The 138,664-nt window shown below is 58.2% G+C and overlaps 1 protein-coding gene across 9 annotated transcripts; it reads left to right on the plus strand.

The window, feature by feature from the left end:
* Positions 1–15,629: 15,629 nt before the first annotated feature.
* Grm4 (glutamate metabotropic receptor 4) lies at positions 15,630–121,612 on the plus strand. 9 transcript variants are annotated; one of them, XM_047558491.1, is made up of 12 exons: positions 15,630–15,701; positions 16,272–16,638; positions 26,420–27,311; positions 64,707–64,923; positions 88,196–88,331; positions 91,085–91,239; positions 93,164–93,304; positions 105,241–105,441; positions 105,668–105,804; positions 108,689–109,624; positions 115,496–115,742; positions 121,322–121,612. In XM_047558491.1, exons 3-12 carry the CDS (start codon positions 26,793–26,795, stop codon positions 121,369–121,371), a joined length of 2,739 nt encoding a protein of 912 aa, XP_047414447.1. In that variant the 5' UTR covers positions 15,630–15,701; positions 16,272–16,638; positions 26,420–26,792; the 3' UTR covers positions 121,372–121,612. The 9 variants fall into 9 exon arrangements, with proteins under 9 accessions (XP_047414447.1, XP_047414448.1, XP_047414450.1 ...); XM_047558492.1 differs by lacking the exon at positions 15,630–15,701 and adding an exon at positions 116,201–116,258 and having other exon boundaries at positions 15,933–16,638; XM_047558494.1 differs by lacking the exon at positions 15,630–15,701 and having other exon boundaries at positions 15,933–16,638; positions 115,496–115,528; positions 115,607–115,742.
* Positions 121,613–138,664: the final 17,052 nt, after the last annotated feature.

A 138,664-nucleotide genomic window follows, 5' to 3' on the forward strand; every position in this document is an offset into this window, starting at 1 on the left:
TTCCCAGCAAAGCCCAGTGTTGCCATCAGCCTCAGCATGATTGGCTCAGCACCAATCATGATTTTAGATGGGAGTCCACCCCGAACTACCCGTCACCCCGAGTTGGGCTGATTCCCCAATAATTGTCTCCAGTCTTTCTTCTGCCACCCCTGCTCCTTTGCCCAGTGTGCCCCTCAGCTCTCTGGATTACCCCAACAGCATCCTATGGGCCTCCCTGACTCTAGTTTTGTCCCCAGGTCATCATCTGCTCCCAGATGATTTTCCTAAAAAGTCTTGCCACCAGCTCCCATTTCCCTGGTGGGACGGTCTCAACCCCTTCTGTGGGAGGGGCCCCCTGCGCTGCTGGTTGTGACTCAGCCCTGAGGAGCCGCTCCTCCTCTTGGCTGGCTTTGCCCCTATGCTTTGCGGATGTGTGGGTACTTGGTCAGGGAGGGACAGGAGCCCGTTCAGCTGGCCAAAGGCTGGGCCTCTGGAAGCAAGCTCATGGGTGCTTCTCTCTGCACAGGTGGATCTTCCTTCCACTCCAGGGAGTAAGCAAACCAGCTCATGAACTATGAGACACTAGGCAGCATCATTACTTCTGTATTCCATCGGTCAAGAAGTCACAGAGCCCAGATTTGGAGATAGCTCTTGATTGGAGGAGTGTCAAAGAATTTGAGCGTTATGTTTAAAATTGCTGCATACCCCATAAATTTAATGTGGATATAGTAATATTACCTAAAATAAACCCACATTTAAATGTGGCTTAATAAATTCCTTTATAACTATGTTTTAAAATCCAGTGTGCGATCCAGGATTATGCACTACATTTAATTATCATAATTCTTTAGTATCTTACCATACTTCCCCTGTATTTTGCTTTACATGATTGTATTAGTCCATTTTCTGTTGCCATAATGAAATACCTGAAGCTGGGTACTGACAAAGAAAAAAAGTTGGGTTGGGTGTGGTGGCACATGCCTGTAGTCCCAGAGGCTCCGGAGGCTGAGGCAGGAGGATCCCAGATTCAAAGCCAGCCTTAGCAATTTAGCAAGGCTATAATCAACTTAGTGAGACCTGGTCTCAAAATGAAAAATGAAGAGGGCTGGAATGTGATTCAGTGGTTAAGTGCCCAGGGTTCAATCCCTGGTACCAAAAGAAAAAAAAAAAAGTTGGGCTAGGGGTGTAGCTCAGTGGAAGAGCACCTGACTAGCATGTGCAAGGTCCTGGATTTATCTCACCAACACACACACACACACAAATTTATTTATCTCCCAGATTTGGAGGCTGAAAGTTCAAGATTGAGTACTGTTCTGTCTGGTCTCTGGTGAGGGCACCCCCGGGCTGCATTCCAACATGGCAGGTGGAGTCACAGCGGGAAGATATACAGGAGGGAGAGATCACACAGAGAGACAGGAAGCCTGGCTTGCTCTTTTGCAACAGCTTGTTCTCATGGGAATGAACTCTCTACCAGACCAGCATTAACGCCATCTCACGGTGATGCCCCCAATAACCTAACCACCTCCCACTGGGCCCCACCTCTTAATTTTTTTTTTTTTTTGTACTTGGAATTGAGACCTTACCACTGAGCTTTGTTCCCAGTCCTTTTTTATTTTTCATTTTGAGACAGGGTCTTGCTGTGTTTCCCAGGCTGGCCTTAAACTTTCAGTCCTCCTCCCTCAGCTTCCCATATAGCTGGGATTACAGATGTGCACCTGGTCATTTCCATTTTTTAAGAGTCTGGTTGTATTGTAGAATATCCTACATCGGTATTTGATGGTTTCCTCATGATCATAGGCAGGTTGTTCTGGAAAAACCTGGATCCAGTGTGTGAGACCTGGCTGTAAGTTGTCTTGAGATTAAAGAAAGGGGCAGACGGATTCAGGATTTCACAAAGGGGACTGACTGACAGAATTGTGTCTTGGGCAGCAGCAGGACAGGTGGATCCCTGTGACCCAAATCACAAGCTCATATAGTAATTGGGACAAAATGACTTCATTCAAGCCACGGCATACCTGGATCGCCTCAAACTAATATCGAGGGCATCAGAGTCTGGGCTGTGAAGCTGTATGTACCACTTCTCTTTATAGTCGGAAAACTATGCGGGGAAACAGACTAAGGTCGCTTGGGGCGATCGTGGTGTTTATGACCCAGGATGGCTGCCGTCAGGTCAAGCGGAAGTCGCACACAGGTTAGCACATTTTTGGCAAGAATGCTACACAGCTGGTGCTGTATACCTTCTGCAGTGCATATGGGGGCACCTCATGTCAGTCAATTCCCTTGGCCAAGGTCCTTCCCCTCTTCCCGGGTTTACTAAGATATGACTCAGAGTGGACAATTCCAGGACAACATTCCTAAGGACTCGAAGGGCCTTTGTAATCTGCAGATTCTTGTTTTTTTATTTCTAGAGTTTTTCTTCTTGGGGGAGGTTTACACCTTTGTTTGCTATCAGTTTTTTCCTCCTTGTTTTTCTATTCTGGGTGCTCCAGTTGCATGTGCTGGGTCATCTTTGCTCTTTCCGTGTGTGTGTGTGTGTGTGTGTGTGTGTTTGGTACCAGGGATTGAACTCAGGGACACTCAACCATGAGCCACATCCTCACCCCTTTTTATATTTTATTTAGAGACAGGATCTTGCTAAGTTGCTCAGGGCCTCACTAAGTTGCTGAGGCTGACCTTGAACTTGTGACCTCCTGCCTCAGCTTCCAGAGCTGCTGGGATTATAGGCATGCGCCTGGCTTTTCGGGTCTTCTTTAGCTGTCTTTTTCTGATACTTAAAAAAAACCTTTTTATTGATTTCATTTTTGTTCTCTTGGCTCTTTTCATTCCTTTCATAAATGCCTGTTGTTATGTTTTCAACTGAATTTCATTTTCTTTGAGTATCTTGCAATTTAATCTCTATTTCTGGGATTATTTTGGGTATTCTTTAATTTCTTTCCTGATTTTTATTAACTTTCATTTCCTGCTCTCTCCCCTCCCCCTCTTTTTTTGAGGGAGTTCTATTTTTGTTTTGTGCTTAAAATTTTTCTATGTAAAGTGGTTTTCAGAGCCAGGTGCAGGGTATACATTTGTCATCCTAGTGACTTGGGAGGCTGAGGCAGGAAGATTACAAGTTTGAGGCTGGCTTCAGCAACGTAGTGAGATCCTGTTTCAAAATAAAAAAATAAAAAAGGCAGGGAATGGGGCTGGGGAGATAGCTCAGTTGGTAGAGTGCTTGCCTTGCAAGCACAAGGCTGTGGGTTCCATCCCCAGCACCACCAAAAAAAAAAAAAGGCTGGAGATGTTGCTTAGTGGCAGAGCACCAGAGTAGCATGTGGGAGGCTCTGAATTCAATCCCCAGCCTTGAAGAAAACAGTATAGTGTTTTCACATCTGTAATACTTAGTTCAGATTTGAGTGTTGACTTATTGTTTTATTCTGCTTTACATTTTTCTTTTCTCTTTCTCTCTTTTATCTTTCTTTCTTCCTTCCTTCCTTTCTCTCTCTCTTTCTTTCTTTCGTATTGGGGATTGAACCCGGCGTGCTCTCCACTGACCTACATCCCTAGTCCCTTTAAAATTTTAATTTTGAGGCAGGGTCTCATTAAGTTTCTGAGTATGGCCTTGAACCCTCATCCTCCTGTTTCAGTCTCCAGAGTTGCTGGGATTGGAGGCATGTGCCACCCCTCTGCTTAGTATTTTTCTGGGGGAGAAATTTTCATCGATTGAAATAATTCGATTCTCTTTTTTTTGGAGGGGGGTGCCAGGGATTGAACTCAGGGCACTAGACCACTGAGCCACATCCCCAGCCCTATTTTGTATTTTATTGAGAGACAGGGTCTCACTGAGTTGCTTAGCACCTCGTTTTTGCTGAGGCTGGCTTTGAACTTGTGATCCTCCTGCCTCAGCCTCTGAGCTGCTGGGGTTACAGGTGCGTGCCACTGCGCCCAGCTCATTTTTTTCTTATAGATTTGTATGAATGCTGTCACTCTTTTTCAGTTCATGGTGAACTAGCTTTCATTTTCCTTGACCAGCAATAAGAGCGATTTAAGTCAGAAGTGAGAGGTTAGAATGAATTGCTAGGTCTCTTTAAGAACAACATCATCTTCTCTTTTGGGGGAGGGCTGAGGGTGGGAGAGGACAAGTTCTCACTGTGTTGCTCAGGATAGTTTCTAACTCCTGGGCTCAAGTGATCCTCCTGCCTCAGCCTCCTGAGTAGCTGGGAAAGGCACACGCCATGACCCAGCAAGAGCACCCTCTTCTAAAGAAGTTTTTAAAGAAGTCAGCAAGGGGCTGGGGTGCAGCTCAGTGGTAGAGCACTTGCCCAGCATGTGCGAGGCCCTGGATTCCATCCCCAGTGCCACCAAGGAGAAAAAAAGCTTTGGTGGGAGGGCTGATGTTGAATTGAGGCTCCTTTGGTGCTTCCGCCCGGGGCAGGCTCCCTGTCTCTGGCAGCACCCAGGCCCTTGCTGCTCCCCCCACCTCCCGCTTTTTCCTCCTGGTGCTGGGTTAGCAGGAGCCCAGGGCCTGCTGGGCAAGGGCAGTACCCTGAGCCACACCCAGCCCTGCCCCTCCTCCCCACCTGCCCCTCTTTCCATGGAGCTCGGCCCTGTCATTGCCCCGTGCTCATTCCCCTATTTGACTGTGGATGGAAGTTTGATGCTCCCCATCTGCTGGCCAAGCCGAGGGCAGGGCCACAGCTGGCTTTATTTGCTCTCCTTGTCATTCTGTGTGGCTCTGGGAGGAAGTGTGGAGAGGTTTGGACTCTGGCAACCGCCACTGTCCTGAGGGAACATGGAAGCCAGCTCAGGTCCTTTTAGTGGACTGGCAGTGACATTGGCCAGTTCTCCATGGGCTGCCAAGACACTTGTCTTTTATTTTTGCTTGAGATTGGTCAGAGCTACCCTGTGGCTTGCACTTGGAGAATCCCAGCTGTGAATTCATGTTTCCTGCCATCTGAATGGGGCTGGAATGCCGAGCAGGGCCCAAGTCAGCAGAGGGAGAGGTGCACCAACTTTGGGACTCTTGTTTGGAGCCCTCCTAAGTCCAGGGATCTGGGGAGCCTCAGAATTTCCCTTACTCACTGGAGCTTTCATTGAAGTAAACATTTTCCCACGGTGAGCACAGGCATGCCGTTGATACTCAGAGGAGGGACAGGACATATGCGCCCAGAGGCTCTCTCGTCCCTCTTGCTCACCATATCCCTCAAAGATGCCCAATACTCCCCTTCTCCCACTAGGCTAGTGTCACCTGGCTTTGTGGTTGGTAGATATGGAGTCACAGTGGCTCAGCATGTGTCCCTTGGACCTGACTTCTTTCGCCCAGCATCTCTGCTGCAAGCTGCACCCCTGCCTGTGGAGATTCGGGGTGTATTTTGGTGGTGGAACTGACAGAACTAGAGATTCTGCCAGTGACCCTGGACAAGCTGCTTCACCTCTCTGGCACAATCCCTTGTCTATACAATGGGGCCCAGGGTGACAGACGCAGCTGTGAGTGTTGTGTTTCCCACACGGGCCCATTTAAAGGGCTTGGACTTAGCTGGGCACGGTGGTGCACGCCTGTAATCCCAGTGGCCCAGGAGGCTGAGGCAGGAGGATTGAGTTCAAAACCAACCTCAGCACCTTAGTGAGGCCCTAAGTCACTCAGTGAAACCCTGTCTCTGAATAAAATATTAAAAAAAGGCTGGGGATGTGGCTCAGGTTAAGTGGCCCTGGGCTCAATCCCCAGTACAAACAAACAAACAATCAAACAAAAAAACTGGACTATGTCTGAGGCCCCAGGAAGCCCTCTCGCTTTGTCTAAGAGCATAGTACCTGGGGGAACTTGGTCTTTAGTTCCTTTCCACCAGCCTACACATCCCTGGCCATTTGTACTTCCAGATGTTGAACCAACAATTTTCCTGAAGTGCCTGTCTGCCCAGGCTTGCAGTGTGTCCTCTCAGTCCCCTGTGTTTGGGTCCCTGGGAGGACATGGCTGTACTACTAATAAAAATGTCACATGGATAATGGTGCATGTAAGTGATTATACCTCCTGACTATGGGGCGTTAGTAGACAGCTACAGCCCAGGGGGTTGAACTCCAGTTCTCTGTCGCCCTCTGAGTCTCTGTAAAGTCAGGGACACTCCTATCTACCTCTGGGGCTCTGCAGAGGAGGCAGCTAGCCCATGACACAGCGTCCCAACTCTGAGCCCTGTAATGTCTCCCTGGGCTCTCAAGTGGCTGTACTCCTTTACCCTAGGAAGTCTGAAGCCCAGGTCCTCCTGCACAGATCGGATGTAGTTGGTTTGGGGTGCAGTCTGGACATCGAGAGTTTTAAAAGCCCTCAGGTGACTCTCAACTCTACAGCAAGGCTGAGGACAAGCGCCTGGCGTCGTGGGAGCGCGGTCAGGCCAGGATGGAGAGGCGCGGCTGGCTTGGAGGGCTGGAGCTCGCAACGTCCTGGGGCGGAGGTGCTCCCTCACCTACCCCTGTTCCCCGTCCTCCTCCCACCGAGGAAGCCACGGACCTCTCACCGGTCGCCACCTGCCCCGGGTTCCCTCGGATTTGCGGGAGCGTGCGTGTGGGTGCGTCAGAAGAGTCCGCTCGCTGCCATCGGAGCAGGTGAGCTGGCCGCGCACGAATCCGAAGGCGGCGGCCCAGCTGGGAAGCAGCCCCGAAATAGACACCCCTGTCGCCCCCGCAGCCTCCTCTCGGAATCTGCTCAGGTGAAAAACAACCCTTTCAATCCGGGTGTCTTCCCCGGCGTCGGGGTGGGGAGGCGCCGAGCCCAGGAGACCAGGCCTGGATCCTGCTCAGATCCGCGCGGACCCGCCCCGGGCCGGGCCAGTGCGTGCAGTGAGGGCGCTCGGCCACGTGGCGGCGCTGCCGGCCCGCGCTCGGGAGCTCTGCTGGCGCGGCTGAGGCTTTTCTGAAGGAGGCTCCTCGCACCCGGTCCCTGGGCGCCTGAGAGGTCACCTCCCTGCATTTTGGGGGTGGCTGAATGGACCCTTCATTCGGAAGAGACTGGGCAGGGGCCTGCTCAGGCCAGTGCGTACACCCTCCTGCAGGTGCAGCAGAGTTGGGGCCGTGCAGACTCGCCCCAAATCTCCATCCTTATGCCTGGCTGAGGCTGCCTTTTCCCGTGTCCTTTTTGAGGTCCAAACTTGGTGAGGGGAGGAGGCAGGACAACCCTCCATCTAACCAGTCCATTTGTATTCCGTCCATGCATCTAAAATTAGTTGCCCACTGTAAGCTACCTGGACCAAAGAAATCAGGGGTGGGATGCTCCTGCATTCTGGGCCAGGGAAGTGGCTTCAGGTCTAGCGACCTTGAAGGTTGGGGAAGGTGGGGCTTCAGTGTGTAGAAGAGAGGGTGCTTGGTCCCAGAGGTGAGAAGGAGAGTGGAGGGCCCAAGGTCTGTGACTTTAGGGAGCAGGGACCTGACCACTCTGTGCAAGTAGGTGCACAAAGACTGAGACCAGGAGACCAAGGTTGGGGAGGGCAAGTGACCCCACGTTGAGAAGAGTGGGTCCGGAATGCAGGTGCAGAGAGCCTCCTGGTGGAGAGCGCTTGGGGTTTCTTTGTACAGAGGCTGGAACCCAGGGTGCTCTACACTAGCCACATCCCCGGCCCTTTTTCATCTTTCATTTTGAAACATGGTCTCCCTAACTTGCCCATGCTGGCCTCAAACCGCCATGCTCCTGCTTCAGGGTACTGAGCCACTGGGACTATAGATGTCCCCTGCTTCACATCGTGTCCAGCGCCCTCCGGGGTCTTTCTTCCAAGTCCCTTGGTCTCTCCTCTTGTGCCCACGAGGTCCCCCAGCTCTGTTCTTCCTCCCACGCTCACCCTGCTCTTGGGAGAGGGTCTGCTATCAGCCGCCAGCCTTCAGTGCGTAGGAAAAGCCTTTACCCCGGGAAGGGATTCTGGCTTTGCCAGCAGGCTGGGAACCAAGTGGAGCTAAGCCAAGTGTACCACCTGGGGGTCCCCAGTACTCCTGCCACCCCAGGAGGTCTGGGGGCAGAGACAGCTCTGGCTACACCGCTGGGCAGCCCTGGCCTCTCTGGGCCCCAGTTGTTCATCTGAATAGGGGAGCGGTGGTGCTGTCCCAGGGGTAGGAAGGGCAGGGGAGGCTAGGTGTGGGGTTGCAGGCCTGAGCTGGAATCTTGAGGGGCAGCATCCTCTCTCCAGACCTCTTATTCTCCCCTCTGCAGGGGCTCTGTGTTCACACCAGCTCTGCATCCTTGGGGTGGGTCTCTGTGCCTTCAGCTTCCCTGTTTGTACCATGGAGTCCTGACTCGGTCCCTGTTCTTGGGGCTCTGGAGGGGGCTGGCTCTACTCCCGCAGCATGGTCACTCAGAGGAGCACCTGGCAGCCGAGAGTGAGCCATGTGCTCCTTCTTTCCTGTCCCCCACCCAGCCCGGTCCCAGGCCTGCGGCAAGGCTGTTTCCCCACCCCCGTCACACCTTCACCTTGCTCCTGCCTGTCCCTCTCTGTTCCATCATGGGGGCCTCATGCCCCACTCCAGGTTGGAAGTCTATTAATATTTCAGTTTGATGAATTAAAGATTCTTTTCTACCCTCCTCCTTCTGATGTCCCAGGAGGGAATTAAAAGCGCATCCGATCCAATCAAACGCCATTAAAATGCAGCCCACGAGGGTAGGAGCTGGCGGGTGTGGGCTTCCTTCCCCAGCACGGCTTTGTCCTCTTTGGGGGGTCTGTGAGATAGCGCAGTGGCTGAGAGGCGGTGTCGGAGGAGAGTGGAGCTGAGGAGGAGGAGGGTCAGGGTTGTCTGCAGGAAGGCTGCTTCCTGTCCTCGGGGAGAGAAGCCCTGGCGCAGCTCAGGTTTCCCCAGGACACGTGTGGCGCAGACCCGGCCGGGAGGGGACTGGGACACCTCTCCTCCTCTTCTTTGATCAGATTTTCTTTCGGGGTCAGCCCAGCCACCCTGGCACTCTGTGGGTGCTGGAGATACCTCGGTGGCACTGATGGAAAGCTCTGGAGACAGCCTGAGGGATCGATGTTCCTTGAGGCTCCACCAGCCGCCCATCCTGGGGGTTGTTTCTAGTTTTCTGTCCTATCAGCTGTCTGTGTCCCTCACAGGAAGGGAGCAAATGCCGGAGCTTGCTTCCTGCTGTCCAGTAGCAGCAGCAGCAGCTTCTTCTTCTCCTTCTCCTTCTCCTTCTCCTTCTCCTCCTTCTCCTTCTCCTCTTTCTTGGTCCTAGGGATTGAACCCAGGAGCGTTTAACCACTGAGCCACATCACCAGTGGTGGCCTCCACCCCCGTTTTTTAAAAATTTGAGACAGGTTCTTGCTAGGTTGCTTACAGCCTTGCTAAGTTGCTGAGGCTGGCTTCAAACCTGTGATCCTCCTGCCTCAGCCTCCCACGTTGCTGGGAGGACAGGTGTGTGCCACTGCGCCTGGCTCCAGTAGCTTCATAAATAGGACCAAGGCTGAAGTGGGATTGGGGGGATCATTGTCAGAAGGGCCCGCCAGCGATTCCCGCCCCACTGCCCATCAGTCAGCTAGGCTGTGTGGCCTTTGCCTTGTCCCAAGGGCCTGGGACCTAGTTGGAGGACAAGAGCCACCAGACACAATCTAGGGCCCCTCTTATAGGGTCCCCTTACACTTGGAAAGTGCTTGTTGCACTTGGTCTTTCCTCTTACCCCCAGCATGGTCCCTAAGTGAACTGCAGGTTTAATCGGGGTTCACACTCAGCAGTTGGGGATGCTGGGAACACACGGGGTTAGACAGTATGTGCTGTGGATGGTGATCAGAGAGCAGCAGGAAAAGAATCTGTCAGAGGTGCTCAGGGGGTGCAGCCAGCGAAGGCGTCCCCTTTCCAGATTGGCCCCCCTCCCCTCCTCCGTTCCTGCAGGCCCCTCTCACAGCCAGTTGGATGGTGTCCCTTCCTGCTCCTGTCACCTGGCTGCTCCCCCTGGTACCCAGAGCCCTGCCATTCAAAGGAAGGGGCAGGCTGGCCAGGAGGCTGCGGGTGGGAGGGGCTTTCAAATGCTAATTGTATTTTGACATCCGGGCTTGTGTGACATCCATCCTAATGACATTTGGCTCGAGGTTGACAGCCCCCAGACATGTGGAGAGAGAGAGAGAGATGATAAGTAGTTTTAAATTGCAGCGTTGCAAAGTGGCTGGAAAATCCTGAGTCTTAAGAAAAAAAGAGAGAGAGAAGGAGGAGGAGTAAGTGGAAATCAAGGAGAAAGAGGAAGCTTTCTTCCGGGTGGGTCAGACACTTATCCAGTGCCTGCTGCATGCACGGCCACCCCACGGAAGACCCAGGTGCCCCATCTGGCTGTGCGCCCCACTTCTCCATGTCTCTCAGTTGTTCCTCCTTTAAGGCCTAATTTCTGTGATCCCTCAATTCCGGGCTACCCATATGCTGGAGGAGGTACCAGGTACTCAGTGCCATAGGATGTGCCCCAGGCCATGGTGGGCACGCCTGTAATCCCAGCAGCTCAGGAGGCTGAGGCAGGAGGAGCGGGAGTTCCAAGTCAACCTCAGCAACTTAGTGAGGCCCTAAGCAACTCAGTGAGATCCCATCTCTAAATAAAATACAAAAAAGGGCTGGGGATGTGACTCAGTGGCCAATTGCCCCTGAGTTCAGTGCCCGCCCCCAAAAAGACCTGTACCCCTGAGCACCTTGACCTCTGCTTTAGAGGCCACCTAGTGAACCAGACTCTGCTACTTCCACCCCTTCCTCCTTCCTTCCTTCCTTTATTTATCTACTTATTTTGGGGTCATGGGGATCGAGCCCAGAAGTGTTCTACCACAGCTGCACCCCCTTGTCATTTTCTTATTTTGAGAAAGGGTCTTGCTAAATCGCAGACGCTGGCCTGGACCTTGTGACCCTCCTGCCTTAGCCTCCTGAGTGACTGGGGTTGTCCTTGTTCCTCTTTCCTCTGCCCTGGGCAGGAGGAGGTTGGCTCTGGGTTCCTGTGGCTCCTGCCCCATGGCTGATGGAGGAGGCAGTAGCCCGGCCTCCCCTGTTTTCCCCTCCACTTGGCTCCCTCTTCCACCTTTTCGGGAGGGGAATTGAGGCTGAGGAGGGACAGGAAATGTCATCTGTTGAACTCTGGAGCAGATGGTCGAGCTCGCTAAGGTTGACTTTGGACCCCTCTCTCCCTTCAGCCCCCCGTCCACAGCTCCTCTGCCCATCCCCTGTCCAGCTGCCTTGACTTTCACACAGGGAGGAAGAGAGAGAGACCGAGCCAGCCTCTGCCCCCTTGTCCTGCACCCTCATGCCTGGGGGGCATGCCGGCAGCATGGGGAAGGGCCCCTAGCATGCTGTGCCAAACGTGCTCTGTCCTAGATCCTCCTGGACCTTCCGGCTGTGTCTCTGGTCCTGGTGATTGTATGAGGGATCCTGCTCTATCTGGCCCTGGCTGGTCCCTCCTTTTAGCCTGCAGGGGGAGTGCAGGCTGTGGATGTGAATGTCCTGGGTCCACATGCAATGGGCGCAGATGCGCAGACCCTTGTCAGAGATCCTTGTCACCAGATGGTTTGGAATCCACAAGGATAATATGGTGCAAACACCACAGAGTGCCCAGCGACCCCAAATAAAACAAATGAGCTTTCAGGCTGGCGTACTGGCTGGAAACTGTGACTTCTACCAAAGGAGCTGGGTGGCACAGTGAGTAGCCTTCATGGTAGGCGCTGGGTTTCCTGACAATTATGGATGGGCGTTTGGCTTCTGGGATGGTGGCAGGGGGCTGCAGCTTTAGCCAAAAACACGAGAAGTTCCACAGGTTGGGTTGGTTCCTGGGTTATAGTTCCATGATGGCCTGCAGGGACAGAAGATTCTTAGGGAGGTCCTGTCTGGAACCCTCAGGGGACCATGATCACCTTGTCCCAGACTGTCCCAGAGCAGTGACTGGGGGCATTTCCCAGTGGCTGTGCCCTCAGGACTCAGTATCCCCAGGTGCAGGGGTGCATGCCTGTAATCCCAATTACTTGGGAGGCTGAGGCAGGAGGATTTCAACCTTGAGGCCAGCCTCAGCAGCTTATCAAGGTCCTGACTCAAAAATGAATAAATAAATAAAATGGCAGGGGATGTAGCTCAGTGGCAACCCAGGAGCCCCTGGGTTCAATCCCAGTACCAAAGAGAAAGAGAGAAAGAAAAAATAATCCTTGGTATCTCCTGGAGGGTGAAGCAGGGGCTGTGGCAACCCCAAGAAACAGAGTAGGAATGATTTACCCCAGGATTCTTAACCCAGGGACCCTCAACTGCTGCTGCTGCTCCTCCTCCTTTGTACCGACGATTGAACCCAGAACCACTGAGCCATGTCCCCAAACCCCTTTTTTTATACTTCATTTGGAGACAGGGTCTCCTAAATTGCTTAGGGTCTTACTAAGTTGCTGAGGCTGGCCTTGTACTCTCAATCCTCCTGCCTCAGCCTCCTGAGTGGCTGGGATTACAGGTATGCGTCACCAGGTGCTGGCAGCCCTCAGCTTCTGACCCCAGCTCAGGACAAGCAGTGCCCATGCTTGCAGGGTGGCTTAGGACTCTGGAGAGCCCAGGGCTATTGTACTCCCTTCATGGAAATGTTCTGCCAGGGGACAGGTATCCTTCAAGCCACACCCTCCCCCATCAGCGACGCCTCCACCTAATGGCCTGGTTGAGGGGAAGACAAAATTGAAACCCATCAGGCGCACAGGCACAGGCAGTGGCTGGGTCAGCTCAACATGGGGACCATTTCCAGGTCTGCCAGTCTCTCCTAGGGGCCTTGCATCGTGAGCTCACTTTGATTTATTTCAACAAATGCTAAATTCAGAATTTTCAAAGGCAATTGCCCTTTCCTATTAGGGTTCTTTTGAAACAGAGAAGTCACAGGAGCAGGTTTGTGGGTATGAGTTGCCAACACAGTGGGTGGGTACATTGGGCAACTTGTTTTCCTTCACCAGGAGGCTGGAATAAAAGCATGAAGAAAGAATCTGCTGTAGTAGGAGGGAGTTAGGTCAGATCTCAGGAAGAACTTCCAGGTTATAGAGGTCTGAAGCACAGGCATGGAACTTTGTATTATTATTTTCTCCAGGACGACCTGCCTCTTTCTCTTCCCTCAGTGGCTGTGCTCCAGTGTGGAACTGGTGTCTCCTTTCCCCTGGGTGAGCCTGTGCACGTGAGGCCTAGTGGATTAGAATCTCCCACCCTGTTCACCCCACCAGTAGCAGGTCAGCCTCCTGTGAAGTTTCCAGAATAAGACTCAACATGGAAGTCCAGAGTCCTAAGAGAAATCTCGACTGGGTGGATCTCACTGCTGGGGAAACCAGTGCTCAGAAGGGCCCGTGGGTCTCATGCACGGCTCCTGGCCCAGGGGACAGGTCTCCTGACTTTAGTCCTGTGACCTCCCTTCTGCATGCCCTCCAGGGCTTGGGGTGGGCTTGCTGAGGAGGACAGTTTGGCTGTGTGACTCCCTGAAGTTGCTTCTGGTTACTCTTCTTCCACAGTGGGTGACTACCTGGTTCCCCAGGGCAGGGCCTGCCAGGAAGGTTCCCTGGGGGTGTGTACACGTGAGTCCATCTCCATGGCAAGTCAGTCAGTCATAACCTGAGAGAGACTGCCCGAGGGGAGAAGAGGGTGTCCCAGCTGGACAAGTCGGGCCCGCAGCTGAGGGTCAGCGACTGAGCACCGTGGGTCTGCGGAGCCTGGGGTGGCCCAGGACAGCAGCTCAGAAGAGCCAGGCCTCAGGCTGGGAACCTGCAGGCTGGACGCATCCACAAACCCAGCCATCTGCCAGCCGACAGCATTTCTTTTTTTAACCCCTGAAAAATATAGCCTGCCCAGCCTTCTGTGACACAGCTGGTGGCGGGTGGGGGCAGGATAATTATGGCCCGAGCGCAGGCAGTACTGCGGCCAGGGGTGAGAGTGTGGCCGTGTTAGTGTGGACGCTTAGTAAACCGTGGCCTGTGTTATTTTCAGTCTCACTAATCCATTCATCCAGCCATTCATTCATTTACTCAACAAAAGGATATTGAGGATTATGTTGTGTTAAAAATTGTGGTGGCTCCTGCTCACAGGCACCTGCACGGCACACGCGTCATTTCACTCCCTCCTGGTGAGGAGGGCCAGGCCCTAGCTAGCCTCTATGGGACTAACCCCAGAGAAGCAGAGAAGGAACCCCATCTTTTCAGCAGACACGGCCTCAAGAGAGGACTCATCCCTTGTCAAAACCAAGGCAGGTGTCTCTCAGCCTCCCCATGCCCCCTCAACTGGGTGACCCCTTGCAGTGAACGACCCACAGCCCCTCTACTTAACAATTCTGCTCCGGGCTGAGCGCCACAATCCTTGTTTCACGAGAAACTGGTTCGGGAACCTGTGCTGGTTCCCAAACTGGAAATCATCTTTGAGCCCAAGAAGATTGTTCCCAAGGACACAGCCTCTCCAGGGATGACCAGCCTCCTGCAAGTCCAGAGCAGGGCACACTTGACTGGGCAGAGCTGCTGGGCAGCAGGAGTTCTCATGTCCTTCTCTCACATCTCCATAAAGAGCTTCGCGCTGAGGTTCAAATGGCCATGGCGTGCGCTCCTCCAGGACAGAGTCTGTCCTGTGTTTTCCCAGGGCTGCGAATGGGCCAGGATCTCTGTCAGTGTTGATTACACAAAGACAAAAGGTGCAAATGAATGGATAAACAATCTGAGCCCTTCCATGAGAGACTTCAGACTGATTTGGTAAATGAGACATATATTTGGGTCATTACATGTGACAGCTTTGCCAACAGCTTTCACTCACTGAGCACTCCTCAAGATCACTCTGGCCCAGGTGTGGCACCAGGCACTGCATAAAGGGCGGTGAACAAGGTGTGATCCCGGCCCCCTTAGTGTGGAGGCTGGAGAGGGTGGCCTTGTGGGGAGGGGTGGGCCATTGGTTAAGGGGCAGGGAGGGAGAGAGGCGCTGTCTGTTATTCTCAGACTCCCCAGACATTCTTCTGACCTAAAAATGGGGTATCTTTGCAATTAGGGGTTGGGTGGGGAGGGTGGCTGAGCACTCCCAGGCCTGGGCACAGTCAAGCACAAGGTGGTCCTCGGCAGGTCAGCCAGGAGGCCAGAGGTACTGATGGGAAGGGAGGGCCCTGGTCAGCCTCTCCATCTCTGCCACCGGCCACCCTCTTGCCCAGCTCTCTGGCGCTGTGTTGTGCACTCTCTCTGGGACAAGGACAGTCACATCATGAGTCTAATTGAAGTCACTTCTGCAGTCTGGGATGAGATGCTCTTGCAATCCTAAAAGGACTGTGTGGCTACCTCCCTTGCTTCCTCCCCTGCCTGCCTGTGGCGGGATTTTCCAGAGGTCCCCAGGGAAGGAGGGGAACTGAACTCCAGTTCAGCAGGCTGATGGAATCTTCTCTGGGCTCACTGCAGCCTGTGACCAGGCCACCTGTTACACTCACAAACCAGTGCTGGAAGGAGGCCTTCCTGCCGTGGACCAGTCGCCTGGTGTTCCCTTAGCCTGCTAGGGTTCTGAGGTGTTAGGCGGCTCTGTAGGAAGTACACCCACCGCAGGATATGAGACCTGGGGCACGTGGAATTGCTTAACTGGGCCTCAGTTTCTCCCCTCGGGCTTGAACCCAGACCAATGGGGTGTGAAGCCGAACATGCCACATGGGGAATATGCCACGTGTGCGGATGTGTGAGAAGCTGCCCTGCAGATGGGGCTTCTGGTGACGAAAGGGGTGGCAGTAGCGCTCCCTCTGCTTCGCTATGCTCTGCTGTACTTTTCAGGGTGTGTTGGGAGGGTCTGTTCCCTGACCCTCAACCTCTGGGGTGAGGAGGGGTCTCTGCCTTATCTTTGTAGCTGGTGGCCAGGCACGTGCACGGGAGGTGTGGGGAAAGGGGGCTTCCGGGAGAGGGCGACAGTGGGATGTGGTGGAGGGGGAGCCGTCGGCGGGGCGGGCGTGGAGGGGCGGCGGGGCGCTGCGAGCGTCCCAGCCTTCCGGAGGTGGAGGTGCGGGGTAGGGGGTGGGCTCCCAGGTGCTCTCTCTTTAAAAGGCCGGCGGAAGCGCGGCGCGCTCGGCCCGCACTTGCAGCGCAAACTTGCCGGGCTGGGCTCGCGCCTCCTCGGGTGCGGCAGCGGCCGTGGGCGCCAGGGCGAGCGGCTGCGGCCCCCTCGCCGGTTCGCGCTCCCGCCCCTCCCGCAGCCTCCCCTCCGCGTCTTCCTCGCTCTTCCCGTCTCTCGCTCCCTCTCTTGCTCGCTCTCCAGCGCGCTCTCTGGCTTGCTCTCATTTTTCCCTGCTGCTGTTGCTGCCGCCGCTGCCGCCGCGGCGCCGCTAGGCGCCCGCACCTCCGCCGGCTGCGCTCGCTGATCTATCTGCTCCGGCTCCGCTTCCTTCCTAGCCCGGAGCCCTTGGCAGAACCCAGCTCCCCGGACCGTCTCGCCCGCGCTCTCGGGCTTGCACGCTGGGCTCCGCGGTAGCGGGAGTCGGGCTCGCCGCTGCTCCCAGCTCGCTCTCTCTCGCCGGAGCAGCCACCGAACGCCGCGCGCTTGGCGGCGGCTCCGGCCGAGCAGCCGCCAGCTCATCCCGCTGCGTCCGGGACTCCGGGCGGCTCCGTGCCCGGCTGGGTCCACAGCGTCAGCGCCGCCCGCCGCGGCCGGGCTCTGGGCACCGCAAGAACCGAGCGTCCGGCCGCCGCCTCCCTGCGCCCCAGGGCGGGCGGGCGCGTACGGGACCCCTCGCCACGGCTTAAACCTCGCCGGCTCGGGGTGAGTTTTGGCCCGAGGGTAACGAGCAGAGGGGACCGTGTCCTCCGGCCTCCTGGGGCGCGGGCTGCGGGGGGACACCGAGGCTTGGGGAGGTGGCCTCCAGCGAGGTCCCGCGCTTGGGGTACCCTTAGGAGAGCCGGCGAACCAAAGCCCTCGAGGCCAGAGGGTGCGGGATCCGGACTTGAGGGTCTCCCCTCGGGGCTGACCCCCCACTCCGATGTCCCTGAGGGAAGGAAGGGGGCAACGGCTTTTTGAGGGGCTGGGGGAAAGTAGTGTCTCTGTGGACAGAGGCTATGTCAGGTTCCACCGGATGGAGGGTCGTGCCAGCGCTCAGGTGGGGGCGGCGGCATTAGCGCGCCGGCTCTGCGGAGAGGCAGGGCAGGCGGGGGCGCGAGGCATTATTTGCACCTCTCCTCCGCGGTCTCCCGGAGGGAGGGCAGCGCTAGCCTAGCGCGCCTCGGCTCCTATGCCAGGCACCGCGTCCGGCTTGGGCGCCCGCCCCAGCGTCGCCTTCGCCACCGGCCGGAGCCCGATAACCGCTGACCCGCAGCCGCGGCGGCTCAGGGCGGCGCTGTAGGTCTGGGGTCTCCCCGAGGCCCCGGGACTTCAGGGTCAGGCTCTCTCTGGACACTCAGGACCGTCCCTCCCCGAGACCCTGATGAACCCGAGTCTACGCTGCAACCCAGCGAGCGGAGCGACCGTGCGGATCCGTGTGTGCATGTGTGTGCGCGCGCGTGTGTGTGCTGGGGGGCCCTGCTCCAGGGTCGGTCTTCCCCAGCGCCCGCAGGCTGGAGGCGTCACCTCTCCGTGCGGGGGCGGGGCCGGGAGGTGGAGGACCCGACTGCGAGGGGCGCCCCCGCACCCCGGAGGTCTGAATCTGTTTGTGCTGAGATGGGGCAGCGGTGGTGGCGACAGGGAGTCCTGAGCCCGAACGTACGAGCGCCCCCTGCCCCTAGGCTCTGATCAACACCCCCCACTCCCGCCCCGCGACTGTCAGTCCTTTTTGGAGGGGCGCCTCATTTCTTTACCTTCTCTCCTCACCATCCCTGCTGTCGGCAAAGGGAGAAAGCTGGCATTTTGGGACACAGACTGAGCTGGGTTTACCGAACTGGAAGACACATGATTGTCAGAGTGGTGACTGCTCCTTGTCAGTCTGGGAGGAAGCTGGAGGTGATGGGGGAGGGCATGGTGTGTGTGTGTTTCCCTATCCTAGACTCACCCCATCTGTTCTGGGGTGAGAGTGGGGTGTAGGGCAGGCAGGGAGGCCAGTGCTGTAAGGGCGGGTGCTGAGCACCTCAGTCCCACAGCACAGTACTCTGCAGTGTTCGCCTCACGTCGTCCCCAGGGCCAGCCCATGGTGGAGGCAAAGAACCTTTGCAGGCCATCTCTCCACTGCTCAGGATGTGGCCTGGGCCTGCCCCACTTTCTCCCTGGCCCAGGCTCTGCGTGTGCATGGAGGAAGAGCTTCCTTGAAGAGCTCAGGTCTCCAGGGGCCTTTCCTGAGGTTCAGGGAATGTTGATTCCCCCAGAGGAGCCTAGATACTCCTGGGTGGGGCACCCACTGGCCATCGTCTGTCCTGGGCAGGCCATGGGGCCTGCGAGAGGGTCTGACTGCAGTGGGGAGGGGGTCAGAGCCTTTGTCCCCTTTTCCTGTCCCCGTCCCCTCTACTGAGCCCTGGGATAGACATGCCTGCTCCCTTGTGAATGAGGTGCCCTGTCTTCGCCTCCTCTGGCTTTCACCCTTTTAGACATAAGCTTTCCCCACCTGCCAACACCTTCACACCTTTTAGGAACAAAACGCCCCCAAAAGTTACCCCTCCCCAGGAGGAAGCCAGCAATGCTTAACTCAAAGGCATGCTCTGTGAATGGTGCATATGAGGCGGGTGCGGCTTGTCACACAGAACTGGTCCTGAGCAGGCAGGGGGTGGTGGTGGGGGGGGCGAGTCAGGAGTTGAGCTGCTTCTCGGCCTCAGTGGCCCGGTGTGGGCAGCTCCTCCCTCTTTCCCTCAACCCACCTCCTCCAAAGACCTGTGACTGGGTGGGTTTAGCTACGCTCTGCTGGAGGCGGGACATCTCTGGGAGGGAAGGCAGCCTGTGACAGCGTGGTGTGCTAGCTGGGTCAGGGGACCAGGCCCAGCCTTGGAAAGGCTCTGCAGCCCACCCTTCCTGAGGGGCCCACAACCCAGCCCCCAGGCTGCTTGACCACGCTGTACCAGCCCTGCTGCAGGGCACAGATGGTAGGAAGAGATGGGAGAAGGACCCATGGACTCCTGAGCTTTTAATTATAGGTAGTAGACACATCCTCTCCCTAGTCAAGTGTGGAGCCAGCAGCCCCTAATTACCACCCACCCAAAGACATCTCCCCTCCCCTGCTGTCCTCCCCTGCTCAGCCTAGGACCCAACTTTCCAGTGGGCAGGCCCTGCTGGCAGCCTGGGCAGCTGGGCCTGCTGGCTGCTGGCTGGAAGGTTATCTCACTTCTGCAGAGTGGCATCGGCTGTGGCTCTTGGAGAAGGCTTGAGGGGAGCTGGCATCTGGGCTCGGGACGTGCTCGCTGGGGTTGGCAGAAGGGATGCTGGCTGGACCCACCTGAGGGAGGAAGCAGAGGAGGCTGTGGGGGCTTGTCCAGTTGGCAGCAGGCCTGGGGTAGGGGAACCCCAGCTTCCCGTCACTCCCACCCACTCCTGGGAAGAGTAGGGAAGGCTTATTTCCTTGAGTGCCCTTGTTAGCCTGAACTATCCAAAGCCATCCGAGGAGTTTCTCTCCTTTGGCCCTGGAGCCCTTGGGCTGCCTTTTCTCTTGGTCGTGTGGGCTCTGCCTGGCTCCTCTGTGCACCTCTCGGGTCTCCCTTTGGCCTCTATCCCTGCTCCTCTCCCTGCCTGGGCTGGTGGCTCCTTATTCCTTTGTCCTGCCAGTTGGGTCACAGGCTCTGGCAGCTTTGGTCCCCTACTCCCCGGCCCCTCTCTCCCTGCCTGAGCCTGCAGGGAGTGGAACTTGGTTTAGAGAAGCGGCCAGCTCGGCCCACCACCTGCCTCCTAGTCCATGGGCCGAGAGACGTTGTTCCAGCTTGCTCCTGTTTCTCTTGGCTCCTTGGAAAAATGAGCACCACAGGACAGTAAAAATCACCCCTAAATTAGAGCTGATGACTCCCGTCGAAATGTTTTATTGTCAACCTCACCATTGAGCAATCTCATGGCAGCAGTGAGGCATAAATACATGTGTACACACGTACATTAAATAAATTGGGGAACGCAGTGCATAATGACATTATCGGGCCCCCATTCAATTAAGGTAGATATTATCTGCAGTAATTGGGAAATGACAGCCCATAATGACAGCCTATGCCATTTTGGGGCCAAGCAGCATCGGTTTAGTTAAGCCACTCAGTTCCCCTGGAGAAGGCCCTGGCCACCCTGGCTGTGAGGAGGCCATCATTTGATGAAACAAGGAGCTCTCCTGGCTTGGTCCACCTGCCTGGGGACCAGGAGCTCTGGGTACCACCTGGTCCCCCACACCTGGCCTCCCATAGCCACCCCTCCACTCCCTAGGCTAGACCTGCTTTCTGGTTGGGGTGGGACTTCTAGTAAAAACACTGTTCTCGCTACAGGGTTATTTTAGGTTTAAATATAGAAACGGAGATCGGGGACTTGACCTGGATTCTGAAGCTTTTGGTGGGTGATTGATCCTCTGATGTCACTCACTGCCCCGTCTGGGTGTGTGGCCGTGGTGTGGCCTATGGGCAGGAGTCTCCCTGAACTGTGTTATATCCTCGGCCGGCCGTGCAGGACAGTAGCGTTCGGATGTGGGAGGGGCCGAGTGCCGGCACCAGGTTTCCAGGGTGCTGGGCTTGGGGAGCTCCAGTTGAAGGAGGAGGACAGGAAGAGGGAAGGAGGAGGGAGGAAGTGGACAAGCTCACAAAAGCACCAGCTGCAAACAAAGACACTTGCCCACTTGAGTTCTGTGTTGGAAAACAAGGGACACTGGTGGCAGCAAGGGCTGGGGCAGTTGGGGCAGGAAGGAAGGCTGGGGTCTATGTGGACAAGGAGGCCTGCTGGTGGGTGGAGACCTGGGCAGTGAACTTGGGACCTGGTCCCCTGGCCCTGGGAGCTGAGGACGGTCAGTGCTGTGCTGATAGGAGCAAGGGCCCCTGGCTTGGTCACCTCGCTGTGCTCCAGTCATAGGGCAGTGGGCAGGGCTCTCCAACTCCTGTGGAACGGCCATGCCTACACAGGAGGCTGCCCTTTGGGGCCTCGGGTTTCTCCTGTCCCGCTTTGTCACCACGCTCAAAGCCCTCGAGGAGCCCCTATTTCTTCATCCACACAGTGACCCATAGGGTTCTGCTTGGTCTCGGCTGGGTGGCCTTTCTGACTTTATCCTATCTGCAGTCCTTCTGACTGCCCCCCAGGTACGCCAGACTCCTTGCCGTTTCCTAACCCTGAACGCTAAGCCTACACCCACCTCATGGCCTTTGAACTTGCTGTTTTCTCTAGCTGGAATGCACTTCTTCCAGACGTCTGTGGGGCCCATGCACTTCCTGCCTTCAACTTCTGATCCATGTCACCTCCTCAGAGAAGCCTTCCCTGATTCTTCTCTTCAGAAGCAGCCCCTCTGGGTCATTCCTTCTCCTGCTTTATTTTCTTTCATATCCCGGATCCCCTGAAGGACCACACATGGGTCTCTCTTGGGCTCATGCAAGTGTGGGCTGTGTCACCCCCAGAGCAAGGCAGGGTCACACAGAGAGTGCTCAGTCCACATTTGAATGGCGGTGGCAGAAGGGATCACCTTCTCCATTCGACCACATGGCAGACTTGTAGGAACTTGCTCGAGGCCTGAGTTCGCCTTGGTGGGTTGGAAATACTGCTGCAGATCCCCTGCCATGGCCCCTGCTGCGCTGCACAGGAGCTTGACTGTCATTTATTTAGTGTTTTCTGTGTTCTGGGCCTTGAACTAGGCACGGGGAATGCAGAGATGAGGAGGGTTCGGGTCACATGGCCCTTAATGTGTTTCCAGGTCATCAGTGTCAAAAAACAACATGGGAGAGTCTGCGGGGGGCAGGAGGTGAAGGGAATTGGAAAAATCAGAGCAGGCTTCCTGGAGGAGGAGGAAGAGGGATTTCAGCTGCTTTTCGGTCCAGGTGGGGAGCCTGAGCAGCCTGTGGGGGTGCAGGGAGGGAGGCTGGGGATCCAGACTCCTCTTGGAGCAGGGCTGCTCTTCAGAATGAGCCCTCGCCAGCCTGGGTGGATCCAAGGTTCCAGATGCCTCCTCCTTGTCCATCAGTCCTGCGTTTACCTGCCCAAAACCCTGCCCCCAACTCCACTCTTAGAACCTGGCCCCTGCGGTAAAGAATTGTCCTAGAAGAGGGAGCTGAGAGTCCGTCCCCTCCCCTCATGTCCCTGGTCCACTTCTCTCAACCCTGCTGGGGGTGCCAGCATGGGGTGTGGGGCATGGCTGGGCTGCTAGGGTTGGAAGGTGCTAGCTGGTCACACAGGTGGGGATCAAACTGGGGGCTTCTTGCTGGGGCAGCTGGGGTGAGGGATGAGGCTCTAGATGACTGGATATAGGCCCTGTCCATTTGGGAGGATACTGTCCAGCAGCAAACCACACCTCTGCCCAGCCAGAGGGTGGCAAAGAGAGGCCATGGAGAAGGAAGGGGAGAGTCCTCCAGTTCCCTCCTACTGTCTCCATGAGGCATCCCGACAGCTTGGGACACTCAAACCCCCTCTGCCTGTTTCCAGAGTTCCCAGAGCTTCCTGAACACCTGGGCAGGGCTGGGCACAGGAGAGGTGATAGAGATGGAAGGTAGCCTGGGGACAGGGATAAGGTGGCGAGCTGAGGAAGGGGCCGGGCACCAGCAGGACCAAAGAGCAGGACTCAGGGAGGGGGTGAGGGGAGCGCCCTGGCCGGCCTGAGAGCACCCTTCCTGTGGGGGTGGCCCTCAGAAGGCCAAGGGCAGCAGCCATGACTGACTCTGGCCCCAACCCTTAGGAGCAAGGTACAAAGCTCTTCCCTCTCTTTATCTGCCTTCATTCTGGTGTTCGGATTTTGTTCTATTTCGTTGGTTTTGGAAGAATAAAAAGCAGCTCAGTGAAAAATAATTGGAGGTTTAGTGAGTCTCGGTGGTTCCCTTCAGATCTAGTTGTTGTTCTGTGGTTTGTGGTTCTGCCTGGTCGGCTGGCGGGGCGGGGCAGGACCGAGTTAGAACAGCACGCAGCGCCTGTCCTGGAGACGGAGGGGGTCACTGCACAGGCCCTCAGATGCAGGGGCCCTCCGCTGGCATGGTGGGGGACTCCCTTGCTCTGACTGTGGTTGAGGGGTAAGGGGCACCTGCAGCTGGTTGCCAGCTCTCCCCATGTCCCCGTTGACTGATGAGAATGTTCTGGAAAACACTGTTGACCTGTGAACTGTTTGTGTGGAGAGGGAAGGCTGGCCTCCCCTCCCCTCTGCCCCTGGTTCCTGCTCCTTCTAGGTCCTCATCCTTCAGAGGAGGAACCAGGGAAGAGAGGGAGAGAAAAGAAAAGAGGGAAGAGGCCCCCCTCGGGTGGACTTGGCTTGGTTTCACCTGGGGAGCGGCCCCCCACAACTGCCCCAGGTTCGAGCTTTCCTGGTTATTTTGGATTTGGCCAGGGGGGTGGAGGAGAGTCTAAGAATTGGGGAAAGGACTTCAAAGAAGGACCCCCTCCAAGCCCGGCCTGCTCCCCTTCCTCTGCCGGTGGAGGCAGCGCAGTGGTGGGAAGGAGCGGGGCACCGCCTCCCCGCCCCACCCCCACCTGCTCTCTGTGGCTCCTTTCACTTGGGGTATTTTTACTTTTCCCTTGTTCCTGTTACATGATCAAAGGCAGGAGGGGAGGCTAAAAGAGGCAGCGGTTTGCCCAGCTCTCTGGAGGAGCTCAGAAAAGGCAGGCCCAGGAGGACGGGGGCTGGAGTGGGACCCGCTGTGGGCAGGGGCTGGGACCCAGTCCCCAGGAGGGAGGACTTCAGGGATCTGAGGAGCTTGGGGCAGGGCCTGGGCCTCAGGGCTCTTGATTCTAACTCTGTGGGTGTCTGCCCTTCTCTCCAAGGCCTCCTGCCCGTGGGTCCCTGTGTGTACACACTGCTCAGCTCCGATGTGCTCAGGCCTCACGGAGAAGCCAGCACCGAGCACCCCCCCACCCCCGAAGGATCTGGAAGCCCGAGCAGGGCCCGACCGCAGGAAGCCGTGCGCGTTGGCCTCCCAGCCCGAGTCTGCCCTGCTGTGGCACATACTCTGTCACGATGCCAAAAATTCCTGCATTTGAAATTCATGGAAACCAATCACGAACTCACAGGGTGTCAGGGCTGGCGTACACTGAAGGATCGGCTGGCGGGTCCAGTGCAGGGGGGCAGCAGGCGTGCAGCAGCCTGCACACCCGCCACGTCCCTGGGCTCCCTGTCACTTGAGTGCTCGGTGCAGCGCCTTCCTGGTCTGTGAGATGGGGATAAAAACACACAATTCACAGGGCGGGAAGCATAAGAAGGGCACTGAGAGCTGGGCCCTGGACGCAGCTGTGCGTTGCCATTTGCTCTCTAGGCCCTGTCACTGGACACACAGTGTCTTGAGAAGACTCTCCCACCTGCGCAGGAAGCCTAGCATTCTTGAACCTTGCCTGGGTTCTTGATGACTCTACCATCATTTTGTGACAACTGAAAATATGCCCGAGGGGAAGTATAACCCCTAGGCCTAATTTTGCTCCAACTTACCCATTTTACAGATTTGAAACTAAGGACCAGAGGGGCTGTGCTTTGCCTCCAGCACAGCAGTGGCAGACTATGAGTGGCCTGGGGCTTCTCCAGGTTCTCTTTTCTGAATTGCCTGTTGCTGGCATCAGCAGCCCTGTGCCTGCCTCCTTTCACTCTGTCTGGGAAAGAGATCTCAAACTCATCCACAAGGTGTGAGTGATGATGACAGTGCACCCACAGGTGGCCTCCCCGTCCCTTGTATTTTAGTAGCTCTTAAGCTTTCCTCAAAGCATTGGCCTTCAGCCCTAGGTCACTGGATCCTGGAAAGCGCTGCATTATGAAACCACCTTTGGGTTCCCTCAGAGTTCCCTCGGTGGCTGAGCTGGCTCCTGTACCTGGAGTCATTTGTTTTTATTTTTTTGCACTGGGGATTGAATCCAGGGGAGCTGTACAACTGAGCCACACCCCCAACCCTTTTTATTTTTTATTTCAAGACAGGGCCTCGCTGAGTTGCTGAGACAGGCTTGCTATTCTCCTGCCTCAGCCTCAGTAGCTGGGATTACGGGCCTCTGCCACTGTAGACCTGCACATGTCTTGATTTGCTGTGTGACATTGGAAGAGTCATGTTTTGCATTTGGGCTACTGGCCTGCCCACAGCATGTGGCTAAGGGGATTTAGGAGCCATATTCTTGACCCCTGAGGAGCTAAAGTGGAGGGACCATTTCAATGAGCGAGGTGAGGATCCCCAGAGCCAGAAGTCCAGGAGCTGAGGCTGGATTCTGGGATGCCACACTCTGTCCTTCCCTCCTCTTGGCCCAGAACTGGAGTGGTCAGGGCTTCTGTTGCAGGGGGATGGTAGGTGGGGGAGGACTGAATCCAAGACTCCCTCGTGGCCTTGATGGAGGCACCATGTCTCTAGGGAAACCTCCCAATCCAAATACAAGCTGCTTTTTCAGCTTCCTGGGGAGACTGAGGCACAGAATGGCGAAAAGGCTTCCTGGTCTGCATTTGTCCAACCCCTGCAGAAGGGGGCTTCAGGATGACCTTGACTCTGCTCCTTGAGGCCTCCTGGGTGGAGGGAAGGAGGCTGTTGGCTCTGAACAGGGAGACTGGGCGAGGGAAGGAAGCCCCCGGGGAAATTAGCCCAAATAGCAGTGAGAACGAGGAGGAGCTGGTGTTCTCTCCTCTACCCTTGCAGATAAATATTTAATCACAACAACAATAATAATGACGATGATCATAATAATGCGCAGTAGCTCAGGCCGTAACCTGAGCCCCGTTCCGGGGTTGGAGAGGAGTGATCCAGAAATGGAGAGAGAAAGTCAGAAAGAGCCCCAGGGACGGGGAAGAGCAAGCCAAAAGGAGACGCTGGATTTCACCCTCCGCCCAGGACAGTTGAACCGCTGGGGTGGAAACGTGGGTGTGGCGGGTCCCCCCTGTACTCCCAGATTCAGGAGGAAAATCCAGAGCCCCACATCCCTCTTCTCCCTGGTCTTCCCTCGGCCTTCAGCCTGAGCAGCTCCAGGCAGGGCTCATCTGGCGACCTGCAGCCACCCCGGCTGATTTCTGCTCAGGGGGCCTTGTTGCTTTCTTGGTTTCTAAGTCCCCAAAGGGTCAACGAGTTTCCAATTCCAGAGCCTGGTGCTTGGAAGCCCAGCACTTGTCAGTATTCCATTGTCGATTCCGGTGACTCGGGCAGTGCTCTCTCTGGGCCTCAGTTTCCCCATCTCTACAATGGGGTTGGACCCCATGAGACTGGTTTCTTTCTTTGGCTCCTGTGGGCGTGTTGGGGAAGGCCCTCTTCCCCAGCCCTTCCTGCAGTTCCTGGGGAGTGTGCTCTCTGATGCTTGGGCCTCTGATGGCTGTGGGCACAGGCCCTGGGAAGTCCTCAAATGTGACCTAATTTCTGTCTCAAACTCTCCCATTTCAACCAGAGTTCAGCCGCAGCTTGGAGGAAACCAAGTAGAGGAGATTTATGGAGTCTTTGGCGATAACCTCCAGCATCTCCCTCTCCCAGATCAGAATAGCTAATGTCTTCTTTGGGCTTGTGTTTGATGTTTTCTCTCTCTCTCTCTCTCCCTTTCTCAGGTTGGTAGGAGGAGAGGATTGGGGCTGTTTTCTCCTTGATGCCAGGATACGCCAAGCTAGGCGCGCTCTACCCTGTCCACAGTCGCCCCCGAAGATCAGGCCTGCAGGACGCCGGGACCAGGATCAGAGCGTTCCTGCAGCCCCGGCCACTGCCTGCCGTCTGTGGGCCTGGACTGTGTGGGCCACGGAGCACTGCCCAGGTGGCAGGGAGAGGAGGGCAGAGAGAGCTCCAGAATGGTTGGTCCAGCTGGACACTGCTGGCCGCCCCACTGCTGAAGCAGCACTGCCCATGCGTACCCAGGCCATAGGACCAGGGGCCTGTCAGGGCTAGGAGTGGGGCCCCGCCGTTCATGGGTCTCTAGGTGTTTCCGAGATGCCTGGAAAGAGAGGCTGGGGCTGGTGGTGGGCCCGGCTGCCCCTTTGCCTGCTCCTCAGCCTTTACGGCCCCTGGGTGCCTTCCTCCCTGGGGAAGCCCAAAGGCCACCCCCACATGAACTCCATCCGCATAGATGGGGACATCACACTGGGAGGCCTGTTCCCGGTGCATGGCAGGGGCTCGGAGGGCAAGGCCTGCGGAGAGCTCAAGAAGGAGAAAGGCATCCACCGGCTGGAGGCCATGCTCTTCGCTCTGGATCGCATCAACAACGACCCGGACCTGCTGCCCAACATCACGCTGGGCGCCCGCATTCTGGACACCTGCTCGAGGGACACCCATGCCCTCGAGCAGTCACTGACCTTTGTGCAGGCGCTCATCGAGAAGGACGGCACGGAGGTCCGCTGCGGCAGCGGTGGCCCGCCCATCATCACCAAGCCCGAGCGCGTGGTGGGCGTCATCGGTGCTTCCGGGAGCTCGGTCTCCATCATGGTGGCCAACATCCTGCGCCTCTTTAAGGTGAGTGTCTGGGGTGGCCTGCAGAGGTGTGTGGGCTTCCGCCAACAGCCCTGTCCTCCAAACCCAGGCTGCTGGCCAGCCGTTCGCTCTCCTCTTCCCTTCCTACCTCCTCGGGAGTTTCCCCCTGGAGCAGCATCTGAGGATTGGCCTCAATGTGCTGTCCTGTCCTGTGAACAGAGCGTGGGCACTGCCGCGAGGGACCGGCTTGGTGGTGCTGACCATGGTGCTGAAGCAGCACCGGCCCCTGGCAGCCCGTGATGGACGCCATCCCTCCCTGGGGAACTTGGAACCAGGAGGGGAACAGGGAGCGCGGGAGAACATCAGAAGGGAGGAGGAGATGGGCAGACAGACAGATGAGAAGATAGACGTGTGGATAGAAGGAAGGGCAGGCAGATAAAAAGGGAATGGAAGTATGAACGCTGGAGATTGCCAGGGAGAAGCAGCAAGACTTTTGTTTTGACATTGTTTTCAAATACTTGCAATTCCCAAGAAAGGTATGTGTTTCTTCTGGGTAGTTGAGGAAGCCCCTAGTGGCCCTCCCTCCCGGCCCATGATTACGGTTAGAAAATGTGTCCTCATTTTTTGGAAGGGGTGTGGGGCTGCTGAGCCTGCAGAGAATGCAGATGAGGCCAGCGGGCCTGGCGGGAGCAGCAGGCTCTGTTTCTGGGCCCCGGGCCCTGCATCGAGCTTCCCTCGCTCAGTTCCTTCCTTCTGTCCTTCCTCCGCACACACCTTTCTCCCTTTCCTTCTGGAACCCCACCCTGCCCCCTCCGTGCCGCCTCCCTTCCTCTCTTCCTGGGGCAAGAGCTGCTGATTTGCAATTCAATTGGAGCCAAGTGCTTCGCTAAGCTGCTAAAACAACTGAAAGCTACCGGGGAGAGAGAAAAACATTACAAGCATTTTACCAATAATTATGTGCCCGCGTCTCCCTCTCAGCCTGTTGGTGTGAGTGTGTAGGGGAGAGGCTGGCGGAGTGAGGGGGAGGGACGAGGGGAAGCTACCGGGTCCCTCCCTCACGCTGCTGTCAGATCCCGGCCTCTGTGGAGGGCCCTTCTCTCCTCAGGCTCCAGAGTTGGCTGAGAACCGGGAGAAGCTGCTTGGCGCCATGCAGGGTGGGAAGAGCTGAGGCTGGGTCCCTCTCCCCCGGACCCTTCCTGGGACCCTTTAACCCAACTCCCATGATGCATCAGTACCTGGGGGCATCTTAGGGTGTCAGGAAAAGAGGGGTGTTGAACGGAAAGGAAGGTCTCTGTATTGGAGGAGAGGGAAGGGGCTGTGGGGAGATGGGGGTGGGTGGGGGTAGGGGGTAGGAAGCAGGCTGAGTTGTCCTGCCGCCGGTTCTGGCTGGGGTAAGAGTTAGGCTTAGGCTGCTCTGGGACTCCCCACCACAGCACACAGCCATCAGGAGTGTCCCTGCAGAGCCATGTGGTCCTCAAGTACTGTCCTTTTTCCTGGACTGTTGGTTTTATTTGATGATCTGGATGAAAACACGATTTTAATTTTAAAACAAATGGATGCATTATGAAGAACGTCAAATTTGCATGTGGTTCAAAGAGGAAGCCAGAGACTGGAAAGAAATCCTGCCCCTGCAGTGGACAGTTTGAACAGTCCCTGGGGATTGTGTTGCCCCTGGTCATCTCTCAGGGTTCCTCAGGGGGCAGTTTGAGAATCGGTGGCTGGACCATCCCTTGGGTGGACGGCAGGTGGAGGAGGGTCAGGACCTGGGGATGCTGGACCGTGTGGGTCAGCACTTCAGCTGCTGGACCCAGGCCTGGGGAGCGGAGGTGGCCTGGGGCATCCAGCAGAGGGGTCAAGGCCTGGACCCGCCACGCTGCTCCTGGTCTGATCTTCCTATTAAAGGCCTTTTCGTGACTCTGAGTCTTTAGGAAGCTGGGAAAACGCTGGGCCTCTTCCAGAGGGGCGAGTGGCCCACTGTACGAGGGGTGGCCAGGCTCAAGGGAGCTGAGGGGCCAGGTCACTTGACCCTGCACGAGCTCCCACGGGATCCCTCGGTGGTAGGTGGTAAAGCGTGTTCTCGGAACGTAGATGTTAGGGATGAGGCGCTCAGGGTCCCAGACAGGCAGGGACTGTGACTTCCCTGCCATCTGCCTCCAGGATGGAGAGGGTTGGGTGGGGGAGGGGCCGGAAGCCCGGGTGTTTTACCAGCCCAGGGCTCATGGGGCTCCTTACCCTTTGTCCATCTGGTCAGCTGTGAGGGTGACCTGGCCTCCATTGGCCTGTGCTTCCTCAGGTCACAGGGAAGGAGTGTGGGCAGGGCTCCAGGCCCAGGGAGGTCGAGGCCTGGGGTGGGGAAGGAACGGGCAGAGGGTCTGCCGGGAGGAGAGGCGAGGAGGAGGGGGCGAGGGAGCGCCGGCTGTGGTCTGCATTCCCTGGGTCCCTGGGTCCCTTTTAACAGTCTTAATGTTCCAGGCTGGCGACAAGAGGCCTCCTCAATAATTAAACTGGTAGAAACGAGAGACTGGGTGAGAAACGTAAAAGCCATTTACAGAGGCAAAAGATTGAGCTCCGGGGAGGGAGGTGGGGGAGGAGCCCCAGGCGGGTGAGGGGAGGGCCTGCTCCTCAGGGGTCGTCTCCCAGGTGTTACTGCCCCAGTCCCTGCCCCAGTCCCGTGGGCAGAGGCGGAGGTTAGCGCCTGCTGAGAGCTTGGCCAGAGGCTGTGACTGCGGCTTTGGATTTCCAGTGCCCGCTCTATGGGGCGACCTGGGGGGCCCAGGAGAGGATTTCCTGCCAGGAGAATGTTCCCGGGGCGCAGTCAGGGCCCCGATGTGAGCAAACCTTGCAAGCATCAGAGCTGGAAGGGGCCAACCCCCTGCTGTACAGATGTGGAGATGAGCCCTACTAAGTGACTGGGCAGGGCTGCATCCAGGTCCTCTGCTCCCCGCGGGGCTCCTTCCTGCTGAAATAAGATGAGTAAGAAGTGAGACCTGAACCCAGGCTTTCTTTGGGAACCGAAGTCTTGACTCTGGGGACCATAGGTCTGACAGTGTATATCCCTGACCTCCCTGCTCCTGCCCCTTCCTTCATCCTTGTTTGCCTTGCTTTTTCAGGACAGGGAGTGTTAATGGATATGAATACCGTGCTGCTCGGGTGGTGGCACATGCCTATAATCTCACCTGCTCCAGAGGCTGAGGCAGGAAGATTGCAAATTTGAGGCCAGCCTTAGCAACTTAGAGAGGGCCTGTCTCAGAATAAAAAATAAAAATGGCAGGGTATATAGCTAAGTGGTTAAGCCCAGATGGGTTCAATCCCCAGTACAAAGAAAAAAAAAAATCCTAAACCAGAGGATGTGGCCTGTGTGATGCCATGTTTGGGGACAGCCCAGGTTCTGGAGCCACTCAGACCTGAATTTGCATCCCTACTCCACCTGAGCTAACTCACCTCTACTTACCATATCAGTCATTTACACCATAGTATGAATGAGCCAATAGGATCTTTCCCTGATAACAGCCATTATTCCAAGGTGAAGGAACAGAGTACAGACCCCTAGAAGAAGCAGTTTCCAAAATCTGGACCTGTAAGAACTCAGAATCCAGAAATCATTTCTTTAGCCTCTCATATATCTTACAGTGGAGAAAACAGGCTCAGTCCGGAGCATTTGGACTAGGGAGCTAGCTAGCCTGGGGCCTGACTGCCTTGGCGATTGGATTCACTTTCTCTGCCTCAGCTTCCTCATTTGGAAAATGAGGATCACAATGGTCCCAACCTCACAGGCAGGCGTGGGCGGGAAGGGTTCAGGTCTGAGCAGAGCCTAGCACCGTCCCTGGCACACAGTCAGCCCGCAGGAAATGTCACTGCACAGCTTGTAGCTGGGCCTTCAGTCAGCATGAGAGACTCCACTGATGCAGAAGAGGATGCGGCAGGCGGGCAGTGACAGACGGTGACCTTTGAGGCTGATCCTGGAGAGTCCCCGCCATCTGCTGGGCCTCTTGTGTCTTCCTGCTACGGGCTTCGCACTCGCGCCCTGGGACTCAGCCGCCAGCTTTACTTTTGGATAATGAGAGTTTTCTTGCTGTCGCACCGTGGGGCGCGGGAGGGGAGGGGAGGGGAGGCGGCCTGGCCCCCGTTCCCTGGTGGCACGTGGTGGCTCTCTATGTTGGTGGCTCTTCCAGAGCAGGGTCTGAGGATGGCCCTCAGTGCCCAGCCCCAGGCTCCTGGGGACATGTTTGCGGCTCAGACAGCAGATTTTCAGTTGGTGTGGCTCCCGTGCCTCCGCGTATTTCACGGCACCGCCAGGGAACTTGGAGCGTCCGCCCGCCCCCTGCGCCCGCTCCTCCCTGAGGACAGCGGGCCTTTGACCCCCGTCTTTCCCCTGGCCAGCCAACGCCACAGGCTCCACTTCCGGAGCCCAGGGCTCAGAGCTCGTCCCGATGGGACCACAGCGCCCACCGCCCGCTGGGCTGTTACCAGGACCAGGACCACTGCCGAAACCCCCTCTGCTCTCCCCCAGCGTGGCTTCCCGAAGGCCAAAGGGCTGAGCGGGGGAGGGCTTCCTGTCAGATGGCTGGGCCACCTGCCTGGCCCACCCGTGCTGGCCCACACCTGGCGCGCTGTTTTCCTCCCGTTTCTTGAGGCTGTGCTGTTTTTCAGCCCCGGGCTCTTTGCACTTGCTGTCCTCTCTGTCGGGAATCTCCTTCCCCCGCTCTTTGCGGTGGGTCTCTCCCGAGCTTAGAGGCCTCTTCAGAGGGACCCTGCCCAGCGCTGGTCGTTCCATCTCCCTTCAGGGCCGTCATCACGACTGCACTCATGTACACATTTGTTCCTTTTTCTGTTTGTCCTTGGCTTCCCTTCCAGACCCAGGTTAGCAAAGGACTGCCCGGGGCCCAAATCCGGAGAGCTCTTCACGTTTTACTCGATTTGTTTATTTATTTAGTGGTGCTGGGGATGGAACCCAGGGCCTCGCTCAGGCCAGGCAAGCACTCGATCACTGAGCCACACCCCCCGCCCTATTTTATTATTTTGTTTTATTTTGAGACCAGTTCTTGCTAAGTTGCTGAGGCCAGCCTTGAACTTGCAATCCTCCTGCCTCAGCCTCCCGAGTAAATGTGATTGTAGGTGTGCACAACCACAACTGGTTCTTTCTATTTCAAATGGTTGAAAAAAAATCAAAATAAAGTGTCATGACATGAGAAAGTGACACGCAATTAAAATGTCCCGGTGAAGTTTCGTGGGAACACACTGCGGCCTGGAGCTGCTGTGAGAGCTGCGGCCACAGCCTTGAGCAGCCACAGCCTTGAGCAACCGCCACGCTGGGCTCAGCTGCACCTGGGGATGCCGGCCTCGCGGGTCCTTAGAACTGTTCCTCTGCAGGAACTCGTGGAGGGACAGGGAACGCAGGGAGGCTTGGGCCCCTGCGTCTCAGCAGCAGCAGGCAGCGGGGTCTTGAGAGCCATTGCGGTGCCTCCTGGGTCGGGTGTGTGTAGTTAGGGCCACCTGACCACAGGGTCAAGCCAGTGCCCACTCTGGTGGCCCAAGTCACCAGGACGTGTTTTCTCCCTGGAAACCCCTTCCCAGCAACCCCCAGAGGTTAAATTATCCCCATTTAACAGAACTGACAACTGAGGCGCAGAGAAGCTAAGCATTGTGCCCAAGGTCACACAGCTAATAAGAGCCTGGATGTGGATCCCGCCTGTCTGGCCCTCACCTGCCCTCCTCACCCCCGTTCTGTCTTGATCAGCACACAGGTGTGGGTCTGGGGCCTGGTCTCATGCTTACTTTCTGTGTGGCCTCTCTGAGCCTCAGTTTGCTCCCCTGTGGAACGGGCATGATGATACTCACCCAGCAGGCATGGCAGTGCGTGCAGAGCCCTTCGCGTGCTCAGGGGATGTTGGTGGAGCGTGGGCACCTGAGGGATGGGGAGTGAAAGGAAGAGGTGTTGGAAGTGGGTCTCCCTTTGGGTGGCGGCCTCTGTTCTCCAGAGGGTTGACCACTCAGTCCTCTGATGTTACAGCGGCTCGTTTCAGGCCCCAGGGGTCCCCCGTGGTGAGAGTCTGGGAAGGGGAACCCCAGGACCAAGGCCAGGCCTGCACCTGGGTAGGAGGAGGCAGGAGGGGAAGGAGGCACGGGAGCACCCCTCCCCCACGCCAGCGTTCTGACAGGCAGCTCAGACCCCAGGAGCTCCAGGGACACTGGTCTCTATGTCCCCTGTGCCTGTATTCACACACCCCTCGGAGGCTCTGTTGGCCTCCTCGGTGCTCTGGGCCCTCCTGGCTTCTCTGGGAAGTGCCCGCCACCCGCAGTCCCTCCATCCCGCTTCCTGCCTCCTCCTGGGAGCACCAGGGGCTGCAGGGGAGGTTGGGGTGGAGCCTGGCAGGGGTCCGGCTTGTGCGCAGCAGAGAGGCTCATTTCTGTGGAGGCAGGAGGAGTGGAGGCCTCGGGGCCTGGGGGAGGTGAACCTGGCGGGAGAGCTGGGGTGGGCCCCCGGCTCTCTCCCATCGGGTTCCAGTTACCCCGTAAACATCCATTCACATCTGCTCCATGTGATCTGATCACATCGGAGTCCAGCGCTCCTCTAGCTCGGTGAGTTCCGGGGAGTTTAAAAATCCTGGCCTCTGGCCCCACCCTAGGGCTTCAGATTTAATTGGTCCGAGATGGTGCCGGATGTGCTCCCCAGGGTAGAACCACCCCCTTAAGCCTCCCTGGTGGGCTTTCGTGTCCTGGGTCAGGGGCTGGCCACGAAAACACATGGATGTCTAATATCAGGGGGAGCAGGGCCCTGCAGAACAGGGCAGGAACGCCAGGAGGGGAGGCTAGAGAGCCCTGAGGGGAAGGGATGTCGACATGGACATTTGTGTGAAAATCTGAAGAGAGTTGGAAGGGTTGTCCTAAGGATATCTAGGGAAGAGTCCTCAAGGGAGAGGCCACCAGAAGTGCAAAGGCCCTGGGGCAGGACTAGCTTGGCTGTTGATTTGCCCCAGCTTGAGAGGGAGACCAAGTCAGCCCTGGGGCAGGGAGAGGCGGAATGAGGGGCCTCCAAAATCTACCTTTGGCTCCTTCTTGCTGCAGGGGGTGTTCTGGGAGGAAGGGTTCTGAAGACCCTGGGCAAATTACTGGGCCTCTCAGGACCTCAGTGTCCTTGTCTATAAAATGGGGACATCTGTGGCTCCTACCTCATGGGGCATTGTGAGGACTGAATGAGGGGTGCATAGGATGTACCCAGAGCAGTGCTGACCTGGTGACCCAGGGGAGCCCAGGCTTTGGAGGCAGCTCAAGCAGGGGACCCAGATCCTGGCCCAGATCACTAAGCCTCTGGACCCTGGCCCACCAGCTGTGACAGTGGCCGAGGCCTGTGACTCTTTCAGGGTATGAGGGACAAGGTAGTGGGGAGCTGGTGGTGTGCTGGGCACACAGTAGGGCTTAGTGATGTTGGTCCTCGTCTCCTGCTGACAACACCCAAGGGATGACCAAGGGCAAGTTTGGTGATGGGGGGAGGGGCAGCTGCTGGCATTCAGTGAGGGATGGTTCTGGTGCGTGTCCCTGAGTCCCCTTGCATCGTGACCTGCCCACCTGAGCCCTCTGTCCGCACCGTGGGGTAGCCCTGCTGTGGGGAGTGGCGGGGTCTCTGGCTCCCCCTGGGGGAGGCTTCGGATTCTGCTGCCAGTGAAGCCTCCTGGAGCCTGGGGACCTGCATTCAGGGCCTGGCTCGGCTGCAGCCTCGCTGTGTGACTGAGTAAGGCGCTGCCATCTCTGGACTAGGTGGGCACGGACCCGCTCCTCACCCTGTCATGCTCTGTGCTTTCCAGACCTGCCCTGGGCCTCCACCTGGGCCGTGCCCCTCCGGGAGCGGAGGGCGCTTCCTGCTGTCACAGGCCAGCTGGCCAGAGCTGACCTCCGCTTCAAGGTCCCGCTCAGAATCCAGCAGGACTCTACTGACCCTCCAAGGGCTAGCGGGGTCACTCATGGCCGCTGCAGCCCATGAACATGCTCAGGGGCGGGGGTGGGCTGAACCTCCTCCCCAGCCCCCAGTGCTGGCCCACAGACAGACAGACAGACAGGTGGGCACATCAGGGGAGCCAGCGGCCCTGGGGCTGCAGCCTGGGGGCCAGGCCTCCTGCCTCCCCGCCCGTCCTGTGACCTGTGTGCTTTTCATGTCCCCAACTTATTGAACTTGCATTTTTATGACCCAGACATGTTGGAAAAGGACAGAAGGCGAGTTCCGCTTCACGTTCCAGTTGACCTTCGGCTCCCTCGGGCTGGGCTGCTGAGGTGAGGGGCAGGCGCGGCCTTGTTGCCCCTCCTCCTGGGTGTCCGTCTGTCCCCGGCCCCTCTCATTCTGCCTGCGTCCGTGGCTCCCCCTGCTTCTCACGCCTCCCCCGCCCCTTCCTCCACCTGGGCCCCTCTTTCCGTCTCTGTCTCCAGGGACCGTGGACAGCCTCCTCGCTGGGGACTGAGGTTGGACAGTGCCTTGCCAGGCCTGGTGCCCACCTGGGCCACCCTCCTGCATGTCCCCCTGCCTCCTGCCTGGATGAGGGTCTTGGCATCTCAGCGCCACTTGCTGGGCACCCTGACCCTCCTTCCCTGAGCTGGGTGCCCCCTCCCACACAGCCCCGGCACTTCTGGGTGAGTCCCCAGCTGCAGATCCATGCTGGTGCGGTGCCAGCGCCTGACCATGCAGGACCATGAGGGTCACCTCTGATGTCTCCAGGGACGTGGGCGGTCAGGCTGTTGGCACGGGTGGGGACTTGCTGCAGAAAGGGAAGTGGAGATGTGGGGTTTAGGCCAGACTCGGGGGCCCTCCGGGACCCTGGGCAGCTCGCCTGCCTCCCTGAACGCAGCACCCAGATCTGTGGGGCGGGCGGTGGGCACCTGTGAGCAGGCAGTGCAGCCGCCGGCGTGGGTGCACAGGGAGCCTGGCCCTGAGGGGAGGCTGCGCTCTCCCTGTCCCCTCCTTTTGTTCCTGTGTTCCTGGACCTCAGTCCTCTGCAGGCCTCTGGGCCCCCTCCAGGCTGCAGGGTGACCCAGGAGAGCTGCTGTCCCTGGAGGCCCGTCCCCAGGGCCCACGGGGATCTAAGACAGCCTGGCTGAAGTCTCCTGGAGGGAGGCAGCGCTGGCCTGGGCTGTGGGTGGACAGGGGCCTAATGGGTCCCTGGGTCTGGACTGGGCTGCAGCTGTGGAGAGAGCACTGGCCTCCTTCTGTGTCCCTGGGAGCTGGCAGGGCCTCCAGAGGGGGTCTCTGCTCCACGCCCCCTTCCCCTGCCAGGAATCCAGGGTGGTCCCCCGCCAGACCAGGGCTTCACCCCGGGAGGGCCCCAGGTGGGAGACCCAGACAGGGTGGCACTGGAGGTTTGGGATGGGGTGTGGGTGGGATGGTGGCCTCGGGCCTGTTCCCGTCTAGAGAGGGGCTTTGGCAGGGGGTGCAGTGCGCTCAGCAGTCGCCAGCCGCCCTTTTGTCATGTTGGAACTGAGTGGCTTCCCAGGGCGGGCTTCTGGGCTTCTCGGGCTTCTCGAAGGCGAGCCTCGCGCGTTTTTATTATTTTACTTTTTTGGGTGGTGGGTTGAACCCAGAGCCTCGGGAATGCACGCAGTTCACCACCGAGCCTCAGCGGTGCCTGTGCCTCTATCTGAATGAAGGATCGCAAGCTTGTAGGGTTAGGAGAGCCCAACACTGGGCAGTGGGTGGCATCAAGACTTCCTCCCTCCCTTCCTCCCTCCCCCACTTCCTCCTCCCTCCCCACTTCCTCCCTCCCTCTTCCTTCCTTCCTTCCTTCCTTCCTTCCTTCCTTCCTTCCTTCCTTCCTTCCTTCCTTTCTTTCTTCCTTCCTTTCTTTCCTCTCTCTCTTTCTCTTTCTTTCTTCTTTTTCTTCAGTACTGGGGATTGAACCCAGGGCAGCTCTACCTCTGAGCTACATCCCCAGCCCTTTTTATTTTTTTTATTTTGAGATAGGATCTTTCTAAGTCATTGAGGCTGGTCTCGAACTTGCAATCCTCCTGCCTCAGCCTCCAAGTTGCTGGGGATACAGATGTGCACCACTGCAACTGGCAAAGCTTGTCTTCCTTTTAAGAAAGAAAACTTTGCAAAAATATTGGAAGGCCCCTGGGTGTGCCTCCTTGTCCCTCTCCCTTCTTTTCTTCCTTGAAGCAACTGCTGCCCTGTCTTGGATGTGTACAATTAAGGAAAAAAAAACACTGATAATACTTAGTTCAGTTTTGTGTGTTTTGAGCTTGATAGAAGGGGGAACATCATGTGCTTTCTGCTTGCTATTTTTTTGCTTATGCCTGTTGCTCTCTGGTTTGCCTTGTCCCTTTTCTTGGCTGCATAGTACTTCACCATGGGACTATGTCCCTGTGGATTTACTCCTTCATTCTCCTATTGTGGTCACCTGGTAGTTTCCAAGGATCTCTCTGGTGTTGCAGACATCTTTGCCAGTGTTCCCCTGTGCAGGGTAAAATCTCCTTGCAGGTCATGCCCAGGAGTGGAATTGCAGGCTCCTGGGGATAAAACCTCCTCCCCAGGGCCTGCCCCCGGCTCTCTGCTTTCTGCACAGACTGTCTGCTTTAGAGACCTGCCTTCCTGTTGGAATCCCTCCTGGCACCTGTTAAAACGCGGGTTTTCCCAAGGTGCTGCTGAGTGGGACTCTCTGGGTGTGGAGTCTTCAACAAACGCCCTGGGGTTTCTTAGACTTGAATTGGAGGTGCCAGCATCCTGTCCTTGCCTGTGGCTCTATAGAGTCCCTCCCAGCTCGTCCTTCACTGGCTGTGGGACTTTGGGGAGGTGCTGGTCTGGGCGAGGTGGGGGCGGGTGCAGGGAAGGCCTCCTATGGTGCGACACTCAAGGGTCACAGATTAGCGGGTGGAGAGGGAGCTGCCAGCTGTGGAGGGCATTTCAGGGGAGGGGACAGTGAGTACGAGGCCTGGTGGCAGAGTGTGAGCTGCCTGTGTGTTGGGTCTGGGAGGCTGCTGGGGCCAAGGAGGGCGACGGGCATGTTGGGGACCTGAAGGCACCACCTCCCTGCAGGGGTGGCTCCTGACAGCGAGGCCGGGGTCCGCGCCTCGGAGGGGCTTCTGGGCAGTCTGAAGTGTGAGGAACGGTAAGTGCCTTTAAGCACTTTGATTACCTTAATTGCTTAAGTGGTTTCCTAAGATGGTCCTAAGTATCCTGGGGACACAGACACAAAATTAATCAGAAAAGTTCAGCGAACCCGACCAGAGGAGAGAGGCCGTCTCACCTGCTCCACCCTGGCCCCGCCCTGGCCCCGGCCTGGCCCCGCCCCTCCCCAGCTCCGCGGGCCCCTGCAGCCTGCGGTCCTGCTTCTCCCTCAAGCACTGAGGCCTTGCTGGAGGGAGAGGGTGTGGGGGGACTGAAAGGGTCATCCGCTTTAAAGATGCCACTCTCCCAACTGGATCTTTAAGCAGAGCCCTGGGGGTCTGAGCGTCCCCTAGTGGCCTGGCAGGGCTGGGGGATTGTGTCAGTGTGCGAGGCCTTTCCCTGTGAGTGGCTGCGTGGCCCTGCCCCTTTCCCGTCTCTCGATGGACCAGGTGGTTCCAGTCTTGTGCTGTGACCACCGAGCCACCGAGGCTGCCTTAGCCTCTGCGCGCAGCTCTGGGGCGGGCCGTGACCTGGCACGAGGTCAGAGTGCAGGCGTGTTTGTCGCTTCCGCAGATGTGGTCACCTTGCCATCCCATCAGTGAGGGTGCGGTTGGGCTTGCTGGTGTCCTGCAGCGAGGCCACCACCTCCGCTGCCAGCCTGGCAGGCAGGGCCTGGCCTGGGACAGCCCTGGGGCGGGCCCTGACCTAGTCTCTGTGTGGTGGTGGCCTTGTGTATCACGACAGGGACCGAATCACCTGTTTCTTTTGTGAATTCCCACAGAACCTAGAGGGAAGAGGTTAAAAAAAAAAAAAAAAAATGGAAGAGAGAGGCTTCAGTGTGTGAAGTCAGTCTCTACTCCCGAAAGAACGCGGCCCAGAGCGGTGGACATGAGCCGTGAGCCCCTCCCTGCTCGCCGGGGAGCAGAGGGTTGGGTTTGCTTTTGTTTGCACTGTCGTGTCCTTTGGTGAATGTTTGTTGAGAATCCAGCCCAGGCCTCCAGAGGCCCCCTACTTTGCTACTAGACAATGAGGCAGGATTTTCCCTAGTTTTTGGTTTCCTTTTTATTTTTTTCTGGTGCTGGGGATGGAACCCAGGGGCACTTTACCACTGAGCTGCACCCCGAGCCCTTTTAATTTTTATTTTGAGACACGGTCTCCCTAAGTTCCCCGATATGGCCTTGAACTTGTCATCCTCCTGCCTCAGCCTCCCGAGTTGGTAGGATTACAGGATGCATCCCTGTGCCCAGCTCCAGGTAATTTATAAAGGTCTTTTATGTACACCTTGGGGTTTAGCACCTGAGTGTGGCCCATGGTTTTTAGGACTTTCAGACGTCTCCTGCAGGTGGCTCCTGGGCATTTCTTAGAAACTGTGGTGGGGACACAGGACCTGGCAGAGAATGGCAAGAGGAAACTCAGGTTCAATTCTGATAGTTCACAATTCACAATCTTTTGGTCACTTTTTGATCATTCCACAGGATCTACAAGGCAGTCAGTATAGCTGCCTTATTTTATAGAGGAGGAAACAGGCCCAGAGAAGTCAAGGTGTGGGAGACCAGCCGGGGCCGTGGCTGTGCTTGGAATCAGAGTCCCAGCCTCCTATCCAGAGCTCTGCCCCTACGCGTACCTGGCAGTCACCAACAGGTCCTTCTGGTTGACCCTCCCTCTGTCCCTCCGAGCACAGAACAGTCGGCCTTGGGTCCCCACGTGTGAGCATGGCCTGCTGCCCCTGAGTCCTTTCTGTTGTGGTTATAAAAGCCAGTATGTTCGTCGCCGACTTGGAAGTAAACAGAAAACCATAAAGAAGCAAGTAAGGACGCTGCCTGGCCCTGCTCTCCAGGGCGATGACCTCGATATGTCGTGCTTCCTTCAGCCTCTGTATAAGTCACCAGGTGAGAACGCATGGTCCTTCCAGGGCTGTCGCCAGTGTTTGTCCGCCGGGCTGTCTTGTGAGCGTTTCCCAGTATCCTTAAGCCGCCTCTGGGACGCGGTGTTTAATGGCTACGTAATCCCCCACGGGGGCTCGGCGTCTCTGATGTACCAAGGCCCACCCGTGGCTGGGTGGAGGTGAGGTCTGGGGGCTGCTTCCCCACCAGTGGCCTCTTTTTCCACCAGGGGACGTGATGGTGCAGCCTCCAGGGCCAGGTGGCAGGGAGCCAGAGGAGGGGGGCCCTGCTAATTGGAGCAGGTCCTGAGGGAGAGACAGGTGCTCAGGTGAGCTCCCTGTGGGGGTGGGTGGGGCGGTGGACATGGCAGGTGGTGCGTAGGAGGCAGAACGAGGTGTCCCTGGCGATGCCACAGGCGTGGGACGTGGGGGCCTGGGGAGACGTGCTCGGCTGAATTGCTGGCATGGAGGCTGGCGACTGGGGCGTCACTTCTGCCTGCTCAGGAGGAAAACCCCCCAAACCCTGGAAATTAAGCCCAGGGATTTAACGTGAGTATGCTGGCTGAGGGAGGTGACGGGCAGGGGCCAGGCTGGCGGCGGGGGAGATAGCTCCCAGGCTCCTCGGGTGGACAGGTGGCATGTGTGGCAGGCGGGCCTGGGAGGAGGGATTGGGGGCCTCTGGGGCTCCCAGGTTGGCGCTGCTTGGAAGCCCTTTAGGCCTGGCCCCCGTGTCTCGTCACCTCGTCGGCACTCTCCCCTGGTCCTGTCACGTGCTGCTCCAGTTCCCTGGACTCCCGGCTCCCCATCTGCTGACCCCGCATCTGATATCCCCTCAGAAGATTGCCCGAAGGTTGCTCTGTCTCCCTGATTTGTTCCTTTACAGTGTAAGAAGCTTGAGGTACAAGTTATACCCAGTAAAATATTCACATTTCGGATGTACTGCCTGATGGGACCAGGGGCCTTAACGGCTGGGCCACAAGCCCAGCTCTTTTTTTTTTTTTTAATATTTTTTAATATTCTCTCTGTTTACTTAGAGCCTCGCTAAGTTGCTGAGGCTGGCTATGAACTCGAGATCCTCTTGCCTCAGCCTCCGAGCCGCTGGGATGACTGGCGTGTGCCACCACGCGCAGCCTTGATAAGCTTTTATAAAGGCCTGTGCCTACATAACTTGTCAGCATGGAGAACATTTTCAGTGCTCCAGAAAGTTCCCTGGAGCTCCTCCTGGTCAGTACCTCTCCCACCCGGGGGTAATCATAGCCAACTTCCAACAGCATAGCTTCGCGATGCCTGTGTCTGAGCGTCACTTAAAGGGAGCAGAGAGTGAGTCTTTCCTGCCTGGTTTCTTTGCTCACATTGCCTGTGAGATCCGTCCGTGGGGCGGGTGTGCTGGTGGCGTGCTCTTTTATATTGTTCTGTACTCTTCCATTGTGTCATTATGTGGGAAGTTCATACTTTATTTATCCATTCGGCTGCTGCTGGACATTGGGCTGAATCCAGTGTTTGCCCATTGTGAATTAAGCTGCTCCTCTGAACATTTGTGATTTTTTTTTTGTGGTACCAGGGACTGAACCCAGCAGTGCTTACCCACTGAGTCACATCCCCAGACCTTTTAAAACATATTTTGACACAGGGTCTCACTAAGTTACTTAGAACCTTGCTAACTTGCTGAGGTTGGCTTGGAACTTGAAATCCTCCGCCTCAGCCTCCTTAGGAGGTATTGCCAATCATTTTTCCACAGAGATTTTACCTTCTCCCCACTTTTCTTTGCTTTGAAAATCCTACCTGTGCCTTGGGGCCCATCTCAAATGCTACCTCTTCTCTCATCCTTATGGACAACGCTGGCCTGGGGGCTTTAGGTTTCCACAGGCAAGACTGTGTCTTTCTTCTTCCCTGCTCTTGACCACAGCACCTGGAACATAGTAGGTGCTTAATAAAAGACTGTGTCTTTCTTCTTCCCTTCTCTTGACCCCAGCACCTGGAACATAGTAGGTGCTTAATAAAAGAAAGCATTGGATTTATACGCTGGCAGGTGCTAAAAGTTTCACAGAGTTATCTAATGTACGTGGCCAGCTAGGAAGTCAGTGTCATGGGCCCCATTGTACAGGCTGGGAGACTGAGGCTTCTCCATAAGGCAGTGGAGGCTGCAGCGCTGCCGTCCCCGAAGCCTATGCTCATTCCGCAGTCCCAGGCGCCACGCATCTGGAGTTTCTTGCTCTTTCCCAGCTCGCCCACTTTAATTTCACTAGCCCCATGTTCTAGCCTGGGAGCTGTTGAAGTAAATCTCAGGGGTGACCCAGTTAGCTTGTGGCTCAGCCAACTCCCCAAAGTTCTGCCGGCTCCATTGCCATCCTCGGTCTGTGTCCCGAAATGGGGGATGTCCAGGTTGGGCTAGAGGCAGCGAGGCTCCAGAACCCACTTTTATGCAATTAAAATTCTCTCTTGCTGTGACTGACCTTCGCACCCATTTTGACCTCTTCTAAGTCTTTCCATTGATGGTGGCCGTCTCTGGAGGTCTCAGCCTGGCTGCTGTCTTTTGCATTTTCTGAGTGAAAGACATGTGGCCCCCGTTGGAGGGTGTGTGTACCGAGGTTCCTCCTGGGCCCTCAAATGGCCTGGTGGGGATCTGGAGCTCCGGCTCCCAGCCACGTGCTGTGGTGTCCTGGGGAGTCAGGAGCAGGCAGAGGAGTGGGGTTAGCCCCCAAGCCCAGCAGGTCTTGTCCCAGGGCCCTGCGGGAAACTGGAGAGGCCATCTCAGGTCACCAATCTCTAAATGGTCTTTGAGAGGCCTGAAAGGTTTGCAGGGTGTCTTGGGGCCTCAGCCTCTGGATTGAAGTTCACCAGGCTCCTGAGGCAGCTGTCCATGGTCCTGAAACAGGATTCGCCCGGGAGGCAGCGGAGTGGCTGGGTGCACCGGTGGCTGCCTGCAGGTCCTCTCCCGCTAGCTCTTCGTGGTGGGAGCTGGGCATGTGGCTGGGCAGACGGTGCGGGTGCCTTGATATTTTAATTGAAGCCTGGAGACACGGTTGCTCTCTCTACTGCGCTAACAATGTATGAAATAAATAATTCAGCGGTGGCTGTGTTGTGGCTGCTGTCCTTGCCCGTGGGGGCGGCCACACGCGGGCTTACCCACGCAGGCTGCTGGGTGGGCCAGGAACTGCTGCTGTGGGCTGGTGGCTGAGTGTGGCTATTTTGACAGGGCCCTGGCCGCCTCTCAACCCTGGCGAGTGGGTTTCCTTCCAGGCAGTCCCAAAGGAGAGGTGAGCAGAGTGCAGGGCCAGCTTCTCCTGTGTGCTGCGATTAAGTAACTCTAAAAGGTCCACTGGTCCTCAGAGCAGCCCCAAATGCCAGTGACCCAGAGGAAAGGACCCTCTTAATGGGCACGCTGTGCTTGAACTGGTTCCCTTTGAGTCAGCAAATATTTATGGAGCACCAAGTTGGTGCCAGAAACCAGAGCGGGTGGTAGGAAGGGGAGAGATTGCCAGAGTGAAGCCATCTGGGTCCCTCCTGGATGGGAAGGTGTGACATGCAGGTGATCCGTCACAGCTCAAGTGGGGACGTGGGGAGCTGTGGTGGAGGTGCAGGTGAGGGTCTGGGAGCTCGGGGGAGGAGCTGGCCATTCAGACCAGGTGTGCACAGGGTGGCTCCTGGAGAAGGTGGCAGCAGAGAGGGTGGTGATGACTGGTGTCTGGCCATCGGTACAACAGGGCCTGTGGCATGCGGAGTCAGGTGACGGTCAGTGATCAGGGACTGGGGCAGATGGGGGCAGTTGGGGGAGTAAACCTGACCCTGACAGGTGGGGCCCTGCTTGGATTGCAGGGCCAGGGCATTTCTTTTGAGGGTAGAGTGGAGGGTCAGTTGCAGGGTGAGGCCCGAGGCTGGGAGGGTGATCAGGAGGCCTGTTTGGACCAGAGGTGATGGTGCCCAAATGGTGGTCTTCAGCCTAGTGACACTCATTCATTCCATCACCAAATAGTTGGTAAATATCTTTTATGAGCCAGATGTTGGGTAGGTTGTGAATTCAGCAGTGAAAGAAGAACATGGAACTGACCTTCAATGGGGGGAAAGACATGATAATTCAACTGGTGACAGGTGACATGGAAGAAAATTCCACAGGGTCAGAGTTTCTAGGGTGTTACAGCAGGGGAAGTTAAAAAGAAGAAGAAAAAAAAAAAGGCAGTCAGGGAAGCCCCAGGAAAGGGACATTTAACAGGGACTCAGGTGAGTGAGGAGGGGAGCGGGTGGCTGAATGGTATTTTGGATAAAGGGTATATAACCAGTGTAAAGGCCCTGAGGCAGGGATGTGCTTGACCCTCACAAAATTACTGCACTGGCCTCAAACTTGTGGTTGTCCTCCTGCTTCAGCCTCCTGAGTTGCTAGGATTACAGGTACGTGTCACTGCACCTGGCCGGACTTATCCTTTGAAAGGCACTCTCTGGCTGCCACATGAGAACCAGATCTATAGCACTGAAGGAGCCTCCAGGTGCATGGAGTTTATTTTTTACCATCTCCCTTCCCCTTCTTTTTCCTTCCTTCTCCTTCTCACAGGGGATCATCAGCCCCGTACCCTGCTCCAGAGAAAGTTCCAGAAGATGAGGCTCCCAGAGGGTCTGGCAGTTCTGCATGCCTGTCCCCTCAAAGCTGGGACCTCTAGCCGCTGCTAGATAGACTCTGCCAGGGTCCCCGCTGAGCCTGTTTTCCTCACCCATAACTGGGGTAGTGACACGTGTTCCCCTTTGGGGTCAATGTGAGGTCTGCGTTGGGAATGTGTGTGGAGGTCGTGAGTGGAAGACATATGATTACGGGTGTCAGAGCCAGAGGAAATAACCCAAGGGAATGGCTGGGGACAGTTGCTGGTGGTAGTTGCCTAGTGACCTGGGACTCTAGAAGGCAGCCCTGTCTGAAAACATACATGGATTCAACAGCAGCAGGGAAGAGAAGTTTGGGGAGGTCCAGGGAGCTTCTGACAAAGCCGGGGGTGTGGGTGCAGCCCTGGCCGAGAGGATGCCAGGCGCCCTGGGCCAGGGACACGGGCGGGGGGTCTGTCTCGGCCTCCCCACCTCGCCAGCACCTTCTTCCCACCAAGAGGTTGAGGGCAGGACAGGGCTTGTGTCTGGAGTGTCCTCACCGGTCAGCATCTGGCCTGGGGTCTGCTGGCCGCCAGCCCTGTGCAGCTTATAGAGCTGTAGCAGGGAGACACTGCCTCCCCGGGGCGGGGAGAGGCGGGAAAGAAGGGCCTCTTTAATTTAATTCTGTGTTTTATCGCTTGTTGGATAAATAACCTTCATTAAGATGGAAGGTGGGGGGATGGACAGGGAGAAGTTTGATTAATTTCGAGCTGGTTTCTCATTTGTTAATTTTCCCCCAGTTCAGCAGGATTATTAAAACAAATTACAAACACTGCTGTCTCCTCCCTGGGCAGGAGCCGGGCACTCAGGAAGTAACTCTGGGCCCCCCTCTCCACCACCGTGCTTAGACGCAGCTCAGGGCCAGGGAGGACACTCCCCCAACTCCAGGTTTCCGGGAACGGGACTTGTTTCCTGCTGAGGGCCCTTATGTCCCCAGGGACTGATGGAAGATCTAGACATCCAGGAAGTGGAACAGTGGGGACCCTCCCCAGCACTGCCGGGTACCTGGGTGGGCAGGTGCCTGGGGAGAGGGCAGGCTGGAGCCCAGTCCTGCTGCAGCCATGCCTCAGGTCGCTGTTCAGCTGGTCACTGTCCACCGTGCACTCGGCCCTCACCATCAGTTCTCCCCCTGGCTGAACCCAGCCCTGCAGAAAAGCTGTCCCCTGACGGAGAGGGCGTCCGCCTGCCCCTGCTCACAGACGCCCCCTGAGTTCCAGCTCCTCGCTGGGCAGAGGCTGGGCAGATGTAGGGGGTTCTGCACTTGTGTTTTGGGGGGTCCCAGGGATTGAACTCGGGGGCACTTGACCACTGAGCCACACCCCCAGCCCTCCTTGTATTTTATTTAGAGACGGGGTCTCACTGAGTTGCTTAGCGCCTCACCATTGCCGAGGCTGGCTTTGAATTCCAGATCCTCCTGCCTCGGCCTCTGGAGCGCTGGGATTATAGGCGTGGGCCACCACGCCTGGCAGCTCCACATTCTTGTGCTCCCCAAAGCGGCTGTCCTGAGGGTGCGCGTGTTGGTGCCGTCAGGAGCCTCTCTCAGGGCGAAGCTGTGCGCGTGTCCCGGAGAGCCCACGTGGGGCTCGGGAGTGCCCCCAGACGTGTGCACACACCTGCACAAACCAGTGTTCCTGTGCGCATGTGGGTGGGTGTCACAGGTGTCCTGAGTGCCCGAGTGAACGTACCTGCCCTGCGTGTGCCTCTGAGTGTCTCTACGTGTGACTCACTGTTTTCCTGTGTGTGTACCTGGGTGTGAGGATGGGTGTGGGCGAGCACTTGAGTGTGTCAGTGTGTGAGCCTTCAGGACTGCTCCTGGGGACGTGGGCGTGTGTGAGGGCCCTTCAGTGTGGGAGACCGACTGGGACTCCGCTGGCTCCTGGCAGTGCCGGGTCCCGACGTGCTGTCCACAGGTGTCTCCTTCCTGGGCCCCTGCGGTCAGCTCTTGCCCGGAAGCCTGAGACGGGGCTGTCTGGAGTGTCTGCCGGCCTGGGCGGCCCCAGGGATGCCCTTGGGGAGAGCCGTCTCCATCTTGCTTGCTGCCTTGGGGCCCAGGGCTCCCCACAGCCTCCTGATTCCTCATCCACAGCCTGCCCGGGTGGGCTTCTGGCTGCCTCCCCAGCTCCAGGCCTGTGCTGGACAAGGGCTGGTGGGGAGCTCAGGAAGGACAGGTGGCCCAGCAGGGCACTGGGCCCGGGAGGGCACCGTCTTGACCTCAGCCCCCATAATTCACAGCCTGCACCCAGGCATAGAGACGGGGCGTGTCACAGAAAGTCGGGTGAGAAGGGCTGTGGGCAGAGGCGGGGGGGCTCTGCTTTAGGCGGGATGTTCAGTGTCACCTCTCTGAGGAGGGACGTGTGAGCTGAGAGGTGAACCGAGGGGAGGGGGCAGGAGCCTGCGGAGCAGAGCCCATACACCCCATAGCTGTGGCGAGGCCAGTGTGGCCAGCGGAGTGAGTGGAGTTGGTGAGAGCCCAGGTCGGCCGGGCGGCAGGGCCACGGGGCCCAGGGCTTGCTTCCAGGTGGGGAGGGTCGCCGTCTTGTGGGGGTGGTCCTGCCTGGGTGGGTGGGTGTATGGCCACCGTGTCCCCTGCATGCACCTGTGTGGATGTGACCACCAGGGGAGGAGGTGGACCAGGTGGCTGCGCAGGGCGGGAGGCCAGGGTCCTCTTGGTGGGCAGCACAGGCTGGATCTCCACAGCTCCAGAGAACAGACCTCGAACCCCTGGAAGGGACAGGGAGGCAGATTTCAGTTCCAAGCCCCCCAAACTCAGAAGCCCCTGGAGCTGGACTGGGCTGCTGCACCAAGAGGCAGGCCACCTGTTGCGTGAGGCCCCTGTCAGGGACACACGGGAGATCCCGACCTGCGTGAGGCTCTGAGGCTACAGGATGCCTTCCAGACGTGGGTGGGTTGACCTCAGCAGCTGGGTTTCGGCCCCGGCAGCCGGTGTCGGGAGGGCCATGGGGGACTCCTCTGTGAGTGTGCCCTGCCTGCTGGATTGGGGGCCCCTTCCAGGCCGCCCCGTAGGAACCCACTGGGCCTGGGTTCACTGGGGCAAGGCTTGGTCAATTCTTTGACTTTTGTGGGGATTTGGCGACAGGGGCCTGGCGTTGTGGTGGGACAGGGTGGAGGGGCTTCCCGAAAGGTGTCAGCCTAGATCGTCAGTAGCTGTCAGCTGGGCGCAGGGAGCCTGGGCCCCTCCTGCCTCCCGCTCATTGGACAGCGCCCAGACGTGCCATAGCCCTCCCAGCAGGCCGGGAGCATGGGCAGCGGGGCGCGTTTCTGCCTTTGGCGTGAATGGGCTTGGATTCTAATCAGCGGCTGAGCGATGGAAGGGAGCGCCCTTTACAGGGTTAATGGGGTGAGACGGTGCTGGGCGGCACGTGGCAGGGCAGGGTCCGGGGCGCACCTGAGATGAGGACCGTGGCACCTCACCTGGGCGGTGACCCCAGGAGGAGAAGTAAGGACGGGGAGGGAGCTGGAGCCTGTGGAGCAGGCGTCTCTGTTGCCAGGGCCAGAGCCACTGGAGACCTTCTCGGTACCAGCAGGGACTGTCCTGTCCCTCGCCATGTCCCAGCATCTGGCACACAGATGGAATGTGACCACGGAACCAAATGGAACATCCAGAGGTTTCTGCAGAAGGTGGGAGAAGCAGGAGGTCCTGGGCAGACCTCGCCCCAGGTCCTAGCTGGCGTCCTTCAGGAGAAGCTGGGCCCTCCTGGCCAGGGGCAGGGCTTCTGGGCTGAGGTCCCTAGGAGCAGCCGCAGGGTTCCAGGCCGATTCAGACCGTCTTGTTTCCTCTGTGGAGGCCCGGTAGCGTGCTGGCTGCCAGAGCCCAGCTCTGAGGCCGCAGCCCCAGGCCAGACACTGCACCTGAGTATCTTGGGAAGGTGCCTCACCTGTAGGCTGGGCCAGGTGTCCTACCTGTGTGTGGCTGGTTTCTGTTGAAGGCTAGATAAATTCACACACAAGCTGCCGAGAGCAGAGCTAGGCACGTAGTAGGTGCTCACTAAATGTGTGTGACTGTTAGAGTTGTTGTGATCATCAGGTGAAAGGCCTGGGCTGCAGAAGGATCTCGTCAGAGAAATCGTCAGAGGTCAGGTGATGAGCGAGTGGCAGACCAGCCTTCAGGTTCTTTCCAAGGTGGCAAGCCCCCGAGCTGTAGAAGGCATGGCAATGGTGTGAGAGGATGGAGCGCCCTCTGCTCTGGTTTGGTCCCCTGGCCCCCTCCTCATCCTGGGGAGCTGAGGAGCCCTCTGGAGTCTGGTTATCTTGAAGGGATGGGCAGGGAGTGGGGACAGGCAGCTAGCCCTGGAGGACTTCATAGTTTAGCAAGGGTTCACCAAGTATTTCCCACAGGGCAGAGGCACTTAGGAGTCAGAGGGCTTGTGGGGAGGGGCCTACTTCTCCCCATCTCTGTGGATCTCCCTAGTCCAGGCCACCGGCACCTCTCAACTGGACTGTTGCCTCCCGGGGCCCCATCTTGCCCTCAGATCTGTTTTCTGTTCAGCCTCGTCTCACGCTGCGTCTCCCTCCTTTCTGTTTTTGCATTACAGTGGGCTTGAATCTGTGGCTGTTGGCCTCAGGGCCTTTGCACTAGCTGCCCATTCTGCCCAGGATGCTTTTTATCTCCTCTTCACTGGGGTACTGTCAACATCCTTCGGATGGTAGCTCCATGTTTCCTTCTTGGCCACCCCGGTCAGTTTTGCGCCCTTATTCAGGCCCTCGCAGCTCCAGCACCTCCTGGATGTAGTGCGTGTCTGTCCCACTGGACATGAAGACAGGGGTTTGTCAGCTTTTGCTTGCTATGACACCCTAGTGCCTACTATGGCCCCAGAGGCATGGGGCCACTCCATAAGTATGTTTCCAGGGCATGCGCGATGGGGTGGGGGCCTGCATCACCGCCCTTGCCGGGTCCGGAAGCCCTCATTCTGCAGAGATGGGGCTTCTATAGCGTCCCCAAGGAGGGTGGGACCTGCTGTGAGTGTGCCCACACTGAGCCCCTTCCTGAGGGCACCCACAGAGCAAGGGACTTCTAGCACCTCAGGACGGTGGAAGGGGCCTCTGGACGAGAGAGCCCCTGGGCTTCCTCCTGGCCTCAGGGGCCAGCTCTGCCCTGGGGCCACTAAGGCAGTGCCTCGAGGATGGGAGGGACAGAGACCAGCTCCAGGCTGGGCAGCGGCCGTCTCACCGCGGTCTGCTGACTCGCTGCGCCTGGCAGAGCTGTTCTCCGTTGCTCGCTCTGGACGCGGTCAGTGGTTTCAAACATTAGAAGCACCAGCTTTTCTCCAACAGAATTGTGTTGAGAAACCCACTGTGGGAATCAGGTAGCAGACTGCTGCTTGGGTTCACCAGGTCACAGTTATCATTCATCTTTACGGGCAGGGCCTTCACAATGAGGGTGGTGGCACTGGACACGGTCCTGAGTCCTGGGGCCGTAGGAGTGGGACTGATTTTCCATGCTGTCCTTGGACTGACATTCTGGTGGGGAGGCAGACAACCAATAGGGTATGTGAATGAAAACTGCTGTTGCAAAGGCCCTGGGGCCAGCTCCTGCCTGGTCAGTTGGGAGGAACAGCATGAAGTCAGGGAAGGTAGCAGGAGGTAAGGTCATGGCCTCAGGGGGCCATGCGGCGGGTCATGAGCACTGACAGACCTTGACTTTCAGCCTAACTCAGGTTTTAGCCAGTCCTTACTCCCTCGTGGGGATGACTGTGTGTGGGGTTGTGTGGGAGGCAGGAGGCTAGCGAGGAGCCACGGAGCTGCGTACCAGCCCAGCCAGAGGCGCTGGAGCCGGGTCTGGGCGGTGCTGGCCGAGTCCGAGAGTCGTGCCTGGATTCCGATCCATTTTCCAAGTACAGCCTATGACATTTGCTGACAAATCAGATTTGGGCATGTGGGAAAGAGGACTCGAGGACGCGGCCAGCACTCTGGCTGGAGCAGCTGGAAGGATGCGGCAGCAGCTGCCTGGCGGGAAAGGCTTCCAAGGACCTGGGGCTCAGTGACCTGCCACGTCCCAGACACTCTTTAGGTGGCCAAAGTGGACAGGAGTCTGGAGGGTGGTCAGGAGGGCACCCCGGTGGGAATCTGGGCTGTAGGTGGCCAGCGAGGCTGGTAGAGGGCACGCCGTTCCCCAGGGAGCCAGTGGAGAGATGAAGAGAGGGCAGCGGGCACTGAGCCCTGGGGTCACTGGGTTCAGTCTGGAAGGGAGGCAGGGCCAGGAGAGGCGGCCCAGGAGGAGCTGCCCAGAGCAGGAGGACTGGGACCCAGGCAAGGAAGTGCTGCATGGGTCACAAGCTCTGCAGGGCCTGTGGGGGGTGGGGTCCCCAGAACACAGCTGGCACCTGGGGGGATCACCTGGCCTTGCCTGGCTGGCTGCACCCCCTTTGAGCTGGTTTTGGGCTCCCCTCCCCCACCCAGAGCTCAGGTCCCCTTTCCCCCGCGGAAGCCCCCAGAGCCCCAGCGGGACATCCTCCCAGCCCTCCTGGGCGCCAGCTGGGCTCTGGCGTGGCCGTGCCATACATCATGGCAAGTGAGGGTGATGTGACTTTTATCGGCTCATGTGTTCAATAATGTTAATACATCCCACCGTATCATATTACCTTAACACAGCGCCGTATATCACCCGCGCAGCACTATAGCTGGCTTGGCCAGACTGGGCAGACGCTGTGGTAATTTTCTCTGGGTAGGCCACACCCCCGTGGCTGCGCTCCTTGTGTGAATGGTCATAGGGTAGAGTGACAGCTACCCTGCTGCCAGGCCTCTGACCTCCGAGCCCTTCCCCTCTGTCTTGCAGCCTGTGGGTGGAGCTTTGGATTTTGTGGAACAGGCGCTGTTTTTTTTTTTTTTTTTTTTGGCACTGGGGAGTGAACCCAGGGGTGCTTAACCACTGAGCCACATCCCCAGCCCTTCTTATATTTTATTTAGAGACAGGGTCTCGCTGAGTTGCTTAGCGCCTTGCTAAATTGCTGAGGCTGGCTTTGAACTTGGGATCTTCCTGCCTCAGCCTCCCAAGCTACTGGGATCACAGGTGTGTGCCACCCTGCTGGACTGGAAGAGGCTTTTGTAGGTGTGTCCCACCTTGTGGGGGCCTCTCCCTCTGTCCTTACCTTGGCGCCAGCAGGAGCTCATCAGCTCCCACTGATCAGATGCAGAAGTTGAAGCAGAGACTTGAAGAGTCTTGTGTCCAAGAATGAGCTGGGGAAAGGCCAGCAGGGGGACTCCTGCCGGCCCACCCTGGCTGCTTCCTGGGGGTGGGTGAACGCGGGCGGAGCTGGGCAGGGAGTGGAGGTGTACCGCTCAGGTGCTGGTGCAGACAGCCCCGAGTTCGAGTCCCACCTTGCCCTGGCTGTGCACCCTTGCTTGTTTTCTTGGTCCTCCGTGTTCTTGTCTGGAGAATGCAGGTAAGGAATAGTGCTTACACCCGGGCTCTCGTGTGAGGCGTGAGAGAACCCGCGGGAAGCACTGGGCACGGAGTGGGTGCACATTACACGGCAGCTACCAGTCCTGCTGGAATCACCCCGAACCCCGAGCTGCCTCTCGCATGGCCCTGCATGGCCTCCTCAGCCTGGGCCCCGTGCTGAAGCCTCCTGGGCTGGTGCCCAGCCTCCCAGCTCTTGGTCCTCTGGGTGCACAAGGGCAGGCACAGCTTTGCCCTCAGAGGGTCTGGGTGACCCCAGAAGTTCCTCCGCTCTCTGTGAGGCAGCTCCTCATCTGTAAGTTGGGGCGAAGGCTTCCTACCTGGGACCATGGTGAGGATCAGAAAAAGCGAGCTCTCTTGGCTGACCCTGGCCCCCGCCTGCGCACGGAACGTGGTGACAGCTCGGCCCTCTTGCACACTTCCTAACATCCACTCTCCCGCGTGACCCTCACAGCAAACTCCACAAAGCCCAGAGTCTCATCATGGTGCCCGCTTGACAGATGAGGAGCCTGTGACCCAGAAGGTCACTGACTTGCCCCAGTCCCACAGTGGCTGCTCCTCAGTTCTGGAGCCTGGGCTTTGAGCCCTCCTTGGACAAGGGCGCAGGAACCGCGGCCCGTGGGGCTGCCCCGTGGCCCTGGAGCCTTCCGCCCGCCGGGGTGTGGGCTCCTCCGGCTGGCTCCCCCGCGTGTGTGGCTCTTGATAAGGTGCCGGAGTCAGCATGTAAAACCTGCAAAAGTGAGTGTAATTTATTGATCTACATTTCGCTTATGAAATAGGACAAGTGCTGATTTGAGGATCTTGTTTGCTGGCTCCCTGGCGCCGCTCCCCCGCCCGCCGGCTCTTATCTGCCGTCCTGCCTCTGCGCCTGCCTGGCCGGCTCCTTTGTCAGCCCTAGCGGCTCCCCGCCCTCCAGCTCTTCCAGCTCCCACCGCGGGGCTGGGGCGCGGGCCCCTTCCTGGGCTCCTAAGAAAACAGACTGTGGCCAGGGGTGAGCTGAGGACTGGGTGGCAGTGCGGGGGTCCGTGCAGAGCCCTGTGCCTGTTCTGCTGGTTCTGTCCTGGAAAACACGATTCAGAACAGGCCTGGAGATTCATCCACGTGTCCGCTCCTCTCCTGATAAGAGGCTGGAGGGTGCGGGACGGTCCCCAGTGGTCGCTGTCAGGGGCCCTCCGAGGGATGCCTGCTGTCTGGGGGCCGAGATCTCAGAGGTCACCCGTGTGCTGGTGCTGCTGGGGGGTGTGGCCCACGTACCGCAGAGCCACGCCCCCACCCGCCAGGCAGAGCCGCACACCGCGGAGGGTTGGCCCAGTGAGCCCGGGGAACTTCCTCCCCTGATCCCAGGGCTGTGGCCCAGTGTAGCTTGTCCACTGCTGGGCACTGGGGAGATGAAGCAGCCTGCGTTCACTGAGCCTCCGCCCTGGGCCCAGTGCTGTGGCAGGCGTCCCAGGACACAATGGGGACAGACACCAAGTCCCCAGCTGAGAAACCCGGCAGGAGAGTGGAGGTGGGTGGGGCAGGACATGGGCTTGGTCTTAACGAGGTGGTGGTGGGAAGTGTCCTGAGGGGACAGGAGGGAGCCAGCTTCGTATCTCTGGGGAAGGGAAGCCTTTGGGAATGGCTGAGTGAAGGCCTGGTGTGCGGGGGTGGCCCTGGGTGGCAGGAGCCCTCAGAGGAGGCAGGGTGGCGTGGGCGGACGTGAGGTCAGAGGTGAAGCGGTCTATTAAGGTGTCAAGTGTCAGTGGTTTTGATGGACCGCCCTGAGCGGAACTGGAGAGGGCCCTCCATTAGCGCCTGTCAGAGGCTCCCCAGAGAAGGCTGGTCTGAATTTTAGGGAGGAGGTTATGGCTCCTGTCCCTTGCCTACCTCAGATGTCCTGGGGTCCTGGCTGCAGGTGGTGCGAGTGCTTCCCAAACTGTTTCCCCACAGTGGTGTCAAGAGAACAGAAAGGCCACTCACGACTGGGAGGCCATGGTGTAGGGACAGGGGACAGGGAAGGGGCCCAGCGAGGGGCGCTGGCTGTGCTGGAGTGTCCGCACATCCCCGCCAGGCCCAGATCCTCAGGGGAGGAGTCAGGGGCCACTAGCCCTCCCTGGCAGCCTAGGGTGGGGTTGGTGATCCTAATTAAAATCTTGGATCCAAAGGCTCGGTGATGGGATTTCTAATTAAATCAATTTCATCTCGTCTGGGAGACGGAGGTTTGCATACGATAAGCATGAAATTAATAATTGTGTTTATAAATTAGCTGTTGCTCAAAGCAGAGCCTTTATACAACCCTCCGGGGCCCCTGGCCCCCAGCCTTGCTCAATCCTTTGGGTTGGAGACAGATGGGCCACTTCAGCCAGGATGACAGCCGAGTGGAGCTGGGGTCTGAGCAAGGAGAGGAAGTCAGGCAGAATCCCTGCTGTGACCATAAGGATCTACCCCTTAGGGTAGGAGAGGTGGGCTGCCCCTCATCACTGGAGGCTGTTGGCCTCACCCTCAACCTCTACTTGTGTACATGCACTTCCGTGCATGTGTGTGGGCCCATCTGTGGAAGGGGGGACTGAGGTTTCTCATGAAAGTTAGTATCTTGGGCTCTGGAGTGAGTCCCCTTGGGTTCAAATCCTGGCTGAGCTGTGTGGCCTTGGACAAGTTACTTAACCTCTCTACTCCAGTTGCAGAAAAATGGGGAGAGCAAGAAGACCTACCTAATAGGGTTATTATAGTATTGGAGGTGTTAAGGTATATAAAATCACTTAGGATAGTTCTTGGCACATAGCAAGCATTTACTGAAAGTTACGATGTGGATGCTGATGGTGTGTGTGTGTGTGTGTGTGTGTGGATTTAACTCAATTTGATTCATGCCCAGCCACCCTGCAATGAATACCAACCAGGCTCTGAGGTAGAGATAAATTAGAGTCATCCCTGGCTGTCCCAGAGCTGCAGCACCATGTCGTTTCTGGCTTTCCGTCAGCACAGCTGAGGTGATGCTGCTGTAACAACCGTCTGCAAACCTCTGTGGCTCATAAGAACATAAACTTGGTACTTACTGCTGTCTGAGTGCTCCAACCCTGTTTCCTCAGGGACCCAGGTTGGTGCTTGAACCTTACTGGTGACAGTAGCAGAAAGAAGGTGTAGCCTGCAGGGTCTTGCACCTGCGGTTGAAGGTTCTAGCTCAGAAATGACGTGCATTTCCTGCTCCCAGCTCCCTGCTGAGGACTCATCGTGTGGCTCTGGCAGACCACAGGGCAGAGAGTTGTAATGTTACTTACACGAGCCAGGAAGGCAGAGAGCTGGAAATGCTTGGCCAATGCCTCGAATAACCAGCGCTTATCATCTCTCACGTGTGCATTCAATTCTTATTGATGGTCTCTGCCTTTAAAATCAGCTCCACCAAGTAGGGTTTTTGGCCCTGTGCTCATCCCTGTGCCTGAGATAGTGCAAAGCACATAGTAGGTGCTCAGTAAGCCATTACTGACTGAATCCATGAATGGGCTACAGGGCTGCTGAGCAGTGTGGGAGTTTGCCAAGAGTGAGCAAGGGGTTGGCAGCCCACGGGAGCAGCTGAGGTGAAGGGACCACATGGGTCTTGTGGGCACAGTTTATTGTCCCTTATGATGTGTTGGCAGTCTGGACATTGATGTGCCCTCTTGGTCACAGTGGTCACTCTGCAAGCCTGGGGTGAGAGAAGGGGCCTGTGTGATGGGGCACTGGTGACAGGGGCAGAAGAGAGCCAGGGTCCCCTCTGGACCAGGCTGAGTGGAGACCCAGCCTCTAGATCTGGGGAAGGGCAGGGCAGGGAGGGCTGCCTGCCCCGGGGAGGGGACAGCACCAGGCCCAGCAAGAAGGCCGAAGCAGCGCTGGCTCCAGTGGGCTGGGCCGCCTGAGTGATGGTGCTGGTCATAGCTGCCAGCCCAGGGCCAGGCAGTGGCACGTGCCAGACCCAGAGTGACCAGAGGCTTGGGCTGGGAGTCCTCTGCTGGTCGACATCCACAGAGCAGAGTAATAGGTCTGATTAATGATGGGCCAGGTCCTGAGTGTGCCACCCAGGCTGGCCTGACGTGAATGCCCGGGACTGTGGGAAAGTGGCTGGTGCCCCTCAGATGGCGCCAGCGGGTGTGGGGGCATGGCTGATGGAGGGGAGAGGCCCCCAGTGTCCGGCCCTGGAGGAGGCTCTGGGCCGACAGTCTCCCCAGGCGGGTCCTGTCCTGCTGTTTCCCGAGACCACCCCTCTGCAAGGGTGCCCCCCCCGGGCTGGGAAGTCCACTCCCTTCTTCTTCCTCGAGTGTGCGAGACCCCCTTGGGCTGGTCCCAGGCTGCGCGTGTCATCCTTGCTTTCCATGCTTGAGCTCCACGTCCGAGGTGGCTGTCCCCAGCACCCTCTCTGCCGTGTCCCTCTCTCTCTGTGGCTGCCCTTCCCAGTGCCCATGCTGGTCCCTCGCTGCCCATGCCTGGCCCTCTTCAGTGTGGGCACTCCACTCTGGGGACCCCTGCTTGGCCTCCCCTGCTCTCTGGCTCCCTCTGGCCCTCCGACTGCTCCCCAGGGCCCCCGCACCCAGTCCTCAAACGTGAGTGCCCCCAGGGCTCCACCCCTGCGGCCCCTGAGGCACTGTGGCCTCCTACCTGCCCCTGCCACTGTCCCCTGTTCCCGTCACTGTAGACCTCTGGCTCCTGTTGCCTCCAGTCAGCCTCACTCCCCGGGCACCTCAGAAACATCCCGGGACCCCCCCTTGTCTCCCATTCCTGCCTGTCCCCCCGGGACTCTGTCTCAGGCCTGTTTCCACTGTCCAGGTCCGAGGTCCAGACTAGGGCTCGCCTTAGCCCTTCCCACATGTACACGATCCCGGATGCGGTGAGTCTCCCTCCAGCGGCCTCCTGATCCGCCTGTCTAACCTCAGAGCCCTGCTGTGGTCTCCAGGGTGCCGTGGCCCCTGCCAGGTTGGTCCCTCCACACGCTGCCCACTGGAGGCCAAGGGCTGGTTCTGACCACCTGTGCCGGCTCGGCAGCCCCCCAGGTCCCCAGGCTCCCGGCCCCTTCCTCTCACTGGCCCTGCCCCTGCGACGGCCCCCCGCCTCCCTTGTCCCTGGACCACCTTTGTCCATGGCTCACCAGTCTGGCTTCCCTCTAGGCTAGTTCTCTGAAGCTATTTAAATCCGTGTGCTCAGAGCGCCGGCGGGTGCTCCGGGGCCGGCGGAGGGGACAGTCTCCTGCCCGCCCTGCTGGGCTTTAGGTGAGGTGGCCCATGTGGCGGCAGGAGGGCAGCAGGGTGCTGACAGCCCTGAGCGAGCCCCTCTGGGTCCCCCGGGGGACGCGGGGCTCGGGCGGGCGGCAGGCGGCAGGGCCGGGGACGCTGGCCTCTCCTGCTCTCCGCGGCTGCTCTGAGCCAGGCCTTGCTGCCGCCCTGGCTTTCAAGTACCTGAAAGCGTTGCTGCCTTTTATCTGTGAGGAAAATAGCTGCGCCGAGAGCCAGGCGGGCGGTCGAGGCCCGAGCAGCAGGCTCAGCAGGGCGGGAGTGGCAGCCACCACCCGGCCTGGGCCAGCCCACGAAGGGTCCCCACTCCCCGAGAGAGGGGCTGCAGCCTGGGGACGGGATTCCCAAGGCCAGCTTGGGTCCTGGGTGGGCCAGGCTGGGTCGGTGGCTAGGGGTGGTGGCAGGACCCTGGGCTCATTCCTGGCCTTTGGGCAGAACGGGAAGCACAGTCAGTGTGAGTGGGCAGGCCGGGGCCAGGTCCAGGGGGGCAGGTGGAGCAGCCCTTTGCCTTGCTGGGGTAGAACCCAGGCCTCGCCCATGCCAGGCAGTCGCTCTCCCACTGGGCACCTTGTTTCTGCTTCTCTGGGTTGGGATACTCAGCTCTCTGTCATCTCTCTGAGCCTCAGTTTCCTCATCTGTGAAATGGGCAGAAGATCTAGCATTTGCCGGGGGCCCAGGTGCCAGGCAGTGCTCTGGACCCTATTGGTGTGTCCGACACACAGTCCTCTGACGTGATTGCCTTATGGGGAGGACACTAAGGCCCAGAGGTCACCCACTTGCTCTTGGTTGTACAAGCAAATAGCAAGCCTGGGTTGCCACCCGGGCAGGCTCCAGAGCGTGCTGGAGGCTCAGGTACTGTGCCGGGCACTGGGGAGGCGGGAAGGGCAGGTGCTGTGTGCACGGGGCTCGCGGGGAGAACAGGGTGGTTTCTGAAGTGTTCATCGGGCAAGGGCCTGGGTGTCGGGTCACTTGCTCTGGGGCCTCCAAGTCGTGTGGAACTCTGGGTGAGGAGTCGCTCTCTACTGCTCCAGATGCTTTTATCGAGAGCCCAGCCTTCAGAGACCCTGGGGACCCTGTGCCCGCCCCTTCTCAGCCTCCCCTCCTGTGTGGAGTGCAGGATGTGGACTCTGCTCCCGACGGGCCTCAGATTCTGCTGCTCCGGGAACCAGTGGCCAGAGCCTGAGCTGGCCCTGCCTGTGTGCAGCCCCTGTCCCTTGCTTGGGGTGGGGGGCTACCAGCCAGGCCGGGCAGCCTGAGCACAGATCTAGTCCTAAGCACATGTGTTCACGCAGCCTATTCACGCACGGTGTGCACGTGCGGGCCTTGGCACGGCTCCTCCTGAGCCGACACTCCCTCAAGCACCCACGTGGCTCCCACCCTCCCTCCTGGAATCCAGAGGGGACTTGCTGATCTCTCACCCTACCTTAATTTTTCCCCGGCACCAAATTCTTGCCCAAGCCTTCTGAATCTCCTTGTTTGCCCCTCCCTGGCCTGGGCTAGACGGGAGCCCCTGGTGGGCAGGTGCCCATGGGGCCGTCTGCACTCAGAACTACGCCTGGCAGGCCTTCCGTGCCAGGGACCATCGCGGAAGGGAGGGAGGGAGGGAGGGAAGGAGGAATGTGCCGTGTACCATGCACCCGCCACACACTCGACACGTGCTCACGCACAGACGCGCACACGGATGCACTGGGAACCCATCTTCACTGCTGCTGAAGCTTGAAAACAGTTTTTGTCTTTCCCCATGTGCAGGGACCTCCCTGTCACTCCAGATGAGGGAGGGGAAGAGGGAGAGAGAGGGAGAGAGAGGAGAGAGAGGGAGAGAGGGAGAGAGAGAGGGAGAGAGAGGGAGAAAGAGGGAGAGGAGGGAGAGGGAGAGAGAGGGAGAGAGGGAGGGAGAGGGAGAGAGAGGGAGAAAGAGAGGGAGAGGAGAGAGAGGGGAGAGAGAGGGAGAGAGGGAGAGAGAGGGAGAAAGAGGGAGAGGAGGGAGAGGGAGAGAGAGGGAGAGAGAGGGAGAAAGAGAGGGAGAGGAGGGAGAGGGAGAGAGAGGGAGAGAGGGAGAAAGAGGGAGAGGAGGGAGAGGGAGAGAGAGGGAGAGAGAGGGAGAAAGAGAGGGAGAGGGAGGGAGAGAGGGAGAGAGGGAGAAAGAGAGGAAGAGAGAGGAGAGAGATGGAGAGAGGAAGAGAGAGAGGGGAGAGAGAGGAGAGAGATGGAGAGAGGGAGAGAGAGAGGAAGAGAGGAGAGAGGGAGAGAGGGAGAGAGAGGGAGAAAGAGAGGGAGAGAGAGGGAGAGGGAGAAAGAGAGGGAGAGAGAGGGAGAGAGAGAGGGAGAGAGGGAGAAAGAGAGGGAGAGAGGGAGAAAGAGAGGAAGAGAGAGGAGAGAGATGGAGAGAGGAAGAGAGAGGAGGGGAGAGAGAGAGGAGAGAGAGGAAGAGAGAGGAAGAGAGGGAGAGAGATGGAGAAAGAGAGGGAGAGGGAGGCCTCCTGGAGGTGGCGGCTTCCGAGCTGGGTCTGGAGCACAGGAGGATTTGTGTGTGGGAGATGAGTTTGTGGGCTTGGGGGCGGAGGGTGACAGTCAGAGAGGAGAGGAGCAGACAGACAGGAGGATGTAGGGCAGGACGCCTGTGGTGGGCAGGCGCTGCCGGCCTCTGGCCCCAGGAGGGTGTGCCGTGAGCGACGGGTGCTCGGCACCCAGAAGAGCAGGCTGTATGCAGTGGGTGCTCACTGTGGGGCTGCGGAAGGAGCAGCTGCTGTGGGCTGGGTGCCCCCGCCTCCCGCCCTCAGGTGCTGCCGTCCTGAGAAGAGGGGAGGTTCTGGGAGGAGAGCGTAGGTGGGGCGTCCCCTCCCTGTCCAGCTGGGCTACAGGACATGGTGGGGCCCCACGCAGGCCAGCTTGTCCCTGTCACCTGCTTGCTCCAGACCCTCAGGCAGGGCCGTCCCTGCCTCACTCCAGGCTGGGTGGGGGGTGGGGAGGGAGCCCTGGAGATTCTTCCACATTCCCAGGATGTCCCCATGGCTATGTGGAGACAGCTGGGTGGGGAGGGCAGGTCCTGGGAGGAAAGAGGTCGGGAGAGGTGGAGGACAGTGTGAGAGGCTGGGCGGAGGCGCACCCTGGAGCGGGTGTCCTCAAAGTGCCGCTGCCCAGGTGTCCCGGGCGATCCTCACAGCCTCAGCCACAGCTACTGAATCAACCCATTTGCAGCTGGAGAGACTGAGGCCTGGGGAGGTGAAGACACCGTTTTCCACCTGGTGAATGGCGGGGCTGGAATTGGAACCTGAGTGGTTTAGTTCCCGCACCGTGGCTTGAAACACCTCCCCAGGAAGCGGGGGAGGCCTGCAGTTGAGGGAGACTGGGGTGCTAGGCGGAGGAGCCAGCAGCGAGGACAAGGAGGAGGCTGGTCTCACCCTGTGGACTCTGCTTAGGAGCCTGTGGTTCCCGCCCACAGGGCCCCGCCCGGGGCAGGCTGTCCCATTCCAGGGCCTCAGGTATTGCTGGGCAGTAGAGCCCCATTTTCCCGCAGGCCAGCAGGCAGACCCCCATGTGGGGCTCCCATCCTGTGTGGGAATTGGGGTGCATGGGGGAGGCAGTGTGCCCAGGTCCTCTCTGGTCATGGGCCTGGATCTGAAGCTGCTGACAGAGACTGGACCCAGACATCCCGCTGTCCATCATGGATGCTGGTAGTTTGACTGGAAGAGGGAGGCGGCTTGGAAGGAGGAATGTGGTGTGAGTGAGAAGCAGCAGCCTCGTTGGAAAGGGGCGATCTGGGAGACTTGGGTCCAGTCCAGATGCCTGAGCAGGCCTCCCGCCCCTCCACGTACCTGGCGCTTGTTGGTGGAACCCCTCAGAAGTGGGACAGACTTCCATCAGAGGCCTGTGGAGACCTAGGCGTGTGCTCATCACTGCTCACGAGGACGAGGCAGAGAGTAAATGCTCAGCACGTTGGCCCAGCAGGGTCCATGTGGAAGAGGCTGGGGGCACGTCCGGCACATCTGGTCTTTTCCGTCTCCACCACTGTCTCCAGCTTCAGCTCCAAATTCAGAACATTCTGTCGTGAGGGGCAAGCCAGGGGTGGTATTTATTTTGTTTGGTTCTGTTTAAAAAGTCTTTGTCAAAAAAATGGACATTTTGGGCTGGGGAGATAGCTCAGTTGGCAGAGTGCTTGTCTTGCATGCACAAGGCCCTGGGTTCAATCCCCAGCACCGCAAAAAAAAAAAAAAAAAAAAGGACATTTCTTCAGGGTGTGGTGGCACACACTTGTAATCCCAGTGACTCTGGAACTGAGGCAGGAGGATTGCAAGTTTGAGGTCATCTCAAAATAAAAAGGACCGGGGATGTGACTCAGTGGTGGGGTGCCCTTGGCCTCAAGCAATACTCTGGACAAAAATAAAGACATTTCAGACATGTCCAGAAGTTCAGTAGAGCCACGAGCCACCGCACCCGCCACTGAGCACGGCCAGCCCTTGGCCAGTGGTCTTGTCCACCCGCCCCCAGCCCACGCCCTGGTCCCTGTGAGGCGGATCCAGGCACCAGCATGTCCCTCACCCCTCATGTTTCAGCACACAGCTCTGAAACGTGGGCCTCAACAGGGGACAGTTTTGTCCCCTCTCGGCATCATTGGGCAGTCTGGAGACGTTTTCAGTTGTCACAGCTGGGGAGGGTGCCACTGTCACCTAGTGAGTGGGCGGAGGCCCAGGATGCTGCTGAACATCCCACAGGGTACAGGACAGCCCCTGACCAGGATGACCCTCCCCTCAGGTGCCAGAAGTGTGGCGGCAGAAGGCCCTGCTCTAAAAGGCAGGGTCCCCGAGGACAGAGAAGACTGCTGCACTCTCCCCCTCCTCACCCCCACCACGGACAGTAGCTTTTGCATTGATCATGGAGCATCTGGTCAGGTCGCACCTCAGAGGGTGCTGTTTCCATACGAGTGTCCTTGGGGCCGGGCTCTCCACACAGGTGACACGTGTGTGGCATTACGTTCTAAGAGACATGGGTGGGGTGAGGTGCATGGTCCACTCAACCCTGCACCCAGCCACCTGGCATCCTCCCCTGGCATCCTGGCCTTTGTTGCAGGGCAGAGTGTGAGTACATACCCCTCCCCTCAGACCCAGTGAATACCTGGTTTCCTCTCTGCCATTGTTTTTACCCTGTTATGCCTTGAAAAACCATCCAGAGCGGCACAGGGAAAGCTGCCTCCTCCTTTTTCATGGCTATGTAGTATTCCTTGTGTGGCTGTGATTTCTTTAAACATCCCCTCTTGATGAACATGTACGTTGTTTCCAGTGTCATGTAGACCACAAGAGCTCTAGGGAGAGGCCCTCACCCTCAGTTGCTCAGGAAACCTCCCCAAACTAATCAACTGTTTTCCCCACCCCCAGTCTCCTCCCCGAAGGGCCCAGGGATCTAGGCCTTTCCCACCAGGGTGCGTGAGGGAGGCAGTGGGGCCCGCAGGGCCAACAGGGGGGCATCTCAGGGGGCTACTGGGCCATGCCCTTTGGGTGATGGGCAACCTCAGTGCAAGATGGATCCTGTTCTTCTTCCCTTTAATCATTTGTCCCTTTTAAAAATGACTGTTAGACCTACTGCGTGTTGTTGCTCCCCTTCCTGCTTTGCTCCAGTTGCCCGGCCTCTCACCCTGCTGCCCACTGGGCACTGCCACTCCCTGACAGGCACGCCTTCCTCAGCCTCGAGGGGGCCAGCTCGGCTCAGCTCTCGCCTCTCCCTTGCTTCCTGCACCCCAGCCGCCTGGTCCTCTGTGCCCTTACGGGGCCGCCTTGCTGTGGAAGCTCTGTCGGTGTTTTGGTTGTTGCTGTCCCCAGCACTCAGGACATAACGGGTGCTTGATGAGGTGAATGCAGTGGGGTGGCTGGACGTGGAGTGGGGTCCTAGGTCAGCACAGCCTCTGCCTGCACCCTGGTGGAGGGGGGCCTGGGGACAGGGACGCCCTGGACATTGGCCAGGTGGACAGCCATTGGTGCAGGGTCAACCGCTTGCCCTGGAATACTCCCTGCTCTCGGTTTCCCAGGACCCCAGGTTTCGTGGCCAGGACTGGATCCTAATGATTTCTTAGGGGGTGAGGTCTTAGATGCAGCAGCAGCACACATCAGTGTGGCCACTCCCTCCACCCTGTCACCTGGACAGCTAAGAGCAGGGCAGCGGGCACAGGACTTGGGAGTATTGACCTGGGCTGGGGAGGGAATGGAGACCCAGGCCGCTGACTGGCCCTGTCACCAGTGGGCTGGGGCCTCTGGGCCGCTGGGGCCGAGGAAGGTGGAGGGATGGGGTGGCAGAGAGGATGGTCCACACTGCCCCTCCTGTGTCCTTGGGGGATATTGGCCACAACTAAAAAGGCAAGGGCTACTGAAGGGGCCTGAGTCTGCCCCTGCCCGGGGAGTGCCCAGCTGAGGTGGTGGGGCTGGAGGGTGCTCTGTGGCTGGGGGGCTTGGGCTGGGGACAGGAGGCCCGGGCCTGCCCTGCGGTTGGTTGAGAGGCAGGCCTTTGCCGTCCTGGGCCCTGCATCCAGGCTGTGGAGAGAAGGGACTTTGTGGAAGTCCCCCTGCCCTGGCCGCCTGGGCTTCCTCCTGTGGAGGTGGGGCTCCTGGGCTCCATCTCCTCTGAGCTGGGCAGGGGAAGGAGCCTGAGCTGAGGGAGCTGTGGGGACATGTCCAATGGGTGGTGGCCAGAGAGACTGCCTGGGGACAGGAGATGGACCAAATGACCCCTCAGGGACCCTGGGACACCCACATCCCCACCCTTAGGGCTAAATCATCTCACCCACTGGGCACTTCTGGGGTTGGGATGGTCTAGTATGTAGGCGCCCAGGGTGTGTGTGCATGCGTGTGCATGCGTGGGTGCGTGTCACGTTTGGCAGGATGCGTGTGTGTGTGTGTGTGTGTGTGTCTTTGGGACCATCAGTCCCAGCATCCCTGGAGGCCGGCGGGGAGACCTGGGGAAGGAGCTTGGTGCAGCTGCGGGAGCCCCTCTCAGGGGGGTGGACAGGATCCCATGAGACACGCAGGAGGCCGCAGCCACAGCAGGGCAGCCGCGCGCGCACAGCCTCTCTGGGCTGCTTCCGCTCCATCGAGCGGGTCCCGTCCTGGGCAAGAGGAGGCAGAGCCCGTGGGGCTGGGGCGGGTTCAGGGGCTGCAGGTGGGAGCAGGGTGCCAGCGCCCCCATCAGCAGTCCCTCTCGCCCCCAGATCCCCCAGATCAGCTACGCCTCCACAGCCCCCGACCTGAGCGACAACAGCCGCTACGACTTCTTCTCCCGCGTGGTGCCCTCGGACACATACCAGGCCCAGGCCATGGTGGACATCGTCCGCGCCCTCAAGTGGAACTACGTGTCCACGCTGGCCTCGGAGGGCAGCTACGGCGAGAGCGGAGTGGAGGCCTTCATCCAGAAGTCCCGCGAGGACGGTGAGTCGCGCCTGACCGCAGGGTCATGTGCAGGGACGCGGGATGCGTGGCACGGCGTGACCGAGCCCTGCTGAGAGCCGGCTGTGGCCCTGGTGTGACCTCTGGCCGCCCTGGCCACTGCCCTGGTGGCCTCGGTCTCGGGAGTGCCCGGGTTTGGGGGCTTCCCTGTGGTGGGTGACATGGCCGTGCTGAAGAAGGACTGTGCGTTCCTGGCGTGGACAGTGGGACAGCTGCTGTCCTCACAGGCAAAGACCGGAGGGTGGGGCGTGGAAGGTCTTGTTTAATCAGGTATCAGGGACCCGGGAGCTGGCAGCCCGCAGGGGGCTCTGGGAGCAGGGGCGTTGGAGGGGTGGGGAGTTTGGAGACTCTAAAACTGAGCCGCCTTGGTGCAGTGCTGTGCTGGTTTGGGCCTCAGTGACAGTGATGTCCCCCTGGGCAAGTGCTTTGCTCCACATGACACCGCCTCCCCCATTAAGCTCAATGCATCACCTGAATGGCTGTCCTCACGGGCTGTGACAGAGCTGTCAGGAAGCCCCAGCCTTAGGTCAGCAGCTGCGATAACAAGGGCGCTGCCTTGGTGGCCCCCAGCCGGGACCCCTGACCCGACCTGAGCTGACTGGGGCACTGAGGGGGCTGCTGTGGGGCTGGGGTGGCAGGCAGGCCCCTGGGTTGGGACAAGCCAAGGACAGGACGGCTGGCTCCTCGAGGCTGCCCTGAGCGTGGTGCCTGCGGCTTCCATGGGTCCCTGTGGGGAGCAGGGAGCCCTTCCCCTCCTGGCAGCCCAGGGCCCTGAGGGAGGGCACTCTGCCGCTCCTGGCCTCTCCCAAGGCCCTGACTCTAAATAGCTCACCTGGTGCTCTTGACCTTGGACGCTGGTGTCTGTACATTTATACCCGCATGGCCCCAGGACTCTAATTGCTTTTCCCAAGGACCAGGAGTGTCTGGAGGCTGGTGCGGCAACACCCTGCGGGCATAATCCCGCTATAAATCTCTGATAAGCCCCTCTAATTGCATGGCTGAGGTTTCCTGGGTGCCTGCGACCTGGTGGGGGGAGCGGGGGACGAGGGGCAGCGTCGATGGATGGCCTGCTCCAGGCCACTCCCACCCCACGCAGGCAGAGGGACACAGGGCGCAGGCCCCCACTCCCACCTCCAGGTGGACTGGTGGTCGGCACACTTCCCGCCCCGCCCCCGCCTTTCCTCCGTTGCTGGCGTGGGGCTCCGCGCCTCTCTCTGGCCGCCGCCCCGTGCTGAAGGTTCCTCCCCTCCCAGAGCTCCAGTTCTTCCCTAGACAAGCCCACCGCCTCCTGTTTAAGGGGCAACCTCTGCAGTAGTTGGAGACAGAGGCACTGGGTACAGGGACGGAGGGCCCAGAGTCTTAGTGGTTGGCCGTGTTCGGTTCCTGCCCCAGGGACCTAGAGGCCACCCTGGGACTCAGTAGCCTGCGCCCCCACTCCCCACATGCCTGGCACCTGCTGTCCTGGATGGTCTTTCAAGGTAGGCACTGCTCACTCGATTGGTAGCACAGGAAGTCACAGGGCCACAGAGAAGTCACCTAATAACTAGCACCAAGTGACATAGCACATTAGAGGTGAAGAGGGATTTGACCCCAGGCTGCAGGGCCGGAGGGCTCAAGTGGTTTTGTATCCTCTTCTGCTCCGTCTTCCGCCTCCACTGTCCCCATGTGGACCAGCTGGGTGTGAGTGCTGGGGCACTCCAGGGACACACACCCTCCAGTGGTGGGAGCGCCACGGGCAGGGTTGGGGTCCGGGCACTGTGTTTTGGCTAAAGGTGAGACGGCTTGACTTTCTTTTTCTTTTTTGTACTGGGAATTGACAGGGTGCTTTATCATTGAGCCCCCTCCCCAGTCCTTTCTAATTTTTATTTCAAGACAGGGTCTCGCTAAGTTGCTTAGGAACTCGCGAAGTTGCTGAGGCTGGCCTTGAACTTGTGGTCCTCCTCCTTCGGCCTCTCGAGTTGCTGGAATTACAGGTGTGCCCCACCGTACCTGCCGTTGTTTGAATTTTTATAAGCATCTAATCAGGTGCCAGGGAGTTAGAAAAAATAAAGCCCACTCCAGAGTTTCACAAAGGACCTGGCATCCAAGATAAATTATAGAGAGTGAGCTACCAGGCCAGCCGGCGCTGAGGAGCCCCTGCAGGGCCTGCTGCCGCCGAGTGACACTCGCCCCTTGCCGAGGTCTGTTTTCCCACCTGGCGGGGCCTCCCATGTCCTCAGATCCTCCTCTGCTCCCTGTGCCAGGGTGAGTAATCCCTGGAGCCTGGCTGGGCCTGGCCCTGTGTATGGACATGCGGGGCCCCTGACCCCACCTGCTAAATGAAATTTGATTTGGAAGCAAGTCTTTGGGCGGGTGAAAAGAAAAGGAGAGAAAGCCGCGCTCTGGCTGGCCAAATTGAAATCAGCATCGAGCGGCTGGTGGAAAGAGGCCGCTGCACCTTGTAGCCTAATCCCTGTGAAAGATTAAAGATGTCTTTGGCCGCATATTGTATTGATTCGTCCTCTGAAGTATAAATCATCTGTGAGTTGCTCAGAGGAACATGGGGAGGGGAGGGGAGACAGGGAGGGCGTGTTCATGGGCTGGGGATGCACATCAGAGTGGTGGTGAGCAAGTCCCAGGCGCCTACCTGGGCTGGGCTCTGGGTGTCTCAGAGGAGCATATTTATGATCATCTTGTAGGTGAGGAAACAGACCAGAGATAGCAAGTGGTTTTCCCAAGGCCACACAGCCAGAGTATGGAGGATCTGGAACAGGAACCTAGCTTTGTCCTGTGGGTGACCCCTGGGATGGCCCAGTGCTGACTGGGACATTTGCACAGTGCCTGGAAGAGGTCCAGCCCCCTCAGCATCACGTGCTCTCACCCTACTCACACGCTCGGGCTCTGGGTGGTCCTATGGCCTTTGAGCTGTTCCTGAACCAGAGCCACCGTCCCCTGACCTGTCATGACCTGGTGCCAGACCCGTTCATCCCTGTGTTTATCTCCATTTGATAGTTGGACAACAGAGGCTCAGAGCAGTGAGGTGCCAGAGCAGGGCTTTGAGCCAGGTTGTCAGACCCCGGCCCTCGACCTCGCTCTGCCTCCCCAGCTTGAGTCACAGAGGCCACAGCACCTGGGAATTCGGGCTCCCTGGACAGGCCTGGGCTCCAGGGCAGCTTCTCATTGGCTGTGTGCTCCTGGGAAAATAACTTAGCCTCTCTGAGCTCAGTTTTATCCTCTGTAAGATGGGGCTAGGTTGTCAGAATGAAATGAACGCCTGGCATCTGGGATGGGAACTCGGGGATGCGTCCGGAGCTTGGTTTCCAGGGTCCAACTCCCTGGGTCCCAGCCCGTCTGCTGGAACCTGTGGGGCGAGGGGGTCACCCAAGGGGGCCGTGTGGGACTCTGGCCACGGAGGCACACGTGGCCAGAGATGGGGCTGGGGACAAAACCACAGGAGCAGGGGCAGACCTGGGCTTACCAGAGGCTGCTGTGGTGGCAGGAGGGCAGTGACGTCAGTCTCAAGGTTGGGCAGGGTGGGATGTGTGTGAGCATGTTGGGGGGCATGTTGGGGAGCATGCCCACACGTGCATTTCTGGACTTGTGACCGGGGTCTGTGGGCACGGCCGTGTGCGCCTGTGTGTGCGGCGTGAGGGTCTGTGGGTGCTGGAGCTCCTGAGGCCGGTGCAGCGCGGCTCCCCAGCCGCAGCCGGGACTCCCTCCTCCCTGCAGGCCCAGGCTGCCCGGGAGAGGCCGGGCACCTGCCCTTCCCGGCTCCTCTGCAGCACTGTGGCCGGGGCTGGGATTAGACATGCAGAGCAGGCCCCGCCTGGGATCCCGAGATAAGGCCAGTGAGTCACTGGTAGAGGGACAGACAGGCGGAGAGGGGGCGGTACAGACGTGGCCTGTCCTGGCGCCTCCTACCTGGGCCCCTCCAGGGGTGGGTCTGGAGCATACATTCGAGCCCTCGAGCCTTTCCACACCCCTGGGCCTCGTGCAGGCCCCCGTTTACCTGCACCGGTGCCCCCATTTCACAAAGGAGGAGAACCAAGGCTCAGGGATGCCAAGGTCACATGGAAGCATGCGTGTCAGAGCCCAGGGCTCCCGTGTGGGTGTGGGTGGCCCGGGAATTGGTGTGTGTGGGAGCCTCCTGTGGCCCAGGCCCTGTGGACCTGCTTCAGAGCCGTTCACTCACTAGTGCTCAAGACAGCCCCATATCCAGAGGACCAAACTGAGGCTCGGACAGACTAAGTAACTCCTCCAGGACACACAGCTGGAGGGTAGAAGGGGCAGGATTTTGATCTCGCTGATGGTCTCCCAGCCAGTGATCTGTCCCACCTCTGGTGCATGTGATGGGAAGGACGTGGTGTTTCCGCGTCCGCCATTGGTATTCTGGAGACGCTGGCGAGTCAGGCTGCCGCTGCTCTGACCTCCAGCTCCAGCTCCCGGGCCCACGGCAGGCCGGTGGCATGCTTGCATTTCCATGGCCTCTGTCAGCCAGAGCAGCAGCGGACGGGGCTGCAGCCCGCTCGGAGCCTGTGTGCTCTGGCTGCAGGAGGCCGGGGTGGGCTGCTCCTGGCTTTGGCTCTCCGGCTGTAAATGGAAGGCCGCCTGCTGAGGCTCCTGGATGAGCGGGGGAGCTTGGCCGGCTGGGAGCCTCTGGGCGCCCCTAGCATCCAGAAGTCCCTAAGGGTGGACACTTAGAGCCCGTGCTCTTCCTGCTGCCTCACCCTCTGTCTCTCTGCTGTGCACACCAGCTTCCCCGATGTTGCTGGGGTGCCGGGTGCAAGCCCACCCCAGGGTCTTTGCCTGGTCTCTCCCTGCACATCCGGGTGGCCCACACCTTAGAGCATTCAGTCCCCTCCTGGAGAGGCCTCTGAGCCTTTCCCCAGGCCGTTACTCTCCACTCCTGTACCCTGCTCTCTTTTTCTCTCTAGCACCAAACTAATAACTTTTTGTCTGTTTATAACTCGTAAGGGCAAAGATTTATGCCTGTTTTGTTCTCTGCTGCATCCCCAGCTTCTAGCACATAGAATTGCTCAATAATCATTGAATGGATGATTGATCACAAGATCTGGCGCCCACCACTCACTTCTTCAGCCCTCCTCCCACCCCGGGGCCTGAGTGCTCTCCCAGACCATGGAGGGACAGACTGAGGCTGGCGGGGCCCTGGGTCAGGTCAGGCTGTCCTGGGACCCCAGCCTCCTCCCCTGCTGGGCTCTCCCGCTGTCCCCCACCCTCCGCTGACTCATCAAGGACAGAAATCCTTCCCTAGCAGCAGAGGGCGGGGTGTGAGGACTCTGGCCTCTCAGTAGCTGTGGCAGGGGTCTCTTGTTTGAAACACGGGACTCACGACCCTTTCATTTCTCACTACTGGGCCTGCACAGGCGCTTTGTCCTGAGGTGCTGCTGTCCTCGGGGCAGGAGGAGGAGGAGGTGCAGCCCTCCATGGCTCTAGTCTCCCAGTGACCTGGCTTCGTGGGTTTACGTAGCACCTGCTGGGTGCCCAGCCCCTGTGTGAGGGGCACAGGCCATGGGCACTACTCTCAGGCCTCCTCAGGGGTGTGGGTGAGCACAGCAGTGCCCAGGACAGCCTGCATAAAGGGAGGTGACAGTCCCCCTGTTGAAGTGAGTAAGCACCGTTCCAGGCTGCAGGGCCCCACCGGGCAAGATGGCGGTCCTGGGGGCTGGAGGAGGGCTCCTTGGAAAAGCAGAGGGAGGAGAAGGTGGGCCAGGGAGGGAAACAGCCTGAGAAAGGGCCTGGAGGTAGGAAAGAGCAGGGCAGAGGGAACCTGGCGAGGGACCTGGCCGGTGCCAGTGACCCCAGGAAGGGCTCCGAGGTGGTGGGGCTGAGGGGGGCCTCTCTAGGCCAGCCCTGCATTTTGAAATTTTTTGGGCCTCGGGGTGCTGCCCGCTTGGCGGGAGTGTATCAGCCCACGACAGCTGCACCCCCGCGTCCAGCCTGCCTCTCCTGCTAGCCCGAGGAGCTCGCCGCCCAGCGCCCTCCGGGCAGACTCCCCCTGCCCTCTGATGCTCCCCTGGCGGAGCAGGCTGCTGGGAGGACTCTCCTCAGTCTCACTGTCACATCTGCCCCAGTGTCTACCTGACCTCCTTGCTGCCTCGTCCCCTGACTGTGGGCTTCCGCGGCCAAGGAGAGACAGGACCCCGCTCGTCCCTGTGCCCCCACCTTCCTGTGCACACAGCGGGCCTCTGTAGATGTTGGTGGTGTGGATGGATGGCCAGCGCCCTTCCTTTGGGCATGTGGCTCCCTCTGTGGCAGGTGTGGGTGGGTCAGTTCATCCCCAGGCCGGCTGGCCCGGGGCAGGACGCGGCCTCACAGTCGGAGGCCTGGGCTCCAGGCTGCCTTCCCATAGGCAAAGGCTCCTCTTGGCTCGTTCCCCACAATTTTGGTTCATCCAAACGACGCTCTCAGATAGTTAAGCTGAAAATGTTTATTTAGGACACTTCTCCCAGGGGGTGCTGGGAAAGGAAATGCCCGGCAAGGCCCACGGAGGGGGCGTCCCAGGGCGCCACTTCAGGGCTGTGCGTTTTGGTTCCGGAATATGGGAGGCAGCTGCTTGGGGACAGTGCTTGGAGAGCCGCAGTGTCCTGCCCCAGGACTGTGGCCGAGATTGGCTCAGGCGGGGGCGGGGGAGGCAGGAGAGTGCGGCTGGCCCGCTTGGCTTGGTGTGTCTGCCTCCCGGAGTCACGGGGGCCGAGGCCCTGATGCTCTGCCCTCTGATCCTGCCTCCAGCACATCCTGGGCCCCGCCGCACGGCCAGGCCCCACCATTCCAGGGCCTCCACTGGGCCGCCCAGCACCTGAGACCCGTCGTGTCTTCCCTGCCCTTCCTGCCGCCTGTCAATCTGCCACGGGCAGAAATTAAGTGGACCTGGCCCCGGCGCCCCCTGCCGAACCACCAGGTCCACAGGCGCACTGGGCCTCCTCGCGGGGGCTGGGAGATTGGCAGGGTGCTGTCGTTAATGTGACTGCGCGGTGATTGCCAGGTCAATCCTGTCCCTTTATGAAGACGAACCCCTGCGCTGGCCTGGCCTGCCTCCGGGACTTCGCCTGTCTGCTCTGATTTCTCTGCCGCTCTGGCCTGTGGCAGAGCGCTGACACCTCTGTGCTTTGTGAGTCCCCAGGGCTGGGTGTCACTGGACCCTGCCGCACAGCACCTTTTCCGGCACTCTGCGCCTCGTCTCTGATGCGTGTGTCCCGCTGGGGACACGCTCCCTCCGCCTTTGCCTCCGCGCTTGGTAGGAGTGGCAAGAGGGAGCTGTCAGAGGCTGAGCAGTTTTTTGCTCTGAATTTGCATCTTTCCCTCCTAGATGGGAAACTGCAGATTCTTTCGCTGACCTCCTTTGTGAGACGCGTTCCATTTCCTTTGGGGTTTAGAAACTGTCCCTTAGCGGGTTACAGCCCCATTGCAGCCGCAGCCTTTGGAATTGGTCCTTCTGGTAGAGTGAGTGGTTCAGAGCCCAGATGATGGGCCAAGGGACAGCTGGGTCGAATCCCGATTCTGCCACCATGGACAGCGCCTCACGCTGCATGCGCCTTTCCACCTAATGGGTGGCTCTGAGGTAGGCTGAGTTGACGTCGTGTGTAGTACTTAGCACAGGGCTGGCACTACTTTAAACGCCAAGTGTTCCCAAAGGTGTCAGTTGTTATCATTATTAACCAGAGTAGAGTGAGGGCCCTGAGCTGGAAGGGGAGCGAGTTCTAGTCCTTACTCTGGCTCTGAGTAACTGTGTGACTCTGTGCTGGTAACTTTCCCTCTCTGAGCCTCAACTTCTTCACTGATGTGAAGGTGCTGGATCAGAGGACCTTGAGCTTCCATGGGGGAGGTCTTTGCCTCTCTTGGATTTCTCTCTCTCTCACTGGTGGGGGTCCAGGCACCTTGGGTTGTCCCTGGCTCCCTGTCTGTCTCTTGTTCTTGGGCCCAGACTTGAGGCCACAGAGTAGAGGTCTCCTTGACCTCTTCCGCGCTTTGGGGTCTTTACTTCTGACCTTTTGGACCTATTCTGAGCCCCATGTTCTTCAAGTCCATTTTACTGCTTTCCTTCCTCTTCATCCTTACCTGAGTGTATTGGGCTGTCTCCCAGGCTCTCTTGGGACAGGGCCCCTTCTAACTGCTTCCCTGTTGAAGAGCATCTGGTGAAGGCCTCTGACCTGCTCACCCCCAGTGCGGGCTGGGCCTTGACCTCTGGGGAGCCCTCTCCACCTGTTTGCCGACTTGCCTCTCTGGGGCAAGGTCCCTGGCTCCCAAGTCCCTGTTCTGAACCCCTTGGAGATGTGGCAGAAGCAAGTCTCCTCTGCCTTATGTGCTGAGGCTCTGGAAAGAGCCTGTGGCCTCGCCATTTCTGTCCTTGCCTCGCCTTCTCCCTCCGGGCTTCCTGCTTCAGGTGTGCATGGGGCTACCCTGGGCCTGGGAGGGGCGGTCTCCACCAGCCGGTGCCTTGTACCTTAGGCGAGACCCTCAACTCCAGGAGCCTCCAGTTCCGCATCTGCAAGGCCAGGAAGGGGGCTTTGTGGCTTCCTCAGTGCCTCATGCGCCTGGACACACGGACCCCGCAGCCTCTCTGCCTTCACCCTTCCTCCTCCCCATGCCAGCCACTCTGCTCAGGGCCAGACAGGGAAGAGGAGAGGCTGCTGGGCGGCCATAGGGGTCATGGGGGGAGCTGTGGTTTCAAGTCTCAGCTGAAGACTGGCATTGTAGGGGAGTGTGTGTGTGTGTGTGTGTGTGTGTGTGTGTGCGTGTGCGTGTGTGTGTGTGTGCACGTGCATGTGTGTGAGACAGAGAGAGGTTTTGCAGAGAATATCCACACGATCTCTCTGCCTACAGCAGAGGTGGGTCAGGAAACACCAAGCCATGTATGACTCTCACATGGCTGTTCCTCCAGCCCCCACTCCTGCTCCTGGGGATCTCGGGGCTCAGAAGGTTGGAATCTGGGTCTTCCAGTCACATGGAAGGGGCAGAGGATCTCTCTCTACTGTTCTTCAGCCCTCTCACCCCTCCCCTTTGCATAGTTATTCATGTACAGAATATGTAACCATGGAGCACTCACTGTAAGCCAGGCATTGGTCAGGATCCTGGGGTGCTGCTGTGGACTCAACAATACCCTTGACCTCGTGCTTCACATCCAGGGAGAAGGCCAGAGGCCTCTTAGGATCGACAAGTCAGGACAGCGCTATTTACTATAACTTCAACTAGGAGCTGTAGAACTTCTGTGAAGGAGGATAAGCAGGGTCAGTAGACAGAAGGCCACTTTCTGCAGAATTGGCATTCAACGGAGTCCCCAATGCAATGAGAGGTGAGCCAAGTGGAGATCTGTGGGAAGAGTCTGAGGATCCAGACCAAGCACCAGCAAGTGCAAAGGCCCTGAGGTGCAGCCTTCCTGGCATTTGGGGAATAGCCAAGAGCCAGGAGCAGGATGAGTGAGGAGAGAGAAGGAACAGAGAAGGGGAAGATCACATGGGGCCTTGGAGGCCACTGTGAAGACTGGTTTTCACTCTTGAGTGATGCAGGAGCCATTGGAGGGTTGTGAGCAGAGGAAGGACATGAACAGACTAGAGTTTAATAGGCCCCTCTGGCTCTTGTTTGGGGAGTAGCCTGGGGCCTGGGCCACTCAGGAGGTTACTATGGTCATCCAGGCAAGAGGTGACCACTTGGATCAGGGGTGAAGGCATGAGAAGGCACATATTTGGGGTGCATTTGTGGCTTGAACCCATAGGGCTTCCCTGGGGGTTACACACGGGCAGGCAAAGTCCTGGACTCCTGTTCAGTACCATGGACAGCAGGCGGTTGGACCCTCAGGGTAGCGCTGGTTGGCTCCAGCCCCTTGGGTCAACCCATGGCTGCTGAGCGGAACCTCAACTATAAAGCACAGGTTCCTTCCCCTGTGTTTTGTTATCAGCTTATTTTTTATTCACACATGATTATGTCCGGGCACTGCTGTGAACCCTTTTGGGGACAAGGCAGGTCTGAATGCAGTTCTGAAGCTGGGATGAAAGACCAGAAGCAATTATCTCCGACAATCCCACGTCTCTGGCTGACCCAGAGGCACAGGGAGGGGGAGCCAGGGTGGGGGGCTTCCTTGAGGAGCGGGGAGGCCTGTCCCCTGGGGTGGGGAGTCCTGGGGAGGGGACCTGCGACTGTCTTCTGAGAGTGAGACTGGACAGCATCTTCCTGAGCAGCAGGTCCCTGAGTTGGGCCACCCGGGTGGAGTGCTGGCCCTAGGCCTGCCAGACTTGCTCAGTGTCCTCCAACAGGCCACAGGTCCTCCTGGGCTTCTGGCTTCTCTGTCTGTAAAGTGGAGATAACTGTCGTCTTCGCTGGTTATTGCAAGAATGGCTGGACCAGGGGAATTAGCTTCAGGAAGGCCCAGCGAGGGCTGAGGCAGGGTAGGGCTGCCTCCCAGGCCTCAGACCCCAGAGCGGGTGAGCCCGCGGCCTCTTCCTGGTCAGGGTCCTCCCTCCTCGCCCACGACCGTCCTCCCCTCCCTTCCAGACTCCCATCCTGCATCATCTCCGTGCCCCATTTTGTGGTCGACAGAATGATCATATGGATATTCTATGCAAATTCTCATTTTTAATGAGCCAGAGGAAAGCTAACGATGTCTTGGGGCTCAGGGGAGGCCTTGGGATGGGGGAAGGAAGCGGGACAAAGTGACAAGCAGGAGGAGCGGGGAGGAGGGAGGAGAGGAGCCCAGGGAGCACGGGAGGGGTCTCTGCCTTCTCCCTGCCCTGCCTGCGTTTACAGAGTCAGAGAGGGGGCCGCTTCCTGGGTCACCCAGGAAGGTGGGACAGAGAAGGAACAGAGAGATGTGGAAAGGTGGGGAGGTGGAAGAAGCTGGCTGGAGAAAGGGCAGCTGGGACCAGGCTCTGGCACACAGGGCTTGGTTTCCCTGGATGCAAAATGGTCAAGATACCCAGGACGTGGTTGGCTGGGAGGAGCTAGCGTTCAACCATGCAGTGCCCGGTGATCATGAGGGACAAATGCAGGAGGGGAGAGGGAGAGGAGGCAGGGGACAGGCAGGGACGTGAGCAGGGAAGACAGGAAGAGTGGGGCTGGAGCTGGCCCAGAGGCCGCTGGATGCCAGCCTTATGAAGTCACCAAGTGCTTTGCTCTTAGATTCGTTCTTTGGCTCTTTGGCATCTGCCTGCACTTCCTAGGTAGATGTGAGCCCCATGGGGGCAGGGTGCTTGTCTGTCCTCTTCCTGGCTATCCCCACATCTAGGACTGCTCCTCGCCCTGGGGTGCTGATGAATTGTTGCTGAACCAGGGGCTGCTGTGCGGGCAGTGCCCATGGCTGACCATGCCATCTCCCCAGACCCAGAGGCTCTTGTGCAGAGGCACCAAGTCCAAAAATTTCCATTCGCAGAAGGAGGTGCAGTGAGAGAGGTGTGGGGGTTGTTCTGCTGCTGCCACCTAGGGGAGGAGGTGCCTGGGGACACTGGGAAGGCTTCCTGGAGGAGGGGGGGATCAGAGCTGTATCCTTGAGAACAGATGGGAGGTGCCTGCCAGAGCAGAGGAGTCTGGGAGGGGAATTAGACATCAAAGGTGGAACCAACAGTGAGAACAAAGGCCCGAGGTGGCACACCTGGTGTGTTGGAAACCGGGTGCTGCGGGAGTGGGCGATGGGCTGAGCTGGAGAGCGGCTGGGTTCAGTCCTGCAGGGCCTCAGGACAGGTCGAGGAGTTTGGATTTGGCACAGAAGGAGCGGGGGGGGACTGGGGTTCCGGGGAGTTGGAGGGCCAGGCTGGCCAGGCTGAGGTTTGAAGGCCAGCCTGGAGCTCTGGTTGCTGGGGTGGTGTCAATGGGCGAGGGGTGCGTGGGGTCAGGCCCTGGTGAGGCGGGACCTCCCTGGGCACTGAGCTCCCGCTGCTCCTGGGCCGGCCTGGAGAGGGCCTGGTAAGTGGGCCAGAGGCCTTGGGCAGGTCGCTGTCCTCCCTGGTTCCTGGCTTAGGTCAGAAAGGAGGTGTCATCACTGGGCAGTCCTACCCTGCCCTAGGGGCACTTGAGATTATTATCACAACTTGGGTCCCTACTGATATTCAGTGCCCAGATTCCCAGGATGTCCCTAGTATTGCATATGGACAGTTCCACAGTAGGAAAAATTGCGTCACCCCAAATGCCTGTGGAGAGAACCTGGAAGAGGCCCCCAACCCCTCCCAGCTCCCCAGCTGTGTGGTCAGGAAGGGGCCCCGCCCCCACCTCGGCCCCACTCTGGGATGCCCTCCTGAGGCCCACCCCGGCTGCCCCAGGACTGAGGCCTGGCGTCCCTGCTCCCTGCCCAGTCTCCGTGTCCCTGCTCCCAGGACTGGCCAAGCTTTGGGTCTCAAGCTTGTTCCCAACAAGGCTGTGGGAGCCCTGAGCTTTGGGGGAGGGGTGGGCATTCCTCCAGCTCAATGCCCATGCCTGGGCCTGAGCCCCTGACCTTGGTCCATAAGCTCTACTAACCTGAGTCCCAGGCAGCCCAGGGTCTCCAGAGGGTCTCCCCTGGTCCCTGGGCAGCTTCTTCTGCTTTCCTGCCTGCAGACGGATGTCACCCTGGTCACCATCCGCCACCCAAGTGGGTTGGAGGACCCTGCTCCATCCTGGTGGCTCCATCCTCCATCGCCGGCGTGGGTGGGCAGCGCCATGGTCGGACCGAGGAAGCTGGTGTTAGTGGGGCGAAGGGTTCACCCCGTTACACGGGGGTCAGGGCTCCACCCAGGCCCCGGCTGCTGCTCTTCGCCACCCTTCCCTCTGGGCGGGCGGGCGTGGGAGAGGGTCAGAGGGCTTGTCACCCACTGCCGCAGGGGGACGGGTTGGGAGTGGCGGGGAGACCTGCCTGGCCTGCCTGTCCTTCTGCTGTCAGTCGCCACTTCCTGGGGATGTCAGCTCCTAGATATTTCATCCTGGCTGCAGCCACACGCTCCTATCTGGCCAGACCACAGGCCTAGCTGCTGGCCCCTAACCTCAGCTCCTCCCCACCCGCCTGAGCCTGCGCTCCTGCTGGGACGAGCTGGCCAGGGGTCATCTTCCCCGGCCCCGCCCCCACACGAGGTCTCCACCACCAGCCCAGCCTGGCCCTTCTCCAAGGTGTCTGGGTGAAGGGACAGACGGACAACGTGGCTAGAGTTCAGGATCAGCTCAGCTAACACTGACCGAGCATCTCCTGTGTGCCCGGCACTCTGCTGGAACCTGGGGAGTTGGAAATGAGAAGGACACAGTGTCCCCTTTAAAGGGCTCATGGGCTGATGGAGGGCACGTACAATAATGTGATAAGAGCAAGCACTTCCTAAGTACTCACATGGCAGGAACTGGTCTAAACGTCTTGTGTGTATTGATTCATTGTCACACTCTCTTATGAGGAGACAAGATCCAGAGTGGTTAAGCAACCTGTCCACAGTCACACAGCAAAGAAGAGGCAGAGCTGGGGTTTGAACCCTGGCCACCTGCCTCCAGCCTGAAGCAGGTGAGTTATGGAACTGACCACAGCATGGGTGGAGGATGGCAGGTGCCCTCAGAGGGGAGCCGAGGGATGTGAAGCGAGCCCAGTGGGCAGCTGAGCATCCTGACTGTGGGGAGGAGCTGGGCTGTTTTGCAGGCGGGGGAGAAATCACAATCCTAGGCAGGTGGGGTTGGACTGAGGCTTTTCTGGCAGAGGGACCTGAGGGTGGGGAAGTTCCAGCTGGGTTGGAGAAAGCAGTCCTGTCATGGCAGGGGTGAGGCTGCAGGAGACCAGGAAGGGGACCGGAAGCCCACGGGTGACCTCGCGGCCAGGTGTGTCACGGGGAAGAGAGCGGGGTTCTGTTCCGAAGTGGCTTCCTGAGCATGGCCGAGGCGGGGCGGAGCCGGGTTCAGGCTGAGACCCTGCCCACCCAGCCCCACCTCGGCTGCCTGGGCCTGGGTGGGTCTCAGGCAAGTCCCTTCCTTCTCTGAAGGGAGCCTGAGAAGTGGGTGGGCTCCCTCTGCCAGCTGAGTGTGGCCGCCGAGGCCAGGGACTGGCTGGGCTGGGCCTGGGGTGGGAGTGCGCCTGGACCCGGCATCTTCCTGTGCCTGGCCCTCCGTCCCCTCCTGCCACCAGCGCCTCCAAACACTTCCCTCCACGTCCCTTTTCTATTTTTTTCTGCCTTTCTCACTTCAAAGGTGTTTTGCCTAAATGGGTTTGTGTTAAGATATTAGGTCGATCACTCAGCAAATTTCCCTCTGCTCAGAGTCTAGCGCCATGAATAATGCAACTCCGAACAAAGCCGCCCGCGTGGCCTGGCAGCCTCCCGGCAAGGGGACGACAGGCCTCGCTGAGGCGCTGGGCCCCCGCTGCTGCCCTGGCGAGCGCCCCAGGGCCTATATCTTCCTGAAACCCCCAAGAGAGTCCCCAGGGCCAGCTTGCCTTCCCCTTCGCCCTGTGGTTTGGAAGAGTGTCATGGAGGCCGGCCACTGGGCTCAGGAAGCAGCGGAGAAGGGGCCTGGGGCCCGACTGTGTGAACTCCACCTCTGGTGTCACACCCAGCCACCTCTCTGTTACCTGTGTCCCCTCCTTGTCCCCCCCAGCACCCCCAGATCCAGCCTCGTTCTTACTACGTGGACAGGACTGGGCCTGGGGCAGAGGGAGGGTCAGAGGGAAGGTGAGGACTTCTCAGTGCAGGGTCTTGGTTGGTGTCCGCAGCGGCCAGGCCTGGCCCCTCCTGTCAGCCTGGAACCCTGCCCAGCAAAGGGCGGAGGTCCCTAGGCTCCAAGAGGGGGTGTGACCCCAGGTTCCGCCGGCCTGCTGGCTGGGGGAGCATGGGGCCTGCGTGTGAGGGGAAGTCAGGAGCAGGGGGCGTCCCCGGGGGGCTTGGGCTGAGGGGTGCTCTGTGCACACGGGGCGAGCATGGGGGACCCCAGGAGGCCGGTGGCAGGAGTGGGCTGCTGTGTGGCGTGCGTGACCCTGTGCCGTGTGTGGCTGGGTCGCCGCTGGAGTCATGGCGGGGCACGGGTGTGGCGGGTAGGCTGTCTGCGCCCCTGTTGTGTGTGCAAGGCGTGTGTCTGTGTGGGTGTGTGGGGTCTGTGGCTGTGGGCTGTGTGGTTGCCGTGTGAGCTCGGGGGCCGAGGGATTGTGAGGTGTGACTGTGTCAGCGTCGGCGTGTGGCCCTGTGTGCGGGGCCACTGGTGTGCGTGTCGGGATGGCTGTGGTGGGCGGCATGGGGATTGTGTCCCAGGGTTTGTGACAGACTGCGTGCCGCTGTGGTGCTGTGCAGCGATCCTGTGAGGTGTTGCTGTGTGTGTGTGTGTGTGTGTGTGTGTGTGCACACACGTGCACGTGGGCTGGGCCGGGTGCTGAACAGGAGGAGGTGTGCACTGCCCTGACAGCCCCTGGGCCTCTGGGCTGTGGCCCGGGTCATGCCCAGCACCCTGTTTCCAGGACAGTGCGTGGTTGAGCCCAGAGCTGCTGGTCTCCAGAGCCGTGGACCTCAGCTGCCCGGGCCCCTGACCCAGCCGAGCCACGAGGTCCCTGTCCTCCCAGCTCCTGCTGGGCCTGACCTGTTTCCCAGAGGCCGTTGCCTCGTGGGCAGACCCAGGCCCTCACAAGCTCATCTTTGACCTTCACACCTTCCCCACCAGGTGGAGTTTAAGTCCTTCCCTGCTTTTCGGATGGGAGGCCTGACATTCAGAGAGGCCAAGTAACTTATCCAAAGTCATCCAGCAGTGGGTCTGGCTTTTCTCCCCTTGCCTCAGGCTGAATGGGCCAGGGGAACTGGACAGAAGTACAATATTCACGTTTTGTGATATTTATACTAAACCCACAGGGCTGCATCAGGATCCTCCAGGTAGGAAACTGGGGTGACTGACCCCTCTCATTGTCCCTCAGCACCTGGGTCTTCCTGGTACCTGCTCAATCTCTCTCCAGAGGACCCACTGTCTGCCGTGGGCTGGAGTCACCAACAGCAGGGAGGTGACCATTCTACCTCATGCCCTTCTCTGCTGGTCGGCTGTCCCGAGGCTGGTCCTGTGGGACGGGCCAGCTTGCATGGCCTGCTCGCCCTGGTCTTCACGGTCCTCCCTCTGCAAGCCTACTTTCTGAGCACTCATCGCAAGGGCTTGATCCGGGTGGGAAAAGTGACTCCCAACAGAAGGCAGGCCTGAGGAAGACCCGCGTGTGCGTGACCACCCCCGCCTGTGGCCCAGCTCACAAGGACCCAGGAGGGCAGCACCGCACGTGGGTTATGGTTGTGACCGGGAGCCCCATGCCAAGTAGACGCCAGGCACTGATGAGTGCCCAGTACCCGTGTGTGTGAGACAGGTGGGGACTCAGAGAGGGGTCAGAGTGGAGAGTGGGGCGGGGGCAGGAGCCCACTGGGGGGATGGAAACCAAGCCTCGCACCCTCTTGACGGCCTTGAGCTCTACACAGACTCGGACCCAGCTACAGCTGGGACCACCCTTCCTGTGAACGCCCCCAGCCTCGGAGAAGGGGCTTTGGTCAGGGCCTGGGTGTCCTCCCCACCCTGTGGGGACCCACTGCCCGGCTGCCTGGGGCCCGTCGTCACAGCCATCTGTTTAGGGCAAGGCTCGCCCCAGCCGCAAACCCCAGCAGTGCCTTCTCAGCCATGGGCCTGCCGAGAGGCTGATGTGGTCCCTGTTCTGAGAGCTGGTTTGAGGAAGGGGTTGGCCAGGGCTTGGCTTTAAGGGTAGGAGGGAAGGGGGTGGCACCCAGAGTCCCTCATCTCTGCAGGAACCCTGGGGAGCCTGGGGACCCCTCTCCGCCAAGGGTCTCCCACTCCCACTTCCAGCCACCCTCAGGGTTTGCCATAATGTAGCTTTCCCCCGCTGCTTTCTTGGGGTTTGTCTTTTCATTATTTTTCTCCACTTTTACTTTTTAAATTTATTTTTATTTTTTGGTCCTGGGGATTAACCACTGAGCCACATCTGCAGCCTTTTATTATAGTTTATTTAGAGACAGGGTCTTCCCCAGCTGCTTAGGGCCCCAGTTGCTTAGGGCCTCGATAAGTTGCTGAGGCTGGCTTTGAACTCTCCATCCTCTTGTCTCAGCCTCCATTTTTAAATTCGAAAGGATTTTAAAGATCGTGAGGGGCGAGATGCCTCTCTGCAGGCCTCCAGGGCCAGCTGGCTGGGCTGCCTGGGTCCAGGCTCTACTGCACCTTGCAGTTGGAGGCAGAGAGTGCTGGGAAATAGATCGGTACCCTGCAGGATTTCTGTCCTTCCTTGTCTGGAGTCCAGTGTCCAAGATGTCACCTGGGACTGAGCAAGCAGGCTGGGGGTCAGAGTGCGATCCCTGGGACTGGAGCAAGAGAGGGTGGGACCCAGGCAGAGTGGGGGCTCAGAGGGTCCTGCCTGCTTCAGGCTGGAGGGGAGATGGACCTGTGTGCAGGACAGTCACACTGAGTGCTTGAGGGAGAAGCCCCAGGCACGGATAATCCCAAGTAGTGGAGAAGGGAAAAATGAATTCACTTTAGCAGTCTTCCCTTGAAGATGGGATTAAGAAGTCGCAAAACTGTTTCCAATTCCTTGGTCCTGACAAGGCAGGAGCTCCTACAGAAAAGTCAGGGCTGAGTTCAGGTGCAGCCCCTGCCCCTTCAATCATGTGACCCAGTCCCAGCCTCCCTGTCCTGTGGGAGAAATCCTGGTAGACAGGTGCAGCCTGCAGCCTCCTGCGCACCACGAAGCTTCTTTCCTGCTCTGCTCCTGTTCGGGGGTATTTACCCTTCAGGCGCACCCTGGGGTGTTTGCTGGTAGGAGCAGAGGGTCTATCCTCTCGGCTGTGTCCCAGTGTCCAGCACTGTGCCAGGCATGTAATAGATGCTCAGTGAACACTTGCTGGCTCAATGAGGGGAGGGTAATGGTGGCATCGCTCTCCCTTCTGGTCTTGCTTCCCCGACCATGAGCTCCTGAAGAAGGCTCTTACTCACTATCGTTTCTTAAGGACTGACTATGCCAGGAACAGAGCAGAGCACTTTTTGAAAGGAAAAAAAAAAGGAAGAATGAAAGAATAAATGGATATGCAGACCCAGCTGTGTCCTTGGGGATGTGACTGGAGGCAGACACTGACGCAGACAGGTCAGTGGGACTGGAGAACACCGGGAAGGGTCACCTGACCACAGATGGAAAGGGTGCAGAGACCACAAAAATGCGAGAGGAAACCGAAGCAGGCTTCACTAGCGGATTGTCTGTATCATGTTAGTGTCAGGGCGGCGCCAGGAGCTGGGTCCAGAGCCAGGGGCTCCCGCTCTGGGCAGGGGAGGGTGACCAGGCAAGAGCCATCCTCAGGGAAGATAGGATTTCAGGAGCCAGATGGCTGGGAGTGGGGACAGTCCAGGCAGACCTGGAGGAAGGTGCACTGTAGGTGCCCCTCTGCCAAAGTGACCGTGGGGTCCCTTCCCTGGATGAACGGGTGATGGGGCACCCCGGGAGCCCCCATCAGGCAGTACTGCTCAAGGACCCGGGTGCCCTTGCGGTCACCTGTTTCTAAGTTTCCTTGGGAGTGTGGCTCAGGGTTAGAGCACTGGCCTCACACGCCCGAGGCCTGGGATCCAGCCCCAGCGTTGTAAAATCAAGAGATGGGGGCTGGGGCGGGGGCTCGGCGGTGGGGCGCTTGCCTAGCACGGGCGAGGCCGGGGTTCCATCTCAGCGCCGCATAAAAATCCATAAACAAGATGGAGGTGTGGTGCCCATCTACAACTAAAAAAATATTAAAAAGAAACAAAGATTCTGCCCAGGCCGGTCAGGGCCCAGGTCTGAGTATTTTCAAAAGGAAGGGAAACATCGGGGGCTGAGTGGAAGCCCCCCAGGAGCCCTGCTCAGTTCTCTTCCTTTCCTTTCCTGCCTTGAGGTCACCGTGGTTCTGAAGCGGTGGCTTCCCATCGTGTCTTTGTGTAGCCATTCAACAAGCATTTATGAGCACCCACTGTATGCCGAGCAATGTCTGAGCGCTGGGGAGAGCGCCGGGGGCGCTGTGACCAGTCGCCTGCCTTCAGGCAGCTTTCCTCATTTGTAGACACGCCTGTGTCCCCAGAAATGATGACTATGAGACGCGGCCTTCAGATTTCACATAAGTGGGGCAGGTCAAGCTGCAATGGGCGTGTTCGGTCCATTTTATGTTTTGGAGGCTGGTCAGGCTGCCGCACGGAGCCGCTTTAGTCATCTCAGCCACCTGACATCCCGCTGGGGGACGTGCCTGTTTGTCCCTTCTGTCGTTGAACATTTAGGTAGTTTCCATTCCCTTCACAGGCCTGGAGAATGTGGCAGTGAGTGTCCTTGTGTGTGTCCCATGCCACCTGCCAGAGTCTCCCTGGGACTGAATGGGGATGGGGGGCTGGCGGGCTCGCAGCACACGTGAGATATCACCACAAGACCCTCCAAAGTGCTCTGACAGACACTCCTTGATCAGATGTCCAGCTGAGGGATGGGACCAAGGACCAGTCAACGGCTCAGGGAGAAGGGGGAGGTGTTGGGGCGGGCAGGCTCCGGGTCCATGGGGTGGAGCTGGAGAGCAGGCAGCTCCCACGGCCTGGACCTAAATCTCCTGGGCAGTGCTCAGCGCCTCCTCTGGAGGTAGGCTCTGCCCAGCTGCTGTGTGCCCCCGGGTAAGGTAGAATACCTCTCTGGCCTCGTCTCTTAGCTCTCCATCCAGCTTGGCAGAAGGGTCATCGAGATCCATAGCCTTCACGTGCTCAGCTGTCCTTGGCAGGTGGCTGTGGCTTCCTGCCTCTGGCCCAGCAGGCAGAGGCCATGGCTTGGCTGGGATGGCAGGGCTGGCAGCTGGCATATGGCAGGTGGGTTCTGGTCAGGGGGCCAAATGGCCAGGGTCCTGGCAACAAGCTTGGCAGGGGCGGGGGATAGGTGCTAGGGGCTCCCCAAGGGGGACCAGGAGGGCCTTAGGGTCCACAGGGATCCAGTCCAGACTCCTGCACCCCCATGGTTCGGTGCCTGTGCTAAGTTGGTAGAGGATGGTTCCCCAGGGCTCGGTGGGTTTTGACCTGCTGGTTTTGCTGCGGCTGGACTCCTGGGTTCCTGCTGCATTGTGGGAGCCTGGTGGGCGAGTGGGGGTGGGGGCCGGCTTTGGAGGGGGCATCCCAGGGAGTGTCGCGTGGTTCCAATGGCGACACTCCTGGGCGCAGGAGCACTGGGGGCTGGTGTGTGGCTTGTGGCCTGCAGCCGTGTGGGCTGTGTGTGGTCACGATCACGCGTGTTGGCAGGCGCTGGTGTGCGCAGTGGTGCCCGTGCGTGCCCAGGCGTGTGCACACACCACCTACACAGCAGAGGCTGTGGAAGAGGCCTGGCCTGGGAGTGCTGCCCTTTGGTTGTTGTGGACGCGGTGGAGGGATTTTCACAGCTGAGGGGCTGTCTGGGGCGGGGGACTTTCCAGCAGTGGGGAGGGGTTGCAGGAGCTGGGGCCCGTCTGCCTGATCAGGGAGGCTCTGGACTCGGACAGGGATCACCGTCTTGCTTACTGGCAGCATGACCTTGGTCAGGCTGTTTGGCCCCTCCAAACCTCAGTTTCCACATCTGTAAGTTGGGGACATCAGCACCTGCCCGTGGGAGTGGGTGAGGACTCCTTGAGACTGACTCAGAGTGGTGCCAGGCATGTGGTGGCTGCCAAGTCAATGCTGTCCCTCGGGGGCCACCCCAGTCCTCTCTGGTGGCAGGGGACCACAGGAGCAGTGGAGGCAGAGACTGTGCCACACCAGGAGCTTGTATCCCCCAGGATTGTCCCTGGTGAGCCATCCCTTGGTCCCCACTCGCCTGAGCAGCCATGCTGACATTGGGCAGAGGGGCAAGGGTTTATCCTGGGGGCAGTGACACCCATCTGGGTGCCCATGCTCCAGGCCCCATGGGTTCCCTTGACCCTGCACCCTGTCCCTTCCCCACAGGACAGGCTGAAAGGGGACCCTGGGGCCAGATAGCCTGAGTTCCAACCCTGGCTCTGCCCGTCTTCATGACCTTGGGGAGGTCTCTCAACCTCCGTGTGCCTGTAAACTGGGATGTGGGTGTGGCTCCGGCTTCAGATCCCTGAATCCAGGTACAGTCTGCAGACCCACGTCCACCCTGCATCAAAGGCTCCACCAGCGAGCATGGCGTCCCGAGCTCTGCGCCGACGCCCCCGCCCTCCAGGACCCCTCGCATAGCTTCGAGAACAGGGGACCCTCTTCAGACCCCACGTCTCAGCACTTGGGGACCCACGCACGCCCTCCTTGCCTGGCTGTGGTCAGCTAACCCTCTCGTGAGCAAAACGAAGCACGCGCCACGTGCCCAGAGGGGCCAAGTGGGACCAGCACAAGGCTCCTCTGAGAGACGCGTCGCCCAGAAACGACTTAACCTGACAGTTTCTCCCTGTTTGAGAGCAATTAACTCCCATCCCTGCCTCCCTCCCCTCGGCACCTCCTCCCTCCTGGAGCCAGGTGGCCGGCCTCCCTCTCCCGCCCCTCTAGTCCAGCCTCTTCCTGTTGTCCATCTGTCTCCCCAGATGGGGGGAGCGATGTCGCAGTTGGCCCACTTTCTAACTGGAAAGAAACCATATGGAGGGGTTAGCTGGGAGCCCAGAGTGGGGCTGCCGCCGTCAGCACATGGCCAGGGCCACGGGCAGCAGGCCACTCCCCTGCTTCCTGTGGCCGGGACCGAGGGGCTGCAGACCTGCCCTAGGACCTGGCTCCTTCTCCCCTGCCCAGGACCTCCTGCCGACCATGCTCCTCTCTGGTGTTCTGGACTTTTTGGGGTGTCTAGGAGAGACCCAGGGTGTGCATGTGCGCGCGCGCGCGTGTGTGTGTGTGTGTGTGTGTGTGTGTGAGAGAGAGAGAGAGAGAGAGGGATAGGGAGAGAGAGAGCGCGAGGGCATGTGTGGCCTGGGATCCAACAGGGCGTGGCACAGAACAGCGCCCCCTAGGGCTCTCCCTGGAGTGCCCCACCTGGCTGCTTCCTCCCTCCTAAGGCTCAGCTTGGTGTGGTTGCCTTCCTTGGTGCCACCTCCCTGTCACAGTGGAGTCCCTCCATGAGTGGAGCTGGGTGCCACTTTCCTTGTGGGGCTGGTGGAAGTTGGTGTCCCCTCTGTGAGCCTCACAGCCCAGCCACCTGCACAGAGATGCCTGGGGTGGGGGGCATGGAGCCTGCGCTGAGGGCTCAGGGGGAGGCTGAGTGGGGGCTGGGGTGGTAGCTGGGACCCAGCCGAGGTGGGTGGTTGGAGCATTGGCTGCGCCTGGAACCAACCTGGTTTGAGAGGGACCCAGAGGAGGGAAGAGTGCATCCTGTGTACAGTGACAGTCCTGACCACACCATCAGGTCTCAGTCTTATTCTCAGAGGTACCCACCCCTGGACCCAGTAGGGGAGGGTACCGTTCAGCCCTTCTCTGACTCCAGATCTCCTCACCTGTCAGAGGCAGCGTGACACATGGTGTCCACAAATGCTTTTGTACCAGGGGGTCAGGTGGGATTTAAATATGCGTGACACCCACCCTCGGCCACACTTGAGTCTCGTCTGAGGCTGGGAACCACCTGGTGTGGACTCTGGTGAGACAGGATGGGCTCCAGCCTGTGGACGGGCAGGGCCTCAGGACGGGAGCCCGTGAGGTGTGTGGATGTGCATGTGGGGCACTGGGGGCGCAGGTGGCTCTCATTCTCAGATGGTCCTCTAAAACCTCCTTCTGAGGTGGTTCCAGTAATAATAACCAACATCTGCCAAGCTCTCCCTCTGTATTTACATGTATTAGCTCATTTATTTTATAACGATCCAGTGAAGTAAATAATCTTATTATCTTCACTTTATAAGTGATGTGTCTTGAGTACATCACACAGCTGATGTCCCACAGCAGGAAGTACAGAGTGGGGATTTTTCTTTTCTTGGTACTGGGGATTGAACTGAGGGTCACTTTACCACTGAGCTACATCCCCAGTCCTTTTTATTATTTTTATTTGAGACAGGGTCTCACTAAGTGGCTGAGACTGGCCTCAAATTTGCGATCCTCTTGTCTCAGCCTCCCGAGTGACTGGGGTTACAGGGGTGGCCACTGTGCCTGGCCAGAGTTGAGATTTGAACCCAGGCAGTCTGGCTCTTGCACGTGCTTCTAACTGCTGGGTGGGGAAACTGAGGCAGAGTACTTAAGTGACACATCCCGGATCACCAGCTGGGGAGTGGAGCCGATATCTGCCCGGTGGGGGTCCAGAGACTGGGACCTGGGGGCTGGGAGTCAGGCTGGGGACCTTGGGCACCCTCGGCCATCTCCTGGTTTGCGTGTGTGGAGGGGACAGTGGGGAGACTCGGGCTCCCCCTCCCACCCCAGCTGATTGCAGACTGTCCTGCAGGGGGTGTGTGCATTGCCCAGTCAGTGAAGATACCGCGGGAGCCCAAGTCTGGAGAGTTTGACAAGATCATCCGGCGGCTCCTGGAGACCTCCAACGCCAGAGGCGTCATCATCTTTGCCAACGAAGATGACATCAGGTGAGTGCAGGCGGCAGTGGGGTGAGCACTGGGAGCCAGGCAGGGGCGAGCTGCGGTCTGATCCATTGAGCCTTCCTAGGCAAGCCTGACCCCACCGGGGGTCACAGAGGTGGGAGTGGGCAGAGCTTTTGGGTGGGGGCCCAAGCTACTGCTAATGGGCCACGCTTCCCTCCCTACCCGTTTTCTGCCTTCCAGGGATGGCAAGCAGAGTGCTTTAGTGGGGGGTCAGAGGCTATGGGCTTGGGGCCAGACTACCTAGGTTCTCATCCTACCTAGTAGCTGGGTGACCCCATGTGACTTTAACCTCTTAACCTCTCTGGGCCACTTTGCTGCTAAAAATGTGACCTAATGATGTCTGCCTGAGAGTGCTGGAGAGCAGGATGCAGGACTGTGCATAAATGGCATGAAGGAAGTGCCCAGTACACACTGGCCACCTCACAGTCCCTCCCTTGTTTCCTTGGAGCTCAGGACAGGGAAGAGTCTGGGCCAGGGTTCTAGGACTGGCTTGGGCACATAATCACTGTGGGCAGGATGGTCCTCTCCATGGGCCTCAGTCTCTGCATCTGCAGACTGGGAGCAGGGGGGCTGTGGGTGCCCAGGTATCCAGGACAGAGACCCTTGACTGGTCCCTCTCTGCAGGTTCTCCCCTGGGTAGGGGGTGGCCTTAGTAGATGACACTGGCTGCCCCTCCTAACCTTCTTCCCTTCCTCCTGATTTTCCTTTAATCCCTCTTCCCTGAGACTGGGGATCAGGTCACACTGGGTCAGACCCCAGAAATTCCCTGTTTGGGGTGGGGAGACACAGCTAGCCAGGAAGTGGTGAGGGAGGCAGGCCCCTGCCTTCAGAGAGGAGGGTGAGCCCCCTGGCCCTTCAGTCTCTGCAGTCACTGCCCTGGAAGGCAGCCTGGTCTGCAGCTCCCTCCCATTCCTAACCTGGGAACCGCCGCCCCCTACTTTTTGGCAGTGCTGGGGCTGGAACCCAGGGCCTGCTGCCTGCTAGCAAACACTCGACCACTGAGCCACATCCCCGGCCCTGGACCTTTTTCTTTCTCACTTGGACTCCTGAGTTGCAACAACACAGAAACCCCCTGAGGACAATTTCCAGGTCCCGGGAAGGCTGGATAGAGGAGGGAGTTCTGGAAGATCACTGAGGCCTCAAAAGCCAAAAGGACTATTCTGTTGGGGTGTCTCAGGCAGGGAAGGTGGGGAATGTCCTCAGAGCCCCATTCTGACATCCTCTGAGTTTCACAGAGGCAGCTCCTTAAGGCAAACAGGTCCCCTAACTTCTGGCTCTGGATGTTACTGATGCTCACAGCCTTTCCTGCAGTAGGGGGTCCCTTCTGTTTCTTTTTTTTTTTTTTTTTTTTTTTTTGTGGTGCGGGGGATTGAACTCAGGGCCTTGGGCATATAAGGCAAGCACTTTACCAACTGAGCTATATCCCCAGCCCCTAGGGGGGCCCTTCTGAACCATGGGTCCCTGTTCCCTGCTGCCACCATCCCCCAAAGCCAGTCACTACTCACTTCCGGTACCCCCCAGCTGTGCACCCTGCTCCAGGCTTCCTGCTTCAGCTCAGATAGACCCTCACACTGGGAGGGGAGGATGGAGGCTCAGGTTCTTTGTCCTAGAGAAGAGGCCCCTAAGGGAGGGACCCAAAGGGACTTAGATTGGCTCCAGAGCTGGCTGTGGGCGGTGTGGTGGGAGGAGGGTCATTTCTGGAAATCCACATGCATTTCCAGAAGCAAACAGAAGTAAAAATAAACCCAGGTGGCTTTGCAGGGACGATGGCTGGGAGCTCTGGTCACATGGGCTGACCAGATGCAGGTGGTATTAACAGGCTGTGGGCAGCCTGGGCTGGGGGCTGCCTGGTGAGGGACCGGAAGTGTCTGAAGTAGGGAGAGGATGGGGGAGGATGGGCCACAAGGCCAGCCCAGGTGCAGGAATTTCTGGAAGCCCCTGGGGCTTCTGCTTAGCTGGCACAGATCCAGCACCAACCCAATCCCCGGAGTTTGTGCCTGATCCTCCCCAGTGGGAAGGGCAGAGATAGTTACTTGCCTCCTCTCTGCTTCAGACCCTCTGGTGGGGGAGCTGGCTTAGGGGCATTCTGCCCCCTCCTCCCTATTTTTCTCCTCCCAGATGTCTTAGCAGGGGCCACTCAATCCCTGCACTCAGTAAGCCCTCGTGGACTACCTGTGGGCTCCTTGGTCCTGTGCTAGGCTCAGTCCCTGGTTTAAAACCATTGTCGATGACGACCAGGGGTGGGGGCGAGCACCTGGTGGCCCTCCCCACATCTATCTGGGCAGGGTGAGGGGAGCCCTCTTTGAAGGACCTGGAGTTTGGGCACGAAAGGTAGTGGATGGAGAGGGCACTGCCGGCAGGGGGCACCGTGTGCAGCGGGGTGATAAGGGTGTGGAGGCAGGGTGCCTGGGTGACGATGGGTATGATGTGAGGATACGCTAAGGGACACGGGGTGGCATCCTGCCAGGAAGGCATGAGTATGTGGGGACAGGGACTGGCAGGCATAGTTCTGGAAATGAATCAGGTGTGGGGCAGGTGTGGACCTGGGGAGTCAGGTGTGGGACAGGGTTGGGGGGTTCGTGGGCCTGTGGGTACAGGCACAAGGTTCAGGGGGTCATGGGCAGGGCATAGCCTGGGGGACAGCATGGGCTGTGGGAGGGCACGGTGTGGGCTGTGGCCATGGGTGGGGCAGTTGTGTGGCCAGACATGGGTGGGCTGGGCTGGCGTGTGCTCCGCAGGCGTGTGCTGGAGGCGGCTCGGAAGGCCAACCAGACGGGCCACTTCTTCTGGATGGGCTCTGACAGCTGGGGCTCCAAGATCGCACCTGTGCTGCACCTGGAGGAGGTGGCTGAGGGGGCCGTCACCATCCTCCCCAAGAGGATGTCCGTGCGAGGTAGGCATGCAGGCCACCACACTGAGCCCGCCAGCCGTCCCGTCACCCCAGACCGTACCTCCTGTCCCTCCTCTACGTCCTTCCCGTCTTTTGTCTTATGTCTTCCCACATCTTTTCTTTCCTCCTCCTTGGCCCACAGCCTCCTGTGTACAAGGTGCTGGGCTGGGACGCCTCTTAGGCCACACTCAGCACAGAGAATTCAATTGCAGATTTAGGACCTTTCTTCTTCTTCTCTCAGATACTTCTGGGTGTGGGAGGCGTGTGGCACGCACAGGAGGCTCCTCTCCGAAGGGTTCTCCTTCCCCCCATAGAATTCCACCCCTTCTCCCATCTGGGAGAGTCCTGTGCCAGCAGGGTGGGGAGCTGCAGCAGGCTGTGGGAGAGGGTGCCTCCAGAGCCTGCCTCAGTCTGGCAGGCCCGACAGCCTTGGGCAGGGACAAACTGCTCTGGGTGGAGCCTTGCAGGGGGCTAGGTGTGAAGCTTCCATTAATGGCCTGATTTGGCAGGGACCTTGCGCTCTCGCCATGGGGGAGGCGGGCTCCTGGCTTCCTCCTTTGCTGCCCCCTCTGTTCAGTAGAACCCAGCGATGATGGAGCACGCATCTGGCTCTCCGTCAAACTTTCCAAGAGACTGAGGCCTGCGAAGAGGACAAACTCAAGGTCATGTAGCAGTGTCCTCTCTTCACCCTGAGGCAGCGCATACACAGGCAACGGAAGTTTCCACACCACCCCTCTCAACCCAAACCTTAATAAGCACAAAATGACAACAGCCCTGACTTACTGGTGCCTATAAATGCCGGAACCCTTCCAGGCATCACATGGAGTCTTCCCAGAAGCCCCGTGATGCCCTCTTACCCACTTTACTGGGGGGATAGAGTGATGCTCAGGGAGATTAATGCCTTTGGCAGTGAGTGGCAGAGCTGGTATTTGAACACAGGACTTGCTGAAGTACCTTTTCTATCTGGGACATTAGAGAAGCTTTTAGAACAGTGGTTCTCATCTGGGGGTGATTTTGCCCTCCAGGAGACATTTGGCAATGTCTGGAGAAATTTTTGGTTGTCACGATTAGGGGGCAATGCTACTGGCATCTAGTGGGTCGAACCAGGGATGCTGTTCAACAATCCTACAGTGCACAGGACAGTCCCCCACAACCTGACCCAAAGGGTCCCAGCGCAGAGGCAGAGCAGCCCTGCTGCAGGCCAAACTTCACCATCCCTCAGGGGTATTTCTGCCGTAGCTCTGATAGTCGGGAGCTTCCGTTTGAACCTTTCCATGGACAGGGTGCTCAGCTCTTGATTGGGTGCCATTGAACTCCAGCCTGTCTCAAGCAGTTCAGCCACCTGTGCACAGGAGTCAGTGTGGCACAGGCATCCGGGAGCGGGGAGAGGGCACCACTCACCACCAGCAGCCTGCTTGGGCTGGAGCAGAGCTGTGGGTCTAGCAGAGCATGAGAAGACTGCACCTGACCCCAATGGGGACATTCTGGACCTGAAGGGGAAGATCTAGGTCCTGGCCTTGCCATGTGCCCTGGGTGAACCCTCCCTTCTCTAGCCAGGGCACCTCTTCAGTAGCTCGCAGGCTGGCCATCCCCACCCGCCTCTCTGGCCTCATCTCAGGACCCCCAGCCGGCTCCTTCTCCGAGGCCTGCTGTTAGCATTTTGGTGGTTCCGGGCTGCAGAAGCGTCCTCATCAGTGTGCTTCGCCCCCATAAAAGCAGCAGCGTAGATTACACATGCTTCCCCTGGGACTTAATCCAGCTCTTTTCATTTTGAATGAAATGAAATGTTCCCCGTTTTGCTTTGACGGCTGGGCCCTGAATCAGAGGATGTGCCCTTCCCTCCTTCCCTTGGCCTGGGCCATCTCTAAGTCTGGGGCACACGGGGGAGAGCGGGGCACCAGGCCCTGACGCCTCCATTCCCTGCTAGGCTTCGACCGCTACTTCTCCAGCCGCACGCTGGACAACAACCGGCGCAACATCTGGTTTGCGGAGTTCTGGGAGGACAACTTCCATTGCAAGCTGAGCCGCCATGCGCTCAAGAAGGGAAGCCACGTCAAGAAGTGCACCAGTGAGCACGTGCCCGGGGTGGGGCCTGCGGGGGCGGGGCTTGCTGGGCGGGGCCGGGGAGGGGCCAGAGGGCGGGGCCCTGAGCCCCCGGGAATTGCCGGGAGAAGCCTGGCGGGAAAGAGTCAAGGGGGTCCAAGAGCAGGTACCCCCAGGGTGCGGAGTGATGGGTAAGTCTCAGTCTCCTGGCGGGAGGTGGCAGGTGTGGAGAAGAGGGAGAAGCTGGGGGCGGAGTTGGGAGCCCAGGGGCAGGGCCTGAAGGCGGAGCCACAACCAGGTTAGGGTGCTGTGGAGGGCTTAGGTCTGAGGAAACCACTGTGTCCTCAGCGGACCAAGGGTCAGAGGAGCTCCTAAATCTCGACAGGGGCACCATCCGGCCTCTGCTTTGGGTTTCATCTGCACTTCTCTATAGTCGGGTGGGACTGAACTGATCCCACGGGCCTTGTGTCCAGTCCTGGCAGGCAGTGATCTGGACCCTACAGAAAACACTCTAACCCCTTGGGCTTCTCTCAGTCTTTCAATAAACACCAGTTTGACTCCCAGGATGACCTGGCCTTGTGTTAAGCATATGGATATAGTAGAGAACGGAAGAGTCAAAATTCTCCTGGAATTTTTATTCTAATGAAGAGGCAGATGATAAACAAGATAAATAAATGATAGAATATGTCAGAAGGGAAATGTGCAGGAAAAGCAAAACAGATAAGAAAAAGAATGGGAAGCTGCAGAGGGAGGGAAACTGCATCTTTAAAATGGCCTGGGAAGCCCTCTTGCAGAGGAGACATCTGAGGCCTGAAAAAAAGAAAGAACTGTACCCCAAGGGGGCAATGATGGTCATTTTTTGGATGGGAAAAGGGAGTCCCAGACGAGGTAAGTAAAGGGACCTGAATTCCCAAAGATGGGAGATGGTAGAGCAGGACTTGAACCCAGGCCTGAACTCTAGGCCTTCAGCACTTAAAGTAGCAAGCTTGCTGTTCACTGTGGGTGCATTTGGGTGTGGGTGCATGTGCCCTCTGGGTATGGGCAGCTCTGCAGTAGGCCCCCTCAGTGCTGGGGAGGGGGGGACTCTGGGTGCCTCTCAGCCTGAGCGGTACCCAAGTGAGGATGAGGATTCCATCCTTTGTCCTTCCAGACTGACCATGCAGCTTGGGCAGAGGCTTGGGTGGGCCAGGGACATTCTTGGAATCTTTGACAGATGCTTCTCGACCAAGGCCAGGGGAGGAGGGAGCCAGATGAGGTGGATGGGTAGTCAGGTGGAGAGTGTGCTGCCCCCTGGTGGCTGCAGCCCAAGGGGCTCATAGCCTCCGGACCAGGTGGGGATCCCGTGGGGACCCAGTCAGGCTCACCTTGTCTATCTACAGAGCGAATGTGGGTGCGGAGTGGCTGACTGGCAGTGTGTGTGTGTGCACACCTGTGTGTGTTCTGAGCCAGAAGGGATGTGTGAGTGTGTGTATGGGTCTAACCTGGAGGCTTCCTTGTTCCTGAGTAAACCAATGATCATAAGCATCTCTGTTTCTTATGCATCTACTATGTCTAGATGCTTTAAAGACATTGGGTCATTTGACCCTCACAGCAACTCTTAAGAACCCTTACAATACTCAGATTGAGATGCAGCATGGAGAGTCAGAGAGGCCAAGTGTCCTACCCAAGGCTGCACAGTGAATGCCTTAATCAGGCAGTAATCACAATAGAGGCTTAAGAGGTACAAGCATGCCCAGATAATGGAGACTGAGCCCTCAGGGGCAGCGTGACCACTCCTGTTCCCTCCTGTTCTCCTGCTGTCATTACTGAGAACATCCCCTTTTATTTTCAAAGTGCTTCCAATGGGGTGAAAAATTGTACAGGCCCCCCTCCTAGGTCATCAGAGCTCATTTGGAGATGGGAATGGGATGGGGAGTCTGGCAGTGGGGCCTCCTGACCCCTGCTGAAGTCACCTTCTCGTGTGTGGGGGGAACGGAAGGGAGGAGGCCCCTGTCAGCTCCAGGCAGACCTGGGTCAGGTTTGGAACCCTTTGTAGCCGCCCAGCAGGGAGGTGCTGAGGCCGACCATCAGAACAGGTAGGGGAAGGAGCACCCGAGCTGGTTTCTGAAGAGCACGGTTTTGTCATGAGCCCACAGCAAGCTCTGTGACCCTCTTGGGCCATTGCTTGCTCATCTGAGAAATGGGGTTGATGGCGAGCCAGCCCAGGGGTGTCTCTGGAAGGAAGGGAACATTAATGGAGGTACTTGCTGAACTGTAAAATGGTAGCTCTCAAGCCTGGCTGTGCTTCAAAATTGCCTGGGGAGCTTTTAAACTGCACAGGGCCCCACGCCCAGGCCAACTGAACCAGAACCTGGGGCAGGCCTGGGCTGCGGGTATTCTCTTTTTTAAGCTCCCTAGGTGATTTTAATGTGTATTCAGGGCTGGAGCAGTGGTCCCCAAGCCTTTTCTACATTGCATCAACTGGGGACCTTTTAAAACAACGGACCCCTGACTTCTACCCTGAACATTCTGATTTAATTTGTACTGGGTGCATCTCAACAGCAGGGTTTTTCTTCAGAGGAACCCCAGGTGGTTCTCCTGTGCAGAAAATTGGGGATTCTCTGACTCAGAGGAGAGCTGAGAGGTGGAGGGAGGACAGAGCCGCCCCAGGCCCCAAGGGTGCTGCAGAGGGGTGGAGACACAGGAGGACAAGGGCGGGTGGCCAGCACCTGACAGCTGACCTGAATCCTTCCTGCTGCATGTGGAACTTAGGCTGTGCAGGTCCTGGTGTGGCCACATTGCACACAGAGAGCCTGCCCATCTCTGGGGGAAGTGAGGGTCAGGGAGCTGTTGGGAATGTGTGCGGGACCTGTGCCACTGGGAGCTGGTGCCCCATGACCCTGCCCAGGGGTGAGCTGGAAGAGGAGGACAGGAGGTACCCTGGTGCTGGTTTGGGACGTGGGAGGAGGGGCAGGGGAAGGACCCTATCCTGAGTCCAGATCCAGCCCTGTCTTCTCCCTGCTGTGTGACCTTGGGCAAGTTATTGAGCTTCTCTGTGTCCCAGATGTGAGTCTGTAGAACAGGGACATCACCTCCCATCCCTGTGGGCGGTTGTGAGGATAAAGCCTGTAAAGAGGCTGGCTGGCACGCTGTGCTTGGCAGGTGCTGACGGAGGGGTTGTCCATATAGACAGGCGGTGGGGGAACTGAATCTAGACAGGCAGGTGGGTCATTCAGTAGCCCGTCTGTCTGCTCTGGGAACCTGGAGGAGGGACTGTGCCTCCCGGGCTGTTATGGGAGTGGCACGCGTTTTACAGAGGAGGAAACTGAGGCAACTCGTGAGTGTTACTTGCTGGGAAGTTGGCGGATTCTCAGGGCCCCTGCCCTCCCGCCTGGTCGCTCCGCCTCCCTTCTCTGCCTTCCTCTGCTCTACTCCAGGCCTGGAGTTCCTGACCCCTGGGGTTCCCCACCGCCCCACCAGGTGCACAGTGCGGCTCCTGCAGACCCTCTCCCGGCCCCCGTGTCCCCTTTGCGTTGGCCACTCTGCCTTCTTGGTGCCCGCAGGGTCCACAGTCTGCCTCTGCCTGCTCGGTCCCAGAGGGAGTGGGTGCCATTCCTGCGCTCCTCCTTCGCTCTGCCAAATCCTCCCTTCTCACCTCTGTCCACAGATGGGCCTGGTGACCTTCTGAGAGGGAGGGAAGGCCTGTCTCATCCTGCAGGCTGACGCTCGGGGAGACTCTGTCCATCCTGCAGGGCTGCTTCCAGCGCTGCCCCTGGGACAGGCTTCAAGGAGAAGCCATTTATTTGGGAAGGGATCCCAGGAGCGAGCAGAGGAGGCAGCAGTAACCGTGACATCGAGCAGGTTACTGCTGGGAACACCTGGGCTCACCCCCCTGGGGATCGGGGATGCAGGGGAGCGAGCCCCATCCTCCCACCGGGCGTTGGGAGCTGGGGTTTGTGAGCCGCTGCCCCTCACTGAGTGGTACAGGACACTCCCGGAGGCCACGGGGTCCCGGTACCTTAGCCTGCCCACGGCTGTAGGGGACGGGCCACGGGACTGGAGAAAGCTTAGGAGGAGCTGCAGGTGCCACGGTGTGTGAACTGGGCCAGACCTGGCTGTGAATCCTGGTGCTGCCACTTACTAGCCATGCGGCCTTGGTTGCCCCTTTGGTAACAAGAATTCTGTCACCCCTGCCCAGCACCTTCAGGACCACGTCCCCACAGGGTGCTCCCTTGCCTGTGGCTTCTCAGAGAGAGGGGTGCTGCTCTGCAGGGGTGCTCGCCCCTGAACCACCCACAGCTGCGCGAGAGCGGGGTCGCCTGAGGGGCGGCTCTGCAGCTGTGGAGCCCGTGGGAGGGCAGCGCCTGCCTCCCTCCTCTCCCAGCCCCTCCCTGGGAGCCCGCAGAGCAGGGTTTGGGAATTAAAGTCATAAACAAGGCAGATGTGGCATCCGTCTTTTTGACAGCACTGCCAGCCAGGTGATGGCTGAGCGGAGGAAGGCACAGTTTATGAGGAGACAGGAAAAATCTACTGCCGGCTGCTCCCAGGGCGGGGAGCTGGGAGAGGGCGGGCAGCGCAGGATGGCTGGGGATGTGCAGGAGATGCCAGCCACCCGCCTGTGCTAACAGCCACAATAACAACAATGATGACAATGGAAGAATAAGAACAGCTAATATTTACATAGCACTTACTAATTCTCATGCTCCATGGTAGGGTTTTGCAGTTTATCTTTACAACAACCCATTTTGCAGATGAGTAAACTAAGGCACCAAGAGGTTAAGGACTTGCCCCAGGTAGTAAGCAGCAGAGCTGGGATTTGAACCCAGAGCTATCTGGCTCCAGAGGTCTCCTGTCTCAGGCCAGCTGGTGTCCCAACTCCAGGCCACTCCAGATTCCTCTGCAGAATCTTCCCAGCTTCACATCTCCAGAGGAACCAAGGGAGCCTCCCTCCTGGGGACAGGAAGGGAGCCCAACATTTGGGAGCACTACTGTGCACCCACTGAGCACTATTTGAAGAACTTGCAGTCACTTGAACCTTTAGCCACATGGTGGGGAGAGGGATGCTGGCCCTGCCCCTTGGTGCTCCTTCTCCTGTGTTCACCCAGGAGACCAGCCAGCATTGATGAAGAGGCTGACCGTGTGCCCAGCCTACGCTAGGCTCTGTCAAGGGGACAGGCCTGCCTTGGAGCGCCACCCACTACCCTGCCCTGCAAATAACCTGGCCTTGCAGACAGGGTGTCTGAGGGTGGGTGGTCCGGCAGTCAGTGTCGTGGGCTCCAGGGCAGGCCTGTCCATGAGGACGAGAAGGCAGAGCAGGAAGCTGGGAGGGAAACGGAGTGCTGAGGCCAGGCACATTGCACCTTCAAGTCAGAAGGTCTCGCTGAAAAGGTCTTGCGAAGACAAGGAGGCAGTGGAAGGACGAGGCGTGGAAATCCAGGAGCGAGCACGCCAGGCAGAGGACAGACAGCACGTGCCAAGGCCCCGAGGTGGGCTCATGCTCAGCAAGTCTGGGGAGCAGTGAGGAAGGACATGTGACGGGAGCAGAGCAACAGTGGGCACGGTAGGTCAGAGAGGTGGGGAGAATCAGGAAGGCCGTGTGGGCAGTTTGTAAGGACTTCGTTTCTTGGGCAGGATGAGACAAGCGCTGCCGGGTTTGCGAGGATGGAGGGCCCTGGTTTATATTCCAGTTGCTCGCCCTGGCTGCTGCCTGGGGAGCAGGTGGGGCTCAAGGACAGAGGGGAAGACAGTGAGGACACTGGCGCTGTGACCCAGGTGGGAGGTGCTGGGGCCCGAGGCAGGGTTGCGTGGAGTTTGCTGAAGAATGTAAGGGGAGAGAAAGATAGGAAGTCAAGGGGTCCCAGGTCCCGGCCCAGCATGGAGATGGAGTGGTCACTGTGTGCCTGAAATGAGCCGTGGGAGGAGGAGCAGGTTGGGAACTTGGCCTCGGACCTGTGGGGAGGTGTCAGAGCACAGCGGGATCTGTCGGGAGCACCCAGGAAGGAGCACTGTTAGGAGCCTGGACATGGGAATGTGGGGGACAGGGCTGGAGAAGCAGGGGACAGCGGGAACCTGAGTGTGGCGTTCCGGAAGTGCAGGGAGCATCAGGGAGGGGTGCCACCCTCTGATGCGTGCTGTCCAGGAGCTGAGCCAGGGGAGGACTGGGGCTGGCCCATTGGACTCGGCCATTTGGGGTCCTCAGTGATCTCCGTGGGCTCAGTGTCCTTGGAGAGGTGGATGCAAACTCCAGAGCTGGTCAGGAGAAAATGGAGCAGAGAAATCGCTGCCAGTGAACTGACGCAGCGTGGGAGAGGGACAGGTCTGGGAGGGCTCGGCCGGTGGAGAGTGTTGGTGTAAGCGGAGGAATCGCTGCGCAGTTGGTGCCCGGGGACAGAGATGCTGGCTGAGTGATGGGCGGGGCTGCCGCTGCCTGGGGCGTCCTGTGCGGAGAGGCTCTGGGGCTGAGGCAGATGAGAGGTCTCAGAATCAGGGTGGGGCTGGGGACCATCTTTCCTGGGCACTGGCCTGGGTGGGTGTCAGGTGTGGCCTCTGACATAGGTATGACCTGGTGGCCCCAGGTCATAGACAAGGACACTGATGCTCAGAGATGCTGGGGGACTCGCCAAACCCAGCCAGAGGTGGACAGAGGGGGTTCCAGCTGGTTCCAGGGTGCTTATGTCCTGTTTCTCCAACTGGGGTCTGTGGGCATCTAGGGACGTATTCTTGAGGTTAGACTCTTCAGGGACTTGGGTGTTTCATGAGGATCCTTAAACTTTTCATTTTCATTTTGTTGGCATCCAGAAGTGACTTCTCTCAACTCCAAAGTCACCACTTCTTTGCTGAAGTGATCATTTGGAAGTCACTGTCCGAGTTGGGACTTCAGCTTCGGAAGCCATCCGGGGTCCTATTTGTGGGAGTCTGCCAGAGGCGTTTAAATCCTAAAGGAACCTGCAGCAGCTCGAGGTTGATGAGTGCCCGCTCCGCCCCACAGCTCTCTGGGGGTGTGACGATGAACCCGGAGAGGGCCGGGGACGGGGCTCCACCGGGTATATCAATTCAGCTCCCTGAGCTTTGGCTTCCTCATGCCTGAGACAGTGACCCTCTGTGTTCCAGCTGTCCCCCCAAACACCGGGGTGCAGCATCCTCTGGGACAGGAAGGAGTAGGTATAGAGCTGAGGCTGAGTTTGGGGGTACAGAGCCGGGGATAAAGGAGACAGGGCTGAATAGCTTGGAGATACCCCAGGCTGGAAAGCAGATGGCTGGCTGGTGTCAAAGGGAGGGACCCGCGGAAACCATGGTGTTACTGAGAGCAGGAGGGTGACTGGCAGGGGAGCCCTGGCTGGGGACTTCTAGGAATTCTGGGCAGGATCAGGTGACGGTGATCGTGGCCTCGGGCAGGACTGGAGGGCCCTCAGAATGCCCTGGTGTGTCAGGGGGGACCACTCAGCTGACCTGGAGGCCTGGTCCGTGGGCACTGGGCATCCGTGCCATCTCATGTCAACCTGTGTGGGTTCAGCACTAAAGCCAGCCTGTGCCAGCCGCGCAGGCCGGGGGTGGGGGAGCCACGATGGGAGGCAGGCGGCAGGGGAGTGTTGGGCGGACGGGGAAGCTGGAGGCCACCTGTGCCAAGGTGTGGTTCTAGGGGGCCACTTCCTCATGTCGTTCAGTGCCAGCAATCCCCCAAGGCCAGTGTTAGGCTGAGTGCAGCCTAACGTCCTTGGAGGGGACGGAGGCTTCAGGAGACCATGCTACTTGGCCATGGTCACATAGCTGGTCCCTGGGCCAGCTGCGCTTACTCTCCCCCACACATCCCGGGACCCTCTGAACCTGCTCTCTGAAAGTTTGCTCAAGGGACAGAAACTGGTGTTTGTGTTTGTTTATTTGTATGTAAGTGCAGCTTCACACGTGTGGACGTGCGTGGCATGTACATCATCTACATTTGTTCTCACTCGGGAACATATGTGTGTTTATGCAGATGCTGTCAGACCCTGGCCACTGTCCCCAGGCCCCCAGCGCTCACCACCATTAAGTGCCAGTGGACTTAATGCCCCGGGGGCATTCCCAGCCTGAGACTGACCAGATGGGGCGACCCCAGGTGCCCTCTGTACAGTCTCTTGGAGGTCCCCAGCGGGACTGACCGCCACCTTCCTGGCCCATCTTACCTCCCTCTCCTCATTAGTGCATCTGTCATCTCTTCCTGAATAAGACACCTCCCTGTCGTTCTCGTCAGGACCAGCTGAGGGGCTGCCCAGCCTAAGCTATTGGGCAGCTGGATGACCCCGTTTGTATTGGGCTGGGTCAAGCGTGCTGCTGTGTGCGCGTTGCATGTGTGTGTAGGGATGCCTGTGTGTGGCCATGTTGTGTGTATGGACTTCTGTAACTGTGTGCAGGTTTGCACATTTGCTACTGTGCATGCGTAGATGTGCAGACGTGTGTCTGTGTGGTTGTTTTGTGTACCTGGCGCAAGGCAGCTGCTTGGTCTGTGCATGTGTACACAAGCAGACGCCAGGCTGGGGGAGCTGTGGAGAGGTGAGGGGGAGACGGGAGGACTCTGATTATTTCAACCTTGAAAACTCATTTCAATTACAATTTACAACCTGCAGACAAAGGCTGCAGTCACCGTAGTAACCACAGCTCCAGGGTTTGACGGAGAAAATCCTCCCCAATGGTTCCCTGCTCGCTGTCACCCGTGGCGGAGCCAAACGCATCTCTGCCTCACTGTGCCCCGGGACACAATTAGGACATCTTCAAACTGTTGCTGCTGTCACCACCGCCATGTGTCTGGAATTTATCTCCTTCAATAGCTCTCAGACATGCGTGTCTTGCTGGATCCCAGAGCTGAGGGTCCAGGCCCCAGGACCCCATCCATCCATGGGAGAGAGTGTTCTGGGCTCCTTCCCTCCACTGCTGCCTACCATCTCTGGACCTGCCGATGGGTCGTATTTCACCCCTGCTGACTCCTGGCCAGACAGTTGGGAGCAGGCCTGGACTCCTGGGGAAGGGGCCTGTTCAGGATATGGAGACTCTTTTGGAGTCAAGAGATTTGGGTTCAAATCCCCACCCCTGGGAGTGCGCTGTAGCCTGACACTGTTGTCCTATACGGTGCAGGTGGGGGGCCCTGGGCCTGGAGTCCAGGGCTAACATTGGATTGAGAGAGAGAGAGAGAGAGAGAGAGAGCAGGGCATGCTCATGGCTTGGTGTCCCTTCGCAGGGCACTCACTCACCGGGTTGTCTCATGTGGCCAGGCTAAGCCTTGAGACAAAGTCAGGTCAAGGTGGGCAGGTGTGGAGAAGTCTCCAGAGTCCCTGGCAGGCACTAAAACAATGGGTTGGACCATCAGGAGGGCAGGCACCAGGCTGCTGAGGGCCCGAAGGACCCTGGAGCCCTTTCTGAGGAGCCACCCAGGTGGGGGAGCACTTCCTTGGCAAGGATGTCCCTATGGGATGTCCACCCTTCAGCAGCACCCTGGTGGCTCTGTGAGCCCAGAAAGAGCACTTGGAGGGACCCAGGAATGGATGCTTCAGCAGGGCCCTCTGAGGAGGGAGGAGAGCCTACGGCCAGCTTAGTGGGGGAACTGCGTCTCCCCAGAGGGGCAGTCAGCCTGTCACCTGAGGTGTCCCTGGCCTTTGGAGAGTGCTGCCTTCTGCCTGCAGTGGACACAGGCTCCGCTCTGTCCCTGCTTAATTATTGATCTCTCTTCCAGCTGAGTCGCGTGTGGTGGGAGATGCAGAGGAGCCGAGTGCCAGGCCTGGGGGTCAGACCTGGGCCACGGAGCGGCCCTGGCTCCAGGCACTGCTTTCCAGGTGGCCCTGCCCTTTGGGCACAGGATTGCCCCTCTCTTTCCCTCCGGCTCTCAGAACCTTGTGATCAGAGGCCTTGACGAAAGGCAGGATGTGAGGCTGGAGGGTTTGTTTCATGTCGTCCCTTCTGTTCGTGCTTGACCTAGAAACAGCGCTGCAAAGCGAGAAGCATCACATCAGACGAGGGGCCTAGGTCAGAGGCGGTCCCAGGGGAGGCAGGGTGGGGTCCGGAAGCTGGGAGCCCTTGCCCAGTCGCCAGAGGCCCAGCTCCCGGCCGTGTGACCTGGGCTTCCCTCTCCAGGCTGAGTTTCCTCATGCGCACAATGTCGGGGGAACAGAGGACCCTGCCTCCCTAGCGTGGTGATGCCATGATTGATTTATGTGTCTGTTTATTTTGTGCAGAATGGGAAGTGGAACCCAGGGGTGCTCGACCAGCTGAGCCGCACCCCCAGCCTTTTTATGTTTTTCTTTTGAGACAGGCCTTGCTGGGTCGCTCAGGCTGGCCTTGTACTTTCCGTCTTCCTGTCTCAGTCCCGGGGAGCTGGGAGTACTGGTGCCATTCCGCGATTTCTAACATCCACTTGGCAATCTGCGAATATCTAGCCTGAGCTTGGCTGAGCCTGGTGTGGGCTCCTGGCCGGCAGGTTAAGCGGAGTGATCAGGCTAGCCAAAGGGTGACATGCCACAGCCCAGTCAGGTGGGGTAGCTGCCAGGGCGAGGCAGCAAGATGCCCAGCATCCGGGTCTGCCTCCCAGATGTCCAAGGCAGGGGATGGACACAGTGACTTCTGCCAACGCAACCCAACCTGGTCCCCCCGTGGGAGTCTGGGAGGGGGGCTTATGAAGGTCAATTTCCTTCTCCTGTCCCTGAGAGGAGGCTGTGAGCCGTACCGTGTGCAGAGGCTGTGGCCTTGGGAGTGAAGCCAGGCTTCTCCAGGGCTCTGTCCATCCTCTCTTGTCTTCCTGCCCCCGTGTGCTCTCCTTGGGGACCCCAGCCTTCCTCTCCTCCTCTCCCCACTTGCCTGCCCACCCTTCCTGTCTGGTGTAGCAGTGCCTGAGTCCAGATCATGCTCTGCAAGGTCCTGCAGTGTTGCTCAGCTTTTCTGAGCCTCAGTTTCTCCATCTCTACAATGGATCAATGACTCAATTCATTGTTGTGAGGATTCGATGAGTTAAAGCCTGTGGAGACTCAGCACAGGCCTGGCACATGGCTGGTGCTCATTAGGAGTTGGAAGTGGGAGTTGTTTATTATCGCTGTTATGCAGGGCCCCTGCCGGAACCGCCTCCTTCTCCAGGAAGTCTTCCTGGGCTGCTCCAGCCCAGGGACCCCTGCGGCCACCTCAGCAGCCTCCCTTCTGACCGCTTGCACACAAGCAGGACATGGTCACCCACTCTGCGCCCAGCGTTTCTGTGACTTGCCCCTCTGCAGCCTCACCCTCGTTGGGGCAGTTATGATCCCCTTTCTACTGACAAGGACGCTGAGGCCTCTGGCAGCCCAGAGCTTCACACAGTCACAGAGCAGAGTTTGGGTGGGCACCAAGGCTGGGAGGCCAGAGCTCTGAGGCCCCAGGGGACCGTGGCAGGTGACAGTGAGGGAGTCACAGTGAGGAGTCAAGTTCTCCCACCCTGGCTACTAGGGGCAGGTTGTTACTGAGGTGGGGAAGGAGTGGCCTGGGGTAATGGTGACTTCCGGTGTTCGGAGTGACTGGAAGCCACTGAGGGCGCCAGGAGACCAAACTCTCGGTCTCCCTGGACCTCAGTTTCCCCACCATAGCCTAGGGGAGCTTGGCATGCTCTGGCTGGAGCCGCTGTCCATGGTGAGCTGCTTTAGGGGCACTGCTACCCTCATGACAGGCAGTCCTGCCCTGGCTGTTCCCAGGTCTGAGAGGTGCAGCTGCTCCACAGCCACGGGGTGGCCGGTGACAAGGGGCTGCCCTGGCTGTTCCAGGGTCTTGGAACCCCAGGTGTCCTTGGTGCAGTGGCGGAAGAGTGGAGCCTCTCCTCTCCTCGGCGCCTCTGCAGGGCCAGCCCGGGGGTGGGGGGTGGGGTGGGGGCTGAGCGCACCTGGTGTGCCTGGACTGGCTGGCCACCCCTCCCGGCCCCAGCGGGCAGCTCTGGTTCCTGCTGGACAACTGCGAGGATGGGGGCGGCCATGGGGGCTCACGGCGCCCGGTGTCTCCTTACAGATCGGGAGCGCATCGGGCAGGACTCGGCCTACGAGCAGGAGGGGAAGGTGCAGTTTGTGATCGACGCGGTCTACGCCATGGGCCACGCGCTGCACGCCATGCACCGGGACCTGTGCCCGGGTCGCGTGGGGCTCTGCCCCCGCATGGACCCCGTGGACGGCACCCAGCTGCTCAAGTACATCCGGAACGTCAACTTCTCAGGTGGGGCCCTGGTGCAAGCGCTGCTCGACGCTGGGTGTCCTGGGCCGTGGAGTCGGGGCAGGCATCCTGGGGCTCCGCGGGTTGGAAATGGGAGCCTCTTCAGACGCCTCCCAGAGGCGGGACCCTGGGGTGCTCCCTGGTGGGCAGGGCCTCCCAGAGATGTCTGCCCGAGTCCGTGACCCCTCCTGCCTCTGCGTAGAGGCTCAGCAAGACACCCCACCCCCAGGCATCGCGGGAAACCCCGTGACCTTCAACGAGAACGGAGACGCGCCTGGGCGCTATGACATCTACCAGTACCAACTGCGCAACGGCTCTGCCGAGTACAAGGTCATCGGCTCCTGGACTGACCACCTGCACCTCAGAGTAAGTGAGCTGCAGGGCTCAGGCCATTCCAGCCTGTGGGTGGGGACCAAGGAGAACAAGTGCAGTTGAATAACCCCGATGTGGGACCACGGCTGCCAAGCCGGGCCTCCTTCCCAGGGCCCCGCCTGGACCTGCACCCCAAAACAGAACAGGGTACCTGGAGTTCTGCTGCCCTTTCTGGGCTCAGTCCTCTCCCACAGTCTGGGTGTTCCAGCCTGCTACCCAAGGGGGATCAGGGGTCCTGGACAGGCAGATTCACATGAACCGAAATGGCCAGAGGCTTGGTGGCAGGGGAGCATGGGGGAAGGTTGCGGCTGGACAGAGATGGCCTCAAGGCAGGGGCACAGGAGGGGCGCTGGGTTTCTGGCATTGACTTGGCCAGGGAGTGAGTCCCCATCCCCTCAAGCAGTCATTTTTTCTGGGCGCTCCTAGTCACACGTTCCCAGCTCACAGAATGTCCCAGGGATGCAGTGGCTTTCCCTCTAGCCCTCTTTCCCTCTAGTCCTTACCTGTGAAATAGAAATGCATCTGGGAAGAGAAAGTGCCTGCAGTTCCTTCCTTAGGGACACCCCGTGGACTCTGTCTCTGCTCTGCAAGGGTGAAGGAGTGAGCTGTGCTCTGGTGGGCACAGTGTGACATCTTAAAGGGCCAGACTCAGGAGACTGGGTCCTAACCCGGCCTCAGCCCTTTCTTCAGGATGCTGGGAGAGCTTCATCGTGTCCCCCTGTCTCCTTCTGTGACACTCTTTTCCAGCTGGGAGCCCCTGGCCCGTCAAAGCTTCATGTAGTCCCTTCTAGGCCAGAGGAGACGTGTCAGGAAAACCAGCCTTGGAAAGGCAAAAAAGCTGGCCACACAGCAGGCCACACAGCAGGACAGGAACAGAGCCCCTTCCTGTAGGGAGGCTCCTGGGATGTGAGCAGAGGTGGAGCAGGGTGGGTGGGCACCTGGGCAAGGCGGCCCTGAGCAAGGCCGTGGAGGTGTGTCTCCGTGGGTGCAGCGGGGTTTTGTGAGCACCACTGTTGTTCTGAGCATGGTGCCTCCCTGCACAGATGGCAGCTCTGAGGTAGGCACTGTCATTGTCCCCATTGACCAGGTTGGTAGCTGAAGGCGGAGGTAGGTGTGTGGGGGTGGCTCTGGACTCCTCCCAGAGTACAAGGCCCCTCCTCTCAGCCTGACCATCTCCAGGGCCCAGCCCGGTGCAGCCCATGATGCCCTCCTGGTTCTCCGTTCCCCGCTTGCGTGCAGCCGGGATGGTGGTGAGGTGGTGGAGCTGATGGGCTGGCCTGGGCCCGGCCTGCTTTCTCCTTGAGTGGCTTTGCTTGGGCTGCGCTGTGGGCCCTCTGGGAGCCGAGGGGGAGGTGTCTGCTACCTGGCACTGTCTTCCTGCAGGGCCTGAGTGAGGGCCTCTCGTTATACTCGTTATAGTGCCTGAGCCTCACTGCCCAGTGTTGTTATCTTGCCACCCAACCAGAGCAATAAATGCCAAGTCCTGTCCCCCCAGGGCTGGTATTTTCATGAAATGTTGAAATTACCCCATGATGACCCCCATGGAGTCCTCTTAAGTAACAAGGGCAAGGTGCCACCCTACCTGCTACCACTGGGTCAGATGGGAAAACGAAGGCCCCAGAGTCCAAGGTCTTACTCTGGGGTGCAAAGCCCCCCAGCCACAGAACGTGATTGTAGGACTCGACCACCTTTGCTACCCTTTCCCCTGGAGCCAGAGTTTTCCAGAGCGTCCACCATCATCCTATGAGCTGGGAGGAAGGTCTTCCCCTGAGGGGAGCTCCAGTGAGCAGGGATTAGAGGGCTCTTCATGCCTACGGGGCTGCTGTGCTGGTCACTGCTGTCCCTCTGGCTGCTAGGATGACACATTTTATAATGCCCAGAGCCAGGGAACAAACTTCTTATTGAGATTTTCTTCCCACTTGCCATGAGGCTGGCTGTGGCTTCCCTGCCACCCAACCCTGCTGCTTTTCTCCACTCGGAAACCCTCCGGGCAGCCCTCAAACAGCTGGTGACATTTCTCTGGGAAGGAGCCCCCGGCACAATGCAGCGCCGGGCCAGCTGGGCTGCCCTGGGAAGTAGCTCCTCCCACGGCTGCTTCTCCGTGGACCAGGCTCCTGCGCAGTCAGCCTCCTTCCGCCCAGTGCGGGCCGCTCTGTGGGGCCGCTTGCCTACGTTCCAGAACGTTGTAGCACATTCAGTAGGGTGTGACAACACTCTTGGGACTTCTTTGCTCCCAGCGTTTTCTCTCCAGAGACGTGGAATGTGAGTGGTGCTCATTTAGAGCAGGATGTAAAGAAATGCTAACCCCTGGGCGCAGTTCCGTGTCCTCTGATGAGATCTTGGTTCCTCCTGCTCAGCACACTCCCTCTGCCGCGCGGCAGGGGCTCCACAGGCTGAGCTACGGGGCAGCGCACCTTCTGCCCTGATGTGCGCCCCAGTCAAGGGGCAGGGGTCCTGCTGGAACCCAGATGCCAGGTTAGGAGGCCTGGGGTGGGGCTGAAACGTGCATTTCCCACAAGCTCCTGGAAGGTGCTGCTGCTGCTGGCAAAGCCTAGGGTGCTGGGAATCAGGATCCTGAGTTCTCTGCCCTGCTGTCGAGGCTCTGCGTGACACTCGTTGGTCACTGCTGCTCTCTGGGCTCAGTTTCCCCATAGGAGTTTTGGAATCACGCGGGAGGGATATCCCCTAGGTCAGTAGTGTCTGAGTCCCGCCCGGAGCTTGTGTAAATCCAGCTGTCAGATCCAGTAAGTTCCGGTGGGATCCAGGCAGCTGCACTGCCAACTAACTGACTGATGTAGGTGTGGGGCACCCTCCGTGGGGTGGGTGGGGCGCTGGGTGGCCTGTCCTGAGGTCCGCTCTGCGGTGCTGTCATTGCCAGACAGAGCGGATGCACTGGCCGGGGAGTGGGCAGCAGCTGCCCCGCTCCATCTGCAGCCTGCCCTGCCAGCCGGGCGAGCGGAAGAAGACAGTGAAGGGCATGCCCTGCTGCTGGCACTGCGAGCCCTGCACAGGCTACCAATACCAGGTGGACCGCTACACCTGCAAGACGTGTCCCTACGACATGAGGCCCACAGAGAACCGCACGGGCTGCCGGCCCATCCCCATCATCAAGCTGGAGTGGGACTCGCCCTGGGCGGTGCTGCCCCTCTTCCTGGCCGTGGTGGGCATCGCCGCCACGCTGTTCGTGGTGGTCACCTTCGTGCGCTACAATGACACGCCCATCGTCAAGGCCTCGGGCCGCGAGCTGAGCTACGTGCTGCTGGCGGGCATCTTCCTGTGCTACGCCACCACCTTCCTGATGATCGCCGAGCCGGACCTGGGCACCTGCTCCCTGCGCCGAATCTTCCTGGGGCTCGGCATGAGCATCAGCTACGCCGCCCTGCTCACCAAGACCAACCGCATCTACCGCATCTTCGAGCAGGGCAAGCGGTCGGTCAGCGCCCCGCGGTTCATCAGCCCCGCCTCGCAGCTGGCCATCACCTTCAGCCTCATCTCCCTGCAGCTGCTGGGCATCTGCGTGTGGTTTGTGGTGGACCCCTCCCACTCGGTGGTGGACTTCCAGGACCAGCGGACGCTCGACCCCCGCTTCGCCAGGGGTGTGCTCAAGTGCGACATCTCGGACCTGTCGCTCATCTGCCTGCTGGGCTACAGCATGCTGCTCATGGTCACGTGCACCGTGTACGCCATCAAGACGCGCGGCGTGCCCGAGACCTTCAACGAGGCCAAGCCCATCGGCTTCACCATGTACACCACCTGCATCGTCTGGCTGGCCTTCATCCCCATCTTCTTTGGCACCTCGCAGTCCGCAGACAAGGTGCGTGTGGGGGCTGGGGGCTGGGGGAGGCTGCCCCTGCTCGCTCGTGCCTCCTGCTGCCCTCTTCCCCTGGTTCTAGGTTTTCCTCCTCTCTCCCCCTTCCCTTCCCCTCCCTCCATGCCTGCCTGGCCCTCCGCTCCATCAGCCTGGGGTGCTGCACCCCCTTCTGCCTTCTTTCTAGACCCTTCCCTCCCTTCCCTCTGTGACCAGCCCTGTCTTCTCTGGGCCTGCTGCTCCCTTCTCCCTCCATCCACCTCGCACATGATTCCTGTGGGTCTTGGAGGTGAGATGTCTCAGGGATTCGTGTCCCCTCTAGCTGGCCCCAAGCTGCCCTGTGGTGCAGGAGTCTGGGCCCTGGCAGTGCCAGCTGAGGACTGTTTGCCTGGCCCAAGGTTGGCACACCCGAGGGTCCTGTGAGCACTGCCTGGGTAACTGGGGAAGGCGCGTCATCCTGAGGGTTGGGAGTGGCTGGGAGTCGCCGAGGCCAGGCATCATGGTGGATCCAGGCTCCCGACCTGGGCTCTGGTCTAACTGTGGGCTCTGGGCAAGCCAACTGGCCTCCCTGGCTGGCTTTGTCATCATAGGTTGGGACCATGGTCCTTCCCCGAAGTCCTCCCAGGTGCTGTCACAATCGTGGGACACAGTGAGTGCAGAAGCAGTGCACACACTCTAAGAAGTGGGAGCCGGGGACGCAGGGAGGGTGAGGGACAAGGTCAGAGAAGTGATGGGGGCACATGGTGCAAGACCCAGGGACCATGGGGGGACCCAGCTCCTGTGTGAGCAAGACGAGGGCCCCGCGGGGAGGGCGCACCTGGAGCAGGGTTGGGAGGAACCGCTGGCTGCATTGAGCCCTGCACCAGGTGAGGCAGGAGCAGGGGGCTGGAGGAGGTCACTGTTGTGATGGGGACAGGAGTGCTGGCAGCAGAGGTGGTGAGAAGCAGGGGAGTCTGGGTGTCTGGAGACGGGCCGTCGGCCTCTGAAGGACTGCGCCTGAGGAGCCCAGGGAGTCTGGGTTCTGGTCTGAGTGACGCGGAGGAAGGAGTTCCAGTGGACTGAGAGGGGAGGTGAAGGAGGCTGAGGGGCAGGAGTTGAGGTCCTTTGGACATGCTGAATTTGGGACACCCACAGATGTCCAAGTGTAGCTGTCACGTCAGCTGTGGGGAGGGAGGTGAGGGTCAGTGGGCACATACCTGGGGAGTAGTATTTAAAGCTGGGGACTCAGGGCTAAGTCCTGGGGATCCCTGGCCTTTAGAGAGGCAGCTGCAAAACTGCCATGGATAGGGTGCCTGTCTTGTGCCAGAAACTAAACTTAACGGCCACCAGGCCCTAGAGCAGCCAGCAAGAGTAAGTATCACCATCATGAGGACACAGGCACAGAGAGGTAAAGTGACTTGCCCAAGATCACACAGCCAGTAGATGGCACAACACTTGATCTCTGTCTAACTCAGGACCGTCCCAACCCCAACCCCCGCTGCCCCTGCACTGCAGCTCTGGACGCTTTCACCTGCCCTGGTAGGTGCCAACCTACCAGGAGCTGCGTCCTTCACCCTGAATCCCTTGGACTTGGCTCAGACAAGCCTGTAGTGTGTCTTCCAGTGGTGGGTCTGGGGACTGGAGGGCTCCAAGACAGACTTTGGGGCTGCAGGGAGTGGCCTGAGGTCTGAGGCCAGGCCTGGCTTCCAACCCCATGCCTGAGCCAAATTGCTACCTCCCCAGCTCACGGCGGGATCCAGGTCTGTGGCCCCCACTGCGGGAGGCCCTCCTTGCTAAGGGCAGGTGTAGGCAGAGGCCCCATGTGCCCACCAGGCCTGTGGAGCTGGCTGGGTAGGTGGTCCCACCCACCAGGAGGCTGGCAGCTTGAGAATCATCCTGGGCAACCCCGAGCGGACCCTTCCTGTCCCCTAGACAAGCCAGGTCTGTGGCTGGCAGGGAGCAGCCTGGTGGGTAAGCCCCTTTCTCCACCTGGATCCCCTCCGGCTGCCTACTGCACCCCCTCCCCAGTGGGGTTCCTGTCATCCTAAGTATCAGGACCCCTCACCTCCAGGTGGTGGGCCTGGCCTCCCCGCCTAGCCTCCCTCCCCACCTGCCTCTGCTGTCTTCCTCAGGAGGCTGCCTCAGCACTGATGTGAAAGGAGCCCAGGATGATCCCTTCACAGACCCAGAGCGGGACAGAGACTTGCTCCAGGCCATGCAGCAGGCTGGACCGCCCAGCTCTGTCCTTGCGGGTGTGGGCTGCGGTACCCGCCCTCTCCCTCTCTGAGCCTCTGGATGGCACAGTGGTGGAGATGCGCTTTGAAGTCCCGTGGGTTCAGACCCCAGGCTTCTTAGAGGCTCCGGCAGCCTCTGGGCTGTGTCACTTGCACCAGAGCTAGAAAATGTCCCAGTGCAAGCTGCAGGTGTGGCCACCAGTGAGCATAGCCTTGTGTACATAGGTCAGTGGGGGTGGGCGGTCCTCAGGAGTTGTGGCATGGCTACAGAGGTGTGTGTGGACAGTCTGTGCCGAGGGGTTCCTAGCAGCTGGTGTGTATACGGGTGTGCAGATGGAGTGTGTATTTACACAGTGTGCAGGCGTGTGGGTGTAGGCATTAGCGAGTGCATGCGGGAGGACTGTGCACAGGTGTGTTTGGGTGCATCTGTGTGGAGTGTGCTGAATGAGGAACGAGTGTGCACCTGTGAGTTCAGGTGTGCTCGTGTATACAGGGGTGTGTGAGGAGCTTCGTGTGTGCCCAGGGGTGCCTGTGAGCTGTGCTTGTCCCGGAGTGCAGGCGCTGGCTCGGAGTAGAGCTGTCTGTGCCGCTCTGCTGAGCAGGCGGATGGATTTCCCAGCATTAGCCTGGATTTCCAGGGCTGAACGCGGCAGCGCCGTGGCATTACGCGGCCGAGCCGTCCTGAGCGGGCTTTCTCCACTGCGTGGGGGACTGCTCAGCCAGGTTTGGGCAGGAGGTGGCCACGAAGGCCAACCAGGGTGTGGGGGCGTTCACTATCTGGTCTGTACAGATTCTGAGAATCTGTGTTCCGGGGGGCGGCCTGGGAAGAAGCAGAGAGAGGCAGAGCTCAGCCCCTCACCCAGCGCCCAGCCCCTCACACCCTGTGCCCACCAGGCTGCTAGGATCCACACAGGTGGCTGCTGCTTTCTGTGCCCCTGTCCTCCATCAAGCCCAGTGTGGACAACCTCCTTCACTCTGGGAGCCGGTGTCTGGTGAGGCTCAGGCAGGGCTCCTCATGGAAGGTGGAGTGTGACCGGGACGTGGCCCACTGGAAGCAGGGCGGGAGATGAGCCATGGGAGAGGGTGAGGTCACCGCCCTCCAGTGGTCGCCTCTCATTCTGCCTGCCCTAGGACCCTCCTGGTGCCCGGGTGCAGCCCCTAGGGGGTGGCTGCTGGTTCTTGGGACCATTGCCTCCTGGCGACCATGTGCACCTCTCACAGGGATGCGGGAAACGGTGCGGGAGCCAGAGGCGGGGCTCCAGGGATCTGGGCCAGGAGTGGAACTGGGGGAGGGCAGCCCTTCTGCTGTGCACAGTTTGGGGGTGGCTAATGGAGCCTCCAGGGCTCATGCTGCGGCCCAGCAGGTTAGAGGGTGCCTTCGCTCTAGTTTGGTCAGTTTGTGCCCTTCCTGTGTTTTGTCTTCAGAAAAGCTCTTGTGCTGGAAAACAGCAGTGCCGAGGACTATGACAGGCTCGGGGTTAGCGCCACCGTTTTCAGGGCCCTTTGTGCAGAAATGATTCAGAATTCAAGATGGCGGCAGCAGGGCATTTAAAACCACTTGTGGGCCCTTCCTAGCAACAGTCCCCATGACGTCAAATCTGCCTGTTAAGGTGGGGACTGCTGTGTCCTGAGAGGGGAGGGGACTTGCCCAGCACCCACTATGGGCCAGGACAAAGTGGCACCTGGAACCCAGCCCCTGACCTCTAACACAGAGCATGTTCACTGCAGGGGTCACTCTGCCCAGAGAGGCCTCGATCCCAACGCCATACGGGCCCAGGTGCAAGCCATCGTCGCATCAGCAAGGTGCAGGCGAGGATGTAAGATAGTTACCTGGCCTGGAACGCACCACCTGTGCCCAAGAACCCTCGGCGTTCAGGGTTCCCCTGCCGTCGGGGAACCTCTAATTCAATAAGGGAGACCGCCCAGTCTGGAGGCAAAGACCCAGATGACAAGCCAGTTCTCCTGCCATCCTGTGCTCCAAGGGTCTGTGATGCTACTCGGGAACCTGTCCCCCAGGACACCCCGCCCACTGCCTGTCCTGCTGGGAGAGGAGCTGTGTGTGTGAGTGAGCACAGGTGGTGTGTGAGGACTTGGATGGGCCTGTCTGTGTCGGGGGGCACGTGCTTACTGGGGGACAGACTAATTTCCCCTGGGCCTATGACTTTGTCCAGAACAATGGAACAGCCTCTCCACACCTGCAGCCTCCCTGATGGAACTTGGATCTATCTGGGCTGCGCCAGCTTGGAGGTGGAGCTTTGAGGACTGCCCTCTCCTGGGCTTGGGAGCGTGGTGGCTGTGTGCCATGCCTGAAGGTCTCACCTGTTTCAGTTCAGCACCTGTAACCACTGAAAGCAGGTTCCATGTGGCCTTGCCATTTGTGCTTGGGTAACATCATAGTTTGGGTAGGGGCTATCACCCCAGTGCACAGATGGAAAAACTGAGGTCTGGAAAGGATGGACTCGTCTCTCAGACCCTAGAACTTCCAGGGACTAGTGGCTGGGAATTCAGGCCTTCTGCTCCAGCGTCATTAGGCACTTGTGAGGCTGGGGCAGGACACAGGGAGGAGTATAACAATGGGACATCTGGCCCCTACTTCAGGGGGGCCACCGATGGGGCCAGGGCCCATGACCTCAGGAAGCCAGTCCAGAGCTGTGGCCTGCACTGCTGGTCTGGGTACACGTGAAGGATGTCACTGAGGGGTCAGGGAAGCCTTCCTGGAGGAGGCAGCACATCAGCCATCCCCTTAGGGGCCCATCTGATGGGAGGGCGGGGCGTTTTGGGCTCCTCCCCACCCTGACCTGGGAGGCACAGCTTCAAAGCTTTGGTCTTCCCTGGCCCCACCCTGGCTGAGGGAGGCCAGAAAGGCAGGCAAGGCCTGCAGGCCCTGGAGGGAAGGGTGAGTGAGGAAGCCCCAGGTGGGGGCAGAGGGGATTGCGGGGCCCTGCCTAGAAAGCACCACTATTGAAGAATGGATTATCCGACACCTAGATTAATGGGCTTTCATTTTACTAAACATCTGTCACCGTTAGCGCTGGCGCACGAGCGTGAAATGAGCTTTGACTGTGCTGCCACTGCTGTATTGCGCCCGGTACTGTGGGTCCCATGCCAAGGGCCGGCTCTGCACAGGCTGGCTCATCGGGAGGAAGACAGTCACTGAACGAGGGGCTGGTCTGAGGGTGGTGGCACGGCCACTGGGAGTCATTTCAAGGTACCAACGTGTGCTCCTCTCACCCTTGGCCCTGTGTGGGGGACCACTGCTGAGAAGGTCAGCTGTGGTCCCATGAGAGGCCCCTTCAAGGATGTCCCCCCAGCTAGAATACAGCCACGGCAGACGCTGGCGTGGCGTTCCCGGTGCCAGACAGCGTTCCCACGCTCTTAGCATTAGCTCAGGTGGTTCTCCCAGCAGCCCTATGGGGTGAGTGCTGTGATTATGGTGTCCCATACCGCACATGAGGAAACCCAGGCACAAGGACATGCCTTGTCCAGGATCACAGCTGGAGCTGCGATTTGCATCCAGGAACTCTGGTCCAAAGTGCCAGTTCCATACATGACTCCCAGCTGCCTGAAGCCAGCAGACGCAGTCTCGGGGTGGGTTCTGGGCAGGGTCGGGGCCCATGAGGTCTGGGCGGAGCTGGCTCTGACGCCGCCAACCGGCCACCTGCAGTTGTACATCCAGACGACCACGCTGACGGTCTCGGTGAGTCTGAGCGCCTCGGTGTCCCTGGGAATGCTCTACATGCCCAAGGTCTACATCATCCTCTTCCACCCGGAGCAGAACGTGCCCAAGCGCAAGCGCAGCCTCAAAGCCGTCGTCACCGCCGCCACCATGTCCAACAAGTTCACGCAGAAGGGCAACTTCCGTCCCAACGGGGAGGCCAAGTCAGAGCTCTGCGAGAACCTGGAGGCCCCGGGTGAGTGCTGGCCCCGCCCCTCGGGCCCGCCCCGCCCCTTCTGGGGAGTTGCACTCCCAGCCACGCCCCCTTGCTGCTGGTCTCTGGGGGACACCTGGAGAACCCCCGGGCCACAGGTGAGCAGCACTCCAGAGGGAGCTCAGGGAGAGCTTGGGCACCAAGTTAGAGCCGGTTCTGTCCCGCTCCCTCCTGGTGGCCTCGAGAGAGCCCGAGTCTCCCCAAACCCTGCACTGCCCACACCCTTCTGCCTTGGTCTTGCAAGAGGCCATGGAGGCATCTGGTAATGTGGGGTGTGAGATCCCGAAATTTCCCTGTCCCGGGTCCACGTCTCAGCCTGTGCCCTTCCAGCCCCTCGGGGAGGACGGGTTGTCTCAGGGGTCCCTACCACTGGCCGTTTGGTAACCTGGGAGGGGCTCTGGTGCCAGAGCAGCTGTAACACCCCGCTTGGCTTTGTCCAGCAGCCCCCTAGCAGGGCCCTGAGAGATGGGGACCCAGGACATGGGCCGGCCAGGACAGGTGAGTGAGGGGTGGGCTGGGGATTTGGGACCTACAGAGGCTGAGGTTCTCAGGTGGCAGCATGTCCCCAGGGGGTTGTTAGGCGGCTCAGCAGAGGAAGATCATGCTTTGGGAGGGGGTGAGCTTTTCTCCAGGATGAGAAGCCTCAGCAGCAGAACCCTCCCCTCCCGCAGACCCAGAATGACCAGGAGGGAAGCAGGCAGAGACCTCACGGTGGGTGGGCCCAGGGTGAAGGACTGCCCAGGGAGGGAGGAGCAGGGCCCCCCTTGGCCAACTTAGCTCTTCCCGCTGGAGCCAGCCCGGCTGGGTGTGAGGAGCTGAGGCAGCCAGGAGGCGGGGCAGGGTTCGAGGACCAGGCAGGACAGGGCCCAGTAATCATGGCTGCCAGTTCTCCAGCCCCTGCAGCGGGGCCACACCTACTCCCTGCTGCTTCCATCCTGCTAACACCCCGAAGGCGGGGCTTCATATGGTGCAAAAAGTGAGGCAGATGAGGACCAGAAGGAGGTGAGGGACTCCCGTGTCACAGAGCCACCTGCTGCCTCTGCCTTCTCAGACAGATGGGGTCCTCTGTCCTGGGCAGCCACAGGGCCTCACCGGGCCTCACTCCCAGCTGCTCTGGGGTCGGTGGAACAGAGGGGTGGCTGTGGTCACCCAGACCCACTGCAGGTCTTGGGTCCCTCCCTGGACACTGATGGACCAAATGGCAGCTCCTCCTGCATCCTCCCCCCACTCAAGTCATGAGAGACTTCTGTTGGGCAGGGGTGAAGAGCCCCTTCCCCAGAAGTTTCCACCTTGAGGGACCTGGGAAGGAGCACTCTGCTTCCTCCCTCTAGGGCTGGGCAAAGTCCAGAAATGGGCTTTTTTTTTTGGTGTGGGGATTGAACCCAGGGGTGCTTAACCACAAAGCCACATCCCCAGTCCCTTGTATTTTAAGTTTTGAGGCACTGTCTCGCTGAGTTGCTTAGGGCCTTGCTAAATTGCCGCGACTGGCTTTGAACTTGTGGTCCTCCTGCCTCAGCCTCCAGCCACTGGGATGAAATGGACATTTTCGATGGCAGCAGGGCGGGTATGGGCTGGACCACAGGGAGGGCTTGGTTGGTCATTCACCTCGCAGTCAGGAAAAACAGGAGACTTTTCTCCCCAGGCTGTCTGGGTGGAGCAGCACCTCCTGCCTGGCCCATCCTGTGACCCTGGATGAAGCATCTTCCTTTCCTTCTTGACCATGTTTAGTGTGTTGTCAGAATAAACTGTAACTGAAAAGGAGGCAAGTCTCTTCCCACTTCCAAATGGGACTTTTCACTGCTCAGAGTCCTTCCCCCTACTGAGGGTTCTTCACAGCAGTCCTGAGAGGCCCTCGTTTTGGGGGTTTGATTCTGAGTTGAGGCTCAGAGAGGGTGAGTGCCTCTCCTGAAGTCACAGCAAGATGGTGACTAGACCCACCATGGTGTCTTTTCCCTGGCTCTGACTCACGTGGCCTCCCTATCTCTGCGGTCCCTACCTTCTATGTGGAGCAGTATACCTGGCTTCTGACACCCCGCCCCGCTTTGACTGATACCCTCGTGAGTCTAAGCCACTGAACCCTGGTTCCCTCTGGTCCTCCCCTCCTCACCCCACCATGACCCTGGCCCTGCATACTAAGATGGTAAGGGGCAGAGGGTGCTCACAGGACTCCCACTCCGGCCACTCTTGTCTACCTGGATGTCCAGAATCCCCAGGGAAGCCCTGGCCAAGCCTTTCTGTGCTAGCAGGGACCCCCTTCCCGCACCCTGTTTCCCTCCTTCCCGTGGGGACTTGTGCATCCTGGGTGGTTCCCGTGGGGGGCAGGGGCGGATCAGCTCTGGGCTTCGGCTTCACCCCAGGGCTCCTGAGGACTGCATCAGCCCCTCCCAGAGGGGGACAAATGGTGCTGAGACGGGCCAGAGGGACCCTCAGGGCAGGGCCTTCACAGGGCTGTCAGGGCCCACACGGACGTCGCCCCCTGTGTCTGGCAGTGGGGCAGCATCCCAGCCCCTGCCCCTCCGAGGGCAGGCTGAGCGCTGGCACCTGCAGAGGAGGCCGAGGTGCCCCAGCCCCACTGTCTCTCAGGGCCATGGAGGCACCGAGCGAGGGATTCCCAGGACAGCCAGGCGGGGAGTTTAGGCAGGAGTGGGGAGGTGTCACTTCTGTGGAGCAGGGACATTTTTCACTCTGTCACTAGCAGGCCACGTATCTTTAAACAAACAACAAAATAAATAATTGAGGGGCCTGATTGCAGGCAGATTGGGCTCAGGGACACGGGGCAACAAATGGGGACTGTCAGCTTGTGCCTTGTGCCACCGGCTAATTGTTATCTGAGCCTCCAGTTCCTGGAAGACAGCAAGGAGGCCTGTCATCAGCAAGGGGTGGCTGGGGGCCTCTGCCACACTCCTGCCCTTCCACTCTACGGAGGCTGCTTCCCCAGGGCCACTGTCCCCGTCTTGTCCTTGTCCATGTAGTAACTTCAGCCGGCCCTCTGCCCAGTGTTTTGTAGGGATTAGAGGGTTTTTCTCCACCCTTGGTTGGGAGCCAGCTGCAGGGTTTATTGTCACCCATGTATAGATGAGCAGTGTGCACCCCTGAGAGGGTCACTTTGTTGGACAGCCTATGGCAGATGCTAGCAGTGAGGCCAGGGCTGCCCAGGGCTCCAGCTCCTGGGTGGAGTCTTGCTTTGAGCTTCAAGTGTTACTCAGGGGCTCCAGGGAGACTCACTGCTCCCATTTTCTGGATGGTGAGACTGAGGCTCACCTGAACAACTTGGGGCCTTGGCTTGTAGCTGAGGGCTGGGTGGCCTCTGGGCTCCAGAGCTGTGAACTGGCCTTTCTAGAGGAGACCATGGTGGGTTTAGGGGAGAAGGCCCAACTGTCCCTGTCCTGTGTGCTGTCCTGGTGTGACAGCCTTGGCTGGCATCCCCTGCAGCAGGGGGTCTGGCTCCCGCTGAGCTTTTCTTCCACCTCTGAGCTGGAGCTGCTGGAAGGTTTCACAGGCTTGGAAACTCCATTTTTCAGCTCCCCCAGGGGTGATGGAGCCCTGGGGTGCAGCTTCTCAGAGCGGGGCCCACAGGCAGCCATTAGCAGAGCCAGCTGCAGGCTCTTTCTGGTCGTGGGGATTGGGTGTGGTGAAGGTGGAGGGGGTGTTGGCAGCCTCTCAGGAAAAGAAGCCTCAGCCAAAGGGGCCACCCTGCTTGCTCTTGCTACAGGCAGGGAACAGGCCCAACCAAGGAGGGGGCGGGCCAGGTGATTGACTGCAGGACAGTGACTGCCCATCCTCTGCTTGAATACTGCTGCGTGGAGGAGCGCGGGCCCAGCTCTGGCCAGGAGAGAGTTCTTCCTCCAGCCTAGCTGAACTCCAGTCCTCCTGCCTCCCCGCTGCTCTCGGGGTGCCCCTGACCCCGCTCGCCCTTCCCCTTGAGTCTGCTTCCTGCATATGTGATGGACCCCATGGAGACAGCAGTCTTGCCTGTACTTGTTTGGTTATGCTGCTGTGACAAAGACGTCCCAGACAGAACAGAGGCTCAAGTCAGAAGATGTCTGCTTCTCTGTGCCCTAAGTGTGCCTGATGGTGGGCAGGGGTGGGGCCCACGTTCCTCCCATCTTGTTCTGTCAGCCCCAGGGGGTTGAGGCTGGCTGACCTGTGTCCATTCCAGGAAGGGAAAAGAGGAAGTACAGGGGACACACTGTGCTTTAATTAAACCTGAGAGTTTGCACAAAGTCCCCTCGCTCATCTCATTAGCAAGGCAGTAGCCTTGGGAGGCCCCACTTAGCTGCAAGGGATGCTGGGTAGTGTAGTCCTCCATTTGGCAGTCTCATGCCCAGTGAAAGTGGGCAAGAGCCCCGGGGACACCTTGCAGACCAGCACACTGGTCTCCCAGCTTCCTCTTCTCTAGGCCAGATGCTCCCTTCCGGGTCAGCTGATGTGCTTCCTTTTCTAAGCTGACAGGACCCCAGCAGAGGGTCGGGGCAGCTTCCTCCCTCTGAACCTGTAGACTGGCCCCTGGCAGGCAGGAGTGTGGCCTTTGCTTACTGACCACTGAGGACAGACCCTACACTCTGGCAGGACAGGACAGCACCAAAGGTCTGGCCAGAACCCTCATTCCTCTGGCCGTGGTTATTCAACTGTCAAATGGGGCAGCACCTCTTTGGCTGTCTCACGAGCTGCTGTGAGTTCTGTACTCCAGCGTGGCAGGGACACTCCTGTGAGCTGACGTCAACATCTGGCTTTAGCTCTGACACTGGGCTGGGCCCTGTGGGAAAGGGCCCCAAGAGGCTGTGCCCAGGACACAGGAGATACCCAGAGGTTCCAGCCCATCCCCAGTTGTGGGGTAGAAGTCAGGAGTGATGACGGGCAGATGAGGAGGTCTCAAGACTGGGGGGGGCAGGAGCACCAAGAAATGGAAGGACACACGCTCAGAGCTGTGGGGGCCGGGGGACTGCGGTTCCCTTGGGCAGAGGGCCACGTCAGTCCTGTGCCCCAGTTTCTCCTGGAGCAAGGCCCCTCTGGCTTTCATTGTTTCCTCTGTCCCTGATCCCTGCTCGTTCCCTGGCCACCGTCCTAGTGTGCTTAATGCATATTCCTCACACGCTCTTCCCAAACGTTTGCAGCTGAACTTCTGAGAGACTTCCCTTTGACAACGGTTGAAGGTTATCCAGCTATATCACAAACAAAAATAATCACTTTAGTGTGCGATGGAGTTAGGCGGTGGCAGTGGCTCTGGCCTTCAGAGGAGCTGGGGGTGTTAAGGGCGGGGTCATCTCTGGATGACAGAGTGGAGCAGGAGGGTCCTCCAGGACAGCAGCCCGGGCGGGGCAAGGGTGTGGAGGTGGAGACCCCGTGTGGGGAGAGTGGACCAGGAGCTGGGAGCAGGGACAGGGTCAGCAGGAGAAGCCGAGGTCGGCTGGGTGGAGATGGCATGGGGCCTGGGCATGTGGGTGGGCTGGGTGCCATGGGTGGCGGAGCCACGGGTCTTGTGCAGGGGGCGCCCGTGTGGAAGGATGGTTTGAAGAAGGCAGCCCCTGACTCCTGGCTCCCCCTGGTCTCTCTCCTTCCAGCTCTGGCCACCAAACAGACCTACGTCACCTACACCAACCATGCGATCTAGCTAGGCCGCTGGAGCCAAGCGGATGAGGAGGAACCACGCCCCCCGTGGATGGTGCACCGGGCCAGGGCCGCTCCTGAGGGCCCAGCGATGTCCTGCCTGCCCGTGGGTGCCCACGGATGTGGCTTGGTGCTGAGGACAGTGGAGCCCCCGACCACGATTGCTGGGCAGCCTGGGCAAGCCGGATGGGCAACCGGAGGAGGCGGCAGGGCTGGGGCGGCCTCAGGCCACCGTGACAGCCTGTGTCTTGGACCATTGCCCCTCCCGGCCCCGAAGCACAGGGGCTCAGATGGTGGGCCCGGCGCTGTTCTCTCCCTCCGTCTGTTTGTCCCGTTGGCGACCTTCTCAGTCTGCCGCCATCCCGTCTCTGCTTTCTCTTGTGCCACCGTCTCTTCCCTCTGTGCGTCCCAGTCTTCTGGGTTCTCAGCTGCCTCTCTGCCTTCTCTTTCTGCTCTCCCAACTGCTCTGTCCCACTCCTACTTCCCTCCTGGTCCCCCATGTCACTTACTCATTTTTCTTTCCTGTCCCCCTCATCTTCCTCCAGTCTTCCCCCCTCTCTGCCACCCTTTTCTGAGCCACGAAATCTTCCATGTCGCAAAAGAGAAAAAAGGAAAAAAAAAATCAAAACGCAAAAAAGCCAAAACAAAAACAAATCTCGAGTGTGTTGCAAAGTGCTGCGTCCTCCTGGTGGCCTCTGTGTGTGTCCCTGTGGCCCGCAGCCTGCCCGCCTGCCCCCGCCCGTCTGCCACGTGTCCTGCCCGCCTGCCCGCCTGCCCCTCCTGCCGACGACACGGAGTTCAGTGCCTGGGTGTCTGGTGACGGTTATTGATGACAATGTGTAGCGCATGATTGTTTTTATACCGAGAACATTTCTAATAAAAATAAACACATGGTTTTGCACCTGGGCTCCATCCGCTAAGGGCCCGCGGCGGGACTACAGGCTCAAGCCACAGCAGCAGGCCGGAGTTAGGAGGAACTGGGGGAGGGAGATGCAGGGCCTGGGGGCTGCGAGAGGCTGCTCCCCGGGGTGGGGGCGGAACCCAGGGTGCTGCACAGAGCCTTGGGTGCGGAAGGGCCGGGTTTCCAAATGAGGAACAAGGACATTGCAGGAAATTCCTGAAATTGGTACCTGGTGGTCTCCTAGTTAAGGAGGATGCTCTGTCCCCTGCCCCACAGCCCTATGAGGATGCTGTCTCTGTCTCCTCCTGTGCCTCCTGCCCTCACCCTGGGACCCCTGCCCAGCCCGCAGTCTGAACCTCTCCTCTTCCTCCTTTAAACCAGTCCTGGGGCTGCAGGTCCCGGCCCTGAGCCATGCATCCGAGGCCTGCCTGTGGCATGTGTGCGGACCCTGAGCACACGCGAGGCTCACCCCAGTTGCGTCTGTCTGTTCCAGTCACACCCCGTGTGTGCACCTGGGCCCTCCTGTTTTGAGCTCCCGAATATGGGGTGCAGGGTGCTGGTTTGTGTGTCTGTTTAGACCCGAGAGGGTGTGAGTCTGCATCATGCCCACATCTTAAGGACGCTTGTCCCAGGCTGGTGGCACGCGGGCTGGTGTGTGTCGCTGCGGCTGGCTCCTCAGCAGGTTGGGAGGTAGGGAATGGGGGTGGCTTAGGGGCTGGGCTCTGCCAGCGGAAATTATAGAGCCAGCGACACAATGAGGCCACAGCCAGCAGCTGGAGCCCAGGGTGCCTATGCTGCCCCCTCCCTCCTCCATAGCCAGCTATGGCCAAGGGACTGGAAGAACCTGGGCGGGGACCAGGGCTGGGACCAAGTAGCTGTGAGGCTGGGACACTGATGGCATCAGGTGTTACTGCCCCTCGATGAGGTTGCCCTTAGTCCAGGGGTCTCACACAGCTGTGCTCAGGAAAATTCTCGGCCCACAGGGTCTGTGCACTTTGCACATGCTCAGTCAGTGTCTGTGCAAGGGCGGGGAGGGGGTGTCTGCTGATCATCTTGCTTGTGCAGGATTGTCCCTGAGACGTCAACCCAGAAGAGTCCCCCAGTGCTGTGGCCCAGGCAGTTAGAATAGGTTGCCAGACCAAGGTATTTGCCAGGAGCTTTCAGAGTAGCCTTTGCACGTGGCAGGGTGAGGTTTTGGACACAGAAGGGCAGTGACCAGCTTGATCCCAGGGATTCCCTGTAGCACCCAGGTCTGGGTGCTTTGTCCCTCTCTGTCCACGCCCCTCGTGAGGTGATTGATGCTCTGAGGCTCAAGGCTAGGTAGGCAGGGATCTGGTGCAGCCATGGATTAGCCCAGGAGCGCCCCCCTCTGAGGGGCCCACATCTAGGTTCCAGGGGAGAATCAGGGGTGCTGCCCATGGGCTCCCTCGGCACTCGGGTGGGCAGGGAGACTGAGAAGGAAGCCGAGGCCAGCACCCGCAGTCTCTCCCAGAGGGAGCCTGTGGAGGACCTGGTGGCGTGGTGGGGCTCAGCCACCAGGCATCCTAGCGGTGGGGGTCAGAGAAGGTACAGGTGGGGGCCGCTAGGCCCAAGGGGCTTCAGTCCTCTGTCAGCCAGGAGAAACAGCCCTGCCCTCAGGGGGCTACCCATCTAAGTAAGGAGGCAGCCCCCAGGAAGCCACTCTGAGTGGAGAAAGGCTGATGTCCCAAAGCCAAGTCAGTATGGCAACAAGGTGGGTTAAGTAGGAAAGCCTTGGGGGGTGGGTTTTGAGCCCCCAAATGGGGTGCAGGGAGTATACAGGCTCCATGGCTGAGGACAGGGACCCAGCAAGTCAGCCCTGCTCAGCAGGACAAGAGCAGGGGCGGCCCCACCCGTTGTCTGGAAGGCACAGCCGGTGGAGCCGAGGCTGGGCTGAGGTGGGCGGGGGCACCCGCTCCCATGCTGTGGTGGGAGTCCTGTGGGTACTTCCTGGGCCAGGTGGCTGCTCCCATTCTAAATTATGTCCAGTCTCACAAAGGACACCCCAAAGAGGTGGACAGTTCTCAGTGTCTTTAGGATTTTGTATTTCAATAAAATGGGGATTGAAACATGGACAGGAGCCGGCAGCACCCAGAGGTCTTTGTTCCAGAGGCGGGGAGTCCCTCTGGGCTCAGTGCTCTCTCCTCCCCAGGGGCCGTGGGGCTCCTCAAGCCAAAAGGATTGGGCCGGTGGGAATTCTACTTCACGGTGCACTTTCTTATCTTTCTTTCTTTTTTGGTAGTGGGTACTGGGGATTGAACCCGAGGGTGCTCGACCACTGAGCTACATTCCCAGTCCTTTCTATTTTTAGTTTTGAGTCAGGGCCTCACTAAATTTCTGGGGTTGGTCTTGAACGTGCAGTCCTCCTGCCTCAGCCTCCCGAGTGGCTGGGATTTCAGGCTGCACTGCCACGCTCCACCTTTGCAGTGTACTTTCTGACACATGGGGAATGTTTAGGCAGTATGAATGCAGGGCCTCCCCAGGACGACACATCTGGACCCCCGTGGGTGCCGGTGAGCATGCTCTCAAAGCTCCCCAGGGAACAGGCTGTGTGCCCAAGTGGGCCGGGTGGGGGCCAGTCCTCAGGGTTTGTGAAGACAAGGAAGGAACAGCAATGTCCCCTCACCAGCTGGTCTGGGACTTCCCCCAAGACTGGACTGCTGCCAGTTCAAGCAGAAGCCCATAAGCTGCAGACCACTGGCACCCAGGGCACCTGTGCAGATCTCCTGGGATGCTGGGGCAGGAGCAGCGGAGGAGCTGGAGACCAGGTCCCTTCCAGCCCACCTGGACTGGTTCTGGGTTCTCATGTCTGTGGTTTGTCCCTCCTATGCTGTCTTCTGAAGCCCTGGAGGTAGAGGCAATGTGGGATGGAGGCCTGGAGCCAGCCTCTCTGTGTATCAGCACCATGCCTGGCCTCCAACCCCAGCAAGGGGGCCTCGGAAGGCTCCAGGCAGAGGCTCAGCCCGCGCTCCCGGGGGCCTCCCGGCCCCTCCTCCCAGTCCCTGGCTCCATCTTCCCACCAGCACTGGTGGGAAACTGAGGCACCCTCATAGAAACCGAGAGCTCCTCCTGCCTCTGTCCTGTACCACCCTGGCTGCCCCTGGGGCTTGGCCCTGACACTCTGAGCCTCCTAGGGCTCGGGTCTCCCCTGGACAACCCAGCACCAAATGGCACTCAGCGCCCCAATCTCCCTTCAGTTGGCAAAAGCAGCAATTAGCATCTAATGAGGTTTCTTGCTTTATTTTTAGGGAGCCTCCGAGGCCCTGCCCGTGTAACTCAGCCCGCCTCGCTCGGCAGATAATTAAAGCATGTCACCATAATTTGCCTCTATTTTTTTTTTTTTATAAAGCCCCGTAATTATGTTTTTATTGCAAGTGAGGTGGTGGGGGGATGGGAGAAAGGAAACAAAGAGAGGTGGAGGGGCAGGAAGTGGCGCTGGGCTCCTGAACAGGCGTCTCCCCTCCATCTACAGCCAGGACCCCTCTTCCTGCATCTGGGTGCAGCAACCTGGGAGCTACTTAACCCTCAGGGTTCCAGGGAACTTCTTGCCCAGTTCCCTCCTTGTGACTTCTCCACCCATAACTTCCTCCCCTTTTCTCATAAAACCAGTCCTGGGTGCTTCAGTGAGAACGGACAGGGAGGGGACAGCGGAAACGGCAGTGGCCATAACTTGATTCTTGAGCTGGGAGCGGGCACATGGGAATTCTTTATACTACCCTCCTTCTGCTTATGCTGGGAAATTTCCATAATAAAAAGTTAAATAAAACTCCACTCCCAGGCAGGGCTGCTGCCCGTGGCTCTGGCGTCTGCACTCTGATCCCTCGTTCTCTCTCTCTGGTGAAGGGCTATCTTTATGGACCAGAAAATGCATTTCTGTCATTCATTTGGTGCTGGCGAGTAATGAGGGCCATCCCTCCTGGGGCGTCCAAAAACAGCCTCTGCAAACCCACACCAGGGGAAACTGCTGACTTGGTTTGTGGGGGGGAGGGGGCCCTGTCCCCAAACATCTTGCCCCACTGCCAGCTTTGGTGCCTTAAATTCTGCAGTGAAAGCCTCAGGCTTCTGGGCTGAGCACTGTCACCCAACGCACATCAACCACCTGGCAAGAGTATTGGAGTCAGATGTGAACAGGTGGCCTGAAGGTGAGGGTTGGGGACAAGTAAGTTTTGAAAGAGCTCCTTAGATTACCCTGACCCAAGTGGCAGCCCAGACTGCTTTATGAATACCACCTTACCCTAGACGTCATGTCACACTCGACCTGTGTGTGCTCATTGTTTGTCCCCTACCAGAATGCCAACCCCACCAGGATAGGGACTTTAGTCTGTTTAATCATAGCTGAATCCCAGGGCCTAGAACAGACTGGTGCCCGGTGGGCATACAGTAAATGCCTGTTGAGTGAATGAATTGGGTGAGGGCAGGTGGACTGGGCACCTAGTGAGCTGCACCCCTGGCCCCAGCACTCATCTCCATCTCTGAGTCTCTGCCCCATATTTAATGTGTCATTACTTCTCTTGAGTTTGCCAGGCCTCTTCCCCAGAGGCCTGGGGAGAGGATGGCTACAGCATGCTGGTCACTGAGTAGGAAATGGCTCCCATCCTGAGGATGCCAGGCACACTGGAGGGGGAATCAGAAAATTCCCAGATCCTAGGTAAGACTCCATCACCAATTTTGCTGTGTGCCCTTGGGCAAATTACTTTCCCTCTCTGGGCCTGTTTCTTCAGTCTTAAAATGAGGAATTGAGTTCTTAGTTCAGAGTCTAAGCAGCCAGCATTCCAGCAATACTGAAAAGGGGAGGTGACTTCAGAGAAGTCTTTTGGAGCCAGTTGCCATGGCAACTGTGTCCATAAGGGGTGGGGGAAGAGCAAGAGTATGCAAATCAGACCCTTCCTTTGGTGTCCCCCCCCCCCCAGTCCCACTGTCTCTGAGGAGGAAGAGGCTTTGCTAATGTCATGGAGCAGTGGAAGAGGAGGGAAGGGGATGGAGGAGGGAACAAGAGGAGAGGGGTCCTCTGCACACTGCAACACCTTCACTTACAGTGAAGAAAGCAGAGGTGTAACTGTCTTAAGCTGGATGGGGCCCTACAGACCATCCTCTGTCCCCAACACAGACACACGTGAGCAGGGGAGGAAACTGAGGACCAGAGAGTTAAAAGGCTTGTTCAAATTTGAGAGGCTTCAGAAAGACCCTCTTTGCATCCTGATTGGCTGCCCTTGCCTCCCCCTCTCCCGCACTGAAAGTTAAGGGTTTATGGTGTTCCTGGGCCCGGAAACTCTCTCCCTGAGAAGCTTACAAGTTGCTCTAGGAAAAGTAGGGAGAAGAACCTGGGGGCAAGGAGCTGAGATCACCTGCCCCCAGCACCTGCTGGGCATGGCAGGAAGGCGGCAAACAGAAGCAACTCCCCAGAGATCTGGGGCTAGAGACTCTGGCTTAGGTCTGCTGCGGTTCTGTCCTGGGCATCTGAAGCCTCTTTGCCATCTGAACTTCACTTTCTGCATCTGTAAAACAGATTCTCATATCTAGGGGAAGTGATCTGAAGACCATAAACATCGCTGTGAGAGCCAGGCGCGGTGGCGCACCCCTGTAATCACTCAGGAGGCTGAGGCAGGAGGATCGCGAGTTCAAAGCCAGCCTCAGCAACTCTGCGAGACCCTGTCTCAAAAATAAAAAAGGGCTGGGATGTGATTCAGTGGTTAAGTGCCCCTGGGTTCAATCCCTGGTACCAAAAACTGAAAATTAAAAAAAAAAAAAAAAAAAAAAAAAAAAAATCTCCGAGAGACCAGGAGAGGACAGGTGCCTACCCTGGAGTCTGGTTGCCTCGCCTTCCAGGACGGATGCTGCCCACGTTCCTCGCCCGTGGTTCTGTGCTTCCTTCCTTCCACCCACTCCCCAAAGTCTACGCCCACTGTGGGGTCACAGGTCTGTGTCCGTCTACTCTATTCGTCCACTTCAAAACTTTCCCGGCCCTTCACTGAAGCGCATGGCTCTGGAACCTCGCCCTGTCTTCCGGATCCTCCCGGACAATTCCCAGCCTCCCCCGCGGCTGCGTCGTAGCCACGTGACTCTGAGGTCCAATGAGGTGTGGCCGGAAGTGACGCGAGGGTGCCTCCTCCCGCTGTGCGCTGGAATCACGTGGCCACGGTGGCACGTGGACGGAGGACTTGGGCCCGGCCTCGCGGTGGAGAGAGCCTCTGCCAACCCAGGAAGGGCTTTTTTTGAGCAAGAATCGACGCCTAGGCCCAGGCGCCGAGATCTCAGGGGTTCTCGGAGGGACAGCTTTTCCGATCCTAACACAGCATCAGATGGGTGTCAAATTTACACCACTGCCAGCCTCGGCCTCCCCGCACTCCGCCGGCCGCGCTGACTTGTGCACGGGGCCCCACAGTCTCCTCCCTACCCTGTGCCTCTTCCTGTGCCCCGTGTCCCCCATCTGGGAGATCAGCAGCCAACTCACCGGAAACCTGCACAACGCCCAGACCCCCTCAGCCTGTCATCGGCCGCTACTTAGTGGCGCCATTCTGTCCTCTCGTGGATTCACGTCCTGCCCACGTCCTTCCCTTGGTCACTGACGCCGTCCGGTCTTCGTTTCAGCACTTTAGACGGTTGCTCCCTCTTCCCAACTGCGCTGTCTCCAAGGACCGCCTTTATCTTTGCGGTCATATCTCTGACCTCTGTGTAGGAGGTGTCTCTCCCCTGCGGCTCCTCAGAGGGCTCTTTCTCACTAGTTTAAACAATTTGATTACCATGTACCTCGGTGTAGGTTTCTTGTACTTGGATTTTGTTGAGCCTCTTGAATCTCCGGGTTTATAGTTTTTATTATATTTGGAAAATTTGGGGCCATTATTTCTTCAAAATTGTTTCCGTCTTCCCTTGGTCTCCCCTCAACCGGAGACTTCTATTACACACATATCAGGCCTCAAAATTGTCCGGCAGGCAGCTCATTGATGCTGTCTTTTGGGGGGGTGTTTCTGTATTTCATTTCGTATTGTTTCTATTGCTATCTTCAATTTCACTAACCCGTTCTTCAGTGCCACCAGCCTGCTGTTGATTGTAACCAGGGCATTTTTTTTAAGCTCAGTATTGTAGCTTTCATCGTTAGAAGCTTCATTGGGTCTTTTTAATGTCTTCCACAGCTCTACTGAAAATGCTCATTCCCCCCACTTTCTTGAACATATGGAATACAATTATCATAACCATTTGAATATCCTTTTCTACTAATTCTGCACCTGTGTCATTTCTGGGTAGTTTCGATTGATTGATTTCTTTTCTCATTACAGTCCTTAGCTTCCTCCTCCTTTGTATACCTGGTAATTTTGTTTTTAATTTTTTTTTTTTTGTAGTTAGATGGACAGCATGCCTTTATTTTATATGTTTATTTTTATGTGGTGCTAAGGCTGGAACCCAGTGCCTCACACACGCTATGCAAGTGCTCTGCCACTGAGCTACAGCTCCAGCCCCTACCTGGTAATTTTTTATCAGATGCCAGACATTGTGAATTTTACTTCATTGGATGCTGTTTATTATTGGTTACAAAGAAATCTTGAGCTCTGACCAGAGTGTGGTTGTTAATGCCTAATAGTTGGATCCTCTCTGCTCTTGTTTTTCAACTTTGTAGGGATCCGAGTGGCTTGTCCTCCAGGGCTCATTGCTGGTAGGGAGGACCTTTTGCCTACTCAAGGCTATGCCCGGTGAGTTAGGAGGTTGCCCCTGTGGCTTGTGGATTGCAGGAGCTGCAGGAATTATTCCCTCCCATCAGCCTCTGCTCATTTCCTTTTTGGAACCAGACACATTGATCAGTTTTCAGAGGAACACATGAGGGGACTCTCTTTAGTTCTCTCCTCTCTGGACTTTGACCATGACACCTGGCCACTTCAGCCTTTCTGGACTCTAACTTCGGCTCCTTTGCCTGGGTCCCTGCTCCTGTGCCACTGGCTGGGAACTCTCTCTGACCACTAAGGGGGACAACAATTGTAGGCTTACTTCCTTTGTTTTCCTATCTCTTAGGACTCATGATCATTTGTAGCTTAAAGTCTAATATCTTGAGAATGATAATCTCATGTACTTTATCTTTTTTTTTTTTTTTTAGTTGTTTCAGACAGGAAGGTAACCTGGCGCCTTTTTAGGTACTGAATGTGTCCCCCCAACATTCATATGTGGAAACTCTATCACTCCAAACCGTTGGTATTAGGGGGTGGAGTTTGGGGAAGGTATTAATTAGTTAATTAGATGAGGTCATGAGGTCTGAGTCTTTAAAAGTGAGACTAGTGCCCTTGTGAGAGTCCCGAGAGACCTTGCTTCTCTCTCTAACGTGTGAGGATACAACTTGGGAAGAGGGCCCTCACCAGAACCTGACCATTCTGCCCCTGACCTCTGACTTCTAGACTCCAGAACTAGAACAAATAAATTTCTGTTGTTTATAAGCCAACCAGTCTTTTTATCACAGCAGTGGGCATTGATGAAGACAGCCCGCTACCCCATTTCAGTTGGAAGTGGAAGAATTCTCCTGCCCTAAGATGTAGCTCTGATCAAGCCATCCCTTGCTCAGTTCATCTGAGGTTCCTCGCGGCCCTTGGCCTAATGACAAGAAGGGCTAACTCAGAGTCAAGTACTATTCTAAGTTTTACATGCATTGAGTCATTTACATCTAAATGAGGGAAATACTCTTTTTGTTCCCATTTTATAAATGGAGACTCAGAGAGGCTAAGTAACTTAATCAAGTACACACAGCCAGGAGCTCTGTTCTCCACCCTCAGCCTCCACTCCACACTGCCTCTTTATGACATGCTGGGCGTCTTCTGTCTCTACCACGCCTTTCTCCGTTCAGTTGTTCTTAAGCACTGCTGGGTGCCCAGGACACGTGGCACGAGTTTGAAGGAATCGTTTTGAAATATGGAGTGGAATGGTCCACACCAGGAGCTCAGAGAAGGGTCCCTGAGTCCATTTCCTGAAGGGTGTCCTGAGCTGACCTACCCGCCCCCCCAGGCTCAGGGGTTATATGGTGGAGGCAGGGAAGGGTTTCAGGGATGGGCAAGGGACACAGGTGATAAATGACATATTTGGGGAAAGAGACCAACTAGGGATATTGGGAGGAGAAAGATGGGCACTGCAGTGGTGAGAGATGAACTGGACAGGTGGCCAAGAAGTGGGGAGGTGCCGTGTCCAGTGGCCTGGAATTTCTTCTAAGGAGGGAGTGGCCTGGCTGGAGCTGTAAATTGGGTTGGTCACTCCATGTGCCCTGGATTGGAAGGACTTGGTCTGGAGACCGGGACCCCTGTTAGGAGACTGCTGCCATGGTATGGTGAGAGGCGAGGACCTGGAGAGGAGGCCCTTGATTGGATGCAGAGGATCACCAAGGGGACAGAGTTGGGGGTATTGCCGGGTTTGATGCCTAGACGGTGGAGCTGCTGGAAGAAGAGTGAAGGCTTGTGCTTCTAGGTTTTATCTGTAAAAGGAATGGGAATGCACTCTATTGAATTCTCCCTTTTCTCTGACTGGGATACAGAAGTGATGGCAGGAGCAGGAGTAGCCACTCTGAACTCAGAGATTGAAGGCAAGTTTGAGGAATGGCAGAACCACACTGTAGCCTAGAAGCACGCAGGTCTGGAATGTTACATGTGGGAGAACACAATTTCTATTTTGTTTAAAACATCTCAGAGTCTCTGGACAGCAGCTTGGCGTATACATGAACTCTATGCTACTGATTTTCCACCTTGCCGTTCCCCTGTTTTGACCTTTGCCAACCTCGTGCCACAGATGCCAGCCCTCTGGCACATCTACTCCCGCCTGTTTGGACCATGGACACCATTAAGTCAAATTCTACCTGTGTATTCCTTTCTCTATGAGCAGTCTTTCTGCTGTGCCTCTTTTTTTTTTTTTTTTTTTTTTTTGGTGCCAGGATTGAACTGGGGGCACTCAACCACTGAGCCACATCCCCAGCCCTTTTATGTATTTTCTTTAGAGACAGGATCTCACTGAGGTGCTTAGGGCCTTGCTAAGTTCCTGAGGCTGGCTTTGAACGTGCCACCCTCCTGCCTCAGCCTCCCAAGTTACCAGATTACGGGCGTGTGCCACCGCCCCTGGCTTGGTTGACTACCTCTGAGAAGTGGGCGTGGACTACATGGCGGTGCCCAGGAATGGACCTAGTTCGCCCTGGTAGGCGGGCCAGGCTGTGCTGTGTGTAGCAAAAGAAGGTGATTCTGAGCAAGAAGCCTCAGGGATTGTCCTTTGCTTACACCACCTACCCACATGGGCCAGGGAGGGGAGCTGCTCACAGTCACTCAGGACTACAGATGACGGGGCCTCCTCCATCCAAAGTCCCACTCAAGCCTTCCTGCAGAAGACAACATGGGACCTGCACCTCAGCTCTTAGGTGCTTCCACTTGAGAGTGACACAGGTCTTCTCTGCTCATCTGTCCTTGGCCAGAGTGTGTCCTAGAACCACAGCTAACCCTGGGACTGAGGATGTGTGATCCCGTCTGCCTAGCAGGAGAGAACTGGAAATACTGGATAGAGTGTTGATCAGCATATGGTCCAGGATCGAAGGGTCCCATGCAATACTAAGAACGTAGTCCAGCCCAGCAGTGCTCATTTCCATCCTGGGTCACCCATCCTTCAACATGCACTTCACCGTACATGGCCATGAAAGACTAGGTTCTTTGTCTCATGGAGATTACAGTCAAGTGGCGGAGAGTGGGACAGTTGCTACTCACATTGGTACGCTGAGATGCAGATGATTGCAGCTTGTAGTAAGTACCCTGCAAGAGCTTTGTAGCAAAGGGCGCAGCATGTGCAAAGGCTCTGAGGTGAGAAGGGGTCTGGCAAGTTTAAGAAACTGAAGGAGGCCTGCGAGGGTGGTGCAGAGTGGTGGTGGGTATGGAGAGGAGGATTCATGGGAGGCAAAGGAGGAGGGGGAGGAGGGAAGGTTACACTTTCATCCTGGGAAAGGGGTTCAGCCTTGGCTCCCTCCTCCCTCCACCTGTGGTCCAGCATGCCAGCCCCTCCTGCAGGCTTACCTTAAGATGTCCCATGACCCCACTGCTCCTCACTACATGGTCCAAGTCCCAGTCACCCTTATCTGAAAACCCCTAAGTGGCTCCTCACTTCCTGTCTTGTCCACAGCAGACAGAGAGATCCTGCGAAATGTAAATCGACTCTCACAATCCTGCTTCCAGGCATCCCGGCTGCCGTCACCCCAGGCTCCCGCCAAGCCGTGAGGCTCCCTACCAACCTCCCCCACTCCCTCCTCTTCCTCCCTCCCTCCCGCCTTTGGCCTGCCACTCCTCCGGAGGGCCCTTTGGTTGCTTCCCTGGATGCGGTGTTCCCCTCCCATCTTCCCACATGCTCTGCTGGGCTGAGGGCCTCCGCGGAAGGCGCTTCCTGGCCGCCCACCTGGACAGCACCCGCCGCCACCGCAGCCGCTGGCCTGTTCCGGTTGCTCCCACTCCCGGGTTGCATCTCCCGCCATCTCTCCGCTACACAGTTCCTTGTCTCTCCCCAGAACAGAGCTCTGTGCGGGTTCGGACTTTGCCCTGTTCTCTACCGAATGTCCTAGACCTGAAACGCACCGAGCTGGAAGATGCTCCGTAAACCCTTGTTAAATGAAGGGCTGGCTGGCTGGAGCGAATGACCTGGGGCTCTAGGGTTGCCGAGAGGACCTTGCTTGGTTTTGTTGGGGGCAGAGCAGGTGGGGAGAGGGACAGTTGGGATTTGCAGCATTTGGGTCTCTGGAGTGAAGCGCTTAGCACCTTGGAACAGGCTCTGCTGCTGCTTCCTTACCCAGGCCTGGGCCTTCGGGCCACCCAGAGCAGAGCCCACAGCCACTTTTCCCAGAGGAAACAGAAGTCGCCCAAGTCCCACAATTTGGAACCCGCTGCCGCTTGCCTGTTAAGTGTGCCCTGTCAACACATGAACTGGGAACAGCTCTCCCCTCACTGTGCTCTGGAGGCCTTAGGGAACTGCTTTTCCCTAAGTGCACACTGGGACTGAGCTGCGCCTGTCCCGGCACAGTGTCCCTGTGAAGTGGAAGAACCCAGCGTCATGATTCCAGGCCTCGCTCATTTCGCTCACTCATTTACACGTCAGTGCTGAGCGCAGAGTGCTCCGGGCAGGGGGCCACGTGGACGGGGCAGTGCCGACCCTGGAGGGGAGGAAGAGAGGCTCTAGCTGCAGGAGTTGCTCAGGTCTTGGGCTTGCAGTGGGGACCCACACTCCTCTGAGGCCATGAGCCATGGAGGTGAGGAGGACCTGGAAATCCCAGGGGACTGGAGGTCGTGCACTCAGGCTGTAGCCTCATAAGTGAGGATGGGGTCACAGGAGGGGGGACTTTGGGGTTTGAGAGTCCCCAGAACAACTGCTGCTGACAGGCATGTCACACACTCTTAGAGCTCTCTTGTCTTCGGAACCTTCAGTGACACATTCTCTGGGTTTCCAGGCGTGCACTGGTGCATGGAGAGGAGATGGATAGAGAAGGCCATGACCAGAGTGAGAGGTGGCTGGGGAGGCAACGCTGGGTAAAGGAATGGGGAGCCTGTGTTAGTTAGCTTTGCATTACTCTAACAAATTCCTGAGACAGTCGACTTATAAAGAGAAAAGGTTTATTGTGGCTCACAGTTTTGGAGATGCCAGTCTACAATCTAGTGACCCCATTGCTTTGGGATCTGTCTTGAGGTGGGGAACAAGTGGTGGAGCAAAGTTCCACCTCATGACTGGGAAGCAAAAACAACAGACAGGAAGGGACTGGGGTTCCACTAACACCTTCAAGGTCACACCTCCAAAGACCTGAAGACTCCCCCTAGGCCCCACCTCTTAAAGATCCCACCACCTCCCACTAGTGGCACTCTATTCCTTCATTAAAGGGAAACAAGCCCTTAGCACATGGGCCTTTAGGGGACATTCCAGATCCAAACTATAACAGAGCAACAGTGGGTATCTTGAAAATCTCCAGCTGCAGAACACCAAGAAGTGCTCCATCAAATAGAACAGCTGTTCTTTTAAATGCAAGGCTGTGTTTATAAAATGAATGAATAAATGCACGTAAGGAAAACCTTTAGGGTCAAAGAGGGTGCTGGAAGCCTGAGCGTCAGGGAACTCTGGAACTGCGTGGGGACCTCCGGTCATTCACACATTTCCATGAGCCAGATCAGGGTTTCTCAATAGCACCACAACCTGCTTTTTGGATCAGGTGATTCTTTATTCTGGGGGTCTGTCCTGTACACTGCAGGGTGTTTAAAATCATCGCCGGCCTCAACCCATGAGATGCCAGTAGTGACGACCCCTTACAAGCCCTCCCCTCCCCAGTGTGACAATCAAAAGCAAGGACATTAATCTACTTGTGTACTAGATGGCCAGGAGGGCTCTTTAAACTTGTGACCACAAGCCCACCCTCTCCTGACTTTAGGTGAACTTTTGCATCACCTGTGTTCTGAGTGGTGGAATTAACTCCAAGTGTGTTGGTAGCACCTTTCCTGCTGACTGTCAGAAACAAAAGTGAATTCTCTTGGGACACATCTTGAACTTTTGCTATTCTGGATTCCTGTGGCTAAACCCCAGCTAAATCTGAGTTTACAATTCAGAATTACAAAGCAACAGATCACAAATGGGTCAGTAAAAAGAACAAATGACAGAATTAGACCTCCAAGACAAGATATGGAAATTATCAGGTCCAGAGTATATATACACAATTTATTTAAAGTAAGATGTTTACAGTGCTTAAAGAAACAATGATGCTGTAAGAAAAACTAGGCAAATAGGAAAGTGAACAAATAGATTCAGAAATGAAAATAATAATGTTGAAATTTAAAGTCCCACAAAAGGGTTAGGCAGCATATTAGATACAGTTGAAAAGATAGTTAGTGAACTGGAAAATAGATTTGAAGAAATCATTAGCCATAATGCAGCACAGAGAGATAAATAGGAACAAGAGCAAAAAGATCCAGGATACAGAATAAGGAGCTCATCTAGGAATTAGAGAGACCTTGAAAGAATTGGGAGAGGCAATATTTGATATGTTGACTGGGAAATTTTTCAGAATGTTAAAAAAGAGAAATCCTGGGAAGGAAGCATAAAGAATTTTAAGCAGAGTAAATAAGGAGAAACGCAGATCTAAAACATCATAGGGAAACTTGCAGAAACCCCCAAAGAATATCTTAAATGGAGCCAGGATTATGAGTGACCCCAGAATGGATCTGTGGGACATGAACACTGTACTCGGGATATTCAGAAATGACAGAGGGAAAGGAACCCTGGGAGAAGTGCTGGGCTACTGGCAGCTGGAGCAGGTGGGGCTCAGATTGTTACTGTTAAAAATATTTCTAAAATTTGATCTTAGTATTCCCTCAAGTTGGGCCTGGTGGTTTCATGGCCCTATTCATGGCCCCCTGGGTATAGGTACATGTTGGGTATACTCAGTAACCCCTGGGCAGAGGGCTGGCCTGTGTCTGGGGGAACTTACTTGGGTTCCCAGACAGGAAGGGCTGGCTTTGCAGACAGGAAGGACTGGGGAGGGTGGTGGACACTAGGCAGTGGCCCTGAGGGAGACTGGGAAAGCCTAGAGGACAGTAGGGGCTACTTTCACATTCACAAAGGCTTTAAGGAGGAAGTGACCCGCTGCAAGATGAAGTTTTGGGATAGAGAAGGGTGGATGGGCCAGGGGTGTGCAGGGAGCCACAGAGCCTGGGAGACTGGGCCAGGGGTGTGCAGGGAGCCACAGAGCCTGGGACTGCCCAGGGAGGATGCAGAGGGGAATCCCCAGGGAAGCCCTCATTTCTGGGTAGGGGAAGTATCTCCTGTGGTCCCCCCTCCACCCATGCACACCTCCTTCTCCATTCTTGCTATGAATTTCTCACCAAACAAGCTCCATTAATCGTCTAATAACCGGATTAATTAAGGACGTTGAAAGTAAACAGCAAGAAGGTAATTTGCTCCTGATTACTGTGTAATTGCAGGAGGATGAACTCATTTGCATATGCAAAGAAGGTTCCAGACCCAGAGAATGAGGACGGAGGGAAGTAACTGTGTCTCTGAGCCCACTCTTCCAGCTCTCCCCTCGACCTCCTCCTCCAGCCGCCTGCCTCCTTGGTTTCACTGCAAAGCTGAGAGGCCAGCGGGGCTCCCTGTGCAGCCCCTTCTCCCAGAGAGGCGGGTCTCACCAGTGGCTGGGAATTGCAGCCTTGGTTGTGCCTGAGTGACCTTGGACAACCGGCCTCCCGTTTGCAAGTCTCCAGCCTCCGTTTCCCCAACTGGATAATGGCCCACATTCTTACATGGACCTACAGGACCTCGAGAGACTTAAACTAAGGATGCATGAGGGCGCCTTTTGCGAAGCGCTGGGCAGAGGCTTGCTGGGCATTGTTTTTACCCCAGCCTGGGACTTAAAGGGCCCCTCAGAAGCTGCCTCATCCGGGAAGCCCTCATGGATTGCGCCCTCGGAGGGGAGCTGACATTCCTCTGGGGTTGCAATTTGCTGCTTTTTGTATCAAAGCTGGACCCCAACACCAGCTAGACCTGCGTACCTGGGAGTGGGGTGGGGGTGCAAAGAACCCTCCTTTGACCTCACCGAGACTAGGCTCAGGTTTGGGGGGCTATTCCCTGTGCCGGGCGCGTCTGTCCCCCAGTGTCTCAGACGCCAAATTGTTTTCTGATGACAGCCTCTGTCTCCCCTGAACTCAATTTGCGTTTTCAAAGCAGCTAATAGACGCATTAAAAAATCCATTTTCACTGGGGATTGAATCTGACTGAGCGAGATCAATCTGCGGAGAACCCCCCTTCCTCTCCCCTACCCAGGCCACCTCGCGTTGCCTTGGAGACCGTGGTAGCCGCCCCGCCCCAACTGGCTCAGCTCCACTTCTGCCCTTGTCCACACCGCGTGGGTTAGCTTGTCTACACCCAACACACGTCTTCCAGGAACTCATAAAACTCGAACCTTTCCAAAACAAGTATGCAAGGCTGTGTGTGTATGTGGGTGGCTTGATTTACTCATTCAATGGCATCCAAACTTTAGCCCCACCCACTGTCCACATGCTCAGTCCGCTGTGGTAATTGCATGGCCTTTGGGTTTGAGAGATCCATAGTTCCTGGGTTCAAATCCTGGCTCTGTTCCTCCTTTGAGGCTGTGAGACCTTGTGCAGCTCAGGTCCCCGCTCTGGTCCTCAATGCCCCTCTGCACCAGCTGTATGCGTACCTCCCTGCAAGGTTGGGGTGAGGGTGAGGACCCATGCTTGGGACAGCATAGAAAATATTTTCAACTCCACACCTCTTTGGGGAGACAAGTTTAACATGTTCAAGCTCTGGTGGAAGACAGCCTGTCCCTGACACCCTAACTTAGGGGAGCCCCCTGGACTGATCTTTGTGAGGCCAGGAGACCGTGGCTGTTCACTGATTCCCA

Source organism: Sciurus carolinensis, chromosome 7 (genome assembly GCF_902686445.1).
Source record: "Sciurus carolinensis chromosome 7, mSciCar1.2, whole genome shotgun sequence".
NCBI lineage: Eukaryota > Metazoa > Chordata > Mammalia > Rodentia > Sciuridae > Sciurus > Sciurus carolinensis.

Bases quoted from the DNA above. Each gene is read 5' to 3' on its own strand.
- Grm4 (XM_047558491.1), top strand. From the start codon at position 26,793: ATGCCTGGAAAGAGAGGCTGGGGCTGGTGGTGGGCCCGGCTGCCCCTT. The intron at 91,240-93,163 runs GTAGGCATGCAG...ATTCCCTGCTAG, and splicing joins CAAGAGGATGTCCGTGCGAG to GCTTCGACCGCTACTTCTCC. The intron at 105,805-108,688 runs GTAAGTGAGCTG...TGTCATTGCCAG, and splicing joins CTGACCACCTGCACCTCAGA to ACAGAGCGGATGCACTGGCC.